Source organism: Apium graveolens, chromosome 2, assembly GCF_009905375.1.
Source record: "Apium graveolens cultivar Ventura chromosome 2, ASM990537v1, whole genome shotgun sequence".
In the NCBI taxonomy this organism is placed as follows: domain Eukaryota; kingdom Viridiplantae; phylum Streptophyta; class Magnoliopsida; order Apiales; family Apiaceae; genus Apium; species Apium graveolens.
In genome coordinates this window covers 120,570,404-120,714,582 of record NC_133648.1, presented here as the reverse complement: position 1 = coordinate 120,714,582, position 144,179 = coordinate 120,570,404, and the positions used below count along the sequence as shown (strand labels likewise).

General features: G+C 36.8%; 1 non-coding gene across 1 annotated transcript; it reads right to left on the bottom strand.

The window, feature by feature from the left end:
* Positions 1-66,486: 66,486 nt before the first annotated feature.
* LOC141709272 (small nucleolar RNA R71) lies at positions 66,487-66,593 on the bottom strand. The gene has a single exon (XR_012569858.1). It is a non-coding gene; the product is annotated as a small nucleolar RNA R71 (small nucleolar RNA).
* Between the last annotated feature and the right edge of the window lie 77,586 nt (positions 66,594-144,179).

The window sequence follows — 144,179 nt, the reverse complement described above, 5'->3', positions numbered from 1 at the left end:
GCTTTAGAGACATCCGTTGAAGCTTAGCTTCTCATCCGTTGAAGGTCTTTAAGTCATCCGTTGATACCACTTCATTTATACAAAATTACAAGGCATGAAATATTTACAATTGGCCTTCCTATCTGCATATCTTCTAGTAGTCAACATGACTTATAGTTTCTCTCAACTTCTAAGAATTACATCTTAAATACAGAGACTGAAATATGCTACAACACTAGACTTATTTCTAAGTAAAGCTACACCATCAACGGATAGCCAAAGTGGTCTTATCCGTTGAGGCTACAGACACTGAATTTCTACTTAAGTGTTTTGTTAAACATATCATCAAACTAATGCACATATATTCCTAACAATCTCCCCCTATTTATGTCTATAAGAATTGTAGGCATAAATTCAGGGTTAACTTGATGATAACAAAACACTTAACAGATATATGAATTGAAACTAAGTAGAAATTTGAAAATGCTGCAAAAATGTATGTACTAAGAGGAAATTGAAGATTTACAGTATTTCCAAGGATACTCCTTTAGCCTGAGCAAATCATCTTTTTCTTCTTTGTTCCCTGGTTTTCTTTCCTAGCCCTTTGTCATTTTCCTCAATTTGGAGTTGGAGTTGTCTGAAGAATTCAGCTTCATTTTCAACACTGATATCCAACTTAGATTGCATTTCCTTGAGAGTTTCATTGCTGGCAATCTTGAGTTGGTCTTCAAGTCTGAAAAATCTTCTGACTCCTTTATCATCTCTAAATTCCATCAACCAATGAGGTGATTTGTGAATTGTAATTCCCCTTTCTTGAATGAGTAAAGTCCTGGGTAAAGCATTGGGCTCCCTCCAAGTTTTCCTTATATTGGCAATCTTGTTGAGAATTTCAGTCTTGGCAGTTCTGGTAAAGCCAGAATCCTTTTGTATAGCTGAAAAGACTCTAATCAAGGTAGAGTAGCCTTCATTCAGAATCCTGTGGAGAGGCCATGTTCTTTCCCCAGCTCCTTTGTATCTGAACACTAATCTCTCTGGTAGCTGTCTGTAAGCAGTTATTCCTCTTACATCCTCCAGCTCATCCAGATAGAGTTCAATGTCTGAAATTTCTTTTATGTCACAGATGTGAACATAATCATCTTTAGAAATGGATGGCTTAGGCTTAGGCTTTTGTTTTTGAGTGAATTTCTTAGAGGTTATGGGAGGTGTAGATTTGGGTTTTCTTTTCTGTTTCTTTGGTAGTGGAAGAGTGGTTAGAAAGGTAGGCAATTTGATGGTGTCCCAATCAATAGGTTCCTCTTTTGGAATGATTGGTTCACCATGGATGTTTATAGTGGGATTAGCAACAAGAGGTTCAGGTATAGAAGGTAGTGGTTTAGATATAGATTTGGTTACTTCAGTATTATCTTCACTCCTTCTATGTGCCTTGGCCTTTCTTCTGTTTCCCTTCTGCCATTCCTCTCTTTCTTCCATACTCTCACCAAATATACTCCCAAAAACCTCATCTAGGTTTGCAATCTTGTCTTCACCCCTGACTTCAATTCCTTTCTTTTCTTCAACTTGACTTGACTTTAGCTGTTGTTCAAGCTTTGCTTGTGCTCTTTTGTCAGCCTTTAGTTGCTTGACTTCTTCCTTCTTGGCTATTGAGAATTTGGGATGTCCTTGCATCACACATATGCTCTTTCCCTCTCTAGAGATAATAGCCCTATTTCTCCTTACAGCCTCATCCATGGTCTCTTTGAGATAAGCAATACTCCTACCTAAAAGCTTGTTCTCATCAGCTTTTGGAGGAGGAAAGTCCACTTCTTTTAAAGGATTCTTTGTAGAGTCCTTATTGGATCTTTTATTGGGCTTGAGAATTATAGCTTGTAGTTCTTTGGAAGAAGCTTCTCCATCCTTATGTCTCCCTACTGGCTTGAGCTCCATGTTGATTGGTTCAATCTTTGTGCTATATTTCACAGATGTTGATTTATCTTGTGTAGAGCCAAACAACAGTTGCAACCTTTCATCAATTCTCCTCCTTTGCTCTTTCACTTGAATTTCAGCTGCTGCTAGCTGAATCAAATCAATTCCATCAGGCTTTCCTTTGATTTGAATGATTGGAGAAGTAGTGATGGCAGGAACTAGCACTTTAGATATTTTGATTTTTGTAGATGGCTCTCCTTCCCCTTCCCTTTTACTCTCCCCCTTTTTGTTATCATCAAGGAGAGGGGTCAAGCCTTGTGCTTTTGCCAGCTGCATTAGAAGACTGGTTTGAGATTGTTGGTTGTGAAGAATGGTGGCCACAGAATCTTCAATAACTTGAACTCTGTCTTCCAACTTGGCCAGCCTTTTCTCAGTAACTGATTCCTTTTTCAATCTCAAAACCAAGTCCTGCAATGTACCATAGGGCATGACTGAATCCAATTTTTCAGAACTGTAGGATTTCAAGTCAGCAATATCCTTCCTGAGATCATCCATACTCAGATTCTGGTTTACTTGCTGCAACTTCATGAGATGCAGTGAGTCCAGGTGAGCTTGAAGGATAGCCTTGATACTTGCATGTGAAGTGTTCTGAATGGCCTGTTGAATAGTGTTGATTTGTTTGACTAAGGAGACATTGAATTCCCCTGATCTATACTCCTTTGTCAAAGCCCATTCAGGTAGATTTGGAATTGAACTAGGGCCTTCATCTCCCCCTAAGTTCATGCTTCCATCAAAAGAAACAGAGTCATCATCATCAGAATTTACTCCAAATTCCTCAGATGGCTCACCAGCTGTAGAAGGCATCTTGTTAATAGCAGCTTTATCCCTTTGAAGAGATTCTGTTGTGTGTACTAGATGTAGTGTCTTTTCTGCCTCCTCATTGCCCTGAGCAGCCAACATTTGATAGGCTGACACAGGATGAGTAAAAGTGTCAGCATCCAAGGAAATGTTATCAATTACAGCTTTGTAATGTTGCTGAAATTGTCTTTCCTTTTCAGCATCATCCACAATCATTGACTCACTAGCAATGGCTGGTTCCACCCTTATATCTACTGTACCTGCCTTTCTCTCTTTTTCTCTATTTTCTTGCATCAGGGGCTCCCCCTGGCTCACACAACTCACTCCCTCACCTTCACCTACTAAGGTGGTACTCCTCTCACTTACTTTTGCCATGCTGGAAGAAATAGCATGCATTTTTGAGCTCTCAATCTCTCCTTTTGCCTGGGAGCAACCCAGCCTCTCACTCAAATTTTCACTCCCTTCCCTCAATCCTAAGAGTGATTGCACAGTATTCATGTCTTCTACACTTGGAATTGATTCAGTTATGTGTGGAGAGACTATCAACGGATGTGGAATATCCGTTGAAGGTGAAACTGATGTTATCAACGGATAACTGCTGTTAAGCTTATCCGTTGAAGAGCAACCACTTGTCAACGGATGAGTGATATCCGTTGAAGAAGGAAAAGAAGTTGAAATTGAAAGTGATATAACTGTTGAATCTATGTAGATTGATTTGAGATGTGGTGACACAGATCCTTCAATTATATCTGAAAGAATTTGCGGGTGATCCAACAAATCATCTAAGAGATGATGATCACCTGTATTTGAGTGGGGCTCCTCCCTGAGTTGTAAAGAGGGAGAATCAGGAATTGATGGGAATAACATATCCACATCCAGAGATGGTGATGAAGTGTTTGGTGATTGATGTGTGATTATTGTGAGAGAATGGGGCTGTGACTCCACATTTATTGGAGCCACATCAAACTGAGTTTGAGAAGGCATAGATACAGATGGATGTATCTGTGCAGTGTGTGCACCCTGTGTAGAAGATTGGGTTCTAGCCTTCTTTCTTCTAATAAAAGCTTTTGTTGGTGAGTGTTTGGCTTCAGTGTCCCTCCCTCGTTTGTTCTGTGTTCCTGGTTGGGAACTATTTTCAATAGTAACATCCTTTTGGGAGGATGCAACTAGGGATGTGCTAGATACCTTTTCAACCACCACAGCTTTTTGAGAAACTGTGGCTTGGCTAGCTTGGGAAGCACTTAACTCTCCTTCCTTATACTGGGGGTTTCTTTGATGTTCACCCCTCCCCTCACCACTCACACCCTGTTCACTCCCCTCAGGGTTAATGGTTGGTGTTACAACTGTTGTCTTTTGAGAAACAACAGAGGTGGTTTTCTTTGTCTTTGATTTTGAAAGTTTAGTTTTGGTGACCTTGGTAGAAATCTGTTGGGGCATTGTCACAGATTTCATGGCCACACTAGAAGATAAAGAAATAGAGGGGTTGGAAGAAGTAGAAGTTGTAGAAGCAATTACCTCACCTACCTGAGGTGCATTCATGATTGGTAAATATACCAATGGCACACTGCTGTTGAGATCCATTCTCAATAAATCTGCAAGAACTCTTTTCTCTTGTGCCCAGCACTTGAGTTTATTATTCTCATTGATTATGACCAAACCTTCAGCAACATGGTTAGCCAATAACATAAAGAATCTAGCATAATAGATGTTATTAGGTCTATTAGCTTTGTTACCTAATCTAGTACCCAATTCTAGCATCACATAGTTGCTAAAGTTAAAATACCTATCAGAAACAAGCATATAGAGCATATTAACAAGAGATGAAGTTATGGCATCAAAATTACTAATTTTCCCAGAGAAAACCTTTATAAAGGCATCCCCAAGAAAACTCCATTCTTTCCTAAGGCCTTTTCTTCTAATACTCCCTAAACTAGCAGAGTTAAGAGAATAACCTATGGAATCTAACATGCTGGATACATCATTATCAGTGTGTGGTGTCATGGCATTGTTCTCAGGTAATTTAAAACATGCTTGTAAATCATCACAGTTAATACAGTGATTTTTACCTTTGAGAGTGAAGGAGATAGTCATATCTATGGAGTTGAACTCAGCAGTTGTCCAAATCTCCTCAACTACTTCACAGTAAATCGTTGGGGCTTCCAGCATTGCATAGCTAAGTTTACAGTTTTTGATGAAGTCCATCATTTTGTGATAGTCTGAATGGGCTTCATTCTTTTCTACCAAAGCTATGAAATTGTTCTTCTCATAGATGAACCCAGATTGAGACATAATTTTCACGACTGGTGCCATTGTTGTGAGTAGAAATTGCAGAGAATAACTTGAAGGTTTTGCAGAGAGAAAATGGTAAATGCTTGAAATTTTAAGAAAGCGTAAAGTAAAAATGAAAAATCAGAAGGGCTTATATGCTTTCAAAAAAAAATTAGAAAAAAAAAAATTAATCAATAAGTATATGTTAGTGAATTTCAGCCGTTTAAGAATAAACTGTAAGTATTCTAACAACTACCTTTAAAACCAATACATACAGATGTATGTATGAGTATTAACGGTTAAGAAAATAGAATCAACGGCTGTGAAACACCTGAATCGACTGATGTGACATTTCAACGGATAAGGAAAATTGTCATCCGTTGAAAGGTACTTCAGTTTTATCCGTTGACGGATAAAAATTCCATAAATGTATTTGTCTTTCAACGGATAATGAATATCCGTTGATAGAGCAATTTTGACTTTCAACGGATAGGAAACATCCGTTGATGGTATAAACTTTGTTAAAAGTCAAATTTGTTCTAGCAACTAATATATTTCAGGCTTCAATTCAAATTGCAATAAGGACATGAATTTTAAGAGTAATTAAGCATACCTAGCTCACTTACTAATCTTGTGAATGTTGATTCATCAAGTGGCTTGGTAAATATGTCTGCAATTTGTTGTTCACTTGGAACAAAATGTAGTTCCACTGTACCATTCATGACATGCTCCCTAATGAAGTGGTACTTGATATCAATGTGCTTGGTTCTTGAGTGCTGTACAGGATTCTCTGTTATGGCTATGGCACTTGTGTTGTCACAAAAGATAGGAATTCTATCAACATGAAGTCCATAGTCAAGGAGTTGATTTCTCATCCATAACACTTGAGAGCAGCAACTTCCAGCAGCAATGTATTCAGCCTCAGCTGTAGAAGTAGAGACTGAATTTTGCTTTTTGCTAAACCATGATACAAGCTTGTTTCCCAGGAATTGGCAGGATCCTGTTGTACTTTTCCTGTCTATTTTGCAACCTGCATAGTCTGCATCTGAATAACCAATTAGATCAAAGCCAGATTCTCTAGAATACCAAATACCTAAATTTGGTGTACCCTTGAGATATCTGAAAATCCTTTTGATAGCTATTAAGTGAGACTCCCTAGGATCAGCTTGAAATCTAGCACACAGACATGTAGCAAACATTATATCTGGTCTGCTAGCAGTTAAATATAAAAGTGAACCAACCATGCCTCTATAACTTGTAATGTCCACAGACCTTTCAGTCTTATTTAATTCAAGTTTGGTGGCAGTGGCCATGGGAGTTTTTGCAGATGAACATTCCATTAAGTCAAACTTCTTTAAAATATCATGAATATATTTAGTTTGACTAATGAAAATTCCATTACTAACTTGTTTAATTTGTAAACCAAGAAAATAGGTTAGTTCTCCCATAAGGCTCATTTCATAATTACTTTGCATTAGCTTAGCAAACTTTTTACAAAGTTTATCATCTTTAGAACCAAATATTATGTCGTCTACATAAATTTGAACAAGTATACTAGAGCCATTAACATTCCTAAAGAAGAGAGTTTTATCAACAGTACCTCTAGTGAAGTGATTCTCCAAAAGAAATTTTGATAAGGTTTCATACCAGGCTCTAGGTGCTTGCTTCAGTCCATAGAGTGCTTTCAACAGATAATATACATAGTCTGGAAAATTTGGATCTTCAAATCCTGGAGGTTGACTTACATAGACTTCTTCCTCTAATTTCCCATTCAGAAACGCACTCTTGACATCCATTTGATAGACTTTGAAATTGGCATGAGCTGCATAGGCTAGAAAAATTCTGATGGCTTCAAGTCTTGCAACAGGAGCATATGTCTCATCAAAATCTATTCCCTCTTGCTGAGAATAGCCTTTAGCAACCAATCTGGCTTTATTCCTTATGATAATGCCATTTTCATCCATCTTGTTTCTGAATACCCATTTTGTGTCAATAGGACTCTTGTTCTTTGGTTTGGGTATCAGCTTCCAAACTTGGTTTCTCTCAAATTGGTTTAGCTCTTCCTGCATAGCTAATATCCAATCTGGATCCAATAAGGCTTCTTCCACTTTCTTAGGTTCCTCCTGAGATAGAAAACTACTATACAGACATTCATCTTGAGTAGCTCTTCTTGTTTGCACTTTAGATGATGCATCACCAATGATCAGTTCAAAGGGATGATTCTTGGTCCATTTCCTTTGAAGTGGAAGATGTGCTCTAGATGAGGTGGCCTCAGTATTGTCATGATGTGAGACAGAGTGTTGACTAGTTGAAATTCCCCCTGAGTTGTTGGTCCTTTGCAGGGAACTTGGAGTTCTATCAACTGATGATGTAAATCGATTATCCGTTGATAAACTATGATCAACGGATGCTTCATTTAGTACTTCAACGGATGATACACCATGTCTTTCAACGGATACTGCATTGCCTCTATCAACGGATGCAGAATTCTGACTTTCAACGGATGCAGTATTTTGTGCATTATCCAAGGGCATGTTTTGAATCCCTTTTGAAGTGTTATCTCCATCAGTCTCCTCTTCACTATCATCACAATATATCTCAATGTTGTCAAATTTGAGTCTCTCATATTGTCCCTCATCTGTTAGTCCATCAATCTTTTTATCATCAAACACAACATGCACATATTCCATAACAATGTTGGTTCTTAGATTGTAGACCCTATAAGATTTTCCAGCTGAATAACCAACAAATATCCCTTCATCAGCCTTTGCATCAAACTTCCCTTTATGGTCAGATTGATTCCTTAGTATAAAGCATTTACATCCAAAGACATGAAGAAAGTTTAGAGTTGGTTTTCTTCTCTTGAACAACTGATAAGGAGTCATGCCTTTAGCTTGATTGATCAAAGAGATATTTTGAGTGAAACAGGCACAATTAACAGCTTCAGCCCAGAAATATGTTGGTAACTTTGATTCTTCAAGCATTGTTCTGGCAGCCTCAATTAAAGATCTGTTCTTTCTTTCAACTACCCCATTTTGCTGAGGTGTTCTTGGAGCTGAGAACTCATGCATGATTCCATTTTCTTCACAGAACAGCCTCATTGATAAATTCATGAACTCAGTTCCATTGTCACTCCTGATATTCCTAACCTTCAGGTCAGGATGATTATTGACTTGCCTGATGTGATTGATAATGATTTCACTTGCTTCATTCTTTGATCCAAGAAAATAGACCCATGAAAACTTTGAGAAATCATCTACAATCACTAAGCAATATCTTTTTCTTGCAATTGACAATACATTGACTGGTCCAAACAAATCCATATGTAGCAGCTGTAATGGTTCATCAATTGTTGTTTCAAGCTTCTTTTTGAATGATGCTTTCCTTTGTTTGCCTTTCTGACAAGCATCACACAAACCATCCCTTGAGAATTCAACAAGAGGAATTCCTCTTACTAGGTCCTTTTTGACTAGATCATTCATTGTCTTGAAATTCAAATGGGATAGCTTCTTGTGCCATAGCCAACTCTCAACTGAACTTGCTTTGCTGAAGAGACAAGTAATAGATTCTGCATTTGCAGAGTTGAAGTCAGCTAAGTACACATTTCCTTTTCTAACTCCAGTTAGAACCACTTTGTTGTCTTTCTTACTAGTGACAACACAGGCTTCAGAATTGAAGGAAACTGTATTCCCTTTATCACATAGTTGACTGATGCTCAATAAGTTATGTTTGAGACCATCAACTAATGCAACTTCATCAATGATGACATTCCTTGTTGAAATCAAGCCATATCCCATAGTAAACCCTTTGCTGTCATCTCCAAAGGTTATGCTAGGGCCAGCTCTTTCCTTAAACTCTGTGAGCAGGGAGAAATCTCCTGTCATGTGTCTTGAACAGCCACTGTCCAAGTACCATAGATTTCTTCTATTTCCCTGCACACCATAAAATCAATCAATTTGATTTTGGTACCCAAGTTTCCTTGGGTCCATTCTTGTTAGCCTTTCTCCTAGACTTCATTCCTCCTGCATCTCTAGACTTAGGTAACTTTGAGTCAACCTTGGTCTTGGATGTAGTTGGTTGAGGTGTAGGGTTAGTCACAGAATCATTTAGCACATTTGGAATATGATAAGGCATGGATTGTGCATACATGTTATTCCACATAGGCATATTGTATGGCATTTGAGGCATACTAAATGCAGCAAGATAAGGATTGTTAAAATATGGCATGTTTGCAAAATGTGCATAAGGATTCTGTTGAGACATAGTAGGCATAACATGTAGAGATGATGCAGACATGTTAGGCATGGAAGAGGGTACAGTTATGGGGGTTTTCTTAATAGATTTGCAATTAGCAGATAGATGATTAACACTACTACAATGCACACAGCTTTTTCTAGGAGCATACCTATCAGGTGTGTAATTGTTATGTTTGTTAACACCTACCTTCCCATTTCTGTTAGATTTTCTTTTAGTTTCCTTTTTATCCTCAACCATCTTGAGCCTATTATTTAACTGTTCTAAGGTCATGTGCCCTATATTCACCTTACTGACATCTTTGGATGTGCTTGCTTCTTCTTTAACAAAGTTCTTGGAAGTTGAACCAAACTTTTTGTTGAGTTTCTTTAGATTTTCACTAATAGAAACATCTGCCTGTTTTAATTGAGGAACCTTCAACGGATGCTCATTTTCTTCCTTCAACGGATAACCTTCATCATCCGTTGATTCCACATCCGTTGACAGCCCATCAATTAATTCCAGTTTCTTTTTGTTTTTATCCCAGGCAGTTTCACAGAATGATTCAATTCCTTGGACCTTGGCAATTTGAGCACTAACATCCCTAGATGTTTTCCAGGCTTTAATCACCTCTTGCTCTCTCTTTAATTGATTAGAAAGTATTTCTACTTTCTTAATAGATTCAGCTAGTTCATTCTCAACAGATATACAATGCAGCTTGGTTTTCTCTAGGTCAATCAACTTATCTTCTAACATAGCATTTCTATTACTTAAAAACAGATTGTTCTCTTTAATCCTACTATTTTCTTTAGCAAGAGATTTAAGAGACACACGCAAATGATACAATTCAGTAGACATGTCATTAAAAGCATCATTGCACTCTTCTTTAGTAAGTTGTGCTACATCAGTAGTGATTACCTGAGTTGTTACCTGATTGCTTGATGAACTAACTTCATTTTCCTCAGAATCAGCCATGAGAGCTAATTTGACATACTCCACATCTTCATTTTCTTCCTCTCCATCAGCTGCCCAATCTTTTTCTTGAGTAATGAAAGCCCTTTCCTTTTGCTTGAGCAGATCAAAATATTTCTTCTTGTAATCTACTTGGTCAAATTTCTTCTTTTCAGAAGTTGGCTTTCTGCACTCACTTGCAAAGTGTCCACTTATACCACAATTGAAACACTTGAACTTTGATTTATCCACCATGTTCTTATGAGGTTTAGTGGCTCTAGTGTTTTTCTTAAACTTCATCTTTGCAAATCTCCTGGACAGAAATGCAAGATGCTCATCAACACTATCAGAGTCATCTTGACTGGAGTTGTCTTCATTCTCAGCAACTTGCTCTTTTCCTTTGCTTGATTCCTGATATCTTGTACCATCTTTGGAGTTTGATGTAGATCTCACAGTTTCTTGTCTGCATTCCCTCTCATTTTCAGCTACCAATGCAACTGAACTTCCTTTCTTTCTCCCCTTCTCCAATACCTCATCCTGTTCCAACTCTAGTTCATAAGTCTTCAAGATTCCATATAATCTTTCAAGAGTGAAGTCCTTATAATCCTGAGAGTTTCTTAAGGAGACAGTCATGGGTTTCCATTCCTTTGGCAAGGATCTTAAGAATTTAAGATTTGAATCCTTCACCTGGTACACTCTACCATACAGCTTCAATCCATTCAACAACTTTTGGAATCTGTTAAATGTGTCATTTAAAGATTCATTTTCTTCAAAATGAAAATACTCATACTGTTGAATGAGAAGCTGCATCTTGTTCTCTTTTACTTGTTCTGTACCTTCACACAGCAGCTGAACTGTGTCCCAAACCTCTTTGGCAGTTGAGCAATTTATCACATTATCAAACATATCCTTGTCAAGACCATTAAACAAGATGTTCATAGCCTTCTTATCCTTGTGGACTTCTTCTGTGTCTTCCATTGTCCATTCTGCTCTAGGTTTTGGAATGGATTGACCAACAGCAATTGTGGCCGTAGCAACTGTGGCTACTTTGTGGGGAATGTGAGGACCATTCTCAATACAGTTTACATAACCTTCATCTTGGGAGAGTAGATGAAGGTGCATTTTCACCTTCCAGTGGTGATAACTGTCTCTGTCAAGAACTGGGATTTTTACTCCAATATCCTTCTTACTCATCTTTGTTAGATTCCAAGATCTTTAAACTCTTTGTTTGTCAAGAGCCTGCTCTGATACCAATTGTTATTTCTAGAGAACTAACAATGAGATTTACAGAAGGGGGGTTGAATGTAATTCTCAAAACTTTTTCAAGTTTTGAGCAGTTTATAAAGACTGTGTGTTCAAGATGAACAAGTGTGTGAATTGCTTTAAGCTGATACAGACAGATATATATTCAAACACAAATGTAAAGAACACACTAAACCTTTAAAAACTTTTCTGGTGGATTTGTTGTTCCACCAGAGATGGTATTTCAGAAATTCTGTGATCTAAGAATTTGATCACAGCTGCATCCTAGTACAAACTAGATAATTTTTCTCTCAAGATTTTTCTAAACAGCTCTGGAAAAATTCTTTTCTTATTACTAGCTACTACTTGGTTTATATATTACCAAGTTTACAAGTGAAGACAAGGATATAATAAAATGATAAAGTAAGATCTCCACTTGTTTCTTCTCCAGTTCACTCCAGTACTTTGTTGACTTAAAGTCTCTTTATACTAGAGTAGAACGGCTGCTTTTTCTGATGTTCCTGAAATTAGGCTGCCACATTTCAGTTATCTCTGTTCACCCACGTGCCTCTGTTTGTAGGTACAACTACCACTTATCAACGGTTAATCAACAGAACATCCGTTGAAGCTTTCATCCGTTGATGCACTCATCCGTTGAAGGATGTTATCCGTTGAAGCTTTAGAGACATCCGTTGAAGCTTAGCTTCTCATCCGTTGAAGGTCTTTAAGTCATCCGTTGATACCACTTCATTTATACAAAATTACAAGGCATGAAATATTTACAATTGGCCTTCCTATCTGCATATCTTCTAGTAGTCAACATGACTTATAGTTTCTCTCAACTTCTAAGAATTACATCTTAAATACAGAGACTGAAATATGCTACAACACTAGATTTATTTCTAAGTAAAGCTACACCATCAACGGATAGCCAAAGTAGTCTTATCCGCTGAGGCTACAGACACTGAATTTCTACTTAAGTGTTTTTTTAAACATATCATCAAACTAATGCACATATATTCCTAACAAGCTGTGTGTATTCTTGCATCACAGAGTTCTCAATCAATATATATCTCTGGTGGAAAAGATCAACCAACCAGATTGTTTTTAAATCATTTTTTTTAATTACTTTGTGTCTTGAATACATATATATTACATTTCGGCACACTTGCATATTCAAACACAGATATATTTTGGTAAAGAGTTTTCTTATTTTCCAAAAGAAACCAAGAATTACATTCAACTCCCTTCTGTAATTCTATTGTTAGATTGTTTGGGAATAAAAGCTTAGTTCTAGAATGATTAACTGGATTAACAACAATATATATTGCACTAATATTGTCACACATGATTGGAATCTTTTGTAACACTTGGCCAAATCCTTTAGTTGATTTCTAATCCAAAGCTCTTGAGCACAACAACTTCCAGTAGCTATATATTCAGCCTGAGTTGTGGAAGTTGACATAAATTATTGTTTGTTATTGTACCATGATACAAGTCTTTGACCAAGGAATTAATAGCTTCCACTTGTACTATTTCTATCGACCCTACATCTAGCAAAATCTGCATTTATTTATCCAACAGCTTCAAAACCAGTTCCCTTAGGTTACCACAATCCCAAGTTTGATGGTCCCTTTAAATATCTGAAAGTCCTCTTGACAGCCATTAAATGTGATTTTTTAGGATTTTCTTGAAATCTTGCACATAGACATGTAGCAAACATGATGTCAGGTCTACTTGCAGTCAAGTAAAGTAAAGATCCAATCATTCCCTTGTAGGCTGAGATGTCTACATTTCTTCCTTTCTTATCTTCATCCAATTTGGTAGCTGTAGACATTGGGTTAGATGCAGGTGAACAATCCACCATTCCAAATTTCTTCAAAAGATCTTTGACATACTTAGTTTGACTGATGAAAATTTCATCACTTCTTTGGCTAACTTGAAGGCCAAGAAAGAAACTTAGTTCTCCAATCATGCTCATTTCTTATTCAGTTTGCATGAGTTTTGATAATTTTTGACACAACTTCTCATTAGTAGAACAAAAAAAAGATATCATCCACATAGATTTGAACTAGGATAATCGCACTATCTGGGTTATTTCGTGTAATTATTTTTTATGATAAATAAATATTATGTGACACGCCCCTGACTTACACACACACAAACCAGATATAACCCAAAAATAAAACTACATATTAATAAAATTTAAAAGATAATCGTAATTAGATTACAATCCAATCAAAATAAATACAATCACAGAATCGCTCAGTTTTGGAGTTTGGAACAGCCCTTTTATCTATTACATAATATATAATAGCAGATCTCATCCTTCTAGGTTGTCAAAACTACCTGAGCCCTCACGTAGTCTTCGGCCTGCCTACTGGTTGACTTACGGGCGGTCTACTTGATACGAACCATATTTGCTAGCTGTAGATCAGGGTTAAATACAAAAAAAATGAGCTAAAGTGCCCAGCAAGTACTAAACAGTTCCAACAACACATGGTATAATCTCATAATCATGAGAGCATAATTTGAAGAGACGGATGGATGGTATCAATGGCTTTAATAGAAAGAAATCATATCATAAAGGCATAATAACATCATGAAACATGATATATAGCATAATGGCATCATGACAACATGTTATAAACATTTATAATCAAAACGGCTTCAAAAATTCATTTTAGGACGCTACGGATTACAGCCGATGATCAGCCGTAAAGTTATCCCGAACCACGCTGGGTTCTTAAATATAATGGGATCCCTAGGCAACATTTAAGCTTATCAATAAGTGTAAAAGGGACTTGCGTCTAGGTCCCAACCACTAAATCAATAAAACATTTATTTTGTTTCAAATAATCATTCGTTTTATAACATGGATGCCAGAGAGGGTATTGTAACAACAACTATCGGTAATGATCAAGAGGGTTCTGGATTATCACTAGTAAAATGTAGGTAAAAGGTATACTAAGTATTTTTTTTTGAGAATTAGGTTGAGAGGGTCCCTTGGGTCTATTAGAGTGAGGAATATATATATCAAAGGTAAAGCACAAGCAAGGTCACAAGTTGAAAATTGAAGCATTTGTAATATTTATAAGTTGCGGGTAAAAGCATGGCAATCATCATAAAATACGAGCAAACGCATTTGTAGTAATTAACGAGATGAGGATATGAATATTTGCAATACAATAAAAGGGTCAGGAGTACTTGCCTTCTTATTCGATTTGGAAATTACTCGATTTTAATGGCACGAGTCTTCCCTTTCTCAGTTCCGGAACCTACACATAATATTAGACCTCATCACTAATTATACCTTAACTCTTTACTATTTATAAGCTTCTAATATACATATTCCTACCCTATTATCACTAGTATATATATATATATCCACATAAACTTAATTATTTACAAGTAATATATGCATCAACATTCCACATAAACACATAAACATGAAATGGCATGTCAATTATTATCTAGTTAACAGTGCATACTTGTACTTTATTTGCTATTCTAGATCCTTATGCAACCGGCCAAGTAACACACAATAATTATGACCAACACTCCTACTTCACCTCTACAGACATCAACCCAACTTAGAATCTATAACGCACACTTAGGCCTCACTTTAAATGACTCACAAAACTAATGCACATACTAAACTTTCCCTTATGCTCACTTTGGCACCCCTGTGTGCCTTGGAAGAAATATTCATTTCCACCTTATGCCTCTACTTAATTATGACTCCCACAAAATTTTATGACATAAAACTAACTCCCAAACTTGGTTTGACATCAAGGCCTCACACAAAAGACACACAAATGCAATACACTCCTCTCAAGTTTCGAATGCAACTCTAATGGTGACTCTCGGGTGTTTTGGTGGAAATGGGGTATCTCCACCTTGGGCCTTTACTCCAAACCAACCCTCAAAGGTTAATAAGACTCTAAAATGACTCTCAAAGTTGGAATGACTTAAACACCCCACTCAGGCCTCCTTAGGCCTTAAGTGGAAGTTGACACAAAACTGCCTCCCCTGATTTCCAAACTGCCCTATTTTTACCAACTTAATACTCACTTATCTTGTTCATTTATTGATTTTAATGGCTTGATAATCTTAATAAGGCTTCATTATACTCATACAAACCAAGTACCAATGAATTACTAACTTAAAGCATGATTATAATGACTCAAATATGGACTACACCAAATCTTCCCTGTCTGGGCTCCCCTCAGTTTTGTGCTTGTACACCTACCCAAATGCATGGTTTTATTCAATTTAAGCTACAAGACTCATTTATATATCAAGTCCTAACTCTACTGAGGTTGGGCCTATCAAGGCCTCACCAATGTACACCTAAAATATCCAAAACTTATGGTGCAAAATCTCCTTCCACCTTAACTCCCTTCTTATCAACCAAAATTAAACAACAATTCAACAACCAAGTCCTATAATATACTAATACCTAATGGCTTCTAGTATACAAGGACTCGTCATATTTTATTTAACACAAAAATCGATTATCAAGAGGTTAAGAGAAGCAACTACAATGGCAATTTCATATCTTCGAGATTTTAAGCAAAATTCGAACTATATATTTAAAATAATCACTTAGTATCTACTGAATATAATCACTTATCATCATGGCATACTCCAACTATCATTTTTATAATATAAACCATAACATGCATTTCATAAAAATCAAGTACCAAAGCACAAAATAATCAAGTATGGTTTTTACTTCGAAAATCACTTGTAAACCGACATGCAAGTTCTAAATCCAACATGAAAGTGCTAAATCCAACATGCAAGTGCTAGAACTTAATATTGAAGAAAACATGGCATGTAAGATTTTAAACTTTATAAAACAACTTTTTAAGGAGCAAAACTTTTGAAAACAATATTTATGGTGATTTTTCATAAAAACTTCTCAAGATCAACACTCTAAACATTCAGCTCTTAAGAAATCATTGTCAAATGTTTATGAACAAGATTATGACTCGGGAAATTGAAGTAAAACACTTCTCCAAGACCATATCAAGTTCATATCTATAAGCACCATGGTTTTAGACCTTAGTTTCATGATAATTATAGTCTAAACCTTTGGCTCCAAGAACACAACATGCACTTAATAAGCTTACCTCAAATTGCATGAACTTCCAAGTATCAAAGAGTATCACAAAGGTGAGTAAGATTTTAGCTTGGTAGTTTGAGGAAAAAAAATGTGAGGGAGGGGGGTTTGCTCTCGTCCGAATAAAGCAAGGAGGGAGGGAGTGTAGATGTGATGGTGGGTGGAAATGATAGCACTAACTTGAACCTTGGTCTTTTAAAATGCTTAAAATAGTAGTGGAAGTGAGAAAGGTCCATTGTATCCTTTTGCCAAGCTTGAGAACTAATGCATGCAAGGGTAGATAAGTCTTTTGGTTGATCAAAATGTGTTAGTGAGGTGTGAAATGTCAGTCATAGCCTTAGTCTCTATTGTGTGAGAATTTGCATTCAAGGGCACTATAGTAATCCAATAACTATTATTCTAAAAAGAATTAAAGCATGATTTAAAAGAAAGACTTTTAATAAATAATTTATAATTTCATAAATCACAAAAATTATACCATAAAATACTTTAGAATATTAGAAATTTTATAAAAGTACCATCAAAATTTTCGAGCAATTTTTTTAAAAAAATAATTTTTCTAAGATTTAATGCTTGAACAACAAGCCATTTAAGCATGCAAATAATTCAATTTTTATGCGACTAAAATTTTGAAATATAATATATCACTATCTCAATTTTATCTAATCGTCCAAGCACAAAATTCTCATATTCAAATATTCGTACACATACGCAATCCACAAGAATCAAATTGCCACACAAGAGAATAAATATACATATGTACATAATTCACGAGAATTCACATTATTACACAGAATATATATATATATATATATATATATTCATAAAATATTCTAAATAATTTACCGGTTGTCACATCCTCTATGTTATGGATAAAAAACTAGGGTATATTAATTGCTAGGGTTCGGGAGCTCAAGGCCTTTAATGGATGCTCTTGTGTTTCGTAGCTTAACTCTGCCTTTACGAGATGTCTACGTATCTCTGTGAATTAGATAATCAATCCAAAAAACGTAGTTCTGATAGGATGGGTGAGTCCCCTTATATAGATGTTGGGAGTCCTTGAATTGGACTAGGGTTAGGAGACTTGTTGAACAAGTCTCAGACTTTAGATAGACTTTGAAGTCCTAGAATAGAAGAATCAGATTCCTAGTTGGTGTAGGTGCCCTTGAGGCTATCTTTTATAGAATTACATCATCGTTAGGACTCATTTAATGAGCTGGTAATCCCCCTATTCATTAATTACAAAATTAATAAATAATCAGGGCTTTGGGCCTCATTAATTGGGCTTCATTATTGGACCGTATCAGGTCTAATTAATTCAACATTAACTCTATTTTTAGGCTATTTTTAGGCCCATATCATTTGCCCCCCAACTTCTGGGAAATCGTAAAAGATTTCGCAGAAGTTAAGTTCATTTGTTCCCTTACAGGGTATCGTTTTTGCGTAAAGTGTGGAGCGACCTACACATTTGCAATGATTTTCCTTGCACACGGCTTTAGGGTTGTTTTAGAACCTCCCTCTTATTTTCCTTACCTTATCCCCTTTTTAGGAATTTTTTGGTATTTTTCAGGAATTTTCCCTTAATTTCTGGGATTTTTTCCTAATTTTTAAGAATATTCTGATACTCACAGGTATTTTTTCTTTAATATTTCAAGAATATTTTATCAAAAATAATCTTTCAAAATTATTTTCTAATTTTCCCTAATTTTCTGGGATTTTTGCTTATTTTTCCCTATTTTTGGGAATTTTTAATAAATTTTCCTGATTTTTGGCCCATTTTCTATTTAATTAAATAATCAGAAAATGGGCTCTCATGGTTCCATGCATCCTAGGCGTGGGTCACCCCCTCCTATGAGACATGTTTCCAACATCGCCCAGGAATGTTGTCTCTTAGGCGCTGTTGGTTCCCTCCCCGCTTCCTAGGCGTGGGTCACCCTCGCCTAGGAGATAACTTGCCTACCACGCCTAGGAATTTTGTCTCGTAGGCGTGTTTGTGAATTTTCCTTCCATAATTCCTAGGCGTGGGTTACCCCCGCCTAGGAAGCAATCATTGTACCACGCCTAGGAACTATGTCTCCTAGGCGTGGCTGACTTTCATGCCTCAGTACATCCTAGGTGTGGGTTACCCCCGCCTAGGAAACAATTATTGTACCACGCCTAGGAATTATGTCTCCTAGGCGTGGTTGGCTTTCATGCCTCAATACTTCCTAGGCATGGGTTACCCCCGCCTAGGAGACAATTATTGTATCACGTACCACGCCTAGGAATTATGTCTCCTAGGTGTGGTTGGCTTTCATGTCTCAATACTTCCTAGGCGGGGTAGGAGACGACTATGATAATACGCCTAGGAATTATGTCTCCTAGGCATGGTTGGTTTTCATGCCTTATTAAATCCTAGGCGTGGGTAACCCCCGCCTAGGAGACATGGTTTTAACCAAGCCTAGGAATGGTGCCCCCTAGACGTGGTTTGACCCTTAACTCTATGCTTCAATATATCCTAGGCGTGGGTAACCCCCGCCTAGGAGACATGGTTTTAACCACGCCTAGGAATGATGTCTCGTAGATGTGGTTTGGCCTTCAATATTTCTTTTTTGTGATTTTTTCTCAGAATTCAGGTTGTTTGGCAAAGAAAATTCTAGATCCTTCCCGAATTTGGAAGGGTACCTTAATATTCAATTTTTATGGGCTTCCCGCCCTTATCAAGCCCATTTCCTTCGTCCCAACAATCGGTTGAGTTACCTCTACTCGAAAATAAAAGGAGTGGAGTTGTGATTTTATTTCTCACACTCTACTCAAATCTCTCAAAAAATTCTCTCTCCCTAGAATATTTTCTCTCCCTTTTTGCCACCGCAAGGCGATTTTCAGCCTTTCCTACCATCGTAGTTCTCGCCATTTTCTGGGTTTCTCTTGAAGATTCCGTTTGAATCTTCATCTCCTTCCTTCATCTTCAAGAGTTTTCTGGGTTTTGAGCTTTAATCATCCATAGCGGATTCCGACTCTTCCCACTCTCAGATTCCCCAAGCTACTCCCCGTCCTTCTAGGGCCAGCCGAGGTAAAAAATATCTCGTCCATTCTTCAGTTATTTCTCTTAGAGATCTTTTAACCGAATTTGGGCAAGCCTTCCCTAATATGTTACACTTAGATGCATATAATTATCCTTCTAGATTTGATTCTAATAAGGTAGGGACTATAGCCCGTTTATTCAGCATTTCACACCCTTATAGGGCCTTGGCTCCAGGCCCAAATGATAGGGCCTGCTACCCAAAGCCTGGGGCCATTCGGGTCTATAAGGAAACCTTTTATGATGGTTTCCGTCTTCCTCCACACCCCTTCGTTTTTTGCCTTTTGGCTAAGCCCGAGCTTCTCCAACCCAATTCACGCCCAACTCTTGACGTTTCATTCATTGTTACATGGCCCAATCACGTAAACATGGTTTTGAGCCCAACATTTGTGTTTTTCGTTATTTGTTTAAATTTGTAAATGCCCCTGAGGACCAAGGATGGGTCAAAATAGTTCATAGATCCTTGTCCAGTTCCTGTTTTATTTCTGGTACCAACCCCGACTCGTATCCAACTTGGAAGAGCGAGTGGTTTTATGTATATCTAGATGTCGAGGAGAGTTGGGACCCATTTTTCCGGCTTAACTTCTCAAAAATTATAGACGACTCATTAAGAGATTTAAAACTGGGAGTAGATGAAGATGCGGCCATCAAGGCCATTACTGCTGATAATTTGCATCATTGTGCTCTCATTCTGTCAGAGGGAAACTTAAAAAGTTTAGGTCTTAGCAACCTTGGTCCTGAGGGTACTTTTTCCCCCTTTTTATTTTGTTTTTCACTTCAATATCTTCATTATTTTTCTAATGTTTGCATATTTCCCTGCAGTTAAGGCAGCCCTGAACTCTATCTTTAAGAAGAGGGAGGCCCATGCTGCTAAGGGCTCCGCTGTCGAGACTCACCGTGACAAGTGGGTAAGGATTGGAGATGGCCCTTCAGTCATGGTTAAGGAGTCCATCCCTACCTTCATATCTGAGAGGCCCCTTAGCCTCGATGAGGATACTTCTCCTTTCATTGTGACTTGGGGCCTTCAGAAGCGGGACACGGTAGTGGGGAGCTCCAAGGCTGCTGTTGTTTGGCCCAAGAGCGTGGTTACGCCTCGTGACAGGGCCGAGAAAGTAGAGTCTTCTGATGACCTACAGATGGAGCGCCTGGGTGCTCAGGCCATAGCTTCAGTAAGCTTCTTCCTTAACTCATTCTTTAACTATTTTTACAATCTTTCCTCCATTCTTTACAAAACTTATTGTGTTCGAACATGTTTGTACAAATAAATACCTATCTCCAGGCCGCCCTTCACAACCTGAAGAATGTGAGGACTAGCCTGACCATTGCTGAAAGGGATAGGGACAGGTACCTTAAGGCCTCAGAGGCTAACTTCACTCGCTTCTGTGAGGTGGCAAAGGAGTTGGTTGAGGAAAAGGAGAAGGTTCACAAGCTGAAGCTGGATGCTCAGAGGGCTCGGGCTGAGGTGATAGCCAAGTACAAGGCATCTCAGAACTTTCAGGATGTCCTGAATGTTGCGTATGATGGTAACTTTCCCGAGACCTTTTCTAGCTGCTGGGAGCAGATAGTGGAGGAGATTGGGAAGAAGATCCCGGAGGTGACTCTTGCAGCCTACCCAGTCCCTGCTGTTCCTGGGCCAGGACCCCTTCTTGAGGATATTCCTCTCTCCCCCACTCTGACTACTTCTGCTGAGGCCACAGCTTCTCCTTCTTGGGATGCTAACCCTATGGGAGACGAGCCTGTTTCCCCTCTACTGCTACTGACAGGGGAAACGATGATGATAATATTTTTAAGGATTAATATTAGTTTCTTTTTCTTATTGGCCCATCGTGGCATTTTATTTATTAACTTTTGTACTTGGAACTTATTACCCTTCGGGGTTTATTTATGCTATTTACTTTTTCATAACCTTCCCTTTAAGTTTGTCAGCACTTTCTAAGTGTTGTACTTCTAAGGAGGATGATTAATAACTTGAACTACTCAGTTTTAAGAGTCGTGCAACGAGCACTCTTTATAATGAAAGAATTCTTGAAGTCTTCTTCCTTTTCTGATCAAAAGCATGATCACACAAAGTATTATCATAACATGGATATCCAAAGATTGAAATAATTCCAACTCAGTAATATATAGTCTGGTTTTCCAAAACCTTATATAGCATGGGTTCAACCCTTAACAATCACGAACTAAAATGCAAATCCTACTGAAATCAAAATATAAAATCCTACGTAAGCAAAGCTTCCAGGTGCTTTTGAACCTTGTTACCACTATAGTAAGTATAATCTATAGGTAGTAAACTTTCAAGTTTTTAGCGTGCCAAGTCTGGGGTATTTCTTCTCCATCCATGGTTTCCAGCTTGTAATATGCCCTTCCCTGAACACTCTTAATCTTGTATGGCCTTTCCCAATTTGGGGAGAGCTTTCCTTTCTGCCCTACACCAGAGGCTTCTACCTTCCTTAGGACCAAATCTCCTTGCTTGAAGAATCTCTCTTTTACCCTTAGGTTGTAATAAAAGGAGGATTTCTTCTTACATTCCACTATCTGTGCATGGGCCGCATCCCGTACTTCATCTATTAAATCCAGGGCTAATATTTGCCCTTCCTCATTTTCCCCAGCATTAAAAGCTTGGATTCGGGGAGATGAATGCGATATTTCTATGGGAACAACTGCTTCTACCCCATATGCTAACATGAAAGGAGTAGCTCCGGTAGTGACTCTACAAGTAGTTCTGTAAGCCCAAAGTATTAGGAGCATTTTATCCACCCAATTATTCATGGATTTCTCAATCCTCTTCTTCAACCCATTTAAAATTATACGATTTGCCACTTCCGCTTGCCCATTGGCTTGTGGATGAGGTACAGAGGTGAATCGTAACTCGATCTCATTCTCTTCGCAATACTTCCTGAACTCTTCATTGTTGAATTGTGTTCGATGATCGGTGACCAGGATGCGCGGTTCCATATCTGCATATAATGTTTTTCCACAGGAATTGTGCAACCTGCTTAGTTGTGATCTTGGCTAAAGGTTTAGCTTCAATCCACTTAGTAAAATAATCAATAGCTAAAATAAAAAACTTCCTTTGTGTGTCCATGGGGAAAGGCGCAAGTATATCAATTCCCCACATGGCACAGGGGATGGGAGAGTTGATGGAAGTCAGCATCTCGGGGGGTTACCGAACAACCGGTGCATGTTTCTGACAACGATCACACTTCTTCACATATTCTTTAGCATCGGCCATCATATCTGGCCAACAAAATCCTAAAGGAGTTATCTTATGAGCCAGTGTTCTGCCCCCCAAGTGTTGCCTACAAACACCGTCATGTACTTTTTCGAGGGCCAAGTGTGCCTCATCAGGCCTGAGACATCTTAAGTAAGGAACTACATAAGATCTTTTGTATAGAATCCCATCGATCAAGGAATATATCAGTGCTCGAACAGTCAATTTCCGTGCTTCAGTCACATCATTTGACAGCCAACCAATTTGGATATGGGCCTTAATGGGATCTATCCATGATATCCCCAGCCCTATAGGGGCTACAAGCTTAACATCAATGCTTCGTGTTTTCAAAACGCGGAAGTACACATTCCCCGAACTTTTCCCTATTTCTGACGAAGCAAACTTAGATTATGCATCGGCCTTGGCATTTTCCTCTCTTGGAATGTGCTCAACATGGCATTCATCAAATTGAGTCATCACAGCTGTTAGGTCCCAATATGTTGGTAGAAGGGGGGGATTGAATACAAACTATACCGTTTAATCGAATTTAATGCTGAATAAAAAAGTGAAACAAAATTCAAGTTACATAAAACTATTATTAAACTTGAAAGGTGTTACAACGACGGTATCGATTACAAGGGATTAATCTCAAATAGATTATCACAAATCTAGAATAAATTCGACATGAACTTTTTCTATTTTCGTAATAAAAAGAATCAAATGCTAGAAGCAATTTGAGATTAAGTTCTAGGGATTTTGATCCGCTAGATAGTTATACAAGAACAAGAGAATGATTTCTAGTGGTTTAGATTTAACTTTAATTTCTAGAAAGTCAATGGTCTTGAATTGAAGTTTAGAGATGAAATATTTCTTCTGCGGCTGCTGTTCTGTTATGTTCTTGAAGTAGTTGATTATTTTTAAATGTCTTCTGCTGCTTGTCTTTAATAATTCACTCAACAGAATCAATTGAACTAGCATGACTATCTGAGAATTGGCATACTTTCGGTGATACAATCTTTTGAACTAGCATGACAATTTGAGAATTGGCATGACTTTCGGTGAGACAATCTTTTGAACTAGCATGAAAATCGGTGAGACAATCACTTGAACTAGCAAGATAATTCCATAGCTAGTAGAACCTTCGGTATGACAATCTCCTGAACTAGCAAGACAATCCCACTACTAGTAGAACTTTGGGTGAGACAATTAGAAATGACCTGGCATGACAATCGGTATGATAATCTGGATTGTCATGCCAGTTCAAGTTTAATTGTCTTATTGAATTAAAACTGATTTTAATTGAATTACACTTCTGAAAATCAATAATATTAATTCGAAATTAATTAATCAATTAATTCAATTAATCAATAAATTAATCTTTACAAATATAATTTATTTTCTTAATTAAATTATATGACTTAATTAATTAATAGAGAATTAATATTACTCTTGAACAACAACCACTCTTCTGAAGATCTTCTGAAAATCACTGAAAATTATGAATCAATTCCACCACTTCAATGTTGACACTCGATGTACTGTCTGGTTCATGAGTGACTAACTTCCGTGATGTTTCTTCATGTCTTGACTTTGATAACTTGATTTTCTACAGATTAAATCCTTGTAACTATTCGATACCCTGACAAGATCTCTGTCACTTGATTAAATCCACAATCTTGATTTATATCACTTAGGCTTGATCAATTTCTTGAACTTCTTCCAGTGAAGTAATTCCTCAAGTCTGTAGATGAACCTTGTTTCTGAATCCTTTGACAGATGTTACTTTGTGAGATCTATTTGACGGTAGATCCACTATTTACTTGTTACATTCTTATTTGAGTTGAGTTAAATCCTCGAATAGACAAATAGGCTATGACATATGCCTTTTAATCTCCCCCTATTTTTTTTGTTAGACAATAGCAACAAATACCTAGAGGATAACTCAACTAACAAATAAGAAAAAGATGTAAACATAAATGCAAAGTAAATAGCAGAAAAGTTCTGAATTAAATTTAACATTTTCCAGATTCCAAATAGATGTTCCTCTAGACTGAACATATCTTCAAGTAGTTTCATCTTCTTTTGTACAACCACATTTCCTGTTGAGAAGCGCATATCTCTCTTGCTTCTCCCCCTATGAGAATTAACTGCTTAAAGGAGATCACCTTCGTTTACCACATCTCCCGTATAATAGGATCCGCAGATAAAAACCAATGGTACTCCCCTTTTGGAAAACAGCTTCTTCCCTTACTAGGAAATCACCTTGTGTTTACCACCTCTCCCGTACAATAGGATCCGTAGTGTACTGTACATGTGCTTCACCTTTTTCTTCCTCCCTGCTATTTCTCCCCCTTAGTTGACGAATCCTCCAAACTATTACTTAAGCTTTTATCACCCCCTTAGAGAAGGAATGTATGTCGTTGTCTGAAGGAGTTCTCATATTCCACTTGGTTGGAAAAGAAATAACAAGTAGTTTCTCTTTCTTCCTCACTGTGAGTGTGTGATTCTGTTTTAGTGTACCTCACATGTGTTTCACTCTTCTCTACACTCGTGTTTACACTCATTCTCACAAGTGTATAACTCTTCTCTCCACTCGTGTTTACACTCATTCTCACAAGTGTATCACTCCTCTCATAGCTCCAAAATTCAGCTATACCTGCAAGGAAAATCACCTTAGCCATCCTTAAGGAGGTCACAGGTGGTGCAATGGGAGTTCGCAAATCCTCATCCTTGTTAAACTCGTTAGATGAATCTGAGTCATAATCTACAAGTGGCTAGTTTCCCTTTTAGGATTCCAGATTTGAATTCTGGGAAGGTAAATAATGATCCAACGAATTTAGCATAAAGATCAAAGTTCCCTTCTAATGTCTGTGAAGACATTTCCTGGTGACTCATCAGGTAATATCTAAATCATTGTCAACAAGTTGCCGATCTGCGCCTATGTCAGATCCACTATCCGTAGATGCATCCAGGGGATTTAATCCCGGGGAGGTAGACACTGACCACTGACATATGGCTATTGGATCAGTATCTTCTCCTAATACCTGTAAAGGAAATTGGTCCATTAAAGAACCTTGAACAATTGAATCTGACCTTAAAATGGTCGAAACTTTTGTTTCCGTCAACTCCTCCTTTGTATGTGTAACCTTTCCTTGTGCATCAAGAATTCTTTATGTTTGAGGTGGTGACACTATAATGGATACCCTGGCCGACAGACAAATTTCAATAGACACACCCTGTTGAGAGGATGAATCTAGTAACTATTTTTGTGCCTTTTCAGCCATTATATCTTTTTGAGAAGATGTATGGGAGCTAGCAGTTGTCTCGGTTTAAAATACTACTCATCTTTGTAGGAGACAGAGCTGCTGGGTTGACTTAAGAACCTTCCTTATGTGGTGCACTAAGGCACTATCTCCCTCACGCTCATTCATATTACATTTTAGTGCTAAAAGAGTTTTGGTTGGTTCTGTTTCTGTGTTTGTCTTTACAGTCTGGGATAGATGTTGTGGGTTTTTAACCTCATGACTGTCAATGAAAGAAGGCCATTGGAGGCTGAACCTGTATCACAGAACATATGGCAATAGAGATAAAATGTACTTAAGATCTATAATGAATGAAAATCATACATTTAATCTTATGAGAGAAATGATGTACAATAGTGATTTTAAAAGATTTTAAAATGAAATAAGAAATCACTAATGTAGAAAGTAGTTTGATTTTCTCCTAAAACTGTTCGAGTGCACAAGTCTATTTTTATGCCTAAAAAGATAAATAGTTTGATAAGACACAGACTGATGACCTAGCAGTATTAAGAAGAAAAAGAGAGATTTGTCTTTCAATATGAATGAGTTTTTGTTAAAGCATTGATCACTTAGGGTAAAGTCTAAGTAATTCTCATTCATGTCAAAATCTCCATAATCTATCTTAATAAAATTATAATCAACAACATTGTTTGTTGAAAAATAATATTAATAAGAATGACTATGCTGCTGATTTTAAATTATAGTGAATCTTTCAGATATAGCAATTCATATAAATTCACTAGAACTTAAAATCTCACAAATATCTGCAACAAAATATTAACAATATATCATTGACCGATACTTGTCAAGTACTTTAGATACCAATAATTATGTTTCATATAATTTAAAAAATATATATCAATGAATTAAATACCAATTATCTATCAAAAAGATATCAGCATTCAATTTCATATATCATACAATTTTTAACTCCTAACAACTGTACTACCTCAAACAATATTTACAGTTACAGAAAATACAAATAAAAACTTATATAAATATAGCAAAAATACATAAAATATTTACAAGTTCAATGATAACATTACCAGCTTGCAAACAGCCATATCCCTCAGCTAAACCTTTGTTGTTATCTCCAAAGGTAACCACTAAGCCAGCTTTCTCAACCACATTTGATAGCAGGGCTCTATCTCCGGTCATATGTCTTGACGATCCACTGTCAAGAATCCACACTGTCGGTTCCACCAATTTAATGCCCTACAATACAAATGGATTAAACCTTCTTCAGAACCCAAACTTGGTTGGGCCCGGCATACTTGTAGAATTGACCTTTGTCAGGAAAAACAACATTCTTAACTTTAATGTTCTCAACTTTCTCAATGACTGGACATTTGACCTTGTAAACAACCTTAATAAATTTCTGTTTAGGCTTAGGCACAAATGTCTCCTTTCTAGCCTTAGAAGGACTAGTAGTCTTAGACCTATCATGCTTCCTATTATTCACATGCTGACGAGGAGTAGTCTTATCACTAGAAACATGCTTACCATTAAAATAAGCATACATCAAATTAAAAGCACAAGACATACAATTAGGAACACCACATACTTTATGAGAGGGATTAACAATAGGAAAATTATGCATGGTAGACATGGAATTTTTGTTATCCAACTCATGTGTGTCTGAGTTAGTCTCAGTTGCTTTCACAACTTTGACTGGAACTTTCTATACACTTGGCTTGGAAACAACCTTCTCATTAGCACGATCTTCAACACGTATTTCTTCTTGAATAATAAAGGAGGTCTCATCAAATGGTTCAGCAATTGATCCTTTATAGAGGGGTTTATCAACACCCTTAAGCACATGTGGTACTTCCCTACCTTTAGCACAGACATGAGGAGGGGAGTTTATGCCTAATTCTCCAATAGCAGCATTGTAATCAAAACCTATTCCAGATGTTTGATTAACAGCTTGCTTACTGTAGAACTCTTTAGCCTTCGAACAAGAATTAAAGTAAGCTTTAACCTTAGTCTCATGACCGGTGATCTTGTCTTTGAGAATAGTTTCGAGTTGTGTATAACAGTTAACTCTATTCTCTAGAAAAGATACTTGTTCTTTTAACTTGTCTTGATTAATGTGCACAAGTCTTAATTCATTGACCTCTTTCTCAAGGTCTTTGATCTGTTGACTTAACAGTTCATTATCACGACAAGCACAATCTAAGGAACCTCCTAGATGAAAAACTAATTCAGCATCAGTAAATTTTACCTCTTTTCTTGACGATGAAGTATTTCCATCAATAGTCATAAGAGCAAGATTCCCATCTTCTTCATCTTCACTATCAGTATCATCCCAGCTTCTTCCATTTTCCAGATAAGCCCTTTCAGAGTTACTCTTCTGATTTGAATCATAAGAGTTCTTCCTTACTTGCTTTGGCTTCCTGCATTATGTGGCAAAGTGTCCCAACTCATTACAGTTAAAGCATCGAATGGTGCTCCGATCAACCATCCTTGTTTTGTATCCACCACTGCTGGTGTTAGAGGATGAAGATCCATCTTTCTGGAATCTGTTGTAGTTGGACTTGTACTTAAACTTGGGATTTCTCTTGAATCTGACATTGGAGAATCTCTTGACAATCTGGGCCATTGACTCATCTTCCAATTGCTCCAGCTCTTCCAAGGAGTAAAAATCATCACCGGATTGATTTGTAGTAGGAGGATCATATTCTGCTACTAACACATTTTCCTCAGCCATGGAAGACTGTACCATTCTCTCTGACTGTTGAGATTGTTGTTGTTGTTGTTGTTGACCTTTAGCTACTAGAGCAGTAGACGTGCTGACCACTCTACCTTTCCCGTAGACTTCCTTCTGTTGAATCTGCTCCAACTCATAGGTTTTTAACACACCATAGAGTCTATCCAAAGAAATCTCACTCAGATCTCTAGCTTCTCTTATGGAAGTGATTCTATATTCAAGATGAGTTGGCAGTGTTAAAAGGAACATTTTGTTGATCTCCCTGATTGAATAATATTTTCCATTTATGTTCAGGTTGTTGATCAATGCATTGTACCTCTCAAACACTTCAGTAATTCCTTCTCCTGGATTGGATTTAAAATGTTCATACTCAGAGGTTAGGATCTCTAACTTGTTCTCCCTAACTTCCTCTGTACCTTCATTAATCACCTCAATAGTTTCCGAGATGTGTTTGGAATTTTTACAGTTCATCACATGTCTGTTCATCAAGGAATCAAGTGAATCAACTAAAATTAATTAAAGGCTGGCATCCAAGGAGGCTTCTTCCTTTTCAGCAGGAGTAAAATCCTCAGGCTCTTTCGCATAGGTTCTAGCTTTGGTAATTACAACATCATCTTCTATCACCTCTGGTTCAATAACCATCGGAATTTTTTGACCCTTCTTTAACAAGTTCAGATACTTGGGATTTGCAACTTGTAAAAACAAGAGTATCTTCTTCTTCCACATAATATAATTTTCTTTATCAAATAGTGGAATTTTAACAGTTCCAACTTTTTGTGAAGTTATTATGAATTTTTGAATAAATAAAAATTTAAGGAGTTGAAAAATCACAAAAGTCTAGGATCTTGATTTGTTCGTTAATCAGAAGGCTCTGATACCAATTGTTAGGTCCCAATATGTATGTAGAAGGGGGGTTGAATACAAACTATACCGTTTAATAGAATTTAATGCGGAATAAAAAAGTGAAACAAAATTTAAGTTAAATAAAACTATTATTAAACTTGAAAGGTGTTACAACAACGGTATCCATTACAAGGGATTAATCTCAAATAGATTATCACAAATCTAGAATAAATTTGACATGAACTTTTTCTATTTTTGCAATAAAAAGAATCAAATGCTAGAAGCAATTTGAGATTACGTTATAGGGATTTTGATCCGCTAGATAGTTACACAAGAATAAAAGAATGATTTCTAGTGGTTTAGATTTAACTTTAATTGCTAGAAAATTAATGGTCTTGAATTGCAGTTTAGAGATGAAATATTTCTTCTGTGGCTGTTGTTCTATTATGTTCTTGAAGTAGTTGATTGTTTTTAAATGTCTTCAGCTGCTTGTCTTTAATAATTCACTCAACAGAATCAATTGAACTAGCATGACTATCTGAGAATTGGCATGACTTTCGGTGAGACAATCTTTTGAACTAGCATGACAATCTGAGAATTGGCATGACTTTCGGTGAGACAATCTTTTGAACTAGCATGACAATCGGTGAGACAATCACTTGAACTAGCAAGACAATTTCATAGCTAGTAGAACTTTCGGTATGACAATCTCCTGAACTAGCAAGACAATCCCACTGCTAGTAGAACTTTCAGTTAGACAATTAGAAATGACCTGGCATGACAATCGGTATGACAGTCTGGACTGTCATGCCAATTCATGTTTAATTTTCTTATTGAATTAAAACTGATTTAATTCAATTACACTTCTGAAAATCAATAATGTTAATTCGAAATTAATTAATCAATTAATTTAATTAATCAATAAATTAATCTTTGCAGATATAATTTATTTTCTTAATTAAATAATATGACTTAATTAATTAATATAGAATTAATACTATTCTTGAACATCAACCACTCTTCTGAAGATCTTCTGAAAATCACTGAAAATATGAATCAATTCCACCACTTCAGTGTTGACACTCGATGTACTGTCTGGTTCATGAGTGACTAACTTCCGTGATGTTTCTTCATGTCTTGACTTTGATAACTTGATTTTCTACAGATTAAATCCCTATAACTATTTGATACCCTGACAAGATCTCTGTCACTTGATTAAATCCACAATGTTGATTTATATCACTGAGGCTTGATCAATTTCTTGAACTTCTTCCAGTGAAGTAATTCCTCAAGTCTGTAGATGAACCTTGTTTCTGAATCCTTTGACAGATGTTACTTTGTGAGATCTCTTTGACGGTAGATCTACTATTTAATTGTTACATTCTTATTTGAGTTGAGTTAAATCCTCGAATAAACAAATAGGCTATGACATATGCCTTTCAACAACCCTTACTTGGCGAACATACTTAGCCATTGTCTCATCTCTTTCCTCGAACTTTCCCTTGACCTGGGATACGATAAGCTGGGAATCCCCATAAACTTTCAAATTCTTGACCCTTAATGTTCCTGCTAGGCCAAGGCCAGCTATCAGAGCTTCATACTCGGCTTCATTATTTATGGTCGGGAAGTCTAACTTCATGGCATATTCAATCAAGAATCCATCTGGGCTTTGTAGAACAAATCCTGCTCCACTTGAATTTGTTTTTGATGCTCCATCAAAATAAAGAACCCAATATTCCTTTTCTTTGCCATCTTTAATGTTTGTGTCTTGAGGTATAGTATCTTTCTGCCCCCCGACTTCTTGGTTGGGTATGGTACATTCCACCACGAAGTCAGCCAACGCCTGGGCTTTTATTGTCGTTCGTGGCTTGTATTTGATGTCGAATTCTCCCAATTCTATTGCCCATTTAATCAGCCTCCCACTAGCTTTGGGACTATGAATAATGTTTCTCAATGGCTGATTTGTCAGTACTTTAATTGTATGAGCCTAGAAGTAAGGACACAACTTCCGTGAATCCATCACCAAGACTAAAGCAAAGTTCTCAATAGTTGAATAATTCAACTCAGCTCCATGCAGAATTTTACTAACATAGTATTTGGGTTTCTGGACTTTAAGCTCCTCCTTAACTAATACACCGCTCAAGGCATTTTCTGAAATGACCAAGTATAAATATAAGGTTTTATTCAGAGCTGGCTTGGCCAACAACGGGGCCTAAACCATATATTTCTTTAATTCTTCAAATGCCTCCTGGCTTTTCTCAGTCCATTCAAAATCTTTAACCTTCTTTAGGGATTTAAAGAAGGGCAAGCACTTGTCTCCGGATTTGGAGATGAAACGTCCCAGAGCTGCAACCCTTCCGATGAGTTTCTGAACATCCTTTATGGAACATAGTGGTTCCATATCTAGGATAGCCTTTATTTTATCAGGATTAGCCTCGATTCCCCTCTTGGAGACCATCAGTCCCAGAAACTTTCCAGACCCCACTCTGAAAGCACACTTCGCAGGATTTAACATCATTTTTTGATATCTCAAGACCTCAAAAGCTTCCCTCAAATCGGTTATGTGGTCAGTCCGCACTAGACTAACATGTCATCGACATAAACTTCCATAGTCTTACCAATAAGATCCTTGAAAATCTTATTTACCAACCTTTTATAGGTGGCTCCTGCATTCTTGAGACCAAACGCCATAACCAGATAACAAAAAACACCAAAGTCAATAATGAATGATACCTTTGGGATGTCATCCTTATGCATCTTGATCTGATTGTATCCACTGAATCCATCCATGAAGCTCAGCATCTCATGACCAGCAGTAGCATCTATCAATGTATCTATCATCGGTAACGGGAAACAATCCTTTGGGCATGCATCATTTAGATCAGTGAAGTCCACACACATTCTCCACTTTCCATTAGCCTTCTTCACCATTACAAGGTTTGCTAACCATTCCGGAAACTGTATCTCTTCAATGAAACTAGCCTCTAAGAGCTTCTCTACTTCTTGCTTAATAGCTTCTTGCCTCTCTGGAGCAAAGCTTCTTTTCTTTTGCTTCACAGTCCTTCGATTTGGATCCACGTTCAGCTTGTGAGTGATCAGTTCCGGGTCTATGCCTGGCATATCAGCTGCCGACCATGCGAACACATCATGATTCTCTTGTAAAAACTTCACCAACTTCCCTATAAGGGGCTCCTCTAGTGATGCTCCAATGAAAGTTACTTTCTCAGGATCTTCGGTAGCCAAAGGAATCAGAACCAAGTCTTCTGCTGGCTTCCCTCTTTTCTCATCATTTTCACAGATATCCAGATCTTCAATAGGCAGAACCTGACCCCAACTCCATCTGCCCTAAGAGAGGCCACATAACAACTCCTTGCCATTTTTTGATCTCCACTCTCTTCTCCAATCCCATTCCTGGTGGGAAACTTCATAACTGAATGGTAGGAAGAAGAGACTTCCTTGAAAGCATGTATTCCCTTTCTTCCCATGATTGCATTATAAGTCGATCCAGCCTTTACCACTATAAAGTCCAATATTTGTGTTGCTAGTCTTGGCTCCTGACCTCTGGTCATTGACAACTTAATTATCCCTTCCATGGGGCACTCCACTCCTACGAATCCATATATTGGCATATCGGTCGGGGTTAATTGAGAATCATTGTAACCCATCCTTAAAAATGTATCATGTATCATGGAGCAAAATGTCCACCGAGGCACCATTATTTACAAGGACCCTTTTCACCGGGCTGTTCCCTATTATTGGTGTTATAACCATCGGATCATCATGAGGAAATTTCACACCCTCAAAGATTGCATTTATCACCGGTCCCCTGGGCTGGGGATTTCGCCCCTGATCGTCTTGATCCCTCCTACGATCATTGAAATTCTTTCTTCCATTGTTATTCCTATCTCCTCCATCTCCAGTATACTTGCTCAACCTTCCTTTTCGAATGAGGAACTCGATTTTATCTTTTAGTTGCCTACACTCATCGGTGTCATGTCCGGCGTCCTTATGAAATCTATAATACTTGCTTTTTTCTAGGTTAGTAGGATCAACTTTCAGGGGTTTAGGCCAACGGAATTCCCTATCTCGTTCAATTTCCATCAAGATATGGCTTCTAGGAGCATTCAACTTAGCATATTCAGTGAACTTTTACCCAGGTCCTCCCTTCTTCGGGGTCGAATAAGTGTTTTGCTCAGTTCTAGGATACTTGTCCTTAGCAATATATTCCAGATCAGTCTTTCGCTTCTTGCCACCAGTGGGCTCGTTATTCACTACTGTCTTCCTCATGCTCTCCTCCACTTTGATGTATTTCCCGGCCCTATCTTGGAGCTGTAACATACTTCAAGGGGCGCTTGGCCAATGACAACTTGAAGAACTCGTCCCTAGTTCCCTGTTGCAGTGTTATCATAACTACCTTGTCATCAAGGTCTGGGACTTTCAAAGCTTCTTTAGTGAAACGGTTCAGGTAATCTCTCAAGGACTCTTTTTCCTCTTGTATAATGCTCTTGAGGGATGCTGAGCTTTTCTCATGCACTCTCCCACTGATGAATTGCTTAATAAAAGCTTGACTTAGCTCTCTGAAGGACACAATAGAATTTGGAGGCAAACGACTATACCATCTTTGAGCCATTCCCGACAGGGTTTGAGGAAAGGCCCAACACTTAATAACGTCGTTCACGGGCTGCAGCAATAACACATTAGAAAATGTCCTGACATGATTAGCGGGATCTCCAGTGCAATCATAAGCTTTGATGGTGGGCATCTTAAACTTCCTTGAGATATGGCCATTCATTATCTCTTCAGTGAACGGTGGAGTGGGATCATCAGGATCTCCTAGGGGCATAAGATCACTTGGATCAGCCCTTGGGACAACAATCCTTCTTTGCAGTGGACCATCCATGTCTATGATTGGAGGAGGATTTCTCCTCCTCGGTGGTAGTGGGGGTCTGGGGGTCAGGTGCGCCTCCAGATCACACTTCAGCATTTAAATCTCAGCCTCGTGAGCCCTGATTCTCTCCTGCACTTCTTGGGGATTCATCCCTTGTGCGGTTCCGGGGTATCGATTAGCATCAGCCATAGGTTCTTTACCAGCACACCTCCTCCTTGGAGCCACATATTCATTCGAAGACTCGGAGTCTCTTTCAGTGTAAGGTCCAGAGAATTCTTGGTCCTCCAGAATTGGAGCCAAACCTCGTATGTAGGGGATGTTTGTCCCCGTGCTTCACTTCGTTCAGCATGTCCAGTTCCTCCAACTTCAGGGTACACGGGCATCCCATAGGGGGGTTAGTGGTAACAATAGTTGAATATTCATACCTTCCGGGTTGAGAGTTCACAAGTGCATGTACCTGCTGAAGTTGGGGATTCGTCCCTTGAGGAGCCGGGGGATTCGTCCCTTGTAGAGCCAGGGAATTCGTCCCTTGTGGCTGAGGCTCAGTTGCCCCTATCAGGGTTCCACCTTGGGTGGAAGTGTTGGATGAGTGTGGGGGTATCTCCACCATCAATGAAATCGTTTGAGTTGTCCCAGCTAGTGTTCCTTCAGGGGCGCTGTTTCCATTCCGTGTTCTTACCATGATTGTTGTTATGATTTCCATAGACGGCACCAAATTTTATGGATAAAAAACTAGGTATATTAATTGCTAAGGTTCGGGAGCTCAAGGTCTTTAATGGATGCTCTCGTGTTTAATAGCTTAACTCTACCTTTATGAGATGCCTACGTATCTCTGTGAATTAGAGAATCAAGCCAAAAAACATAGTTCTGATAGGAGGGTTGAGTCCCCTTATATAGATGTTGGGAGTCCTTGAACTTTAGATAGACTTTGAAGTCCTAGAATAGAGGAACCAGATTCCTAGTTGGTGTAGTTGCCCTTGAGGCTATCTTTTATAGAATTACATCATCGTTAGGACTCATTCAATGAGCTGGTAATCCCCCCTATTCATTAATTACAAAATTATTAAATAATCAGGGCTTTGGGCCTCATTAATTGGGCTTCATTATTGGACCGTATCAGGTTTAATTAATTCAACATTAACTCTATTTCTAGGCTATTTTTAGGCCCATATCACTCTCCCCTTATAGGATTCTGTCCTCAGAATCTAAGAGAACAAATAAGGATATCGGTTCTGCATCTTTGACTCTAGCTCCCATTTTGACTCCTCAACCTTGGGATTTCTCCACAATACTTTCACAAGACTTACTAATTTCTTCCTAAGATTTCTCTCTTGTCGATCAAGTATCTGAACAGGTTGCTCTTCATACGACAAATCTGCCTGAATCTCTACTAGTTCAATTTCTATCACATGGTTAGCATCTAGGTTATACTTTTTGAGCAATGATACATGGAATACATTATGCACATGCTGATACTGCGGTGGCAAGGCTAATTCATAAGCAACTCTCCCTACTCGATTCAAGATTTCAAACGGTCCGATATATCTCGATGCTAATTTCCTTTTCTTTCCAAATCGAGTCAATCCTTTCCCGGATGATAATGTATCGAACACTTGTAGTCCTTAATCAGTTCCAACCATCTTCGTTGTCTCATGTTTAGTTCCTTCAGTGTGAAAATATACTTCAAGCTCTTGTGATCCGTAAATATCTCACATTTCTCCCCATACAAGTAATGTCTCCAAAACTTCAAAGCAAACACTATTGCGGCTAATTCCAAGTCATGAGTTGGGTACCTTTGTTCGTGTGGCATGAGTTGTTTCGAGGCATACGCTATCACTTTTCCATGTTGCATCAATACACATCCCAATCCTTTATAAGAGGCATCACTGTATAACACAAACTCTCCTTTATCATCAGGAAATGCTAAAACTGGAGCAGTAACTAATCTTTGCTTCAATTCTTGAAAATTACTTTCGCACTTCTCCGTCAATACAAATTTCTTATTCTTTCTTGTCAATTTGGTCAGTGGAACAACAATCTTTGAAAAATCCTTTACAAATTTCCTATAATATCCGGCTAAACCCATAAAACTTCTTACTTCTGTTGGCGCCTTTGGTCTCTCCTAATTCATCACAGCCTCAATCTTTTCGGGATCCACTCTAATTCCTTCACGTCCAACAATGTGTCCTAAGAACCTTACTTCAGTTAGCCAAAACTCACATTTTAAAAACTTAGCATACAATTTCTCCTTTCGCAACACTTCCAAAACTATTCTTAGATGTTCCGTGTGGTCAGTTTCCATCTTCTAATATATGAAGATATCATTGATGAAAATTATAACAAACTTGTCCAGGTACTCCTTGAATACTCGATTCATCAAATCCATGAAAGCAGCCGATGCATTTGTTAATCCAAAAGCCATGACGAGAAATTAGTAATGTCCATATCTTGTTCGAAAAGTTGTCTTTGGTATATCTTCAGGCTTAATCTTCAATTGATGGTGTCCCGATCGTAGATCAATCTTCAAAAAATAAGAAACTCCCTTGAGTTGATCAAACAAATCATCAATTCTAGGCAAAGGGTATCGATTCTTGATCGTTAACTTATTCAATTCTTGATAATATATATAAAGTCTCATACCCCCATCTTTCTTTTTCACAAATAAAACTAGTGTGCCCCACGGCGAAACACTTGGTCTTATGATTCCCTTGTCAAATAATTCTTTTAATTGTTTTTCTAATTCCTTCATCTCCGTCATTTCCATTCTATATGGTGCTTTTGATACGGGTTCAGTGTTGGGTGCAAGATCTATCGTAAATTCTATTTGATGGTCTGGGGGTAAACCAGGAAGCTCTTCCGAAAAAATGTCTGGAAAATCTCTTACTATTAGAATGTCTTATGGATTAGAAACTTCTTTACTTTTGTCAACTACATATGCTAAATACGCTTCACATCCTTTCCGAATCAACTTTATTGCTTACATCGAGGTGAGAAATGTTCGAGCTTGCATATGGTCGTTAAATGTCGCTCTTTTACCTTCATGTGTACTTAATACTACCTTTTTACCCTTATAATTTATCTGCACACTGAAATTAGTCAACCAATTTATTACTAGGATTACATCGAATTTGCCTAATTGGAAAGGTATAAGGTTTATAGGGAAAACATGTCCGGCTATCTTTATTCTACAATGACGACAAACGTGATTGATAGACACTCCATTCTGATTAGCTAAGATGATGGATAAAGGTTCATGCAACAATTGGGTTTCACAATTCAGTTTATCAACAAATGATCTTGTGGCTCCAGAATCAATCAATACTTTAGCACTAATGGTATTCACAGAAAGCGTACCTAACACCACATCTGACCTTTGAATTGCATATTTCATATTCATGTTAAAAGTTCTGGTCTGAGCTGGATAAGTCAAAAATGGGTAGGCCGAAGATGATACCATCTGAGGTTGGTTGGAAGACATTGGAATTATTGGAGTTGACACGGGGGTTTCTTGATTCACAGGGTAGGGTGCAACAGTCAATTGCAATAGTTATTTATTACCTGTTCCTTTACATTCTCGTGACACATGACCCATTTTTTCACACTTGAAACAGGTGATATTAGCCTTTTGATTCTTACACTCATAAGCATAATGGCCTTTTGTGTGACACTTGAAACATACTATATTTGCCTTGTTACAGGTCCCTGTATGGCGCTTGTTACAAATCTTACATTCCGGTACTGATGATTGCGGGCGTTTCTGTCCACTAGTTGCCTGAGATCTATTTTCTTGTGACCTATTCCCAAATTCCTTCTTCTTCAAGTTTCCAGGTCCATTCTGAGGTTCAAATCTCTGATTATTTCTTTGATTCTGGCTCCTGTGACTTGAGCCTTCTTCTTTAGTCTCAAATCTCCTTTTCTTGTTGTTCTTCTCCTTCTGGATTTGCTCAGTTTTGCCTTCAATCACTATAACCTTTTGGACCACTTCAGCGTAAGTAGTCAACTCAAAGGCTACTACACGACTCTTAATCCATGGCTTTAATCCTTGCTAAAACCTCTTTGCCCTCTTCTCTTCCGAATCGACATATTAACCAACAAATCTGGAAAGCTCCGTAAACTTCTTCTCGTATTCTCCACCTGTCATATTCTCCTACTTTAATTCAAAGAACTTCATCTCCATTTGAGTTTGCATGTAGGGGGGAAAATATTGGTCCAAAAAATTCTCTTAAACCTATCCCAAGTGATAACTTTTGTAGCTTCTAAAGTTCTAGCTGTCACCCACCAATAATTCGACTCTCCCTTGAGAAAGTAGGTGGCATATTCGACCTTCTGATTATCTCTGATATTTACTAAGGCAAAAGCCTTTTCCATCTCCTTAAGCCAAGCATGGGCTTCTACCAGGTCTTGTGGTCCTCGAAATTCAGGTGGTTTTACAGATTGAAAGGTTTTAAAGGTGGTGATTGTTGTTGGGGGTGGTTGAGGTGGTTGCATTTGTTGAAGAAGTTGTTGTTGTTATGCTATAGTGGCTGTTTGTTGGCGTACTAGTTCCAATAGTTGTGCTATATCAGGGTTTGGATTTTCATCTTCATTCCCTTGGTTGGTAACGGTTCTTCCACGGGCTCTCCTGGGTACTATTTATTGAAATAAGAGTTATACAAATTTTAATAATTCAAGTGATTCAAGGTTAGAGGGTTATCATGGTATAATGATTTCGATATAAGCAATAAAGGCGATACATGGTTGCAGTTATGAAGTTTAAAAAAGCAATAAAGGAATTAAACAGTTCTAAAAAAAAGGTGCATAATTAAAATGAACACAAATTTAAAGTTTAAAAGGGTAAAAATGTTAGAATATATATTCAATTTTTAAATAGCTCAAGAGTCTAGAAAACAGAGTCAACTAACATGGCATCAAGGCTAGCCTTACAAACCAATAAAGGGTCAAATCTCTTAGAATTAATCCCAGGTTTCCTCCTCGGTCTCCTCGTCAACAGGTCGGGTCCTCACAGAATCAGGGGTGTTATCTTCTCAAAGCATCCTCACCAAACTTGTCAGCTCATCCGCTATCACCAGGACAGTGATTTGGCTAGTCCGATCTCGGTGCACGGGAATCTCTCCAAGTCTGGTAGTAGCAACCTGGATCAATGACTCAAGCCTCGAAATGGTCTTTGCCTTGGGTCCCTCATGCTCTAGCCTTAAGTCAGCGTATATCGAAAAAGCAATGGTGTCGACCGGCGGGGTCGAAGAAGATGAGTGCGCACGTTGCTGCCAGGAAATATATATATATAAGGGGTTAGATATAATTAACTCGAATAACGCGTACTCGTACTCCCAATACTATACTTTATACCTATACTTCCTATAACCTAATTGGGCTATCTAGGGACTCTAAATGACGGCTCTGATACCAACCTGACATGCCCCCAACTTATACACACACAAACCAGATATAACCTAAAAATAAAACTACATATTAATAAAATTCAAAAGATAATCGTAATTAGATTACAATACCATCAAAATAAATACAATCCCAGAATCGCTCAGGTTTGGAGTTTGGAACAGCCCTTATATCTATTATATAATATATAATGGCAGATCTCATCCTTCTAGGTTGTCAAAACTACATGAGCCCTCACATAATCTTCAGCCTGACTATTCGTTGACTTATGGGAGGTCTGCTTGGTACGAACCATATTTGCTAGCTGTAGATCAAGGTTAAATATAAGAAAATGAGCTAAAGTGCTCAGCAAGTACTAAACAGTTCCAACAACACATGGTATTATCTCATAATCAGGAGAGCATAATTTGAAGAGATGGATGGATGGTAGCAATGGCTTTAATAGAAAGAAATCATATCATAAAGTCATAATAACATCATGGAACATGATATATAGCATAATGGCATTATGGAAACATGTTAAAAACATTTATAATCAAAACAGCTTCAAAAATTTATTTTAGGACGCTACAGATTACAGTCGGTGATTAGCCGCGAAGTAATCCCGAACCGCGCTGGGTTCTCAAATATAATGGGATCCCTAGGCAACATTTAAGCCTATCAATAAATCTGAAAGGGACTTGTATCTAGGTCCATCTACTAAATCAAGAAAACATTTATTGTATTTCAAATAATCATTGGTTTTATAACATGGATGTCAGAGAGGGTATTGTAAGAACAACTATCGGTAATGATCAAGAGGTTTCTAGATTATCACTAGTCAAACGTAGGTCAAAGGTATACTAAGTATTTCTTTTTGAGAATTAGGTTCAGAGGGTCCCATGGGTCTATTAGAGTGATGAATATATATATCGAGGGTAAAGCACAAGCAAGGTTACAAGTTGAAAATTGAAGCATTTGTAATATTTATAAGTTGCGGGTAAAAGCATGGCAATCATCATAACATACGAGCAAAAGCATTTGTAGTAATTAACGAGTCGAGGATAAGAATAGTTGCAATACAATTAAAGGGTCAGGAGTACTTGCCTTCTTATTCGATTTGGAAATTACTCAATTTTAATTGCACGAGTCTTCCCTTTCTCAGTTCCGGAACCTACACATAATATTATACTTCATCACTAATTATACCTTAACTCTTTACTAATTATAAGCTTTTAATATATATATATATACCTACCCTATTATCACTATTATATATATATATATATCCACATAAACTTAATTATTTACAAGTAATATATGCATCAACATTCCACATAACCACATAAATATGAAATGGCATGACAATTATTATCTAGTTAACAGTGCATACTTATACTTTATTTGCTATTCTAGATTCTTATGCAATTGACCAAGTAACACACAAGCATTATGACCAACACTCCTACTTTACCTCTATAGACCTCAACTCAACTTAGAATCTATAAGGCAAACTTAGGTTTCACTTCAAATGACTCACAAAACTAATGCACATACTAAACTTTCCTGAATGCTCACCTTCGCACCCCTTGTGTGCCTTGGCAGAAATATTCATTTCCACCTTATGCCTCCACTCAATTCTGACTCCCACAAACTTTTATGACATAAAACTAACTCCCAAACTTGGTTTGACATCAAGGCCTCACACAAAAAGACACACAAATGTAATACATTCCTCTCAAGTTTCGAATGCAACTCTAATGGTGACTCTCGGGTATTTTGGTGGAAATGGGGTATCTCCACCTTGGGTCTTTACTCCAAACCAACTTTAAAAGGTTACTAAGACTCCAAACCGACTGTCAAAGTTGGAATGACTCAAAGACCCCAATCAGGTCTCCTTAGGCCTTAAGTGGAAGTTGAAACAAAACTCCCTCCCCTGATTTCCAAACTGCCATGTTTTTACCAACTTAATACTCATTTATCTTGTTCATTTATTGATTTTAATCGCTTGATAAGCTTTCTAAGGATTCATTGTACTCATATAAACCAAGGACCAATGAATTCATAACTTAAAGCATGATTATAATGGCTCAAATGTGGACTTACACAAAATCTGCCTTGTTCTGGGCTCCCCTCGGTTTTGTGCTTGTGCACCTACCCAAATGCATGTTTTTATTCAATATAAAGATACTGAACTCATGTATATACCAATTACTAACTCTACTAAGCTCGGGCCTATCAAGGCCTCACCAATGCACACCTAAAACATCTTAAACTTATGGTGTAAAATCTGCCACTAAGTATTTAATGCATCTCCTTCCACCTTAACGCTCTTCTTATCAACCAAAACCAAACAATAATTCAACAATCAAGTCCTATAATATACTAATACCTACTGGCTTCTAGTATACAAGGTCTAATCACATTTTATTTAACAAAAAAATCAATTATCAAGAGGTTAAGAGAAGCAACTATAATGGCAATTTCATATCTTCGAGATTTCAAGCAAAATTCGAACTATATATTTAAAATAATCATTTGATATCTAGTGAATATAATCACTTATCATCATGACATACTCCAACTAGCATTTTTATAACATAAACCATAATATGTACCTCATAAAAATCAAGTACCAAAGCACAAAATCATCAAGTATGGTTTTTACTTCGAAAATCACTTGTAAACCGACATGCAAGTGCTAAATCCAACATGCAAGTGCTAGAACTTAATATATCTTGAAGAAAACATGGTCTGAAAGAGTTTAAACTTTATAAAACAACATTTTAAGGAGCAAAACTTTCGAAAATAACATGTATGGTCATTTTTCATCAAAACTTCTCAAGATCAACACTCTAAACATTTGGCTCTTAAGAAATCATTGCCAAATGTTTATCAACAAGATTATGACTTCAGAAATAGAAGTAAAACACTTCTCCAAAACCATATCAAGTTCATATCTATAAGACACCATGGTTTTAGACCTTAGTTTCATGATAATCAAAGTCTAAACCTTTGGCTCCAAGAACACAACATGCACTTAATAAGCTTACCTCAAATTGCAAGAACTTCCAAGTATCAAAGAGATATCATAAAGGTGAGTAAGATTTTAGCTTGGTTTAGTTTGAGAAATAAAAAAAATGCAAGAAGGGGAGGGGGGTTGCTCTCGGCCGAATGAAACAAGGAGGGAGGAAGTTAAAATGTGGCGGTGGGTGGAAATGATAGCACTAACTTGAACCTTGGTCTTTTAAAATGCTTAGAATGGTAGTGGAAGTGAGAAAGGTCCATTGTATCCTTTTTTCAAGCTTGAGAACTGTAATATATAAGTGATGATGTCAAAGATCACTGAAGATAACAATATCATTAGTGTCCCTGATCAAAGTATGAAGCAAGCCAAATGGACATCTGATCTAAGGAAATTAATGAACTGTTACTTTTGGTAATCAGCTAAGCTTGGGGTCAACCCTAAGTAAGTTGTATTGTTATCTTAATCTGTATTTTGTACTTGTAACATTTAAAGTCTGTAAAAATGTCAAAGGAGCAGACTGGAGCCTTTTTCTATAAACAGTATCAAGCCTAAGAATTCTATCTAAAAGAAGATCAAGAAGATAATGCCTCAGAAGAATTATGAAGAAGCTTGGAGTTGAATAAAGCTGTTTTAGGAAAAATACTCTAAGTCAAGATCTCTACAAGTCACATATTTAATGTTATAGAGAAGTCATTCGAGAACTCCTGAATGGCTTATCGAGAAGTCAGGAAAGCTACTAGAGAACTCAGTGAGATATCGACAAGTCAAGAAGACATGAAGGTTGGAGATATCGATAAGTCATTTCTTCACTATAGAACTCAGAGTTATCGACAAGTCTACATTCATTAGAGAACTCTGAGTTATCGATAAGTCTAAGTCTACTAGAGAACTCATAGATATCGATAAGTCAAAATTCACTAGAGAACTCAGAGACATTGACAAGTTAAATTTTGACTAGAGAACTCTGAGATATCGACAAGTTAAATTTGACTAGAGAACTCTGAGATATCAACAAGTCAAGAAGCTACTAGAGAACTAAGAGTTATCGATAAGTCAAAGTGAAGATGTGAAGACTAGAGATCTCGACAAGCCAAAATTCTCTTATAGAGAACTGAAGACCTCTACAAGCCAAACTAAATATAGAGTACTAGAGATCTCAATAAGGTAATATACTTATCGAGATGTCAGGTGCTCTATAGACCTAAAACTGGAGATCTCGAGGTAAAATCTCAAAGTACAAGTTGCATATCAGTTCAATATCCAAGATTAACAATCAACAAACAATCCAAATAGCTGGATTGACAAGTCTACAAAAAGCATCTTGAAGAATGTGCAAGATCAATGGTAAAGATTAACTGATAAAGGAAGATCAAGTGAACACGGGATGCTAAAGATATGCTAAGCCAGAAATGGAAGATCTACTTTTCTATAAATAGAAATGACAAGTGACAGTTTAGAAAAGCTAATATCATGTCTTATTACACATTGTGTAAACCAGCAGGTAACTGATTAATAAAGTTAATACTGGTCCCTAGTCAGTTGTAATAATTTAGATCAAATTTCTTGTAACACTCTCAAGAAGAAGCTAAGCTCTTTATCAAAAAAGAGCCTATAAATTTTGTAGCAAAACAATCTTAATTTTAATATAAAATTAAGTGAGTTTTGAAAATCTGTGTTCTTTATTTTCTGCAAGCTTAAATTCTGCATGAACACATTTCATTACAAGATTTAGTCTACTTTGTTCAACCATAAATATTAAAGAAAAACACAAAAAACAGTAAAACACATTCAACCCTCCCCTCTGTGTGTTATTCATTTCATAACAAGAACTAATGCATGCAAGGGTAGATAAGTCTTTTGGTTGATCAAAATGTATTAGTGGGGTATGAAATGTCGGTCATAGCCTTAGTCTCTATTGTGTGAGAATTTGCATGCAATGGCACTATAGTAATCCAATAACTATAATTCTAAAAAAATTAAAGCATGATTTAAAATAAATACTTTTAATAAATAATTTATAATTTTATAAATCACAAAAATTATACCATAAAATACTTTAGAATATTAGAAATTTTATAAAAGTACCATCAAAATTTCCGAGCAAAAATATTTTTCAAAAAGATTTTTTCTAAAATTTAATGCTTGAACAATAAGCCTTTTAAGCATGCAAATAATTCAATTTTTAGGCAACTAAAATTTTAAAATATAATATATCACTATCTCAATTTTATCTAATCGTCTAAGCGCAAAATTCTCATTTCCAAATATTCGTACACATACGCAATCCACAAGAATCAAATTGCCATACAAGAGAATAAATATACATATGTACATAATTCACGAGAGACATAATATATATATACATATATATATATACATATACTCATATAATATTCTAAATAATTTACCGGTTGTCACATTATGTGACTATTAAGTAAATTTTGGTGAATTATTTGTTAATTGACATCAGTGTTTGTTGTTTGTATTTGATAAATTTTGTAAAATTTTAATTTTTATATTCCCAGAATGAGGTATGGATTAATTTGATATTTTTTCTAGTAATTTATACGTCATTATATGATTTTATAATTGATTTATAGATTTAATTAATTATTTTTCAATTTAATTATTAATTATATTGATTATTCGGGAACCGTCCAACTTTAACGGTTTATACGTTTTTACTACCCGGAAACTACGGGAAAACTCGTTTCTAGCCTAATTTGATTATTTCTAGCATTTTCCATGTTTTAACCTTTTCAATCTGGAGTACATATTTACCTATACGATTCCCGATACAAATTTTACGATATTATTTAATCGTTCTGGTAAACCGGTAAACCAGATATTTTCGATATACGAGATATTTTGTTTAAATACTATATTTCCTCGTAGTACGAATAAACAAAAGTTCGGAACCCCAAAACTTTATTTAAGAGAGCGATTTTGATGTTTATCCTAAAACTGGTACCAAATTGGATCAATTTTATTAATACTTAGCTATTAAGTATTCTATTTTCATATCAGATATGATCCAACGGGGTAGCAATATTTCGTAAATATAAATAGCCTTTACCGTAATTTATTTTGTACAGATAAACAAAAATATACAGTAAATTTATATAATTATTGAGAGAAAATATAAGTATTTGTCGCGTTCTTCATAATCAAACTAAGATTCAAAGGCGTTAGCGAAGTCCTATTTCTGAAGTACAAGTAACCGAATCGAAGCTTTCGACAAGTAGAATCAAGTTCTAGCAACCATATCACTACAAAAAATTTTGGTAATTTTTTTTTTAAATTTGAAATTATTAGGATTAAAATAGGGTTTTAAAATCTAGAAGTGTTTGATATGATTTAATGATTGTATGTTGTAGATCTTTGAATTCTGAACATGTTGGAATGTCATATGTGTGATTTGAAGTTTCACGCCATGTTCAAAATTGAGTTTGATTCTCTGAAATTAAAATTAGGGTTTTTGAATAGTATGAATATTTTCAATTGAAATTTGGGGTTTTCTTACCCAGGGGTTATTCATTTAAAGATTTAATTTCAATTATTTTTTTAAATGTATTCTTTAATCAATAATTATTTAAGGAATAATATTTTAATATTTCTTGAATCTTTTTAAACGAGTTTTAAAAATGATTTATATTAGTTATAAATCATCTTTACTTTAAATATTTTCGAAAAATATTTTCGAACTTTTACAAATGGTTTTAAAAGTAAAGAGAGGATCCCAAACTCTGTTTTCAAATTTAGATCTTTCTTTACGAAGGAGATTTAAAAACTCGCTCAAAATATAGAGGATCCCGCTCAACAATGTATTTTATATTCGCAACGAAGTTGCTGAATAGATAAACAAAAAGAGTTTTTGATTACTTACCCAACATTCGGGAACTAAGTCATGGAACAAGTTTACTCCATTAACAAGCATTGGTTGGGAAATATTAATGAGTTTTCCCTTTCCAACTAGATACAACTTCTTGGTGGAGTCCTATTAATAAGTTTCCACTTGGGAAAAAGGGTGACGAACTTTACATTTCAGGGTCATGGATTTTATTCGAAATAGGAATGGCGTAACTGGCCGAGTGGTGCCGGTCCATCATTATTTGTTAGGCCTAAATGACCAGGAAGTTCCGGAAAGGTGGTTCATTCCTTAGAAATCCAGCGTTCGATCGACAAGTAAATCCGACTATTCTCCCCTACATGTGGTATAAAATGGGGTTGTATGAATGCGACTGATCATCGTATGTTACACATCCTGGCGCAACACTACTCCATAATTAGTTCACCATTTAGATTGGATATTTTTTGCAACAATATCAGAGCACCCTGATAGAAAGGATACAGTTGGATGACCGATGAGTGTTGGCAGGGTCGAGCGTTTAAAATAATATTTTAAAAATGAAGTATCATGTAACTTCATCTTTTAAAGGATATCCCAATAATTTATTTTACTTGAGGGAACAAAAGCCCTCAAGAGGTTTTACAAAAATGATTTATACAATATTCACCTTATAACTTCATATATATGATGAACCTTCAAAAACTTGTTATACTTTGAACAATAGTAGTTTTCAAGAGGGAAGGAACCAAGAACACAGTGAAGAGGAAGATGAGGATTATGATAAGAATTAGAACTAGGGTAAACTTGTTATACTTTGAACAACAACAATATGCCACCAATGAGAATCGGAACTAGGGTAAACCCTGGGTTTGAGAACCAGGGAAGCCATAACCAAGCGGGAAGGAACTAAGAACACAGTGAAAAGGAAGATGAGAATTATAATGAACATGATGATTCCTATTACGGAGAATAAGAGGAGACTTTTAATGTTGGAGAATTTCAAGTAAAGGCTGAAGTAGAGGAAACTGAAGTTGAGCAGCAGGGAGAGAATCGAAGAAATCTCATGGGCAGTTTATGCACCTACTCAGGCAGAACCTGTAGCGTCACCCAAATCCAATACCCCAGGGGAACAATAATATTGTGGCAAACTCTTTCAGGGCCTTTAAGTCACTTAAGCCCCCTGAGTTCCACGAATCAACCGACCCAGTTGAGGCCAGAGCGTGGCTGAAGGATATGGAGAAATCCTTCAAGATTATGAGTATTGATGAGGCACAAAAGACTGTATTTTCTAATTACCTTCTAAAGGGAGAGCCGAACTATTGATGGGAGACCAATAAAAACATGAAGACATATGCTATCATATCCTGGGAGAGGTTTAGTAAATTGTTTCTGGAAAAGTGTTTCCCGAGGTTTATGGAGAATCAGATGGAGCTCAAGTTTCTTGAACTAGAGCAGAATAACGTATCAGTGGCAAAATATGAGGCTAAGTTTACGAATTTATCAAGGTTTGTGCCAGAGTTTGTGAATATTGGGGAAAAGAAAGCAAGAAGGTTTCAACATGGATTGAAGCAGTGGATTTAGAATAGGGTGGAAATCTTTGAGCTTACGGACTATGCCATTCTGGTGCAAAAGGCAATAATTACAGAAGTCGGAAGCAAACAGATGCACAAGGAAAGAGAGAAGAGATGGATGAAAAGGAAGAGCATGAGTATGGGTGGAGGTTTTACAGGAGGAAACTTCCCAAGCAAGCTTAACCAATGAGCAGTGTCCCTACCACAAAGGAGTGCTGGATTTAGAATACCTATGGATGTTAATGTAAGCCAGAACGGCCATAAATCAGGAATGTCATACTCTAACCAACCTCGAACCCCTTTACCAGCATGTAATACTTGTGGAAGGATGCATTTCGAGGTGTATGGAGTGAAAACAATAACTTGTTTTAAGTGTGGTGGGGTGGGACACTATTCTACCAGTTGTACTTCGCCAACCCCCGTTGTCAGCAATACCATCACTTGTTTTCAGTGTGGATGCTAGAGTCACATGAGGAAGGATTATCCAATGAACAAACCAGCGGCTTCAGGGGCGACCGGGGATGCCTCCAACAAGCCACTAACTGCTAGGACTTTTAATATGACAGTTCAGGATGCTATGCAAGACTCAGATGTGATAGCAGGTACCCTTTCTCTTAATTCACTCAGTGCAAATGTTTTATTTGATTCTGAAGCAAATAAATCTTTTATATTGAGGGACTTTGCGCTTAAATTGAAACTTAAAGCTAAACCCTTGAAAGAATCCTTACAAGTAGAAATAGCTAACCATGAAGTCATCCCCATTAAAAAGATTCACCCCACTTGCGAATTAGGCATAGGGGAACAATCTTTTATTGTTGATCTGATTCCCTTTAAACTAGGGAAATTTTATGTAATTTTAGGAATTGATGGCTATCTAGCAATGACGCTCAGATAGACCGTAGAGGGAAGAAGGTTAAGTTAAATACCTCGGGAAGGAAGGAAGTCATATTCAGAGGAAAGAGACAGACACATAAGTTTTTAACTATGTCCCAAACCAAAAGGATATTAAAAAAAGGAAGTGAGGCTTACTTAGCGTATGTGGTGGACACCTAAAGAGAGGTGCTCAACTTGTGGGACATCCCGATAGTCAACGAGTTTGAAGATGTATTTCCATAAGATTTTCCAGGGTTACCACCCGATAGAGAGATTGAATTTGTTATTGAGTTAGCCCCAGGGAATGTGCCAGTTTTGAAGGCACCGTACCACTTAGCCCTGTTAGAAATGAAGAAATTAGCTACCCAGTATCAAGAACTATTACAGAAGGGTATGATACAACCCAATGTGTCTTCTTGGGGGGCACCGGTGTTGTTCGTCAAGAAAAAGATGAGAGTATGAGGTTGTCATCGACTACCGGGAGTTGAACAATCTAACCATAAATAATAGGTACCTGTTAACCATAATAGATGATTTGTTCAACCAGCTAAAGGATGTTGTCTACTTTTCTAAGATCGACCTGAGAACTGGATACCATCAACTAAAGATTAAACCCGAAGATATTCCAAAGGATGTATTCTGTACTAGATATGGACACTATGAGTTCTTAGTGCTGTCCTTTGGATTAACCAATACCCCGACGACTTTCATGGATGTGATGAATAGGGTATTCAACAAGTATTTGGATAAATGCGTGATAGTTTTTATTGATGATATTTTAATCTACTCGAGGACTGAGGCAGAACATGCAGAACATTTGACGATAGCTCTAAGAATACTTAGGAAAGAACAGTTTTATGCCATATTCTCGAAGTGCGAATTCTGGAGGAATGATGTAGAGTTTTTAGGACATGTGATCAATAATGACCATAAGAGCCTTAAGTACATTTTCACGCATAAGGAGCTAAACATGTGCCATAGGAGATGGTTAGAGCTAATCAAGGACTATGATTCTGAAATTCTTTATCATCCAGGGAAGGCCAATGTGGTGGCTAATGCCATTAGTAGGAAAGATAGGCTCAAAATGATAATATCTTCAGAAGAGCTAATAAGAGAATTTGAGAAAATGGAAAATAAAAGTGAAGGTAACCAGAAACAGTAGCGAGAAGCTGTTTAAGATTGCAATGCAGCTAGAGTTATCGGAAAAGATCAGATTTTACCAAGAAAGAATGATGAGCGAAGGCAGAGAGTCAATGACTGAGGAAGAAATCAATACCGAGAAAGATGATAAGGGGATAATGAGTTATTCCTACAGGATTTGGGTTCCAAATGTTCAAGAATTTAAGGACGAGATCTTAGATGAAAGTCATAGTTTGAGGTATTCCATTCACCCAGGGAGCACCAAAATGTATAGAGATTTGAAAGAGTATTATTGGTGGCCCAACATGAAAAGAGACGTAGAAGAATGGGTGAGCATATGTTTCACCTACCAGAGGGTGAATGCTAAACACTAAAGACCCAGTGGACTTTTAAAACCCCTGAAGATTTCTGAATTGAAATGGGAACAAATAGCCATGGACTTTGTAGTAGGTTTGCCAAGGACCAAAGCCAATCATGATGCCGTATGGGTAATTATAGACTGACTAATGAATTCAGCTCACTTTTTTCCAATCAACAAGAGGTACGCCGTCGATAGACTGATGGATATTTATATATGAGAAATAGTGTGACATGGAGTTCCAATGTCCATTGTCTCAGACCGAGATCCCTGATTTAACTCCATATTTTGGAGAAGCTTTCAGGAGTGTACGGGAACCAAATTGAACATTAGTACCTCTTATCATCCCCAAATAGACGGGAAAAGTGAAAGGACCATCCAGATACTAGAAGATATGTTGAGGGTCTGTGTAATAGAATTTAAATAAAGTTGGATGTTCACTTGCCCTTGATCAAGTTTTTGTACAATAATAGTTTTCATGTTAGTATTTGGATGTCGCCATATGAGGCCCTATATGGAAGAAGATGTCGATCTCCCTTGTAATTGAATGAAGTTGGAGAGCGCAAGATGCTCGGGCCCGAAGTGGTCCAAAGAACCAATGATATATTATATCTATTCAGAGGACGACTGGTAGCAGCCCAAGATCGACTGAAAAAGTTCACCGATTTGGCCCGAAAGGACAAGGAATATGAAGTAGGGGACCTATTTTTGTTAAAAGTATCCCCTTGGAAATGATTGATGAGGTTCGGAAAGAAAGGAAAGCTAATCTCGAGATATATCGGACCATTTAAAATTTTGAGACGTATTGGGAAGTTAGCTTATGTGCTAGACCTACCCCTGAACTTGCAGCAAGTTCACAATGTGTTTCATGTGTTAATATTAAGAAAGTATAATCCGGATTCCAGACATATAATGGAATACGAGCACGTAGACATGCAACCGGACTTAACTTATGTGGAGCAACCAGTGAGGATTATAGATCAAAAGGAGCAAGTGCTTCGAAACAAAGTTATCAAGCTAGTCAGAGTTTTATGGCAGAACCATAATGTGGAAGAATCAACTTGGGAACTAGAAAGTATCCCCATTTGTTTTTTACCTGATTCTGGGACGAAATCTCTTTAAGGAGAGGAGACTGTAATAACCCCAAATTTTGTTACTATTTGAAACCCTAATGAATAGTAAATTTTGATGATTGTGAAATATTATCAGACAACCATATATAGAAGTTCCGTTATGAAAATTCTGAGTATATAGTAGTATTTCATAATGAATTTGAGTATATATAAAGGTCGTCAAAATTCGAAAATGAGCACTTTGATTTTTTTCCGAAAATCCACCAGACATAATCACTTTATTAAAGTGGAAACTAGATATTTTCCAAGTAAACCCTTGATCAATTATTCACTTCACCAAAAACCAAGCAAAGAAGTAAACTCATCCCTTCCCCACCATCAAGCTCTTGTCCCCTTTTAGAAAAGGAAGAAATAGAAATTCAAAGTCCAAGATTCACTTCATCATAATTCTCAAGGTAAATTCTATGGCCTCTTCATGATTAAACTTAGCTACCCTAGAAGTTTAAGCTTCAAAATCCATCTCTAGCTAGTTCAAATAAATCATCAAAGATGATGATGAATAGTGATGAATAGTGATGAATAGTAACTTACCTTGGTTTTCTTGATTTTCATGGATGATTAAGGTTATTTAAGAATAGATCAAGGTTCATTTAGGACATTCAAAGCTCTTGTATTTTGTTAAGAAGCATCAAGAAGTTATAAACAAGCTTTCACTTTTTGACTTATGTTATGAACTTGTGTTTTTTTGGATTTTGAATGGATGATATGATTAGTGGTATGATTTGGATAAGTTAAGATTGATTATTATCATTGGTTGGTTTTATTTTATTCTTAGTGTTAAAGATCTGGTTCTTGAATGTCTTAACTTATAATTGGTGGATTAGTTTGATTCTGGTTGATGTTTGGGTTGTTGTTGGTTGATTTGACGATGTTTCACAAATTTGGAAATTGTTAGTTTATAGTTGTCGTAATGCCCAATTTTACAATACCCCTGTTTGTGTGTAACTTTAGAGCCCAAAACCCCCTTTTGAACATCACCACTCCCATGTTTAGTTAGTTCATGTTTTAAGTTTCGTTTTGGTATATAGATCACATTAATCGGATATACGATTTAGAAGTAACGATTATTTTAAGTAACGACGTTTCGCGAAACCACCCCAACCTTGCGTGTAACTTTGAAACTGTTTTTGAGACCCCCTAAAGGCCTGTTGGATCATGAAAATTTTAGGTAAGGTGTTAGAGATAGTTAATAAGGCTCTTGTGAAGGTTTCACATTAAATTTTCAATTTTATAAAAATGATGGAGCCGAGGGTGTGCAAATGAGAAATGTTAATTAGTGACTTGAAAATGAGCGTTAATGTATATGAGAGTAAGGCTTAGTTTCTTAAGCGATTGATGACTAATCCCGAGTTATGTTATTGTTTATAGATTATTGGACCAACCCGAGACCCACTACCCCCGGACAATCAGGCAAGTTTTCGAACCCTAATTGATGTTGTTGTGATGATTACAAGTATTTTCAATTTAAAACAATATAAATGCATATATGTTTTGAAAACATGATCTTACAATTTGGATACATGCATATTTTGAAATCATGATATTTCGATATTGAAATACGATTGCTTGAGCATACGAGCTATATAATACATATGCTAGAGATAAACTACGTTTTACGAATACCCTCGGTATAGAGCATACAATTTCAACATTTTACTTCGAACCGGAGATGATGTTTCCGAGTATGTTACATATGCTTTTCGATAACTAATAATCAAATAAAGTTTATTCAATAGTTTTAAATTATAAGTGAATATTATTTCAAATATTCATTTAAGATTTTAATTATGATCAATTATTATTAAGTAAATAATATTTTGATTATTCAATTAAAGTTTTAATTTATAAATATTTATATTATTTATTAAATGGATATTAGTTTTGAATATTCATTTAAGGATTTAATTTCAATTATTTTATTTAAATATATTCTTTAATCAATGATTATTTATGGAACAATATTTTAATATTCCTTGAATCTTTTTAAACAAGTTTTAAAATTGATTTATATTAGTTACAAATCATCTTTACCTTAAATATTTTTGAACAATATTTTTAAACTTTAACATATGATTTTAAAAGTAAAGAGAGGATCCCAAACTCTACTTTGAAATTTAAATCTTTATTTACGAAGGAGATCTAAATACTCACTCAAAATATAGGGGATCCTGCTCAGCTATATAATTTATATTCACAACGAAGTTGCTGAATAAATAAAGAAAGAGAGTTTTTGATTACTTACCCAACATTCAGGAAGCAAGTCATGAAACAAGTTTAATCCATTAACAAGCATCACTTCAGAAATATTGGTGAGTTTCACCTTTCCAACTAGATATGATTTCTCGGTAAAGTCTTATTATCAAGTTTCTACTTGGGGAAATGGGAGACGAACTTTACGTTTCAGGGTCATGGATTTTATTCAAACTGGGAGGGGCATAAGTGGCTTATTGGCGCCGATCCAGCATTATTTAGTAGGCCCAAATGGCTAGGATGTACCGGAAAGGCGGTTCATTCCTTAGGAGTCCAACGTTCGGTCGACAAGTAAATCTGACTGTTCTCCCCTAAATGTAGGTATGAAGTGGTGTTGTACGACTGCGACTGATCATCGTAAGTTTCACATCCTGGCGCGACACTACTCCATAATTAATTCACCATCTAGATTGGATATTTTCTGCAACACTATCTAGAGCACCCCGATAGAAAGGCTACGGCTGGGTGACTGATGAGTGTTGGTCGGGCCGATCTATCAAAATGACATTTTGAAAATAAAGTATCATGTAACTTCATCATTTAAAGGATATCCGAATGATTGATTTTACTTGAGGGGACAAAAGCCCTCAAGGGTTTTTACAAAAGATGATTTATATAATATTCACCTTGTAACTTCACCTATAAGATGAATCTTCGAAAACTTGTTATACTTTGAACAACAGTAGTTTTCAAGGAGTTTATGAAATATATATATATATATTGAAGTATCTCATAACCTCATCTTTTAAACATATATCTGGACAATGTTATAATATTTATGAAAAGATTTTCAGAAACTAAATGATATAGATATTTTGCATTGTTGATCAATTATATTATCTTGTGGTGTGTATTGCTCACTCTTGCTTTATTTATTATCACACAACAACAGATAGGCAAGTTGGTCAGACTCAAGTGCACCTCACGCAAGATTATGGGAAACGCCCCGCGACTACCCGCCAAGATCATAGCCGCTATTCTGTAGAGGTAGATCTACATGTAGTCTAGGCTTTCAGCTTTTGGGAATCAAACCTATTTATTATTGTGACTTGTGTAAGATACTGACAAGGAACTTATAAACTTATTAACTAATCATTTTGGGTTTGTAATAACTTATAACTTGTGGATCTTATGACCGATACTTATCCCAATTTCATCTCTTGGACTATTTCGTGTTGTGGATTATGTATTATTGCGGGATCACGACATGCAGTTATTTATTTTGATTTAAGTTAGGTGTTATTAATGAAAAGGAAGATCATAATAACCCGGATCCCCGACCCCGAATCTGAGGGTGTTACATATACCCTTAAAATACCTAGGCTTCTTGACTCTTTTGTTTGAAAATTTTCTTGCTAGATAAGTCATAGACTAGTCCATTTCATCCAACTAATCAAGAGTATAGTGCTCGTCCTTTTCTGACTCTAGAATGACATGTTTTTGAGGTTCCTTGTTCTTCTGCTCAACAACCTGAATAACTTGAGTCTAGGATTCAGTGTCATCTTTAGTTATTTTCTTGTCATTTGCTATCAAGGCACTTGACACATCCACAACATGACCTAGATTCACTTTCAATGATCTTCTCTGCATCATTTCCAGCTCATAGGTTTTGAGAATGCCATACAAAACCTCCAAAGTTTTTCTCCCTAGATCTCTCCCTTCTCTTATTGTAGAGATATTTTTTTCTAGATGATTAGGGAGAGTGAGAAAAAATTTTAGGTTAACTTCTTCAGCCTCATAGTATTTGTCATGAAGCTGTAAGTCATTTATTAACTTTTTAAATCTTTCAAAAACCTCATTGATGCCTTTTTTAAGTTTAGCTATGAAACCCTCATATTATGAGACTAGAATCATTCTTTGGTTTGACCTCACTTCTTTAATACCTTCACACAGAATCTCTATCTTTTCCAAGATCTTCTTGGCTGACTTATATTTTATAATGTTGTTATACATGATATTATCAAGAGATTCAATGAGAATGAGTTGCAAGCTACTGTCAAGTAAAACTTTCTCTTTTTCTGGTTCAGTATATGTAGATGGATCTTTAGAAGCAAAGTGATAATGAATGACCATATCACCATCTATTATTTGAGGAACCCTTACCATAGGAATGAAGGGTCCATGCTTGAGAATTTCAATATATAGTGGATTGGCTATCCTGATGAACAACATCATCTTTTTCTTTCATAGGGTGTAGTTTACTTGGTCACAGATAGAGATCTTGATACTGCTAAGTTTCTATGCACTCATACTTCCAAGATCTAATTTTTCACTTTCAGATTTTTCTCAGATACCACTTGTTAGGTATGAAGTGCAATACAGAGGAGGGGTGAATGTTTTTTCTTGTTTTCTTTGATTAATTGTGAGTGTTTGTGGCTCTTGGAACTTAACAGTTAGATGAATTTGCAGCGATAAATGACTAAATGTAAAGACGCAAGTATTTTATCAAAAACTCACTTGATTTGTATTAAATCAAATTTGTTCGTGCTACAAATATATGTTCTTGAAAAAAGAACTTAGCTACTTCTCTTAGGAGAATACAAGATTTTCTAAATGTGTTTATTACTTCTAAACTGAGGACCCGTGACATGTTTTATAGATCAACATGCACAGTTTATAGAACTTGCACTAAAATAGACTAACATATTTTCTAAAGCTCATTTGTCTGTTTCTATTTCTAGTGCATCATATATGTGTAGAATCTACTAGGTCTGTGATCCCCCTTTGTCCAGTTCATCTTGACCCTTGATCTTATGTTTTTCAAGCTGCATTTATAGGCTTTCCAATTCAGTGATAAAATTGTTTGTTGACTGATAATCTTGGATCTTCAATTTGTCTGTATTCTGAATTCTGGAGTTATTTGCCGAGATCTCTTTTATTGTGTAGAGATGTTATATATCGATAAGTAAAATAACTTATCGATATCTCTACTTCTCGATAAGTGTTATGACTTATCGAGGTCTCCAGTTCTCTACAAGTAGAATGACTTGTCGATATCTCTAGTTCTCTACATAAGCTTTTCACTTGTCATTATCTCCAGTTCTCTACAAGTAGACTTTGACTTATAAATATCTCATATTAGACCCGTAATCAACTGTAGAGGGGTGGTGAATACAGTTAATACAATCAATTCGACAAAGCTTCAACAGAATCAACAGTTTTTATATGAACAGATAAAAACTGATTACAAACGTACTCTATCGAAAGGATGAACAAATATCCTTGAGAGCTGCTAGGTTATGCGAATGATATAACAATGTGCAATGCTTATAGCATGAACCTAATCTATACTTTATATAGAGCACAACTACACAATGTATAAGGAATCCTATTCTATCAATAATAAGGAAACCTAATACAATGCTTCTGAGATAAAGTCCTTCACAGCCTTGAATTTCTGCTTTCCTTCTTCTCTTTGAATATCTACTGAAGTGACAAGTTCTGATGACATCATCTGCTGATCATGAAGTACTGATATAAGTACTGATGATGTCACTCTTCAGTAAATGCTGATATAAGTCCTGATATGAACTTTTGATAGTTTCTGCTGATATCATCAATTATATCTAACAATCTCCCCTAACTTGTGGATGATGGAAATATGTACAAGTTCTAATTGATGATGTCAAAACTATATAAATGCATAAATCAAGTAATCATATTCATTCTTACTTCAGTGTATATCAGACTTTACTCTTTATTCTGAACTCTAACACAGTCTGGAAAATCTTCAAGAAACTTCTTCAGAAGAATCTCTTCTATTACATCCAAATATCATTGCATTCTTTGTTTATGTTCCCTTAGTTCATCTGTTGATTCATCATCCTAATATATGGCAGCCCTGAGATTATGTAACTTTGAATTTCCGACAGATAGATCATCCAGCTCCAGAAACCCAATTTTTTTCCATCATGATTAAAGGTTAAAACCTTAGTCCCTAGACTCATTTCTATCTTGGCTCCTCCAATAAGCATATCAACAGCATATTCAGATTGATCAATGTACTTTGGAATATAGTTTGATTTATAAGGAATTCTTTTCTGCTTTAACTATATCAGTTTCTTTATGAATGCAGACCATCTGGAAATTACAAAATTAGTTACCTTGAGAATTGTAGCAATAAGTTCCAATTCCTGCCATGGTTTGTCTCTTAAATGTTCTTGATTCAACCTTAAGCTTATCTCAGACTCCATAAAGTAGATATTTTCTCTTCAGCATGATCTATAACAATTTGAACTGATATGATCTTCTATAAGTCTTCAAGCATTACATTGTCTTCAATTTCTGTCAAATAAGAATGCTTTCTTAGAGTCAAAGAATCTCCTAAAAATGGATCATCAGTAGTTAATCTTCCAAGACCACTTGTGATTCCAGGTTGTCTAGATCGAGAACTTCCACTATAAATCTTCTTTAATGTTTCAGAAGAATCTCTCTAGGTGCTGGTTTCTTGCTTCCCATAGTAGCTTCTTCTTTTCTTCAAAAGTAAGTTTTGACTTATCATAGACTATGTCTTCAGAATCAGGATTTGATAAACCTGCTTGAATTGGGTTTAAGAAATCAACAACATTGGTAGAATCAAAGGATGTGATTGGTTGAATAACAGATTCTTCCTTAACTTGAGCAATGTCAGAGGTTAATTTCAATTTATCAGCCCAGTCAGCTCCATAAATCTTCCTTCTTTGGTGAGATTGGCTAATTTCTTCTTCTTCTTCACATCTTTCTTTAGTATCATAAGCTTGAACTACTGTATATATTGGATATATCAGTATTCGAGATTTAGTTTCCTTAGATACTAATTTCTCCTTTACAATAGCTTTGGCTTTAGACTTTAAAATATTTATCTTCTCTCATTTCTTCTCTTTTCCTTTAAGCTTCTTGTCAGCAGTTAAAATAGCTTGAGATCTGAGAGATCCTTCATCTTCTGCCTGACTGACTTTCCTTATAACTACACTTCTGGTTGGTCTGTTAGAAGGATCATCTTCATAAAGTACTTGAGAGATAACAACAATATCAGCATTTGCTTTCTTCATGGAATTCTTGAAGTCTTCCTCCACTGGCCTTAGATGTTCAAGATCAACTCCATGATTTTCTCTTTCAAAGATTCTTCTACTCACCTCAGAGTCAAATGTTTGAATCTTTGGATCCTTGTAGAATAGAGTTGTCTTCGTTCCTTTTACTTTCAGAGTTTGAAGATATTGACTTGCTTCAGCACCAGCTTCTATCTCCAGGATACATTGGTCTTCATTAGCAGCAATTATGACTTGTAAAGATTGTTGCATTTTTGTAGTCACATTCAATTCTTTAACTCTTCTTTCATTTCTCTCTCTCTCTCTCTCCATCTTGTCTAGATTGAGATCTAGTGATCACTTCTGATTAACCACTAACTCCAACTAGCTCTTCACCTCTTCTCCTTTCACTATCCTTTTGTCCCCCCTTATTACCTCCATCGGGATTTTCATCATTAATATTTGTCAATGTCAGCTATTTGCATATAGATTTAACAATTTTCTCCCCCTTTTTGGCATCATCACTAAGCAGTAGAGAAAGAATCAGCTCCACTAAATTTTGTACTTCTATAAGTTGATCAGACATTTGAACTTATTTAGCTTCCAATCTAGCTTGACTGACTTCAATTGCATTCTGTCTGATAACTATTGGTGCAATGTGTTTCTGAATTTCCTAATGAGTAGTCATCCTTGAAGCAATCAATGATTTTTTTGATTTGATTGATTTGAGAAGTAGTTGCTTCTTGAGCTGTATATTAGGATCTGACAACTAAAGTTGATACTTTCAGATGATTCAGCATATCAGGATCTTTAATCTTCTGTTCTTCTATTTCCAAATGTGCAACAACTTTTATTCTGGAAATAGGATATGTATCATCTTTCCAATGAGCATTTCATAGATTATCAAAATAATCATTTTCCTTCTTAGCATCATACTCTTTCATTTTCTGCTGTCTCACATGCATAGGCATAACATCAAGGAAGAAAAGGTCATCCTCAGGATCTATAATAGCATTAAAAATATTAGCTTCTTCACCATCATTAGATTCTTCAATAATAACTGGATTTTGCACCAATTGCTGAACTTTATCACCAGCTTCAGTATGTAGAATAGAATTAGAAATTGGTGCAGTATGTGATCCAGTATCTTCAGAAGCTTCCGAACCATCAACAGTTAACTCCACATCTTCAAGAATTGTAGATAAATGAATTAGAGCTTCAAAATTTACTTCCAGGACCTCAGTTCCTATAGAATGATATGGTGACTCTGAAATGGATAAAACTTTATGAATGGACTGTTGTGCTACTTCATCTTCAGTAACAACAGGGATTTTCTCAAGTGATGGAATAGTAGAGTAAATGGACTATTTTTCAACAAAAATAGGGATTATCTCATATGGTGGAATAGTAAAATGTATGGACTGCAAGAAAGTATCAGTACTTAGACTTGTAGGGAGATTAACAACACTTGGTACATCAGAGTTTATTTGAGGTTCAACAGACTATTGTTCAACATCTGTTTCTTTAGTACTCTGTGCACATGTAAACATAGAACAATTAAAACTTAATCTCTCTATTCTTTTAAAGTAGTCTCACTACTCCTCACACCACACATCTCATGAATTTTAATAGTCAGAGCTTCTTCACAAGGATTACTAAATCCTATCTCTCATCTACCTCTCCTTTTGCCAGGAAGGATCCTGCCTCTCATTAATTCTATTTCTCTTCAAATCTTTTCAGACATCTCACAGAAAAAGCTCAGAAAGATTGTCCTACAGAAATAAGAGGTGGCTAAAGAAGGGTGATCTGTGGTCAAACAACTAGAGGTAGTCCTTAAACAAGGTCTAGAAATAATCATACCAACATGATTTATATCATAAAAAATAAATGCTGAAAAGACTAAATTAGTATTTAGAATAAATGATGATAAAGTAATAACAGTATTTATACCTTATGAATCTGAAATTACAAATAAACTCACTGTTAACATTGTGGTTATGACAGTTGTTGTTCACCTATAATGGGAACCTCCATTTGAATTGGAGAGGATTTGATCAGGTTATTTTCATGTACCATGATCTCAAATATTGTTCTTCTTGCAAAAAATTAACACTTGAATGTGTTTATTGAAAGTTCTCACAAAGTCTTCAGTAAAAACTGATGAAACCTCTGTGTCTCTGTTAGTATCATTAAGATCTACCTCAGCATGTAGTCTCTAACCAACTAAGATATAAGATGTGTAATTTAAATGAGTGTGAACAACTTTCTTGAATAGAAAAAGAAAGTCTCAAAAGTATGTCTTGAATATACATTTTAGATAGTCAAGTACACTCAAAGATTATAATTCTCATTGGATAAGAATTAAATCTTTCATAAATTTCTTCTTTAACAGCAGTTACATCCTATAGTCTGCTCAATCTGTACTGAAGTGAACATATAAAATTAAACAGAGATTAGTTTCTTCACATGCACTATTAAATATATATAAAATTAAGCACGCAGTACTGATTTGAATATGAACAGTCAAAAGCATTCAAGTACAAACAAGAAAGTAAACAAATAGCCAAATAAGAGAGCAAAAGAAGATTAAAGATTTTCTCTAATTCGGAAGAAGATGAATACAAAGCAGAATCATAAAAAATAGTCCTAACATAAGCTAGAAACTATTCCTAGAAACTATCCCATCTTCAACTTCTTCAATACTTCTTACTTCTTCATGGCTCGGCAATGATAAATCCCCAAGATAGTCTTTACAAGAGAGATAATGTTCTCTTGCAGCTCGAGAATCTCAAGCCTACGCCTCTCAAGCCTACGCCTCTCATCCTCTTTGGCTAGGCACTCTTCCTCCAGAGTGGTCTCTACTTGAAAGAACTGGAGATCTATTTGCTGTTCAAAGGACAACTCCTCATATACTGACAATGGAACATCATGAGGACTAAAAATTTGATTGTTAATCTTGACTCTACGTCCCCAGGGTTCATAATAGACACGACCCTTATCGAGCTTGAAAGCAAGATAATAAACTCGATTATGTGTGCGAGTGCAAAACTGATTTTGAGTCATTGTGATGATTATGATTAGAAGTTATGTATGAAAAGGAAGTGAGAAGTTTTGAGAGTGGAGGGTGTAAATTTATAGCACAGGAGATAGCAACTGAAAAGACTCTTTGATTAACCATGTAATAATTAATCATAATACGTATACACGATTACACTTATCTAGGTAAACAAAAAGTAATCTCTCTCTTCAGATTCTTATTCCCAATGTAAGTACTCAAGTATTACTGGATACTTACATCAGTAGTTAACCCATTTAAGCAATTAAAAGATATTCCACTAACTCACTGTTTAATTAAAAATACTGTGTAACCATTTATGTTGAATACATTCAAAATAATCAATGAAATATAATAGTCAATCATGGTTTGACCATTACCAGTATTTTAATCACGACTATCAGGATTTATTAGTCAACTCTGGTTTGACCAATATCAGAATTTATCAACTACCGACAGGATCTATTAGTCAAAGCAAGTATAACTAATAACAGAGTATATACACATAATCAGTAGTTCAACATATAGTTTTTAGATAGGATTCATAGAAGATAATTGCATCTTATCATGGCATCAACATTTAGCACAATAATCAGTATCTAATAAGTATTGACACATAATAAGATCAAAAGATCAACACTCTTAATCATCAGAGTTTGAGAATTGTCCTGATATAATTCCAAATTCATTCACCAATCTTATGAATGTAGCTTCACAGAGAGGCTTGGTGAATATATATGCTACTTGCTAATCTGTTGGAACAAAGACCAATTCCACTATACTTGCTTCCACATGTTTCCTTATATAATGGTACCTGATGCTGATGTGTTTAGTCATTGAAAGCTGCAATGGATATCCTGTCATTGCAATAGAACTTTGATTATCACAATATATAGGAATAGTAGAATAATCTAACCCATAATCCAGTAACTAATTTTTCATCCATGGAATCTGATCGCAACAGCTTCCTGCAGCAATATATTCTGCTTCTGCAGTTGATGTGGAAATTGACTTTTGTTTCTTGCTATACCAAGAAACCAATCTGCCACCAAGAAATTGGTAGCTTCCAGAGGTGCTTTTCCTGTCTATTTTGCATCCTGCAAAATCAGCATCTGAATATCCAATTAGCTTAAACTCTGAATCTCTAGAATACCATAATCCCAGATTCATGGTGCCTTTGAGATATTATTAAAAATTCTTTTCACAACTAATAGATGAGGTTCTCTAGGATCAGCTTGGAACCTTGGACAGAGACAGGTAGTATACATGATATCAGGTCTACTAGCAGTCAGATATAGGAGTGATCCAATCATACCTCTATAGTTAGTTATATCTACTAAAGAACCGGTATTTAAATCTAACTTGGTTGCAGTGACCATGAGAGTTGATGCAGTTGAGCAGTCTTGCATTCCAAATATTTTGAGTAAATTCCGAGTGTATTTGGATTGATTTATGAAAATCCCTTCATCAATCTGTTTAACTTGTAACCCCAGAAAGTAACTCAATTCTCCCATCATACTCATTTGATACCTAGACTGCATTAGCTTTGCAAATCTCCCACGGAGTTTATCATTAGTAGATCCAAAAATGATATCATCAACATAAATCTGTACTAATAACAAGTCCTTACCATGGTATTTATAAAAGAGAGTTTTGTCAATTGTACCTCTTGTGAAACCACTTTCTAGCAGAAATAGTGCAAGTGTTTTATATCAGTCCTTTGGGGATTACTTAAGTCCATAGAGTGCTTTATCCAGTAAGTAGACATGATCTGGATACTTTGGATCAATGAACCCTGGAGGCTGTTCAACATAAACTTCCTCTTCAAGTTCTCCATTTAGAAATGCACTCTTCACATCCATTTGGAACACTTTAAACTTCTTATGAGCAGCATAGGCAAGAAAAATTCTAATTGCTTCGAGCCTTGCAACTGGAGCAAATGTCTCATCATAATCAATGCTTTCTTATTATGAATAACCCTTTGCAACCGGTCTTGCTTTATTCCTTGTGATAATGCCCTCACTGTCAGTTTTATTTTTGAACACCCACTTTATGCCAACTACAGATCTGTTCTTTGGTCTTGGCACAAGAGTTCAGAATTTGTTCCTTTCAAATTCATTAAGCTCGTCTTGCATTTTTATAACCCAGTCAGCATCTTGCAGAGCTTCTTCAACCTTCTTAGGTTTAGTTTGAGATAAAAAAGAATGGTAGAGACATTCACTTTGAGTGGCTTTTTGATAAGTGGTATTTATATCCACTTAGAATGCTTCGTAAAGGCTTGAATTGATGATTTGTACTCAAGTTATTTGTATTTTTGATGTGTTTTTGTAGTGTTTTGCATTTCAGGGCATATTCGAAAGAAGGAATGGATATTCATGTTTTATGCTTAAAAGAGTTTTAGGAGGGAACCTCGGTCGATTGCGCACAAGAAACCAGCACGAGAAGGTCAAGAAAGCAGAGAAATTCAGATTTTCCAGAAGGTCAGGGTGGCCGCACCAGTCTTGGGAGTGACCGCGCCCATTTGTCAGGAAGCGAGCGCCCCGACGCTGGTATACGGGGCGGCCGCACTGGGTCGAAATTTCAAAATCCTGATTCTATTATAAGTTTGATTTGTTGGACTCCTGATCTATTGGGATGGTATTTAAATACTTTTAAAAGACGTTTTTCATACAAAAGAGCAAGGAGATAGCAGTAAGAAGACCTAATAGCACAATACAACGAAGGAGAAGAAGATCTTGTTTTTACTTGTGATTCTTTGCTTAAGTTGTAATCTTGGATGCTTGTTTTCTTTGTTGTTTGAACCTAATACTCTTGTTAACATACTTCGTTATTAATATTCAGTTATTTCATACCTAGTTTATCTTAGTTATTAACCATGCTTTCATTGGAACCCATGGTGATGATGAGTTCGGTTATGAACTAATCGTTGTCATGGGGTTCCAACGGATTTACTTATGGATTTCTATAGTTAATTATTTTGATACCTAAGTGTGTGGTGATTGTATGATATCCTAGTATTGGTTGTGTGTATTCATCTTAAGTGCATCGCAAACATATAAGATAGTTTGTTAATCTCTACTGAAGCGACGATATAGAGGTTTAGAAATTGCCATGCTAGCATAAGTTCATGTATAATTGTATGCATGATTCATAGGTAATTTTAACCATCTTACTTGCCCTATGTAATCACAATAGATAACTTGCACATTAAACCTTTATGTTGTCAAATTCTATAGACATATAGGGTCTCAACATAATTGGTGTGTATTCAGCTTCTATCTCTTTTGTTGATGTCTGGTAGTAGGGTATTCGTACAACGAAAGTTGGCGTTTACTAGTTTCGTATTATCTGATTAGTTGTCATCACCATTGCATGCTAAGGTTAAGAACAATGACTTTGAATGAAGTATTTAATGAAATTAGAATCCCATATTTGTCTTATATAGTTAATTCAATCACTTTTATTCCTAGTTAATTGCATGTTAGTTTAATCTTAGTTATAAACATCTCAACTTTGTTATTGTCTTAGCATTGAGCGATAGCCATACCATTGTTGCATAGGTTCATAATCTTGAGTTAACTAAAAGAGTCTCTGTGGGAACGAATCTGATTTATATTTTATAATACTTGCGAATGCGTATACTTGCGTGTTATTTTAGCACGTGTTTTCGCTCTAACAAGTTTTTGGCGCCGCTGCCGGGGACTCGGTGTTAATTTTTAATTTATGTGCTTGACATCAGTGGTCGTTAAAGTTCACTGACTCAGATTCTTTTACTTTTACGGTTTACTTATTTGTGTTTCAGGTACTCGAGAGAGCGTGTAGGCGAACACGTTCTCAATCTCTTAAGGAAACTATTGAAGAAGAAGAAATGATCATTACAATGGGAGAACCAGTAGCAGTAACGAAGGCGTTGATGGATTTTTGTCAACCGAAGATCAATGACATTCAATCTAGCATTGTCAGGCTAGCTATCACTGCTAATACCTTTGAGATCAAGCCTGACATAATTCAGATGGTGCGAAATTCAATCCAGTTTGGGGGTTCTCCCATGGAATATCCCAATATGCATATTAGGGATTTCATCGAGATCTGCGACACTTTCAAATTCAACAATGTTTCTGAAGATGCTATTAAGATGAGGCTTTTCCCATTCTCTCTGAGAGAGAAAGCTAAGTGCTGGTTGCATTCTCTACCAGTAGGTTCTATTACTACTTGGGAAGATCTTGCTCAGAAGTTTCTTACTAAATTGTTCCCTATGGCAAAAACAGCTGCAATCAGGAATGCTCTTACTCAATTTACGCAGCAATCGGGAGAATCTTCATGCGAGGCTTGGGAGCATTAAAAGGAGATGCTTAGGAAGTTTCCTCATCATGGTATGCCTGATTGGACGATCATCAATTACTTTTATAATGGGTTGGGAGCACATTCGAGACCTATGCTCGATGCAGCATCAGGTGGAGCTCTATGGGCTAAAAGTTATGAGGAAGCTTGTGAGCTGATCGAGATGATGGCTGCTAATGCATATCTGTAACACCCCCAAATCCGGGGTCAAGGATCTGGGTTGTCACGAGTTCTATTTCCCTTAATAACACTTAATCTTAATAAACAACCAACTACTGCGTACTTTGACCCCACAATATACACACACCCACTACAAGTTATAGTATCAGAGATGAATACCAAAAATAACACAAGTCATTTTATTCCACAATTATAAGTCATTACACCTCAAAAGGGTTTCTGAATAAATTTACATATTCTTTGCCATTATTACAATTCATAATATACATAAGTTTGGTACATCAACAGTTGACAGCCTAGCCTATTGGTAGTTCCTACCTCGGCTACAGCGGCATCAACGCCTATAGGAAACTGCAGAACGTTTCCTATCCGCTCGCAAATTGGGAGCTTGGTCATGTTCATCTTATCTATCTGTTGTTGTGTGATGAAAGAAGAAAGCAAGGTTGAGCAACAAGCCCACCGAAATAATATGTATAATAATTAACAATATATGAGCATCTTCATAGTACTCATGAAAGTCTTGGTCAAGCATAAATGAACCAAGTTTGATATCTTAAAGCAACGAAGTCGCAAAATATTGAGTATATATATATATAAATATATACTTCTCAAAATCTTTGAAATCCTCTGACATATAAATATACACAAAGTTCCAATTTATAACTGTATAAAGATATCGTTGCAAGGTGATCTCATATATCTAACCTTGTCTCAACATTTTTCTAAAAATCTTTGTCATGCATAAGATAATCATGTACTAGATATAAATTGAAAAGATGAAGTTACAAGATACTCCAGTATACTTATGTCTTTTTCGAATACAACTTGAACTACCACTGTACAAGGTATAAATAGTTCATCTCACAGATGAAGTTACAAGAAAAAACTTGTATAGAGTCAATGTCTGAAATATCATCAAAATGAAATGAAGTTACGAGATACTTCATTTGATGAAAACATCATTTTGAAAACTCGACCCTGCCAACACTCAACAATCGCCCAACCGTAGCCTTTCTATCGAAGTGCTCTGGGTAGTGTTGCAAAAATAGCTAACTGGATGATGAACTCATTACACGAGTTTTCCGCGCCAGGAAGACCACTCATGATGATCAGTCGCAGTAGAACAACCCCACCATTTTCTACATGTAGAGGAGAACAGTCGGATTTACTTGTCAACCGAACACTGGACTCCTAAGGAATGGACCGTCTTAGCGGAACTTCCGGGCCATTTGGGCCAATATAATAAGGCTGGGCCGGCGCCACTCGACCACTTACGCCACTCTTAGTTCAGATGAAATCCATGACTCTGAAACGTAAAGCTCGTCCCCCCTTTCCCCAAGTAGAAACTTGTTGATACGGCTCCACCAAGAATTCGTATCTAGTTGGAAAGGAAAACTCACCAATATTTCCCAGGCGATGTCTGTTAATGGATTAACTTATTCCAAGAATTTTACTTCCCGAGTGTTGGGTAAGTAATAAAAAACTCTTTTATCAAAACAGCAACCTTGTTGCGAATATAAAAATCCATCACGGAGCCGGATCCCTCAGATTTTTGAGCGAGTATTTAAATCCCCTTCGAAAGGAAGATATTAAATTTGAAAACGAGTTTTGGGATCCGCTCTAACTTTCCAAAAATAGTTTTTATAAAGTTTGAAAATAATATCTGGAAATATTTAAAGTAAGAATGATTTGATAGTATCAATTATTTTCAAATACTTGGCAAATATCGAAACATTATTCTTTAGGAAAATAAACAATATTATTTAATAAAATAAGCGGAGTCATAAGTCCTCGAATGAATATTCAAACTAATATTCATTAAATAAAATAAGCGGAGTCATAAGTCCTCGAATGAATATCTAAAATAATATTCATTAAATAAAATAAGCGGAGTCATAAGTCCTCGAATGAATATTGAAACTAATATTCATTTATTAATAGAAATAAAATAAGTTTCATAACTACAAACTCTATTCAATAATTAAACTAGTCTTTTATCGCAATAGGAATGTTAAATGAATATTCACAAAATAATATTCACCTATAATATAAAAGTATCGAATAAAAATTATTCGATTAATAGTTTTCAAACTATATATATATGTAATTTTCTCGGGAACATCGCCTCCCGGTTTAGAAAAATGTTCAATTATGGGTCCCCTATACTACGGGTATACGCAAGTAATGCCTATCTCTAGCATAGGTATTATGCAATTTATAATAATTGAATCGATAACAAAATATCAAGATTATGAAACATACATGCATATATATCATATCAACATGCTCCAATATATTGCAAGACTTGCTAATAATAACCATGCACTTATCTCAAGATAATGCATCAATATATTTACATCACAATAAATGTATAACTGGTAGAAAACTTGCCTGAGCGACTGGGGGGTGGTAAAAGGCATGGGGCGAGTCTGGTAACATAAACAACATATAAGTTGGAATTAAACCACGGTCGCTTAAGAAACTAGACTTTCACCAATTGGACCCTAACGTTCGCTTTTGCGCTTAACGATTCACATAAGTCGCTCGAGTGCCCTCGGCTCCACCATTTTTAATAATTTAACCGTTACAAATTTTAAGGCGATGCTTTCGCGAATACTCTACCAACTGACCCCTTAACCTTAAATAATTGTTTCTTACTCCAAATAGTCATTTAAGGACCTTAACCAATGTTTCAAAGTAAGGCGAGGGGAAATGGTTCGTTCGCGAAACGCCGTTACTTAAAACGGTCATTTCTCCTAAACCGTACATCGGATTCAAGCGAACCACATATCTAGAAGAATCTTACGATACAATCTAGCTAAATATGGAAAAGTTACAGATTCAACAGTTAACTCTCCATCCCGAATACTAAGAACAAGCAGTTGTATGAAAACGGGCATTACGACGGCTATGTTTACATGCTTTTCCACTTCTAGACTATACCGAAACAATAACTAAGCATCAACCAATCAAGACCTTGTACTATAATACTTAATCAAACCAAACCATTTCAAACCACTCCTCCAATGTTTTCAACCAACAACAACAATAACCACTAAAAACCAACCTTTAACTAACTATACATACATAATCAAACTACTCATCACTTTTATCATTTGTTCTCGTTAATCGTTCGAGGAAACGTATCCGTGGTTTCATTGTCAGGGGCTCTATAAATCCTTCTTAATATCATTTATTCCTTCTTTAATCACCTTTTATAATCCTTGGGTTTAAATCCTTAATTATTATTCCTTCAACATAATTCCTTCAGTGTCTAGTGGATTCTCGAGAAAACTGAAAGTGTCCGGTTTCGAATTCTGACGACTTTCACATACACTCATTCTCATTATAGAATACTAATACGAACTCAGAATTTCGATAAAAGGACTCCTATATAGGGTGGTCTGCTCACATACTCCAATATGTAAGTTACTATTCATGAGGGTCACCATTCATCAGGGTATTGAATAGTACCAAAAATTGGGGTTATTACAGGAAAGGATTCCGTCCCGGAATTAGATAGAAAATGGTTGGGGATACTTTTCTAGCATTGCACTTTCTAACTCTCAAGGCAATTCTTCCCACATTGTGGTTTTACTATAAAAATCTGATTAGTTTGATAACCTTGTTCCTAAACACTTGCTCCTTTCAATCCATAACCCTTATATGTTGCTCCATATAGGTCAAGTCTGGTTGCATGTCGATGCGCTCGTATTCCCCTATATGTCTGACATTCGGATTATACTTCCTTAATATTGATACACGGAACATGTTATGAACTTGCTACAGGTTCGGGGGTAGGGCTAGCTCATATTCTAACTTCCCAATACATCTTAATATCTCCAAGGGTCCAATAAATCATGGACTTAGCTTTCCTTTCTTTCCGAACCTCATCAATCCTTTCCAAGGCTTTCCAAGGGGATACCTTTCACAACACTAGGTCCCCTACTTCATACTCCTTGTCCTTTCATTGTCAAATCATCATACTTCTTATGTCCATCTTGGGCTACTACCAGCCGTCCTCTGATTAGATCTATTATATCCTTGGTCCTTTGGACTATTGTTCATCTGAGCATCTTGCGCTCTACAACTTCATCCTAACATAAGGGAGATCGACATTATCTTCCCTCAAGGATCTCATAAGGCGACATCTCGATACTGACATATGATCTATTGTCGTAAGAAAACTCAATCCGCGATAAATGATCATTCCAAATTCTTTCAAGTCTATTGCATAGACTCTCATCATAGCTTCTAGCACTATAGTTTTTGCTTCTCAATACTCCATCTTTTCTTGTTCGTAAGCGTTACTATATTTCATTCATAATACCATTCTGGCTATACTGTTACTCTCTAGCGTTCTATATCCTTCTATTTATTTCATCGACCTTAGTACCAGGAACACATTTCGATTTTGAAGACAACGCACTTACAGTACTCCTTTTCTAGATTCTTCTATCTTTGGAAGCTTGATCAATCATATAGAAGTAAAGGAATTTATTGAGAGATCCCTATGATCATGAACACTTGTTCTGTTGCATAGTTAGTACAGAAGGTGGCCATCCTTCAGTACTTGACAAGCAATTAAATAACATGTGGTATCCTACTAGGCTTCTATCACACAGATAGATAGTTATTCGGCAATAACCCCCTTTTGGAAGGGTTGTTCTTCTCTGTTTACACGAAAATGAAAAGGAGAGAAAAGGATGAATTGAAGAGAATCGTATATATAAAAATACTGCCACAAAATATCTAGCTTGGAATCTACCTCTGAACTATAGAGGTTTGTCATAGGAGAACAAAACATATATGTATATATATCAACATCAAGTATTATAGCATCGCATTTCACATGCCTAAATATTTTTGGTATTCCGTCCATCATTCTATGGACCCATGCTCGTGCGCGAGCTTAAAAAAATAATCATCTTTGAAACTCCCTCGACATCGAAAATTAAATCTGGGATTTCATTCTAGACATCATCGTTACTACAATCCATTGCTACACCACAACCTTCTTCGTATAGTAATACGACTCTCTATTGATAAGAAGGAATAAATATTCAATAGGATAATCGACTTAATTAGTCTATCAATGATAACTTATACATCACCATGACCCGATTAGTGGTACTCAATCTCAACATCCATTACAATACAATTCTCACAATTGTAATCGGCTCATTATTCAAAGAATCGTTGATGTATTACTATAGTCCGCCATGGACGTATGGTAGTCATTCATTTTCCATAAAATCTTAATAGCTAACCATACGGAGTCCATACATATCATATATAATTCTTCTAAGGAGGTAACATAATCACCATTCATGATTCATGAAGAACATTCCAGATCCTAACGTACATATATGACATGAAGCAGATAAAATTGCAGAAGAGTTTTAATCAAAGCAACGATAGCAGGTTAATATGATTCTTAACCATATGTCTTTATTAAGAAACATGAAGCTCAAAGGTTCATTTAGTCCTCTCGTATTATGGTCCTGGCTTATCTCAAGATAGGACCTTCTAAGATAGATAGCCCACTCACGGCGATTACATAAATTAAATCTTTACCAAACTACTATTACGGTTGAGTATCGCACAATCATCAGAAGAAATGTCAATCTTTCACACCATAATATAACCTTCACGGCTTTAACCATCATCACTATATTCCTCTGGCACGAGCGCCTATAATTATCTTCTTACACTTAAAGTGTCGGCCACCTCTTTGGCCTTTCCTGATAGTAATATTTCCTTACAATCAATATCATTTTAACCACCTTCAACTAAATTTTCTACCTCATTTCAAATCACTGCTTATGTGAAAATGCTTTTCTTAAGTCCTTGTGAGTAAAAAAAAAATCACCATTTTTTCATAAGTCAGTGCCTTAGTCTTTAAATGTAAACATTATCACGGCTGACTCTCGATCATACTTAGGACGTCTTTTATATTGGGTCCTTCTTGCTTTAACAATTCTGACCTCCATTGGTTCAATCTATACTTCTTATGGTTTAACACGTGCCCACATGTCATTATTATAATTACGCCATATTTCCTTTATCAAAATTTCTATTCTTAAGAACTTTGAATATTACCTTTCTCCTTGTAAAACCTTTAAGGTTATCCTTAAATTCTTCATCCGGTACTCCCGAGGTACATGGGATATCAAGATACCATTTACTAATACTAGAACCATTGTCTATATAGTTCTGAAAACTTTCTCCACTGATCTTTAAAGGTTGTTGTTGCCTTAATCCTTCATTCCGTATTACCCAAACTCACAATGTCCCTAATAAGGGTAAAATGCCAACCTTTATGCATTCCCCCATGGTTCATCTCAAGTTATCGAGGTCCCATCCTTAATTCCACTTTTTTTAAAAAAATAAAAAGGTACTTGCATCCTTTCATAGATAAATCAAGTCATATATCCCTGATAAAGGTATCTTATTCAATCATTCCCACCTCGACAATCTATACCTAATTTCACAATAACATCCTTATTCAAACTGAGGTCAGTCCATATGGCCTCCAAAAGATAACAACGGTTATCTGCTTTTCTTTCCTGATTTAGTAATGATAACCTAGGGATGTTCTAGAAGATATTGGGCGTGTTCAACGTGAACTTCTTATTAATAAATCCTCATTCACAACTATTATTTATCTCAACAGTTTTCTCAATATTGGGATATCTCTTATACCGGTGTTTCACTTTTGGATATCACGTCACATGTGTTACATACACTTCACATTCTTGAAGGTCACTTCCTTCATCCAATTTCATAATTTCTTACCCTTTTTTTTCTCTCCTAAGTGTATCCGCGTCTTATTATTTATCCTTCGAACTATCTCAAGGTTTCCTCGAATCCTCCCAACTTAAAGGGGATAACATATATGTATCACTTATGCCTTCAAACTTCGAATTTACCTCATGGTCAATCACCATCACCCTGATGATTACCCACTTATCTTTATCTTTATTGTTGGGGTTCCTTAGGATTTTCGCATTCCTAACTCCCTTATCGTTCCTCAACTTTATTTCCTTTATATCCCTTTCTTTTTCAGTCTTCTTATTTTCGTTTCTGTTGCAAACATTTTGTGAACCAACACAACATAAGCATTGATTTCAAACATCCCGTCATTCTGGATTCGTTTCCTCAGGACGAATTTTGACAACTTTTATAACTTAGATTCATATATCATCATACTCGTCCGCTTTTGTTCTGGTTCTAAAGCTTTCACACTATCTCTATAAACTTGGGAAGTACTTTCCCGAAAACAATTGACTCAACTTTTATCAGTTTATTAAAACCTTTGGCGCCATGTCTTTCTTGGCCTTTCACCAACGGGTGGCCTCTCTCTTAGGAAGGTAAGTGACAAAAACAATCTTTTGCGCTTCGTCAATCATTTAGAATCTCAATGATTCCTCTATTTCCTTAAGCCAGGCTCTTGCCTCAACTAAGTCAACTTGTTCCTTGGAACTCTGGGAGCTTTAGCGATATAAAGGTCCTGAAAGAATTTCACACCACATTGTTTCCTCAGGGTGGTGTTTGGGGGTAAAGTATTAGTTTTGTTTAGGTAGGTCCATGAATTGCCTCATAGGAGTACCATCTTGGTGCTCCCTTCCTTGCACGAATTCTGTTTTTTCAGTCTAAATATTTCTTCCTACTTCCCATAATCAGGGTCATCTTATATTTTAAAATCCTCATTTTCCACTTTATTATGTTCTGGGTTCCTTATATCTTGATTGCGACCTCCCTGATTATCACATTCAAGGTTTTCCCCAAATCTTATTCCTCGTGGGGACATAATGCTTAGAATTTTATTTTTTTGAGAATCTCTTTATATTTGTCTTACTTACTTTGCTTAAGTCTTTCCCTCGTTCAGTCCTGACATGATCGTAAATTTTGAATTCTCAAGTTCTAAAACTTCATGACACTCTTAAGTGTTAATAGTGCAATTAACAATATGAACTTATTCACAAACAAACTGATCTGAACTGAAAGGAACTGAAAGGAACGAATATATACATAACCATTTGTTCGAGGGTACAACAACTAAACACATGAAAGAGAATTACATCATTTGATCTGATCGCTTCTATCCCAAAAGTACTACCATAGATAATCATCTAGTAATTAAAAACTAACAATCATAACTTAGGCTAATCCTCCAAAAGTGGTGCTGCATGAAAATCCTTGTCTGATCGCTCTGACTCAGCACACTATTATGGATCAAGAAATGCGGGCACGCACGACATCCCTAACCTGATCCATCAAGGAGGTGATGAGGTCTAAGATAGTCATACGTAGAGCTGGATCAATCTGACCCTCAAGATGGCCTCTAGCAGTAATTTGAGTGGTAGCCTCAAATCCTGTCCATGCTATAAGCTAATCCTGCCGGAAGTACCCCGCCCTCACTCCTTGGTGCAGTAAGTCGATCTAACAGATCACTCCTAACATTACGGGCGTCAGATAGGCCACCCAAAGTCATATGATAATCAGCGATAAGAGAAGCCTGAACGGTAGCATCTAGCATTCCATGGGGTGCAGGAGGTGCAGACCCGGGAGATCCAAATAGATAACCAAGCACGGTATCAGGTGACAATGGAAGGAGATAAAGGTGGCATTTCCTCAGTAGGTGATGGGCTCTGTATAGGGGAGGGAACAGGAATTGGTGAAACCTCATGGATGTCTATAGGAACCTACTGGAGAGGTTCGGATACTGGTATAACTGGTGCCATGGAAGGCCCCGCTCCATCTGCCCTCACTATTCGTTGTGCCCTTGGTAACTCTCCATCCTCTCGTGCTGCCCTTGCGACCATCCTAGCTCTGGTAGTTTCCCTGACTACGATCCTCAATTCCTCAACGATCATCTCTTCAATCTTATCAGGATCCTCCACGAGATCCTATTCAACAACAATCCCTTCTGGGATAACATCCTCAACCTCAGGGTTCGGTGCCCCGGTGCCCTATACGATAATGAACTATGTTACTATCACGATATTTATAAGGGTTCCCATAAGGGTTTTAACTGTCGGTACTATGTTAGGTAGTCTGACTATGAACTTGGAAAGAGTTCTTATTATCTTAGTGAACTTCTTATCTGAACGTCGCATCATCTCTGAGGTTTATAACGCCTAGCTCTGATACCATTTCTGTAACACCCCCAAATCCGGGGTCGGGGATCCGGGTTGTCACGAGTTCCATTTCCCTTAATAACACTTAATCTTAATAAACAACCAACTACTGCGTACTGTGACCCCAAAATATACACACACCCACCACAAGTTATAGTATCAGAGATGAATACCAAAAATAACACAAGTCATTTAATTCCAAAATTATAAGTCATTACACCACAAAAGGGTTTCTGAATAAATTTACATATTCTTTTCCATTATTACAATTCATAATATACATAAGTCTGGTACATCAACAGTTGAAAGCCTAGCCTATTAGTAGTTCCTACCTCAGGTACAACGACATCAACGCCTACAGGAAACTGCGGAACGTTTCCTATCCACTCGCGAATTGGGAGCTTGGTCATGTTCATCTTGTCTATCTGTTGTTGTGTGATGAAAGAAGAAACCAAGGGTGAGCAACAAGCCCACCGAAATAATATGTATAATAATTAACAATATATGAGCATCTTCATAGTACTCATGAAAGTCTTGGTCAAGCAGAAATGAACCAAGTTTGATATCTTAATACAATGAAGTCGCAAAATATTCAGTATATATATACATATATACTTCTCAAAATCTTTGAAATCCTCTGACATGTATAATATACACAAAGTTCCAATTTATAACTGTATAAAGATATCGTTGCAAGGTGATCTCATATATCTAACCTTGTCTCAACGTTTTTCCAAAAATCTTTGTCATGCATAAGATAATCATTTACTAGATATAAGTTGAAAAGATGAAGTTACAAGATACTCCAGTATACATATATCTTTTTCAAATACTACTTGAACTACCACCGTTCAAGGTATAAATAGTTCATCCCATAGATGAAGTTACAAGAGAAAACTTGTATAAAGTCAATCTCTGAAATATCATCATAATGAAATGAAGTTACGAGATATCTCATTTGATGAAAACATCATTTTGAAAACTCGACCCTGCCAACACTCAACAATCGCCCAACCGCAGCCTTTCTATCGAAGTGCTCTGGGTAGTGTTGCAGAAATATCCAACTGGATGATGAACTCATTACGAGAGTTTGCCGCGCCAGGAAGACCACTCACGATGATCAGTCGCAGTAGTAAAACCCCACCATTTTCTACATGTAGAGGAGAACAGTCGAATTTACTTGTCAACCGAACACTGGATTCCTAAGAAATGGGCCGGTGCCACTCGACCACTTATGCCACTCCTAGTTCAGATGAAATCCATGACTCTGAAACGTAAAGCTTGTCCCCCTTTCCCCAAGTAGAAACTTATTGATACGGCTCCACCAAGAAGTCGTATCTAGTTGGAAAGGAAAACTCACCGATATTTCCCAAGCGATGCCTGTTAATGGATTAACTTATTCCAAGAATTTTACTTCCCGAGTGTTGGGTAAGTAATCAAAAACTCTTTTATCAAAACAACAACCTTGTTGCGAATATAAAAATACATCACAGAGCCGGATCCCTCAGATTTTTGAGCGATTATTTAAATTCCCTTCGAAAGGAAGATCTTAAATTTGAAAATGAATTTTGGGATCCACTCTAACTTTCCAAAAATAGTTTTGATAAAGTTTGAAAATAATCTCTGGAAATATTTAAAGTAAGAATGATTTGATAGTATCGATTATTTTCGAATACTTGGCAAATATCGAAACATTATTCTTTAAGAAAATAAAGAATATTATTTAATAAAATAAGCGGAGTCATAAGTCCTCGAATGAATATTCAAACTAATATTCATTAAATAAAATAAACGGAGTCATAAGTCCTCGAATGAATATTTAAAATAATATTCATTAAATAAAATAAGCGGAGTCATAAGTCCTCGAATGAATATCCAAAATAATATTCATTAAATAAAATAATCGGAGTCATAAGTCCTCAAATGAATATTCAAACTAATATTCATTTATTAATAGAAATAAAATAAGTTTCATAACTAGAAACTCTATTCTATAATTAAACTAGTCTTTGATCGCAATATGAATCTTAAATGAATATTCACAAAATTATATTCACCTATAATATAAAACTATCGAATAAACATTTTTCGATTAATAGTTTTGAAACTATATATATATATCTGTAATTTTCTCTGGAACATCGTCTTCCGGTTTAGAAAAATGTTCAACTCTGGGTCCCCTATACTAAGGGTATACGCAAGTAATGTCTATCTCTAACTTAGGTATTATGCAATTTTTAATAATTGAACCCATAATAAATTATCAAGATTATGAAACAGACATGCATATATATCATATCAACATGCTCCAATATATTGCAAGACTTGCTAATAATAACCATGCACTTATCTCAAGATAATGCATCAATATATTTACATCACAACAACAGTATAACTGGTAGAAAACTTGCCTGAGCGACTGGGGGTGGTAAAAGGCCCGTGGAGAGTCTGGTAACCTATAAACAACATATAAGCTGGAATTAAACCACGGTCGCTTAAGAAACTAGACTTTAACCAATTGGACCCTTACGTTCGCTTTTGTATTTAACGATTCACAGAAGTCGCTCGAGTGCCCTCGGCTCCACCATTTTTAATAATTTAACCATTACGAGTTTTAAGGCGACGCTTTCGCGAATACTCTACCAACTGACCCCTTAACCTTACATAATTGTTTCTTACTCCAAATAGTCATTTAAGGACCTTAACCAAGGTTTCAAATTAAGGCGAGGGGAAATGGTTCGTTCGCGAAACACCGTTACTTAAAACGGCCGTTTCTCCTAAATTGTACATCGGATTTAAACGAACGACATATCCAAAAGAAGCTTACGACACAATCTAGCTAAACATGGCAAAGTTACAGATTCAACAATTAGCTCTCTGTCCCGAATACTAAGAACAAGAAGTTGTATGAAAACGGGCATTACGACGGCTATGTTTACATGCTTTTCCACTTCTAGACTATACCAAAACAACAACCAAGCATCAACCAATCAAGGCCTTGTACTATAATACTTAATCAAGTCAAAACTCTTTCATAACCAAACCATTTCAAACCATTCCTCCAATGTTTTCAACCAACAACAACAATAACCACTAAAAACCAACCATTAACTAACTATACATACATAATCAAACTACTCATGAATTTTAACCACAAATCTTAAACAAAACTCAAAGTTAAGATCAAGATTCTAGAGTTTATACCTGCCTTGGAGAGTGGGTAATGCTTAAAAAACCTTATATGATCCTTAACTAGCCTTATAATGATCAAAACCTCAAAACAAAATAAAGAACACAACATTAGTTCTTGAGTTAACTATTCATTTGAACTATAAAACATTAAAACCGGAATTGAGAATCAAGGAGGTGAGGAGAGTGGTTACTTTAAATGTGTAGAACTTCTCGAGGGCTTCGATTTGATAGGTAGAACGCGAAAAACGGCCAAGGGAAACTCAAGATACAAGCATTTCATCTTCCTCCATTTTCATCTCTCTTTCCTCTCGGGTTTTTTGATAAAAATGGGGGAGAGAAAGTGTTTGACTTGGTTTGTGGTGATAAGGAAGTGATGAGAAGATATTTGTTTGGTTATTGGTTGATTAATGTGAGTGGAAGGTGACATAAGCTTGTTTGGTCACCAATGAGCTCATCCTCCTTGCCATTTGTCAAGAGCTTATGGTGGAAGCATCTTTTAAGTTTAATCCTTGAATTAAGATGTTAATTAAGTGTCTTAATCTTGCACTAATTGACTCTTCTTCTTGTCACCTGCATTACTTAGTCGTTTAATTATTTTACGATTCGTTTATCATTCGTTCTCGTTAATCGTTCGAGGAAACGTATCTGTGGTTTCATTGTCATCGGCTCTATAAATCCTTCTTAATATCCTTTATTCCTTCTTTAATCACCTTTTATAATCCTTGGGTTTAAATCCTTCATTCTTATTCCTTCAACATAACATAACTTTTGCTGAAGTTCTAGAACAGATGCTGAGCTATGCTAAGTTCATGAAGGGTATTTGTTAGGTCACACAACACTGTAGAAGGGGGTTGAATACAGTGTAGAATACAATCAAATCAATATAAAGCACAAGTAATAGAAAACAGATGTATTCGATATAATAACCTCTGTTACAATGGAACTGTTCTCTCTCAGTGATGAACAAATATCACGAGAGCTGCTAGGTTACAATATATGATCTTCTCGATGATTGTAACTCTTATAGAGTAAACCTATGTCTGTGTTTATATAGACACACAGTTACAAGATAACTTCTAGTTGATATGGAATATAATTCTGTCTCCTAAAATATATCAACCAGATATCTTATATAATTTTTATAGTCCTTGAACTCTTTCCATGCATATCTTATTCCGTATTAGTTTCGATCTTCTTTCCTGTAAATCAGCTTCCTTCCTTAACTGTTAGTCCTCCAGTACTTAAGTTCTGATATCCATCTTCTGATATTATCTTCTGATAATCTAAGTCCTGATATCCTTAAGTCCTGACTTCCAGTAAGTCATGATTCCAGTAAGAACTGATATTCCCTGTTAGTTAAGATCTGAAAACTAAACATGAAACATATTAGACATGATGTGACGGCCTCAACCACGGGGTCAGGAGTTGACGTTATCAACAACAACCATAAGATAAACAATTCAATAATAGGATGTAACTATGACCCCTTTACCAAGATCTTTGTCAGGTTTAGGTATGATTTAGGTTACAACTAACACAAACTAACTTACAACAATCATCCTGACGCAGCTAACTTAACACAGCAACTCAACAGACCACCCTTGATCCAACACAACTACCTCAGAGGAGCCAGACCCGGAAAGCACTGGAACTCTACCCTGACTACCACGGAAGAATCTCCTAGGCATCTGCAATACATATATAAAACATTCTGCAAGGGTGAGCAATCAATTGCTCAGCAGTACCACTATATGAATAACAAGTAAATTAGTTTATAATAAAGCAGTGATAGGAACAAAGATAATAACACATTTGCAAAACATGTAAAATACTCATAAAGTGGATATCAAAACTAGCATGCTTTCAACAAAATAAATCAATAGTCGTGTGCTGTGTACAAATACCACAGTTTAATTCTAGCATGCCATTTTCATTCCAAATCCATTGTATAACTTACTTGTTCCGTTACGAGAATCACAAAGACAAATCAGATACTTACGGATATGTGAAGACAGCTGATCAGGCTATCAACACCGGACAGCTCTCACTGCCATCCTATATACCGGTTCTGGAACTCAGAGACTAGCTAGGTCTCTGACCTGCTGGACTAATCGGTTATAAATTGCGCACAACTGAATTAGCCTCTTACGCCACCTCAATAGGCCTACTCTAGCCCCAATGTATCCCATATCTGATCGTTTTATCCAGTTTTCAAAACACTTGTACCTATCTAATTTTCAAAATCATTTATTTTACCAGCACACATATAAAATCCAGTTCGCAAATCATTTCATTCGAGATAGGTACCTTTTGAAATTACTTTTCCCCAAAATAATTTGAAAACAGTGATTTATAACTACAGGGGATATGTAATTTAAAACGTTTATGTTCCATTACGAAAATAAAACATTTAGTTATTCATACATACTGAACCATAAAAGAATGGTCAGGGGTACTTTCCTTGCAGAGCATTACAACTATCTCTGATTGACCTTGGACTGACTTCGACACTTGGCTGTATCGCCTCGCTTTACTATCAGACTATCCTGGATCCGACTTCAATGCTCGGGTCCTTCTCTTGGAACCTCACTGCGTTTATCGACTGATCACTAGGTTATCTTTAGTTAGACTTTAAATCCTGAGTCCCGCGACTAGAACCTACAGGGTCGAAATACTCTATGTTAGACGACCAGGTATGCTTGACATATCCTCGATATTAATCCTACCCAAACGATAACAATCCCGACTCGTACTTATACAAATTACTATAATGCACGTAACATACATGATTCATATACTCAAATCTCGATTCAATATTCATTTTCGAAAAAACACATATACTAGTCGTTTTAGAAAACAAGTTGCCCGTTATATTTATAAAATATTTATTTATAACTGTTTACATTCGAATGGTAGTTCCGATATTTCACAGGATACGTTCCCGAAAATCGGGCAGCGTCTCCTTTATTTATCGGACTACCCGTCGAATACAATCGACGTCTCAACCAACAACAATTAATCAATCACGCAATCCACATTTCACAATTGCCCAACCATCGATTTAAACCAACTAATTATTATTTACATCTTATATTTTTATTCGTAGGACTCAGAATTAATTCATCACGGTCCACCGTCCGGTCGTATTAATTCATCGCGGACGGTGGCAAAATTTATTGGTGCCCGAAAATATTCGGGTGTACGAATAAATTTCACCGATTATTAAAAATCATTTTCTCCGCATGAGGATTTATTTTATTTCATGGAATCAATCAACAATCCTGTAAAATTAATCAAAATAACAATATCAGAAAAATCAAATTACAGGAACACAATCACCACCACAGCACTCCACGCGCACCACGTGCACAAACACACACACCCAACACACGCACACCCACCATACACACACACACACTCCACACACTACGCACACAGCTCACACAAATTACACACATAGATAAGCGCATATATATGCATATAGATTAATAAACAGAACTAAGCCGGAGTATTCACCGGAGAAATCGGAAACGAAAATGGCGGCGAGAGGAAAATCGCCAGGAACAGATACAATCGAAGAAGGGGAGAACATGAGAGGGGAAAAGAGATAGAGAGAGAGAGGGAATAGCAAGAGAGGGAGGAAGAGACAGAGAGAGGTTGTGAGGTCGGGAGAAAGAGAGAACAAATGAAGCCGAGGAAGAAAGAGCCGGGTACAGGGAGGTTAGGGGGTGTTTGGTTTTTTTTTATTATTTTTATTCTTGTTCAACAGGTGTGCAAGGTGTAACACCCCCCAAATCCGGGGTCGGGGATTCGGGTTGTCACGAGTTCCATTTCCCTTAATAACACCCAATCTTAATAAACAATCAACTACTCTGTACTGTGACCCCACAATAAACACACACACCACAAGTTATAGTCTCAGAGATGAATATCCAAAAATAACACGAGTCATTTTATTCCAAAATTATATGCCAATACACCTTAAAAGGGTTTCTGAATAAATTTACATTTTTTTTGCCATTATTACAATTGATAAAGATACATAAGTCTGGTACATCAAAAGTTGAAAGCCTAGCCTATTGGTAGTTCCTACCTCAGCTACAGCGACATCAACGCCTATAAGAAACTGCAGAACGTTTCCTATCCGCTCGCGAATTGGGAGCTTGGTCCTGTTCATTTTTTCTATCTGTTGTTGTGTGATGAAAGAAGAAAGCAAGGGTGAGCAACAAGCCCACCAAAATAATGTATAATGATTAACAATATATGAGCATTCTCATAGTACTCATGAAAGTCTTAGTCAAAAGAAATGAACCAAGCTGATATCTTAACGCGACCAAGTCGCAAAATATTCAGTATATATATACATATATACTTTTCACAATCTTTGAAATCCTCTGACATGTATAATATACACAGAGCTCCAGTTTATAACATTATAAAAATATCGTTGCAAGGTGATCTCATATATCTAACCTTGTCTCAACATTTTTCTGAAACCTTTTTCATTCATAAGACAATCATTAACTAGATATAAGTTTAAAAGATGAAGTTACAAGATACTCCAATATACTTATATCTTTTCCGAATACTACTTGAACTACCACCGTTCAAGTTATAATTAGTTCATCCCATAGATTAAGCTACAAGACAAAACTTGTATAAAATCAATCTTTAAAATATCATCAAAATAAAATGAAGTTACGAGATACTTCATTTGATGCAAACATCATTTTGAAAACTTGACCCTGCCAACACTCAACAATCGCTCAACCGTAGCCTTTCTATCGAAGTGCTCTGGGTAGTGTTGCAGAAATATCCAATTGGATGATGAACTGATTACGGGAGGTTGCCGCGCCAGGAAGACCACTTACGATGATCAGTCGTAGTAGTGCAACCCCACCATTTTCTATATGTAGAGGAGAACCTGTCGGATTTACTTGTCAACCGAACACTGGACTCCTAAGGAATGTACCGTCTTGCGGAACTTCTAGGCCATTTGGGCCAATATAATAAGGCTGGGCCGGCACCACTCGACCACTTACACCACTCCTAGTTCAGATGAAATCCATGACTCTGAAACGTAAAGCTCGTCCCCACTTCCCCAAGTAGAAACTTGTTGATATGGCTCCACCAAGAAGTCATATCTAGTTGGAAAGGAAAACCCACCGATATTTCCCAGGCGATGTCTGCTAATGGATTAACTTGTTCCAAGAATTTTACTTCCCGAGTATTGGGTAAGTAATCAAAAACTCTTTTATCAAAATAACAACCTCGTTGCGAATATAAAACACACCACAGAGCCGGATCCCTCAGGTTTTGAGCGAGTATTTAAATCCCCTTTGAAAGGAAGATCTTAAATATAAATGAGTTTTGGGATCCGCTCTAACTTTTAAAATCATTTTGAAGACTCGCAAAACATTTTTTGGAATGTTTGGAGTGATGCTGATTTACTAAAATAAATCAGTCCCGATATATTAGGAAATATCTGAATATTATTATTTAAATAATATCCCCATAAAGAATAATCTTTATAAAAATAATTGAAGTAGAAGTTTTAAAACTTATACTTGCAATGAATATTAAATAACCAAAGATATACTTATACGAAAGTACTATCTTTATTTAAATAATCAAAAGTGAGTTTGATTATCGACACATTATTCCTTAATAAAATAAAGAATAATAATTAGTAGTTAATCGGAGTCATAAGTCCTCGAATGAATATTCAAATAATAATATTCATTAATAAAATAAATGGAGTTATAAGCCCTCGAATGAATATTCAAAATAATATTCAATAATAAAATAAACGGAGTCATAAGCCCTCGAATGAATATTCAAAATAATATTCAATAATAAAATAAACGGGGTCATAAGCCCTCGAATGAATATTCAAAATAATATTCAATAATAAAATAAACGGGGTCATAAGCCCTCGAATAAATATTCAAAATAATATTCAATAATAAAATAAACGGGGTCATAAGCCCTCGAATGAATATTCAAAATAATATTCAATAATAAAATAAGGTTATCGAATAAACCTTATTTGATTCATAGTTTTAAAAACTATTCATATATATATATAAATATATATATATATATATATATATATATATATTATACTCGGGAGCATCGACTCCCGGTTTTAGAAAAAGTTCACCTTTGGGTCCCCTATACTAAGGGTATATGCAAATTACTGCTTATCTCTAGCATAGGTATTATCAACTGAATCAACAGATATATGTATCAAGAATACGAAACAAGCATGCATATATACCATATCACATGCTACAATATATCGCAAGAATTTGCTAATTAACCATCATGCATCTATCACAAGATAATGCATATACATATGTATACATCACGACAACAGTATAACGGGTAGAAAACTTGCCTGAGTGCTCCCGGAAAAACTTAAGCTTAGAGTGGGTCCGATAACCTATGAACAACAACATAAGTCGGAATTAAACCCTTGTCGCTTAAGAAACTAGACTTTAACCATTTAGAGTCCTAACGTTCGCTTTCGCGCTTAACGATTCACTTAAGTCGCTCGAGTACCCTCGGCTCCACCATTTTTAATAAATTAACCATTAAGGGTTTTAAGGAGATTCTTTCGCGAGTACCTTACTTACTGCCTAATCCATTTTACATAAATGTTTCATACCCCAATTAGTCATTTAAGGTCCTTAACCAAGGTTTCAAAGTAAGGCGAGGGGTAATGGTTCGGTCGCGAAACGCCGTTACTTAAAATGGTCGTTTCTTCTAAACCGTACATCGGATTCAAATGAACCGCATATCAAAACGAAGCTCGTAACATGAACTATCTAAACATGGCAATGGTCAAAACCTAACAGTGAGTTCAAGGGTTCTGATGTTAATAACAAAAACAGTCTACGGTAAATCGGGCATTACGACGGCTATGTTTACGCGATTACCCAAATTTATACCACTCCAAATCAACCCACAATCAACTCACAATCAACATCCCAACCAAAACTCCATCCATACTTCATCATAACAGCCCCAACAACTCCACATTATCAATTTATACTATTCTTAAACATGAATTTAAAGTACACTTAAGTTCATTAATCAACAATCCAAGAACTACCGCTCCAAAAACTTCACAAAACCAACTAATCTCTACATTCACAACAAGCAAGCCTCTCATGAACTATAATACTTATATTATGCTCTTAACATTCAATAACAAAGCTAGGTTAAGAGATTATACCTTCCTTGTGAGTGGGAGTAACTAATTAGCTTGGAATCACCCTTGAAAGTCCTTATCCAAGCTTAATCTAAACAAAAATTCAAGAACAAAAATTTAAGTTCTTGAAAAACACTATTCACCATCTTCTTCCATGATTTTTAGGAAGATATTGTGAAGGAATTTGGAGCTTAGATTCATAGGATAACTATATCTAAGTACAAGGAACCTTGGATAATTACCTCACGATTTAACAATGCTTGGAGCTTGAATTTGGATTTTCTTATCCTTGAAAATGAAGGAAAGCCGAGAGCTTGATGAAGAAAATGGAGTGTTTTGTGTTTTTTTGTGATTTGTTTTGATTTTGCCTTGGTTGGTTGATTTTTTGTTTTGTTTTAATCATTTTTAACCATGAAAAATTGTGTGGTTATAAATCAACCACTCTTCCTTCCCTTATGTCATGCTTTGGTTGTAACACCCCCAGATCCGGGGTCGGGGATCCGGGTTGTCACGGTCTTTCTTTCCACAATATCACTTCACTTAATTAATAATAAATAACCTCATACTGTGACCCCACACTAACACACACCACAACCCGTTATAGTCTCAGAGATGAAATTAAAATAAGTACAAGTCTTTGAATCCACAATTTAAAATTATTACAACCCAAAATGATTACTTGATAATTTACAGTTAATTGCCATTATCTGCCACAAGTTATAATTATACATAATTTGATTCTCAAAAGTAGATGGTCTGATCTACAATAGATCTACCTCTGCAGCTACAACATCAACGGGAAGACGCGGGACGCTTCCCACGCGCTTGCGCTGGGTCTGCTGGAGTCTGGCCATCTTTCCTAACTGTTGTTGTGTGATGAAAGAAGAAAGCAAGGGTGAGCAGCAAGCCCACCAAAATAATATGTATCATGATTTACAATATATGAGCCTACTCATAATACTCATGAAAGTCTTGGTCAAAAGAAATGAACCAAGTTGATATCTTAATGCGATGAAGTCGCAAAATATTCAGTATATATATATATACATATATACTTTTCAAAATATTGGAAGTCCTCTCCCATGCATAATATACACAAAGTCCCACTGTATAACTGTATATATAAAAAAAATATCATTGCAAGGTGATCTCATATATCTAACCTTGTCTCAACGTTTTTCTGAAAATCTTTGTCATTCATAAGAAAATTATTAATTAGATATAAGCTTAAAAGATGAAGTTACCAAATACTCCAATATACTTATATCTTTCCCAAATACTACTTGAACTACCACCGTTCAAGTTATAATTAGCTTCAAAAGTTCATCACATAGATGAAACTATAAGGCAAGATTTGAATAGATTAAATCTTTAAAATATTCTCAAAATAAAATGAAGTTACGAGATACTTCATTTGATGTAAACATCATTTTGAAAACTTGACCCTGCCAACACTCAACAATCGCCCAATCGTAGCCTTTCTATCGAAGTGCTCTGGGTAGTGTTGCAGAAATTATCCAATTGGATGATGAACTCATTACGGGAGTTTGCCGCGCCAGGAAGACCACTTACGATGATCAGTCGTAGTAGTACAACCCCACCATTTTCTACATGTAGAGGAGAACCTGTCGGATTTACTTGTCAACCGAACACTGAACTCCTAAGGAATGGACCGCCTTAGCGGAACTTCCAGGCCATTTGGGCCAATATAATAAGGCTGGGCCGGCGCTACTCGGCCACTTACGCCACTCCTAGTTCAGATGAAATCCATGACTCTGAAACGTAAAGCTCATCCCCACTTTCCCCAAGTAGAAACTTGTTGATACGGCTCCACCAAGAAGTCGTATCCATTTGGAAAGGAGAACTCACCGATATTTCCCAGGCGATGCCTGTTAATGGATTAACTTGTTCCAAGAATTTTACTTCCCGAGTGTTGGGTAAGTAATCAATTCATTTATCAAAACAGCAACCTTGTTGCGAATATAAAACACACCACAGAGCCGGATCCCTCAGGTTTTGAGCGAGTATTTAAATCCCCTTAAAAGGAAGATCTTAAATATAAAAATGAGTTTTGGGATCCGCTCTAACTTTTGAAAATCATTTTAAAGACTCGAAAACACTTTAAAGAGTGTTTGGAGTAAAACTGATTTAATGAAGTAAATCAGTCCCCAGAATATTTAGAAAATGTCTGAATATTATTATTTAAATAATATTCCCATAAAAATAATCTTTATAAAATAATTGAAGTAGAAGTATTAAAACTTATACTTGAAATGAATAGCAAATAATCAAAGATATACTTATACGAAAGTAATATCTTTATTTGAATAATCAAAAATAAGTTTGATTATCGACACCTTATTCTTTAATAAATTAAAGAATATATCTCAGCAAATAATCGGAGTCATAGATCCTCAAATGAATATTCAAATAATATTCAATAAATAAAATAAGCTGAGTCATAATACCTCGAATGAATATTATAAATAATATTCATTAAATAAAATAAAGGAGTCATACATCCTCAAATGAATGTCCAAGTAATATCCAATAAATAATGTAAAGGAGTCATACGCCTTCGAATAATATTCGAAATAATATTCAATAATAAAATAAAGTTAAAGTTATCGAATAAACCTTATTCGATTAATAGTTTTAAAAACTATATCCATATATATATATATAAATATATATATATATAATATACTCGGGAACATCGACTCCCGGTTTAGAAATATGTTCACCTTTTATCCCCTATACTAAGGGTATACGCAACTACTTGCTTATTTCTAGCATAGGTATTATGCAACTATAAGCATTGAAATCAACAGATAGATAACCAGATTACGAAACAGACATGCATATATACCATATTAGCATGCTCTAATATATCGCAAAATTTGCTAATAACAATCATGCAATATCACAAGATAATGCATATACATATATTTACATCACAACAACAGTATAACGGGTAGAAAACTTGCCTGAGCGACTTGGGGGTGAGAAAGGCTCGGGACGAGTCTGATAACCTATAAATAACAAGTAAGTTGGAATTAAACCAAAATCACTTGTAAATCTATACTTTAACTAACTTAGACTCTAACGCTTGTTTTGCGCTCACTGATTCGCTTAAGCCACTCGGGTACCCTCGGCTCCACCATTTTTAATAATTTAACCTTTACAAGTTTTAAAGCGATTCCTTCGCGAATGTCTTAACAACTGCCTAACACACTTACCATAAATGTTTCATACATTAATTAACCCTTTTTGGTCTTTAACCTACATTTCAAAGTAAGGCGAGGGAAAAAGTTTCGTTCGCGAAACGCCGTTACTTGAAACGGTCGTTTCTCCTAAACCGTGCATCGGAATCGAACGAACTACATATCAAAACGAAGCTCGTAACATGAGCTATCTAAACATGGCAGTGGTCATAATCTAGCAGGGGGTTCTCGGGTCCTAATGTTATGCACAAAAACAGTCTAAAGAAAATCGGACGTTACGACGGCTATGTTTACGCGTTTTCCCAATTTTAACCATTCAACACCAACCACAAACCAACCTCAAATCCAACATAAAACCAACATCCATCCTCATCACATCATAACAACCCCAACCAATTCAATTTAACCATTCATACTTATGCTTAAACTTTACTTTAATCATTCTTAAGTTTCTTTAAATCAAAACCACAAAATTACCATTTCATTTCACTACCATTCCAAATCTCAAACTCTAATCATAACAACAACTACAATAACATCCTACTCATCAAAATCACCTTATAATATATATGAACCTAGGGTTTGAAAATGGTATACCTTCCTTGAAGTGGTGGGTTGAGCTAGGAAGCCTTAAGAAGCTTGGAGAAGCCTTAGGAAAGCTTGGATCTTCAAGAAAAACAAGAAAAAGTTCAAGTTAAAAACTTGAAAACACTATTCATTGTCTTCTTCATTGATTAAATGGAGAAGCTAGAGAAAGAATTAATGGCTTAAACTCATGATATAGCCATAACTAAGCATAAAGATGGTTAGGGAATTTTCTTACCAATTAAGGATGCTTGGATCTTGATTTTGAGAATTTTAGCTTTGAAAAAAAAGTGAAAAGCCGAGAGCTAGGTGATGAACAAATGCCTTGGCTGATTTTTTGATTTTTGATGAAATGATTTGCTAGCTTGGTTGGCTTGGTTTTGTTTTTAATTTAGCAAATTACTACCTTGCCCTTGAATTTGTGTGGTCCTTAATCAACCACACCTCCCTTCTTCCCATGTCATGCTTACCTCATCCTCATGATGTCATCCTTCCTTCCTTGTCTTCTTTCTATTGGTTGGATGACATCACTCCCATTAATCCCTTTGATTAGCTTCCTAATCGTTTGCCTAATGACCGCTGATCTGTTGTACGGTTCGCTTAACTTTCGTTCTCGTTTATCGTTTGAAGGATCATACCCGGGATCTTATTACTTAGGTTCCCTTAACCTTTCTCAATACATTATATTCCTTTTTATGATCCTCTATTATAATCCTTTAGTTTAAATCCTTTTTATCCTGTTACCTTATACTCAATTCTCTCCGTATCTTGTGGATTTCCGGGAAAAACCAAAGTGTTCGGAATTGGATTATGACGATCTTTACATACACTTATATACTTCGTAGAGTACTAATAATATCCCATAAGATCAATAACAGAACCCCTACATAGCGTGGCATGAAAAGTTTTCTCGTTCAGCAAAAACACTATTCATAAGGGTTTCAAAATTTCTCAAAAATTGGGGTTATTACAGTCTCCCCTCCTTAAAAGGATTCCGTCCCGGAATCAGATAGAAAACAAATGGGGATACTTTCTTAGCATTACACTTTCTAACTCTCGAGTCAATTTTCCCACATTGTGGTTCTACCACCAAACTCTGCCTAGTTTGATAATCCTTCTCCTAAGCACTTGTTCCTTTTTACTCTATAACCCTTCCTGGTTGCTCCATATAGGTTACGTCGGGTTGCATATCTATGCGCTCATATGCCCCTATTTATCTGGCATCTGAATTACACTTCCTTAACATTGATACGTGAAACACGTTACGACCTGCTACATGTTCGGGGTTAGGGCTAGCTCATATGCTAACTTCCCAAATGTCTTAATATATCCAAGGGTCCAACAAATTGTAGACTTAGCTTTCCTTTCTTTCCGAACCTCATCAATCCTTTCCAAGGGATACCTATAACATTACTAGGTCCCCTATTTCATACTCTTTATTCTTTCGTGTCAAATCAACATACTTATCATGACCATCTTGGGCTACTACTAGCCGTCCTCTGATTAGATCTGTCATATCCTTGGTCCTTTGGACTACTGCGGGTCCGAGCATCTTGCGCTCTACAACTTCATCCTAACATAAGGGAGATCGACATTGTCTTCCCTCAATGATCTCATAAGGCGACATCTCGATAATGACATATGATCTATTGTCGAAAGATAACTCAATCCGAATTAAGTGATCATTCCAAATTCTTTCAAGTCTATTGCACAGACTCTCATTATTGCTTTTAACATTAGAGATTCTGCTTCTCAATACCCATTCTTTTCCAGTTCGTAATCGCTACTACCTTCCGTTCCTAATATTATACTGGTTATACTTTTGCTCGTTAGCGTTCTATGACCTTTTAATAACCACGTCAACCTTAGTATCACGAATATGTTCCCATTCCGCATACTACCACCACTTTATTACTCCTTTTTCAGTTGTTTCTATTTTCCAAAGTTTGATCAATCAAATAGAAGTAAAGGAATTTGTTGAGAGATCACTATGATCATGAACACTTGTTATATCGCATAGTTAGTACAGAAGGTGGCCAGCCTTTAGTACTTGACAAGCAACTAAACAATAGATGGTATCCTACTAGGCTTCTATCACAAAGATAGATAGTCATTCGGCAATACCTCCCCTTCTGGAAGGGTTGTTCTTCTCAGCTTACTTGAAATGAAAAGAAGAGAAAAGAACGAACTGAAGAGAATTGTATATATGTAAAAAAATATTGCCATAAAATATCTGGCTTGGAATCTACCTCTGAACTATAGAGGTTTGTCATAGAAGAACAAAACATATATGTATTTATATCAACATCAAGTATTATAGCATCGCATTTCACGTGCCTAAATATTTTCGCTATCCCGTCCATCATTCTATGGACCCATGCTCTTCCTCGAGCTTATACACAATTACCTTTGAAACTCCCTCGACATCGAAAATCGAATCTGGGATCTCATTCTAGACATCATCGTTACTTGAATTCTATGCTTACACCGCAACCTTCCTCGTATAATAATACGACTCTCTATTGATAAGAAAGAATAATAATTCACTAGGTAGATACTCTACTTAATTAGTCTATCAATGATAACTTATACACTACCACTACCCGATTAGTGGTACTCAATCTCAACACCCATTCCAATACAACTCTCACGGTTGTAATCAGCTCAATACTCGCAGAATCATTGCTGCCTTACTATGGTCCACCACTGACCTACTGTCATCATTCATTTTCCATGAAGTCTTAATAGCTAACCATACGGAGTCCATACAGGTCGTATCTAATTCTCCTAAGGAGTTAACATAACCACCAATCACAATTCATGAAGAACACTCCAAACTCTGACGTACTTTCATGACATGAAGCAGATAAAATTGCGGAAGAGTTTCAATCAAAGCAACGATAGCAGGTTAATACCATTCTTAATCATATGCCTTAAATAGAAGACTTAACTCAAAGGTTCATCTAGTCCTTTTTGAAACATGGTCCTGGCTTATCTCAAGATAGGACCTTCTAAGATAGATAGCCCGTTCATGGCGATTACACGAATTAAACCTTTACCAACTACTATTACGGTTGGGTATTGCACAGTCATCAGAAGGAATGTCAATCTTCCAAACCATAATTTAACCTTCACATTTTTAACCATCATCACTGTATTCTTTTGGCACACGCGCCTATAATTATCCTCTTACCCTTAAAGTGTCGGCCACCTCTTTGGCCTTTCCTGATAGTAAAATTTCCTTACAGTTAATGTCATTTTAACCACCTCCAAATAAATTTTCTACCTTATTTCCGATCACTGCTTGAGTGAAGATGTTTTCCTTAAAATCAGATGGAAAAAAAAAAAATATCACCATTTTTCCATAAGTTATTGCCTCAGTCTTTAGAGGCTAATCACTGTCAATACTGACTCTCAATCATACTTAGAACATTTTTTTTTTATCTTAAGTCCTAATTGCCCTGAACAATTTCGACCATTACTGGTTCGATCCATACTTTCTCGTGATTTAACACGTGCCCCACTTGGCATCATTATAATTACGTCATATTTCCTTTATCCACATTTCTATTCTTGAGAATTTTGAATATTACCTTTTTCCTTATATAACCTCTAAGGTTATCCTTCAATCGTTCCTCCTGTATTCCCTAGATACAGGGCATATCACAATACCATTTACTAATAGTAGAACCATTGTCTATATACTTCTGCAAAATTTCTCTACTGATTCTTAAAGGTTGTTGTTACCTTAACCCTTTCCCAATCATACTGTCAAAACTCATACTGTCCCTATTAAGGGTGACATGCCAACCTTTATGCAGTCCCCTAGGATTCATTTTAAGTTACCAATGTTCTATCCTTAATTCCACCTTTAAAAGGTACCTGCATCCTTCCACGAATAAATCAAGTCATATTTCCTTGATAGATTATCATATTCATCATTCCCACCTCGATAGTCTATACCTAACTTCATAATAGCATCCTTATTCAAATTGAGGTCAATCCATATGGCCTCCAAAAGATAACAACGGTTATCCGCTTGTCTTGCCTAATTTGGTAACGATAACAAGGATGTTCTGGAAGATATTGGTCGTGTTCAACGTGAACTTCTTCTTAATAATTCCTTATTTACTTTTGTTGTTTATCTCAACAGTCATCTCAATGTTGGGATATCTTTCATACCTGGCGTCTCCCTTTCTGGGTATCAAGCCACCGGTCTTACATTTCCTTCTTGAAGGTCACTTCCTTCATCCAATTTTTCCTAATTTCTTACTTCCTTATCCCCTTAGTCTATCCGCGTCTCATTATTTATCCTTCGAATTATCTCAAGGTTTCCTCGAATCCTCCCAACTTAAAGGGGGTACAATATATGTATCTCTTATGCCTTCAACCATCAATTTTAACTCATGGTGGATCATCATCCTGACGATTACATACTTTTCTATTTCTATTGCTACGAGTCTTTAGGGTTTCCTCATACCCAACTCCCTTATCATACCTCAAACTCTATTGCCTTTATATTCCTTTCCACTTCAGTTTCTTTTTATTTTCCTTTCTCTTATCATTATTTCATAAACCAATCACAATATAAGCATTGATTTCAAACATCCCGTCATTCTGGATTCGTGTCCTCAAAACGAATCTTGACAACTTTTACACTTTAGATTCATAATTCATCATACTCGTCCACTTTTGTTCTAGCTCCAAAGCTTTTACACTATCTCCTTATCTTTGGGAATTACTTTCCCGAAAACAATTGACTGAACTTAAATCAGTTTATTCTAACCTCTGGCTCCGTGCCTTTCTTGGTCTTTCACCAGCGGGTGGTCTCTCTCTTGGGAGGGTAAGTGACAAAAAAAGTCCTTTTGAGATTCGTCAATCATTTAGAATCTCAAATGATTCCTATATTTCCTTTAGCCAGGCTCTTGCCTCGACTGGGTCAGCTTGTTCCTTGGAACTCTGAGAGCTTAGCGATTTAAAGGTCCTGAAAGAATTTCTCACCGCACTGTCTCCTCAGGGTGGTGGTTGGGGATAATAGTCTAAGTTCTTTCTAGATAGGTCCATGAATTGCCGTATAGGAGTACCGTCTCGGTTCTCCTTTCCTTACTCGACTTTCTGTTTCCTTAGTATGAAATGTTTCATCCTACTCCCCATAATTGGGGTCATCTTTTAATTTAAATCCTCATTTTCCACTCCATTATGTTATGGGTTCCTTCTATCTTGATGGCGACCTCCCTGACTATCACGTTCAGGGTTTGCTCTAAATCTTATTCCTCAAACTAGCTTTCATCTAAGATTTCATCTTTACGCTCTTAAACATTTGGAACCCAAATTCTATAGGAATACCTCATTATTCCCTTATCATCTCTCTCGGTATTAATCTCATATCTAATTGTTGGCTCTCTGCCTTCATTCATCACTTTTTCTGGAACAATATGTTCTCTTCCAATAATTCGGGCTGTATTGCAATCTCAAACAGCTTTTCGGTACCGGCTCCGGTTACCTTCACTTCTATTTCCATTTTCTCAAAATCTCTTATAAACTCTCCAAAAGACATTATCATCTTGAGTCTCTCCTTTTTACTAAGGGCATCAGCCACCATATTGGCTTTCCCCGAATGATAAAGAATCTCCCAATCATTATTCTTGATTAGCTCTAATTGCCTCCTCTGGCATATGTTGAGCTCTTTCTACGTAAAAAGGTACTAGAGCTCCTATGGTTTGTGTAAATCTTGCACTTCTCTCCATACAAGTAGTGCCTCCAATCTTTAGGGAAAAACTATTGCCACGAGCCCAAGCTCATGGGTGGGGATATCGAATTTTTATAATACCTTAATTGTCTTGACGCAGACGCGATTATCTTGCTGTGCTAAGAAGCACCCTAATTCCTTATGCGAAGCGTCACTTACAAATCACAAAATCTCCTTTTTCCATCCGGCAATGCCAGCATAGGGGCCATCACCAACCTCTGCTTCAGTTCTTGAAAGCTGTTCTCGCATTTCTCTGTCCATTCGAACTTCTCAGTCTTACGAGTAAGCCGCGTTAAAGGGGCTACTATCTTTACAACTTGAACGAACCTCCGGTAGTGACCGGCCAATCCTACCTCTGGTAGTCGACCAAACCATGGTCATCAATTCATCAGTGGTCCTTTATCCAATCCTGTCAGGATCCTCCATGGGGTCCTTCTCAACAACTATCCCTACTAGGACAACATCCTCAATATCAACATCATCCGGTCCTGCATTAGGACACTCTATCGGATCCACAATCTGATCTCCAATAACTAATAAAACATCATCGCGTTGATATTCCTCAACTTCAGGGTTCGGAGTCCCGCTACCATATACGATAACGAACTACGCTCCTATCACGATATTTATAAGGGTTCCCATAGGGGTTTTAACCGTCAGTACTACGTTAGGTAGCCCGACTATGAACTTGGCAAGAGTTCTTATTATCTTAGTGAACTTATTATCTTAACGTCCCATCATCTCTGAGGTTTATAACGCTTAGCTCTGATACCATTTCTGTAACACCCCCAGATCCGGGGTCGGGGATCCGGGTTGTCACGGTCTTTCTTTCCACAATATCACTTCACTTAATTAATAATAAATAACCTCATACTGTGACCCCACACTAACACACACCACAACCCGTTATAGTCTCAGAGATGAAATTAAAATAAGTACAAGTCTTTGAATCCACAATTTAAAATTATTACAACCCAAAATGATTACTTGATAATTTACAGTTAATTGCCATTATCTGCCACAAGTTATAATTATACATAATTTGATTCTCAAAAGTAGATGGTCTGATCTACAATAGATCTACCTCTGCAGCTACAACATCAACGGGAAGACGCGGGACGCTTCCCACGCGCTTGCGCTGGGTCTGCTGGAGTCTGGCCATCTTTCCTAACTGTTGTTGTGTGATGAAAGAAGAAAGCAAGGGTGAGCAGCAAGCCCACCAAAATAATATGTATAATGATTTACAATATATGAGCCTACTCATAATACTCATGAAAGTCTTGGTCAAAAGAAATGAACCAAGTTGATATCTTAATGCGATGAAGTCGCAAAATATTCAGTATATATATATATACATATATACTTTTCAAAATATTGGAAGTCCTCTCCCATGCATAATATACACAAAGTCCCACTGTATAACTGTATATATAAAAAAAATATCATTGCAAGGTGATCTCATATATCTAACCTTGTCTCAACGTTTTTCTGAAAATCTTTGTCATTCATAAGAAAATTATTAATTAGATATAAGCTTAAAAGATGAAGTTACCAAATACTCCAATATACTTATATCTTTCCCAAATACTACTTGAACTACCACCGTTCAAGTTATAATTAGCTTCAAAAGTTCATCACATAGATGAAACTATAAGGCAAGATTTGAATAGATTAAATCTTTAAAATATTCTCAAAATAAAATGAAGTTACGAGATACTTCATTTGATGTAAACATCATTTTGAAAACTTGACCCTGCCAACACTCAACAATCGCCCAACCGTAGCCTTTCTATCGAAGTGCTCTGGGTAGTGTTGCAGAAATTATCCAATTGGATGATGAACTCATTACGGGAGTTTGCCGCGCCAGGAAGACCACTTACGATGATCAGTCGTAGTAGTACAACCCCACCATTTTCTACATGTAGAGGAGAACCTGTCGGATTTACTTGTCAACCGAACACTGAACTCCTAAGGAATGGACCGCCTTAGCGGAACTTCCAGGCCATTTGGGCCAATATAATAAGGCTGGGCCGGCGCTACTCGGCCACTTACGCCACTCCTAGTTCAGATGAAATCCATGACTCTGAAACGTAAAGCTCGTCCCCACTTTCCCCAAGTAGAAACTTGTTGATACGGCTCCACCAAGAAGTCGTATCCATTTGGAAAGGAGAACTCACCGATATTTCCCAGGCGATGCCTGTTAATGGATTAACTTGTTCCAAGAATTTTACTTCCCGAGTGTTGGGTAAGTAATCAATTCATTTATCAAAACAGCAACCTTGTTGCGAATATAAAACACACCACAGAGCCGGATCCCTCAGGTTTTGAGCGAGTATTTAAATCCCCTTAAAAGGAAGATCTTAAATATAAAAATGAGTTTTGGGATCCGCTCTAACTTTTGAAAATCATTTTAAAGACTCGAAAACACTTTAAAGAGTGTTTGGAGTAAAACTGATTTAATGAAGTAAATCAGTCCCCAGAATATTTAGAAAATGTCTGAATATTATTATTTAAATAATATTCCCATAAAAATAATCTTTATAAAATAATTGAAGTAGAAGTATTAAAACTTATACTTGAAATGAATAGCAAATAATCAAAGATATACTTATACGAAAGTAATATCTTTATTTGAATAATCAAAAATAAGTTTGATTATCGACACCTTATTCTTTAATAAATTAAAGAATATATCTCAGCAAATAATCGGAGTCATAGATCCTCAAATGAATATTCAAATAATATTCAATAAATAAAATAAGCTGAGTCATAATACCTCGAATGAATATTATAAATAATATTCATTAAATAAAATAAAGGAGTCATACATCCTCAAATGAATGTCCAAGTAATATCCAATAAATAATGTAAAGGAGTCATACGCCTTCGAATAATATTCGAAATAATATTCAATAATAAAATAAAGTTAAAGTTATCGAATAAACCTTATTCGATTAATAGTTTTAAAAACTATATCCATATATATATATATAAATATATATATATATAATATACTCGGGAACATCGACTCCCGGTTTAGAAATATGTTCACCTTTTATCCCCTATACTAAGGGTATACGCAACTACTTGCTTATTTCTAGCATAGGTATTATGCAACTATAAGCATTGAAATCAACAGATAGATAACCAGATTACGAAACAGACATGCATATATACCATATTAGCATGCTCTAATATATCGCAAAATTTGCTAATAACAATCATGCAATATCACAAGATAATGCATATACATATATTTACATCACAACAACAGTATAACGGGTAGAAAACTTGCCTGAGCGACTTGGGGGTGAGAAAGGCTCGGGACGAGTCTGATAACCTATAAATAACAAGTAAGTTGGAATTAAACCAAAATCACTTGTAAATCTATACTTTAACTAACTTAGACTCTAACGCTTGTTTTGCGCTCACTGATTCGCTTAAGCCACTCGGGTACCCTCGGCTCCACCATTTTTAATAATTTAACCTTTACAAGTTTTAAAGCGATTCCTTCGCGAATGTCTTAACAACTGCCTAACACACTTACCATAAATGTTTCATACATTAATTAACCCTTTTTGGTCTTTAACCTACATTTCAAAGTAAGGCGAGGGAAAAAGTTTCGTTCGCGAAACGCCGTTACTTGAAACGGTCGTTTCTCCTAAACCGTGCATCGGAATCGAACGAACTACATATCAAAATGAAGCTCGTAACATGAGCTATCTAAACATGGCAGTGGTCATAATCTAGCAGGGGGTTCTCGGGTCCTAATGTTATGCACAAAAACAGTCTAAAGAAAATCGGACGTTACGACGGCTATGTTTACGCGTTTTCCCAATTTTAACCATTCAACACCAACCACAAACCAACCTCAAATCCAACATAAAACCAACATCCATCCTCATCACATCATAACAACCCCAACCAATTCAATTTAACCATTCATACTTATGCTTAAACTTTACTTTAATCATTCTTAAGTTTCTTTAAATCAAAACCACAAAATTACCATTTCATTTCACTACCATTCCAAATCTCAAACTCTAATCATAACAACAACTACAATAACATCCTACTCATCAAAATCACCTTATAATATATATGAACCTAGGGTTTGAAAATGGTATACCTTCCTTGAAGTGGTGGGTTGAGCTAGGAAGCCTTAAGAAGCTTGGAGAAGCCTTAGGAAAGCTTGGATCTTCAAGAAAAACAAGAAAAAGTTCAAGTTAAAAACTTGAAAACACTATTCATTATCTTCTTCATTGATTAAATGGAGAAGCTAGAGAAAGAATTAATGGCTTAAACTCATGATATAGCCATAACTAAGCATAAAGATGGTTAGGGAATTTTCTTACCAATTAAGGATGCTTGGATCTTGATTTTGAGAATTTTAGCTTTGAAAAAAAGTGAAAAGCCGAGAGCTAGGTGATGAACAAATGCCTTGGCTGATTTTTTGATTTTTGATGAAATGATTTGCTAGCTTGGTTGGCTTGGTTTTGTTTTTAATTTAGCAAATTACTACCTTGCCCTTGAATTTGTGTGGTCCTTAATCAACCACACCTCCCTTCTTCCCATGTCATGCTTACCTCATCCTCATGATGTCATCCTTCCTTCCTTGTCTTCTTTCTATTGGTTGGATGACATCACTCCCATTAATCCCTTTGATTAGCTTCCTAATCGTTTGCCTAATGACCGCTGATCTGTTGTACGGTTCGCTTAACTTTCGTTCTCGTTTATCATTTGAAGGATCATACCCGGGATCTTATTACTTAGGTTCCCTTAACCTTTCTCAATACATTATATTCCTTTTTATGATCCTCTATTATAATCCTTTAGTTTAAATCCTTTTTATCCTGTTACCTTATACTCAATTCTCTCCGTATCTTGTGGATTTCCGGGAAAAACCAAAGTGTTCGGAATTGGATTCTGACGATCTTTACATACACTTATATACTTCATAGAGTACTAATAATATCCCATAAGATCAATAACAGAACCCCTACATAGCGTGGCATGAAAAGTTTTCTCGTTCAGCAAAAACACTATTCATAAGGGTTTCAAAATTTCTCAAAAATTGGGGTTATTACATTGGTCATCATGTGATGTCACCCTCCACACTTGTCCTCTTCTTGTTGGTTTGATGACATCATCCTCACTAACCTCTTTGATTAGCTTCTAATTACTTGGCTAATGACGGTTGATCTGTTATACGGTTCGCTTAACTTTCATTTTCGTTTATCGTTTGAGGGATCATACCCGGGATCTTATTACTTGGGTTTCCTTAACCTTTCTCAATACATTATATTCCTTTTATGATCCTCTCTTATAATCCTTGAATTTAAATCCTTTTTATCCTGTTACCTTATACTCAATTCTTTCAGTATCTGGTGGATTTTCGGGAAAAGTCAAAGTGTTCGGATTTGGATTCTGACGATCTTTACATACACTTATATACCATATAGAGTACTAATAATATCCCAGAAGATCAATAAAAGAACCCCTACATAGTGTGGTATGAAAAGTTTTCTTATTCAGCATAATCAGCAAAAAGCACTATTCATAAGGGTTTCAAAATTTCCAAAATTTGGGGTTATTACAAAAGGAGAAGGAGACAGGTGTCCCCTTAATTAACTAGAAGTTGACACGTTGCTTTCATGGTAAATATGAGTATTTAAGGGTCTGATTTACCCCGAAATTCAAAACTATCGAACGGAGGTGCGAATAAAACAATCTCCAACAATTACGAAATTTGTTTTAAAATGTCGGAAATATCCTGGAATACATAAAAATATAATTTTCGTAATAATAAAATAAATACTACAATGCTGATTACACCCGCTTTTAATGAATAAACGAAATAACGCGCGAGTAAAATTAATCCCGAAATTACCAAAATAATTTTAAAATTCTCAGAATATTAAAAACGTAATAAAATATGAGTTAAATAATTAAATGAAATCAGAAAATCATACAGGGTTAAATAATTGATGAAATATTAATTTCTGAATTTTATAAAATCCCAAAAATAAATATTGAGATTATAAAGTCATAAATACAATTTTAGAGACAATCCACATATTTACACAAATAAACTTGTATTAAATCCACTTTTAAAAGCAGAACAAAATCATACCATCCAACAATTAACCACACAATTCAATCTCATACACTCGTAATCACATATACATAATAACAGAGCAATAACATGCTGACAGAATCCATGTGCATATTTTATTTAAATTAGTTATTCCAGAATTACACATTTAAATAATAGAATATACGAGTCATTATATCCTCCCCCCCTTAAAAAGATTCTGTCCTCAGAATCTGACTTAACTAAATAAGTGAGGATATTTGTCAAGCAGTCATAATTCTAACTTTCAGGTAGACTCTTCGACTCAAGGATTTATTTAAGGCATACTCATTAGGGATATAAACTCATTCCTAAGGACTCGCTCTTAATGATTGAGGATTTGGATCGGTCATTCCACGCAGAATAAATTTGGATAAGAGCCCATTGGCTCCTAATCAATGATTTGGTTCGAATCAGATACATATCACCTTACTATTGATACGCAGAACACAATATATACATATACTGCAACTGCAGCGGTAACATCAACTCATAGACAATTTTACCCGTATTTCTTTATATCTCGAATGGTTCAATACATTTAGGACCCTACTTGACCCTTATATTCAAACTTAACCAATTTCTTTTAAGGTGAAACTTTTGTCAACACCAATGATTCTATTTCTATATCCACACTCTTTTAATGCAAGTCCATCTTCGTCTGTTGTCTATCCTGAGCTGCTTCAATTCTTTTTCCAAATCAACCTCACTACATCTTTGGTGTACTGAATTAATTTGGGACCTAACAACATTTCTACTCCCACTTTCTTTTAATAGTATGGGGAACCACCCTTACGTCCATACAAGGCTTCGCAAGGTAGCATTCCCCTACTAGCATAATAATATTAGCATAGAAAAACTTAGTCAATGGTAGGTGATTACCTCAGTTTCCTTTTAAATTCCAAAATATATACTCTTAATATAGCTTATATTGTTTGAATCATCTTTTCACTTTTACCGTTTGTCCGGGGATGGCAAGTGGTACTTATATTTCACTCAATCCCCAAGCATTCCTGGAACTTCATCCAAAACCTCAAGTAAATCCTCGGGTTTCAATCAGTCACAATAAGAACAGGGACTCCATACTTTGTCACAATTTTATTCAAATACAACTATGTTAGCTTATCCAAGGGTACCTTTCATTAATTGGGAGGAAACATGCAGACCTCGTCGACTTATCAACAATTGCCCAAAAGTTCTTTGTCATGTCTTGGTATGCCCGAATGCTTCCAGGTAAATAGGACCCTAGAAGTGTGGGCTTCTCTTTATATTTTACTATTCAGCTTAGTTACATTGAAATTCATGCTCTAGCGGAAAAATCCAAACATACCTCTACTGTCCTTTTGGGTGCAACTTTCCTTTCCATTTAAACTATTCAATTCTTGATTCATAACTTCTTCTTAACACTTCTTGATTCCTCCCATTCCTTCTGACTGAAAAGTGATATCATACAATTACTCCCCATTACCTCCAGGTACTTGAATCTTCAATTTCTAACTTCTTCCATTCTTCCGCTAACTCTTCAATAATCTTAATAATATTCAATGTTCTTTTCTACTCAAGACATCTATCCCTGAATGGACCCTTCTTGGTGAGTAGTCACTTAAACAACCATGGCTCATAATCAATTTTGATCAAATTCTCATACTTTTGAAGCTTAGTATACAATTGCTACTTCTCAACCTTTCGCAGAAATATCTTTAGGTGTTCAAATTGGCCTTCCTTAGCCCTTAGATGGGCGAGGATGTTATCAATAAATACCATCATACCATCTAAATACTCCTTAAACACCATGTCCTTAATTCCATATAGTCAGCTGATACACTTATTACTCCACATATTATCACCAGAACTTGCAACATTCATAACCCACTTTCATCGCAATCTTTGATATGTCTTCAGACTGGATCTTCAGTCAATCTCCGAGAAACAACACACTCATTGCATTAAGTCACATAAGTAATCAATTCTTAATAAGGTTACTTATTCTTCTTCGTCATTTTGTTAAACTCCCTGTAATCAGTACACAACACAAAATACACCTTGTCTCATTATTCTTTCATCTCCCAATCCTGAAGTTTCCTTAACTAATTACTTGATTCCTACTGGATCAAAAGATCTGGGGCTTTTGACACCAGCCCGACTCTCTACAGTAACCACTGAGAAATTATCTCTTATGTTCCGAGGAAATCCTGATAAGTCATTCAATAAAACCTTTGGGATCTCACTTGTTGTTTGGATTCTTTTCAACTTAGGTACTTTCCTATTATTAACTTTTACATGCGCTAATCACGCCTTATATTTTTTCTAATGCCCTTGGTTACTCATCCTATTGTTAACTTCCATAAATATTACTATTCGCTTATCCTGGTAATCAATCAGTGCCCTGGTTCCTTGTCAGTGTCTTGAGCAGTTGATCTTTTATTCTTACTATAAGTCTTAGCCTTGGCTGTACTGGATGTCAAACCTTTCGATGCACTACCTCCCATGCTATCTCGGAAAGTACTTCTACACTTCTTGGAAACATGCCCCACATTTCCACAGTTGTAACAGACGACTCCTGGATTTTCCACCTTACATTCTGACACATAATGTCCCTTCTGACTACACCTAAAACATTTAGTATTTGCTTTACACCTTCCACCATGCCTCTTACCACATTGCTTACACTCCGATATAGGTAACTTAACCAACTTGGCTTGCTCAGAGCTGGCTGAAGTGTTATTAATCCTATTTAAAAAAATATGTTTCCTTCTAGATTATTTATTCTTACTCCTTCCACCCTTTTTCTGAGACTTCTGGCTGGATTCTTCTTGGTCTACCTTGTCCATAACACCTTCCGACTTCCTTTTCTTATCACTTTCTTCCTTAACAATCAACTTCTGGTCACCTTCCATTACCAGGGTGACCTGAACCATAGAGGAGTATATCTTAAGGAGGATTTATTATGCAAATTACTTCTCAAAGAATAAAGCGAATTACTGGTGGGAGTCAACTAAGGCGTTAGAAGGAGAAGGCCTTGTTCCATGGGCTAGGTTTACTGAGTTATTTTTGGAAAAGTAATTCCCGGATTGTGTGCGGAGTCAAATAGAGATTGAGTTTCTAGAACGGAAATAAGGTGAAAGAAGTGTGTTAGAATATGAGGCCAAGTTTACAGGATTGGCCCGATTAGTTCCTGAGTATGTAAGTACGGAGAGTCAGAAGGCAGCTACTGGATTAGGTTCACCATAAACTCAGGAGGGCTAACATTCTGAAAAGATTTAAAACTAGCACTTTGGTTCACTCTTTTTAATTGCTGCTACAACAGTAGTTACTGCTGCTGAACCTGTTGGATTAACTGTAACTGTTGTTGCTGCTGCTGGTGTGACAAATCTAGAATTTCATTTATAGCTGGACCCTCCACAAAACTACTACTATTTTCTTTAGACTGGGTATCTTTCTTGGGTGGCATTTTCCTGTGTTAGGAAAATGCTTCCCAATCACAGTACCCATGTCTTTAATATCGGGGTCCATTTACAAAAGAAATATAGATTGACACCACTAGCAATCACAGCAACAATGACAGTAGCAGGATCAACAACAGTTCAGGAAAACTAAAATACAAGAAAACTAAACAGCTTCGCATGACTCCACAACATAACATCAACTAACTAACTTCCCGCCACTACTCAATTACCACATCAACTTTAATATACTACAAAACTTGGCTGGCTATATCAACCACCTACATTGAACAAACTGTTTAATTAGGTTAATTTAAGGAACACTGGGCTCTTCTAGGTACCAAAGTCCAAATTTCAACCAACCACTCCTCTAGAGAGGATTTCTTTTCACCCACAAGCGGTTCATCCACCACTGACTTACTTTTCCCGACGCTATAACTCCTTCCTTAGATCCTGAGCTCTCGCGGTTACCATTATTCTTAAATAATATCCTGATATAGGACTCTCGTTCTTCTCAACAGTCGCTCTTACTTGCTTTCAATAACGAGGACAATCTAATCGCAAAAATTCATTACCATAGAATATCCAATGAAATTTCCGGCTCAAAGAAATTGAATAAGAAGAAACAGTGAAGAAGATGTATGTATGACTGAGAGCAACCATACAAGTACATAAGATGGCCAGTCTTAGTACCATACAGTTCACAATACATAACTTGGTGGCGTTCCACCAGAACCTTTTGTAACATAGACAAATGGTCATTTCATATGCATTGTTTGCCCTAATGACTCGAAAAAGTCACCGAGGAAAGAAACAATGTTCAGATAAGAAATTCACAAATAGAAAAGAAAGAATCTGATTTGTAATGAGATCAACAGAACCCTAAGTAGCTTACTTCGGGTTAACAATTTTCTCACAAGGAAGATAAGCAACTTATGGAATAGGAAATAATTACTCTGGAGATAAAATACATTTCAAGGAAGAAATAGAAGGGTTCAAAGATATCACCTCCCGTTCTGATCCACATTCACTACCAAACTTAGTCGTCATAACAGCCCCTGACTATTATCACGCTATCCGAACTCACCAAGGTCACACAATCAGTCCAGTAACATTCCTTGACATAGAAAATGTGATATGTGAGAACAACGCTGGTGTCCCCTCAGCTGACACATCAAGGGTCTGTCCAAACACTGAACTCTCGCGATCAAACTCATTTTCTCAAGAGAAATATCTAAACCTTTATCGGCATTGCCAATGGTACATGTACGAAGGTAGCGTACTCTAGGTTAGGGCAGTTCCAGCCAATCCTCAACAGACGTCAGGGTTACGTCTCTGAAACCCTTGACTAAACTCATAGACTTGCTCCTCTGATTGAGTTGATGACTCACATCTATATGCAAACCTTCCTATACTCTTTTAAATCTACTCCCAACCTAAATCAGGGACTCAAACCTGTAGCTCTGATACCAACTGTGACGGCCTCAACCCCGGGTCAGGAGTTGACGTTATCAACAACAACCATAAGATAAATAATTCAATAATAGGATGTAACTACGACCCCTTTACCAAGATCTTTGCTAGGTTTAGGTATGATTTAGGTTACAACTAACACAAACCAACTTACAACAATCATCTTGACGAAGCTAACTTAACACAGCAACTCAACAAACCACCCTTGGTCCAACACAACTACCTCAGAGGAGCCTGACCCGGAAAGCACTGGAACTCTTCCCTGACTACCATGGAAGAATCTCCTAGGCATCTGCAATACATATATAAAACATTCTGCAAGGGTGAACAATCAATTGCTCAGCAGTACCACTATATGAATAACAAGTAAATCAGTTTATAATAAAAAAGTGATAGGAACAGAGATAATAACTCATTTGCAAAACATGTAAAATACTCATAAACTAGATATCAAAACTAGCATGCTTTCAACAAAATAAATCAATAGTCGTGTGTTGTGTACAAATACCACAGTTTAATTCTAGCATGCCATTTTCATTCCAAATCCATTGTATAACTTACTTGTTCCGTTACAAGAATCACAAAGCCAAATCAGATACTTACGGATATGTCAAGACAACTGATCAGGCTATCAACACCGTACAGCTCTCACTGCCATTTTATATACCTGTTCCGGAACTCAGAGACTAGCTAGGACTCTGACCTGCTGGACTAATCGGTCATATATTGCGCGCAACCGAATTAGCCTCTTACGCCACCTCAATAGGCCTACTCTGGCCCCAATGTATCCCATATATGATCGTTTTATCCAGTTTTCAAAACACTTGTACCTATCTCATTATCAAAATTATTTATTTTACCAGCACACATATAAAATCCATTCCGCAAATCATTTCATTCGACATAGGTACCTTTCGAAGTTACTTTTCCCCAAAACAATTTGAAAACAGTGATTTATAACTACAGGGTATACGTAACTTAAAACGTTTCTGTTCCATTATGAAAATAAAACATTTAGCTATTTATACGTACTGAACCATAAAAGAATGGTCTGGGTACTTGCCTTGCAGAGCGTTACAACTATCTCTAATTGACCTTGGACTGACTTGGATACTTGGCTTTATCGCCTCGCTTTACTATCAGACTATCCTGGATCCGACTTCCACGTTCAGGTCCTTCACTTGGAACCTCGCTGCGTTTATCGACTGATCACTAGGTTATCTTTAGTTAGACTTTAATTCCTGAGTCCCACGACTAGAACCTACAAGGTCAAAATACTCTACGTTAGACGACCAGGTATGCTTGACATATCCTCGATATTAATCCTACCCAAACGATAACAATCCCGACTCGTACTTATACACATTACTATAGTACACGTAACATACATGATTCATATACTCAAATCTTGATTCAATATTCGTTTTCAGAAAAACACATATACTCGTCGTTTTAGAAAACAAGTTGTCCGTTATATTTATAAAATATTTATTTATAACTGTTTACATTCGAATGGTAGTTCCGATATTTCACAGGATATATTCCCAAAAATCGGGCAGCGTCTCCTTTATTTATCGGACTACCCTTTGAATACAATCGACGTCTCAATCAACAACAATCAATCAATCACGCAATCCACATTTCATAATTTCCCAACCATCGATTTAAACCAACTAATTATTATAATTTACATCTTATATTTTTATTCGTAGGACTCAAAATTAATTCATCACGGTCCACCGTCCACTCATATTAATTCATCGCGGATGGCGGCAAAATTTATTGGTGCCCGAAAATATCCGGGTGTCCGAATAAATTTCACCGATTATTAAAAATCATTTTCTCCGCATGAGGATTTATTTTATTTCATGAAATCAATCAACAATCCTTCAGAATTAATCAAATTAATAATATCATAAAAATCAAATTACAGGAACACAATCACCACCACAACATTCCACGCGCACCACGCGTACAAACACACACACACACCCAACGCACGCACACACTATACACACACACTCCACACACTGCGTACACAGTTCACATAAATTACACACATAGATAAGCGCATATATATGCATATAGATCAATAAACGGAACTAAGCCGGAGTATTCACCGGAGAAATCGGAAACCAAAATGGCGGCGAGAGGAAAATCGCCAGGAACAGATATAATCGAAGAAGGGGAGAACAGGAGAGGGGAAAAGAGACAAAGGGAGAGAGAGAGGGAATAGCAAGAGAAGGAGGAAGAGACAGATAGAGATTGTGAGGTCGGGAGCAAGAAAGAACAAATAAAGCCGAGGAAGAAAGAGCCGGGTACAGGGAAGTTGGGGGGTGTTGGGGTTTTTTATTATTATTATTTTTATTCTTGTTCAACAGGTGTGCGAGGAGAAGGAGACATGTGTCCCCTTAATTAATTAGAAGCTGACACGTTGCTTTCATGGTAAATATGAGTATTTAAGGGTCCGATTAACCCCGAAATTCAAAACTATCGGACGGAGGTGCGAATAAAACAATCTCCAACAATTACGAAATTAGTTTTAAAATGTCGGAAATATCCCGGAATACATAAAAATATAATTTTCGGAATATTAAAACAATTACTACAATATTGATTACACCCGCTTTTAACGAATAAACGAAACAACGCGCGAGTAAAATTAATCCCAAAATTATCAAAATAATTTTAAAATTCTCAGAATATTAAAAACGTAATAAAATATGAGTTTCATGATTTTTGAAGAATCATGGAATTAAATACAGATTTTACAATTAAATGTAATCAGAAAATCATACAGGATTAAATAATTGATTATTGATGAAATATTGATTTCTGAATTTTATAAATCCCAAAAAATAAATATTGAGATTATAAAGTCATAAAAACAATTTTATAGACAATCCACATATTTACACAAATAAACTTGTAATAAATCCACTTTTAAAAGCAGAATAAAATCATACCATCCAACAATTAATCACGCAATTCAATCTCATACACTCGTAATCACATATACATAATAACAGAGCAATAACCCGCTGACAGAATCCATGTGCACATTTTATTTAAATTAGTTATTCCAGAATTACACATTTAAATAATAGAATATACGAGTCGTTATACATGACAATTTTTCCTTTCCCTTTGTCTTTGGGATTACTCTTAGTCTGTGATCTAGTTTTGAACTTCGAAGTTTCAGAATTTGACTTTTCCTTGATCACAATGCCATTTTCCTTTGGCCTTGGATGTTTCTTTGCATCAGAAGCTTTAGACTTAGGATTTTTCTTCTCAGCACCAAATCTAGCTTCTTCCTCCTTGAGAGTTTCTAAATCCATTCCTGGATTGTGTTTCAGAAATAATCTTCTTGCTATCTCCTCATCAAGTGTCTCGATTTTAAGATCTTTGTAATAAATAGTAGTTTGCTTCCCTTTTAACTTCAGAGTTTGCAAGAACTTCTGAGAGTCTTCAGATCCTGACTGAATCAGAATTTCAGAACTTGACATCAGACTTTGCTTGTCACCACTTGACTTCATTCTTTGAGCATTCACAGCATCAGAACTTGACTTGTTCTGAATAGAAGATTTTTCTTGTACTTTTCTTTGACCTCTGCTCTTTTCAGAGTTTCCCTCATCATCACCTTTATCATCCTTTTTCTTCAGTTCTTGAGTAAGTGAGCATTTGGACTTAACTACCTTCTCCCCCTTTTTAGAATCATCAGGAAGTAAGAAAGAAAGAAGAAGTTCAACTGAAGATTAGATTTCATCCAATTGAGCTTTCTGAGAAGCTTGATTAACCAGAACCTCAGCAATTTGGGCCTGTTGCTTCTCTTGAGTTTTCTCAATGGGTGCAACTTTTTCAGAAATAGGTCTGATATACCTCTATTTGTCAAGCTTGAGCACCTGATCGAGCTTATTAGCTTGTTCTCTGAGTGTATCAATCTTTTCTTGAGTAGAAGTATGTAGACCATGAAGATGTTTTGTAGATAGAGCTGTGATCTTGAGTTGTGTCTTGAAATCAGGATTTGTGAGCAACTCATCAGCTTTTGCAATATGCTCTGTCAGAATTTTAGTACATGGAATAAAATCTGATTCATTCCACTTTTTGGTCCACTCAACACCTCTGTGAGTATCCTCCCAAGGAATAGGTGCTTCCTTTTCAAAAAATTTCTTCACCAATTCTTCCTTGCCCAGAGTAGGTACTGGAGTCTCAGCAGAAACACTGTCATCAGAACTTGAGGAAGATTCATGTTATTCTGATAGCTCAACAGTGTGTGAAGCAACTGGAGATTCAGGAATTACATCAACTAAATTCAAATCAGCATAATTTATCTCCAGAGCTGGTATTTTTGATGTAGATGGAGCTTCCAGATAAAGAACTTCAGGAATATTCAAATTATGAATATCTATTTCAAAATTATCAGTATGTTCTTTAGCATCATCTATAGCTTTAATAGGAGAGACATGAGGGGTAATAACTGTGTCATGAACAGTGTCTTTGACTTGAGCTGGAAGGGCTTCAATGATAATTGGTTCTTGTAGATCAGAGATTTCTTGATCCCCTTCCTTAGCTTCTTCAGTATCTTCTGATATAGCCTTAGCCAAATACCTCCGTGCCTTCATTTTCTTCAATCTCCTTTCCAATGAAGGAGTTTCTTCAACATCATAATTTACAGATTTCCTTTTCAAAGTATCAGAACTTTGAGCTGCTTTCTCTTTCTGAGAAGTAACATTCGCAGCTTCAACTATCACAGGTTCAGATGCATAAACTCATGCTTCAATTGTTTCCTCAAATCATCAAAATTTATTATTGACTTTGATTAAATCAAAACATTCATCACTGGATAAAGTTAAAAATCGATGAAGTAAAGATTAACAAATTGAAATTGAAACATGCACAGTCATATATTTTGAGAAACAAAGAACAAATCTTGTAATTAAAAGAAATTTCATTAATATATCAGATGAGTACATTTCATGAAATTTATCAAGTATATGCAAAAAATACAAGATAGTCCTATTCTAAGATTTCTACTATAGAACAAATTTATGAAAGAGTCCACCTCAACTGTTTGTGCTCATTTTATGCATCTTTTGAAATTCCTTTTTACAATGGCTTCTCAGTGTAAGTGAGTCACGACTGCTTATCATAATTTATGTTGTTATCAGAGTATTTCTCCAGTAATCATAGAGTGTGAAAAGTCACCAAGAATTTTTTTTGCTTTTTCTAATACATATTACTTAATACCAGCAATGCACTTGGGTCTTCCCTTCCACATTTTTTACTCTAGATCTCAAAGGAGTACCTGATTTTTCTTTCTTTCTTTTCTTTTCTTTTGATAAGTGAGGCTTATCAGCACTTAGTTCATTCTTAAGATATATTGAAATCAGAATTTGACAGATAAGAAACAAGAATCTAGTTTGTGACTTAGTAATAAGATACACAAAGTAAACTTGACTAAGCTCAATATCAGAATCTTCTTGTGTTAATGAGTTTCCACACAAACAACTAATTCAGACGGGATTTCTAGTATGTTAAAGACTACTAGGTCAGCATCTAGCACAGTTATTCTCATTGGATTGAATAGTCACAGAACAATCAAAACACTTATCAGAGTAACTAAATCCACATCTGATAACAATCAGCATTAAATGAATTTCCAGATTAAGCACAGATTACATATAAGTAATACAATCTGTAAATACTGATCATAAGGTCTGATGTATGAGAACAAAAACTAAGCAGATTTAGAGAAAGAACCTGAAACCATTCCAAGTTCATTTACCAATCTTATAAAAGTAGCTTCATATAGTGGTTTTGTGAAGATATCTGCTAGCTGTTGATCTGTTGGAACAAAATGCAATTCCACTGTACCTTCATCCACATGTTCCCTTATGAAATGGTATCTAATGCTGATGTGCTTTGTCATTGAGTGTTGAACTGGATTACCTGTCATAGGAATAGCACTTTGATTATCACAGTAAATAGGGATTTTAGAAAATTCTAACCCATAATCCAGTAACTGATTATTCATCCAAAGAATCTGTGCATAACAGCTTCCTGTAGCAATATATTCTGCTTCTGCAGTTGATGTGGAAATTGACTTTTGTTTCTTTCTAAACCAAGTAACCAATCTGCCTCCAAGAAATTGGCAGCTTCCATTAGTCCTTTTCCTGTCAATTTTGCATCCTTCAAAATCTGCATCTGAGTAACCAATTAGCTTAAAATATGATTCCCTAGGATACCACAATCCTAGATCAGCTATTCCCTTAAGGTACTTAAAAATTCTTTTCACAGCTAATAAGTGAGGTTCTCTTGGATCAACCTGAAATCTTGCACAAAGACAGGTAGCATACATGATATCAGGTCTACTTACAGTTAGATAGAGTAAAGAACCAATCATACCTCTGTAGTTAGTAATATTTACTAATTTACCAGTATCCTTATCTAACTTAGTTGCAGTGGCCATGGGAGTGGATGCAGTTGAACAATCTTGCATTCCAAATTTCTTCAGTAAATTTCTGGTATACTTGGATTGACAGATAAAAGTGCCTTCTTCAGTTTGCTTAACTTGAAGGCCCAGAAAATAGCTGAGTTCTCCCATCATATTCATTTGATATCTTGACTGCATTAGCTTTGCAAACTTCTCACACAGTTTGAAATTAGTAGAACCAAATATGATATCATCAATATATATCTGTTCCAAAAGTAAGTCCTTTCCATGGTTGAGGTAGAATAAATTCTTGTCAATTGTGCCTCTGTGAAATCCACTTTCCAGAAGGAATTGAGCTAAAGTCTCATACCATGCTCTTGGAGCTTGCTTAAGGCCATAAAGTGCTTTGTCAAGCCTGTAGACATGATTGAGAAATTTAGGATCTACAAAGCCTGGAGGTTGTTCAACATATACCTCTTCTTCCAATTCTCCATTGAGAAAAGCACTTTTCACATCCGTTTGAAAGACTTTAAACTTCTTGTGAGCAGCATAAGCGAAAAAAATCCTTATGACTTCTAATCTAGCAACTGGTGCAAATGTTTCATCATAATCAATGCCCTCCTGCTGAGAGTAACCTTTAGTAACCAGTCTTGCTTTATTCCTTGTAATTATGCCATCACTGTCAGTTTTGTTTCTAAACACCCATTTTGTACCAACAACTGATCTGTTCTTTGGTCGTGGCACTAGGGTCCAGACTTTATTTCTTTCAAATTCATTTAACTCATCCTGCATTGCTTGCACCCAATCAGCATCTTGAAGAGCTTATTTCACTTTTTTTGGTTCAGTCTGAGATAGAAAAGAATGATAGAAACATTCATTTGAAGTTGCAGTTCTAATTCTGACACCTGCTTCAAGATCTCCAATGATTAAATCAGGTGTATGTGCTTTAGTCCACTTCCTTGCAGTTCGAAGTTGATCTCTAGAACTGGATCCTCCCCCATGATCCATGTTATCTCCATCAGCATTTTATGATGCTCCCCTTGTAGTTATGCTCTCTGAGACTTCAGAATATGAATTTAATCTTTTAGGAGTTGAAGAATCAAAGCTTCCAGAATTATCAGAATTGGCTTATGGTTGATTTTTCCCATACTCAATACGAATTTTTGAACATTTTTCAGAATTAAAATAGATCTCCGAATCAATTTATAAATAAATAACAGGGTTCGAACACCCGAATCTGATTTTAAAATATTTAAATAATAATTATCGAGCTTTAAAAATAGTTCTCGATCTTATTCGTAAAATACTTTAGGGAATCATCAATTTATGGAATTTAAATCTTGGATTCTTTTGGCACAATTTCCATGGGGGCACTCGGTAGCCAATTATCTAATCTGTGTTCGTAATAATTTTGTTGAGTGGAGATCTATCGATTGAAAAAAATGACTAGTCTTATTTGACCTATCACTTATAATCCTCAACTAGCACGATGGCTCGACTTGGTCCCTGGTAATCCTCCTTCACCATCCGCTTTCATTTCAAAAATGTCGAGTACTTACTTACTCAACCAATAACATCATTCTCCGTCTTGGGTTACTCATAATGTTCCCTTACTTTATATACATCTTTTGTTCTTTTCCATAATAAAATCCTTTTCGTCACTCCTTGTTCTTTCTTGACATTGTCTTAGTTTCACGGTCAATTTAACAGAATTCTGACACAATTAATTCCTAAATTTATTTTTCTACTATCTTAACTTCCAACTGTATCCTTTCAAATTTTCTTGTCAGTTGTCCTGAAATTTTTCATCCTTAATCTTTTTAATTATAGTGTCGGCCTCCACATTGGCCTTTCCTTGGTGATAATAGATTTGTTAGTCCTAGTCCTTGATCAATTTCGACTATAGCCTCCACCTTGTGTTCATTGTAAGTATACACTTCGGAATAAAAAAAATTCACCATTTTCCACATAATTTAAAGTCTTCATCCCTTTTAGTGCGAACCTTGTCTCGATTATTCTACATCATGATTGGGACACCTTATGCCACGGTCCTTAGGTGGCTTATACGCCTTATAAAAATTAACACAAAGTCCTCCTTTATTGACAGGTATTGCTAAAGACGAGCTTTTACTTAATATTTTCTTTAGTTCTTGAAACTTCCATACCTTAAATTCATACCGGCTTGGTCGGTTCCGAATCCATTAATTATTTATCCCGATAACATTTCATAAAAGCGTACCTTCACTGATAGGGATAAATAAATTATGATAGTATAATTTATTTACTGCAAGGTGTGGGCTGCTAGGCCCAATAAAAAGATATATGATACTCAGACCAGAAAGGTTAAGCCTGATGGACCAGATCAGGCCCGATGAAATAAAGAAGGCCCAAAAGCCCTGATTATTAATTAATTTCGTAATTAATTAATAAGGGAAAAATCAGCTATTGAGAAGAGTCCCGATAAGGATATAAATCCTTATAGATTAGCCTCAAGGGGACCTAAAAGGATAAGGTATCAGTTTCCTACTATCTAGGACTCCAAAGTCCATTCTAATTACGAGACTTACCCACCAAGTCTCCTATACCAAGTCCAATTCAAGGACTCCCAACATCTATATAAGGGGTCTCACCCCCACCAATCAGAACTACGTTTTTTGACTTGATCCTTGGCAATCAGCAAGGTACGTAGGCATCTTGTTAAGGCAGATTGAGTCACGAAACACAAGAGCAGTCAAATCGAGCCTCGAAACTCACGTTCCTTAGTACTAAATACAGCAATTATATATATTAGTTTTTAATCCATAACATTTGGCGCCGTCTGTGGGAAGACACAACAACAACCATGACGAGAACACGGAGAACAGTTAGAGCTCTAGAGGAAGGAACACCATCAGAGACAACCCAGGTGATTTCGTCAACCGTGGAGGTTCCTCCCCATTCAACTTATGCATCTACTCAGGGGGAAGCCCAGACAGGGGCAACTCAACCTCAGCTACAAGGGACAACTCCCCCGACTATTCAAGGTACGAATCCTCAAGTTCAACAAGTACATATACCGGTGAATTCTCGACCCGTCGGGTATGAATATTCAACTATTATTACTACTAACCCCCCTTATGGGATGCCCCTTCACCCTGAGGTTGGAGGAAGCGGATATGCTGGGCGAAGCAAAGCACGAGGGCAGTCGCCCCTATATACGAGGTTTGGGTCCTATCCCTGAGGATCGGGAATTTTCTGGTCCTTACACTGAGAGAGACTCCGAATCTTCGGATGATGAAGTGGACCCGAGAAGGAGGCGTCCTGGAAAAGAGCCAATAGCCAATGGAAGGCAACGCCCCCAAAGCACCCCAGGGGCGAATCCCCAAGAAGTGCGGGAAAGGATCAGGGCTCATGAGGCTGGAATCCAAAGGCTGAGGCGTGATTTGGAGGCTCACCAGGCCACCAGACCCCAGATACCTCCTAGGGGGAGAAATCCTCCTCCTGTCATAGACCTGGATGGTCCGGTGAGAAGAAGGGCTGCTGTCCCAAGAACTGATCCAAGCAATCTCCTTCCCCTTGAAGATCCTGATGATCCAACTCCACCCTTCACAGAAGAGATAATGAATGCCCATATCTCAAGGAAATTCAAGATGCCCACTATCAAAGCCTATGATGGCACGGGAGACCCCGCTAATCATGTTAGGATATTCTCTAATGCACTGCTGCTGCAACCCGTGAATGATGCTATAAAGTGTCAGGCCTTCCCTCAAACCCTGTCGGGTATGGCTCAAAGATGGTACAGTCGCCTGCCCCCAAATTCTATTGGATCGTTCAGAGAATTAAGTCAGGCTTTTATTAAGCAATTCATCAGTGGAAGAGTCCATGAGAAAAGTTCAGCATCTCTTATGAGTCTTGTGCAGGGAGCTAAGGAATCCTTGAGAGATTACCTGAATCGTTTTACAAAGGAGGCTTTAAAAGTCCCAGACCTTGATGATAAGGTAGCCATGATAGCACTGCAACAAGGAACTAGGGATGAGTTTTTCAAGATGTCCTTGGCCAAACGTCCCCCTGAAAACATGTTACAACTCCAAGAGAGGGCAGGGAAGTATATCAAGGTTGAAGAAAGCATGAGGAATATCGTAGTAAGTAATGAGCCCACTGGAGGCAAGAAACGAAAAACTGATCTGGAGTATATCGCTAAGGACAAATATCCTAGAACCGAACAAAACCCTGATTCAACCCCCAAGAAGGGAGGACCTGGGCAAAAGTTCACTGAATACGCTAAGCTGAGTGCTCCTGGAAGTCAGATTTTGATGGAGATTGAGAAAGATAGAGATATTCGCTGGCCTAAGCCCTTGAAGGCTGATCCCGCCAAGCTAGATAAGAGCAAGTATTGCAGGTTTCACAAGGATGTTGGCCATTACACTGATGAGTGTAGGCAATTGAAAGATGAAATTGAGTTTTTTATTCGAAAAGGGAGGTTGAACAAGTATACTGGAGATGGAGGGGACAGAAACAATAATGGAAGGAAGAACTTTGAAGATCGTAGGAGGGACCAAGACGATCAGGGGCGGAATCCCCAACCTAGAGGGCCGGTTATAAATGTAATTTTGGGAGGACCACGACGTCCTCGAGGACCTGTGATAAACACGATCTTTGGAGGTCCAACTGCTGCTGGATTGTCCAAAAATTCCAGAAAGGCATACACCAGGGAGGTTATGCATATTGTTGGAGAAGCCCCGAAGAGGGCCAGGACAGAAGTAACATTGGCTTTGATGATTCCGACCTAGAGGGTGTGAAGTTTCCCCATGACGACCCGCTGGTCATAACACCGATAATAGGAAATAGCCCGGTTAAGAGGGTCCTTGTGGATAATGGTGCTTCTATGGATATCTTGCTCCACGACACCTTTCTAAGGATGGGGTATAACGACTCCCAGTTGACACCAACCGACATGCCGATATATGGATTTGCTGGAGTAGAATGTCCTGTGGAAGGGATAATCAAATTGCCGACCACCATAGGTACGGAGCCAAGGCAAGCAACGCAGATGCTGGATTTCGTGGTGGTAAAGGCTAGTTCAACTTATAATGCTATCATGGGGAGAACAGGGATACATGCCTTCAAGGCAGTCCCCTCTTCCTACCATTCAGTCATGAAGTTTCCCACCCGAAACGGGATTGGAGAAGAGAGAGGAGATCAAAAAATGGCTAGAAGCTGTTATGTGGCCTCTTTGAGGGCAGATGGAGTCGGGGGGCAGGTTCTTCCTATTGAAGATATGGATGTTCGAGAAAATGACGAGAATAGAGGAAGGCCAGCAGAAGAATTGGTTTCGGTTCCTTTAGACCCCGAGAATCCTGAAAGGATGACTTTCATTGGAGCCACATTGGAAGAGCCCCTTAGAGGGAAGTTGGTAAAATTTTTGCAAGAAAATAGTGATGTGTTTGCTTGGTCAGCAGCTGATATGCCAGGCATAGACTCGGGGCTGATTACTCATAAGTTGAACGTGGATCCAAGCCGGAAGACAGTGAAACAAAAGAAAAGAAATTTTGCCCCGAAAAGACAAGAGGCTATAAAACAGGAAGTAGAAAAGCTCTTAGAGGCTGGTTTCATTGAGGAGATTCAATTTCCGGAGTGGTTAGCAAACCCTGTAATGGTGAAGAAGGCTAATGGAAAGTGGAGGATGTGTATAGACTTCACTGATCTAAATGATGCATGCCCCAAAGACTATTTTCCGTTGCCGAGGATTGATACTTTGATTGATGCCACTGCTGGACATGAGATGCTGAGTTTCATGGATGGATTTAGCGGATACAACCAGATCAAAATGCATAAGGATGACATTCCAAAGGTATCATTCATCACTGACTTTGGTGTTTATTGTTATCTTGTTATGGCGTTTGGTCTCAAGAATGCAGGAGCCACCTATCAAAGGTTGGTAAACAAAATTTTTAAGGATCTTATCGGTAAGACTATGGAAGTCTATGTTGATGACATGTTAGTCAAGAGTCTAGTAAAGACTGATCACTTAACCCATTTGAGGAAAGCTTTTGAGGTCCTGAGGTACCACAAGATGATGTTGAATCCTACGAAGTGTGCTTTCGGAGTAGGATTTGGAAAATTCTTGGGATTGATGGTCTCAAAAAGGGGAATTGAGGCTAACCCCGATAAAATAAAGGCGATCCTGGACATGGAACCACCAAAAACTATCAAGGATGTTCAGAAGCTCACAGGAAGGGTTGCTGTGCTAGGACGATTCATCTCCAAGTCAGGAGATAAGTGCTTGTCATTCTTCAAGTCACTAAAGAACATCAAAGACTTTGTATGGAGTGAGGAAAATCAGAAGGCATTTGAAGAGTTAAAGAAGTATATGGGCTAGGCCCCGTTGTTGGCCAAGCCAGTTCTGAGTGAAGTTTTATTCTTGTACTTGGCTGTTTCAGAGAGCGCCTTGAGCGCGGTGTTGGTTAAGGAGGAACTGAAAGTCCAGAAACCCGTATACTATGTCAGCAAAATTTTGCATTGTGCTGAATTGAATTATTCATGTCACACCCCCAACTTAAATAGCGAAATAAATATAGCTATTACATCATTTTAATGAAGGATACACAACCAATCCAAGATCTTACAGTTTAGGGTTTGGAACAGCCCATCACTACCAGCTATTACATCTGATTACAAATACCGAATCCTCACAGCTATTATTACTTATTCTACCTGAGCTCGAACATAAGCATCAGCATCACAGGTCTTACGGGCAGTCAGCTTGAATCTAACCATAGCTGCTAGCTGTAATATCAGGGTAAAGCAAGAAGTGAGCCAAAAGCTCAACAAGTGCTAACAGTACAACGCAAAACATAAATCGAGATATACCTTTAGGAATGACAATGGAAAGACATAATCAATGATAACGAGAGATAAAACTTATGTGAGTTGGCATCATTTTGCTTGCATCAAAACAATTTTAAAATCATTCTTAATCAAAATCATTTTATGACGCTACGGATTACAGCCGGTGATCAGCCGCGAAGTAATCCCGAACCTCGCTGGGTTCTAAAACATTATTGGGAATCCCTAGGCAACTTTTAAGCCTAATATAAGTGTGGAAAGGACTCGCGTCTCAGTCCAGATCCACCATTCAAAGAAAATATTTATCCCCCTTTGGGACTGAAAAATCCACATTTTAATCATTTTAAAAACTGATGCCGATTTATGACAAAATCTCTTTCGACTGTAATCATTTTTATCAAGGGATTATAGATCAACTTGAAACACTGGAAATATGACACTAAATCTCAGGGCCATGATCCACTAGACTTTACTATATTAGGGTAATTGAGAGGTTTCCATAAACAAGAACTTTGACAAGGAAATTGAGCAAGGCTATTGGATAATATGAAAGAGTAATGCCAAACTAGGCTTAAAGCAATGGTTGTAGACAAGGTATAGGTATTAGAACATCAAGAAGATAAGCATCACTGGTTCCAATAGGATAGAGGTGTTAAAATATAAAGAAAGTGATCATCAGCTCAAGATATAACAGGGTATCAAGCTTTAGGGTAAGGATAGGGTTATCAAACAATCATGAATGAATTTAAGAAATGATTGGCTTTTAGGTATCAAGATAAAGTTTCTATCGAAGTTATTTCAAGAGTTGAATCAAAGCATCAGGGTGCAATATCAAGATTTCTCAGGGATCAATAGCATGATAATCAAAAGGATCAATAAAGTATTATAACAAATCTCTATTTTATCATGGCATTAAACTATCATGAAAGACTTTTGAACTACTTGCAATACGTACTCGAGGGTTCATGGCATCTCTATGTAACTCAAAGATAAACAAAAGATACGCTTGATTTAAATATATCAAAATGACTCAGGATAATTGCATCGATATATATATGAACTGTTTACAGTAAATACGAAGGTCAAGTTGAATCACTTGCCTTGAGATAGACTGGTCTGGTCTGACTGGTAGGAGCAACAACTGGAGCTTCACTCGACTTTTATGGCAAGTTTTCCCTCATCTCGAGATCCTACATAAATAATAATAATCCTCATTATAATATATTCTTACCATCTTAACCTATTTACAACCCGAAATTAAACATGGATGGCACTTAGGCCTATACGCACTTAATTCATATCCACCATTATATTTTCAAATGTACACACGTAGCCACATAATCACATATCGTATATTAATACCAAATAACATCATATATACCATAATGCCACACTAGGCTTGGATGATCTCGACTCACCACTTAAGTCACTTGGTCGCTAACTAAACAAAGTCTTCAAATTTGGGATTCCTAACTCAATGTGCCTTTCCTAAATTATCCAAAACCTATTGACCCTCACTTGTGCCTTTTGCTCTACTGACCTTATACTATCTTACAACTATGGTGGTCGACCTAATACTCACTTCTAAGTATTCTAAAGCTATGTGATAAGTGAAAGTGCTCACTGGTGCAAATTTCAGAATGGTAACTAAGGTTTCTTGAGTGCATTAGACACTCTTAAACTACAAGTTTTTCTTCAAAATTTTTACACAAGACTCTCCTGACCTAAGGGCATCTCACAAGCTTGATGTGGCTCAAAGGCCTGGCTTGGGCCTTCTTGGGCCTAAGCTAAAAGTCCAAGGTTCCCCTGTTTTTCTGGGCAGAAAATGCCCTGACTTGAATTATCTTGTGACACATGGTTCTAGCTCATATCCTATGAACTATGGTTGGAAAAACTTCTCTGACATACCCTCTAACTAAGGCCCAATTGGGCCTAATAAGGGCCTACCCATGACATGGCCAAATCTCCCTATTTCTAAGTTGCAACAAAACTGTCCCCTGCTGGACAGATTTTGTTATTCTACTTGTGCACCTAACCAAATGACATGCAAACCTCCAACCAACTCCTAAAACCTATTATATACTCCCCATAATAACTTCTGGTAGCTTGGGCCTCAAAGTGCACATCAATGACATGGTCAAAACTCACTCTAAACCTCAGGGTACTAAACTGATTTTTCTGCAGAAACTATAACTCTCATTTTTCCAAGGCTTTGACTTGACAAACCTATCTAACAACAACTCAAAACTTAAACAAAGACTTATACATGGTATTCTACTGAACTAACTACCTTTTTCTCAAAATAACCTTGGTGAGATCATCCTTACCTAAGGTTCAACTATGGCAAAATAAAAGAGACTACTCTTTACAAATCACAAACCTTTATGCTCTTGAAGCAACAAGATATATATTTTTTTTTATAATAGATAACCACGAATTATTACCATACAATAAGAAGTATAAATCAATATTAATACATTATTCCTACTGAAATTAAGGCTCACTAACAACATGAATCTAAATGATCAAAACTTCCAAAAAAAAATCAAAAGTGATTTACATGCATGCATGCTTTCGGATCTTTCAAGCCAAAGCAACATGATTTCCAAATAAATTTTTATCATAATTCAACATGCAAGCCTAACATGGATTACAACTAAATGATCAACTAGCATGCAAAAGGGTTTTATCAAGCTTTTACTATAAAATTCACGTTATCATCACAAAATACACAAAAATGTAACAAGGCAACAAAACACCATCCATTCGGCTCCTATCAAGTCATGGCCGAATGGATTAGGGTAAGAACAACATTTCATAAGTGTAACACTCTTATGTCTAGCCATTCTTGACCCTATGATACTATATCTCATGGTGAAAGCCTTAGATTCACAAGAATCAAGGAGGTTTACTTTGAGTTTAACAAAAACATCACCATGCAAGGTCAAAACATAGGTTTTTCACTCTAAACTTTTGAAATATATATAAGAATAACATATAGGGAGTAAAATTACTTGGATATAAGATGATTGTTTGAGTGAGAGTTGAAGAAAGAAGGGGATGGGGCTCGGTTTTGGTGGTTGTCGAGAGGGGAGGGGAAAAACCGAGAGGTGAGGGAGGAGGGAGGGAGAAGAGAGTGAAGTGGTGGGGTGAAGTGAGGTGATGATCACTTCTTGGACTTGTTTTTATGCATTGATTTGACTATAATGTGAGTGGGTTTGAGATTTTACAAGAGTAACCCTCCAATATAGTTAGGTAGATTTGCATGCAAGGGTAAAGGGGTAAATTGGTTAGCAAAATGTGAGTTAGTGGGGTTGAGAATGTCTTCTTTGCCCTTTGATTAAATAGAAGAGAGTTTGCATGCAAGGTTATTCATGTAATTTGATAAATATGACAACTAAAATTTATAATGATTTATTTTTATAAAATAAAATACAAGTTCAAAAATTATAAAATTTATACCATAAATTAACTTGTATTTTTAGAGACTTTATAAAATCATTTTCAAAATTTGTGAACAAAATGCCTTTTAAAAGAAGATTTTTCCAAAGCTTAGAATATTCCTTATAAATCAAAAATAAAGAAATTAAATAAACTCTTGCTTTGAAAAATCATATACTACCCAAAGCAAATTTATAATGCAGAAATTTTCACTCACACAAACGTACAATCATTGAATATATTTTCATTTGACTTAATATTATACCAAATTCATAAATAATATTACATAAAATGCCGGTCGTAACATCCTCTCCCCCTTAAGGGATTCTGTCCCCAGAATCTAAGAGAACAGATGAGGATACCGGGAACGCATATCAGACTCTAACTCCCAAGTCGACTCTTCGACCTTAGGGTTCCTCCAAAGTACTTTTACTAACTTTACTGACTTATTTCTAAGACTCTTTACTTGCCAGTCGAGTATTTTAACCGGTTGCTCCACAAATGACAGGTCTGCCTGAATTTCTACGGGTTCATATTCTATCACATGGCTAGTGTCAGGATTATATTTCTTAAGTAACGACACATGGAACACATTATACACATGCCGATACTGAGGTGGTAAGGCCAACTCGTAGGCCACCTTTCCTACTTGACTCAAAATCTCAAAAGGACCTATGTATCTAGGTGCTAACTTTCCTTTCTTGCCATATCTCATCAACCCTTTCCTAGGTGACACCTTTAGCAACACAGCTTCGCCAATTTGGAATTGAACATCCTTACGCGCTGGATCCGCATACTTCCTCTGTCTATCTTGAGCAGCAAGCAACCTTTTCTGAATTAACTTGACTGAGTCATGCAACTGTTGTACCAATTCTGAGCCGAGAATTCTTCCTTCTCCTACTTCATCCCAACTTGTTGGTGATCTACATTTTTGCCCGTACAAAGCTTCATATGGTGGCATGCCGATACTGGAATGATAGCTGTTGTTATATGAGAATTCAATCAATGGCAGGTGGTCGTCCCAACTTCCTGCAAAATCGATTGCACAACTGCGCAACATGTCTTCGATTGTTTGAATCGTCCTTTCGCTCTGACCATCAGTCTACGGGTGATACGCCGTGCTCATATTCAACTTCGTGCCAAGACATTCCTGGAATTGCTTCCAGAACCTCGAGTTAAATCGGGGATCTCTGTCTGAAACTATTGATACGGGTACTCCATGCCTTAATACGATTTCGTGCACATACAGATGAACCAACTTGTCCAGTGACGACTTCTCATTTATTGGAAGGAAATGCGCCGACTTCGTAAGACGATCAATTATTATCCATATTGCGTCATGTCCGGATTTTGTTCGCGGTAGTCCTACTATAAAGTCCATAGCGATATTTTCCCATTTCCATTCTGGAATCTTCAGGGGCTGAATTAATCCGCTTGGTCGTTGATGTTCTGCCTTTACTTTCTGACAAGTATAGCACTTCGCAACCCATTCTGCCACGTCTCGCTTCATATTTGGCCACCAAAAGTTCTTCTTTAAGTCTTGATACATCTTGGTGCTTCCCGGGTGGATTGAAAATTTCGAATGGTGGGCTTCACGGAGGATCTTATTCTTTAATTCAGGTACATGAGGAATCCATATTCTGGATGAAAACCTTAGTATTCCTTGCTCATCCCTTTTAGTATTAATCTCTTCTCCAGATAACTGATTTTTCTCTTTTTCCATTACTTCCTCTTGACACTTCTTTATCTTTTCCATTAGTGTTGGCTGAAAGGTCATTACACGACAAACTTCTTTGACTTTCCCATAAGCACAAAGTTCCAATTCCAATTTTCCGATTTCTTCAGATAACTCTTTTGATGTTATCATCATATTCAATCTCTCCTTCCGACTCAGCGCATCGGCCACTACGTTCGCCTTTCCAGGATGGTAATTTATCGAACAGTCATAGTCCTTGATCAATTCCAGCCATCTCCTCTGCCTCATATTGAGCTCTTTCTGAGTAAAAATGTACTTTAAACTCTTGTGATCCGTGTAGATTTCACACTTCTCTCCATAGAGATAGTGTCTCCAAATCTTGAGTGCGAACACTATGGAGGCTAGTTCCAAGTCATGCGTCGGATACTTTAACTCGTGCGGCTTCAACTGTCTTGACGCATATGATATTACCTTACTGTGTTGCATCAACACACAACCCAAACCCTTATGTGAAGCGTCGCTGAATATTACAAAATTCCCTTGATCATCTGGAAGTACCAACACCGGAGCTGTTACCAACTTCTGTTTTAACTCTTGAAAGCTATTTTCACATTCTGCACTCCATTCAAACTTTTGATTCTTTCTGGTTAACTTGGTCAATGGCGTGGCGATCTTCGAGAAATCCTTGACGAATCTTCTATAGTATCCGACCAATCCTAGAAAACTTCGCACTTCCGTAGGAGTCTTTGGCCTCTCCCAACTCATAACTGCCTCAATCTTCGCCGGATCCACTTTAACTCCCTCATTTCCAATAACATGCCCCAAAAATTGAACTTCCTTTAACCAAAACTCACATTTGGTAAACTTGGCATACAACTTCTCTTGTCGGAGTATCTCCAATGCTATCCAGAGGTGCTGCTTATGTTCTTCTTCCGACTTAGAATAAATAAGGATGTCATCAATAAATACCACGACAAATTTATCCAAATACTTCTTAAATACTCGATTCATCAGATCCATAAATGCGGCCGGAGCGTTGGTCAATCCAAACGGCATTACTAGGAATTCATAATGCCCATATCTGGTCCTAAATGCGGTCTTGGGAATATCTTCTTCCTTGATCTTTAATTGATGGTATCCCGATCTCAAATCAATCTTCGAAAAGCATTTTGCTCCCTTTAACTGATCAAAAAGGTCATCTATCCTTGGTAGCGGGTAGCGGTTCTTGATCGTTACTTTATTCAACTCCCGGTAATCTATGCATAGACGCATACTCCCATCTTTCTTCTTCACAAAGAGAACAGGTGCTCCCCATGGCGACGTACTTGGTCGTATCACTCCCTTATCCAATAATTCTTGTAGCTGGATCGCCAACTCTTTCATTTCTGCTGGTGCCATCCTATACGGAGCCTTTGAAACTGGTTCCGTGCCTGGAGCAAGGTTGATCTCGTACTCAATTTGTTGATCTGGTGGTAAGCCTAGTAGTTCATCGGGAAACACATCGGGGAACTCATTAACTACAGGAATATCTTCCATGCTGGGGCTGCCTCTCTCTGAATCCACTACATATGCTAGGAACGACTCACAACCTTTTCTAAGTAACTTCTTAGCCTGAATAATTGTAAGAAATAGTTGCTCTTGCCTCTGCCCCTTAAATACTACCTTATATCCACTCTTCGTCTTTAAATACACTCTCTTGGTCTTACAATTTATCTGAGTGCTATTCTCTCCTAACCAATCCATTCCTAAAATTATATCAAACTCTCCCAGCTTGAAGAGTATCAAGTCGGCTGAGAACTTATATCCCGAAATATCAATCTCACATTTTGGACAAAATTAATTCACAGGAATCTTCTCTTGGTTCGCAATTACCACATTTACTACCTCACTCATAACCGTTTTATCACATTGGAGCTTATCAACAAAAGATTCTGATATGAAAGATCTTGTTGCTCCCGAATCAATCAATACTTTAGCTTTGACATTATTGAATAAAAGTGTACCTGCTATCACCTCAGAATTCTGAACAGCATCTTTCATCTTTAGATCAAATGTCCTTGCTGTTGCTTGCGGGGTTGGTGCGGGTGGTGGAGGTAATGCCAATACCTCAGCTGGCACGCTTGCACTGGTACTTGCCACATTCATCAGAGCTCTGACTGGTCCTGTTGCCTTACACTCCCTAGCCATGTGTCCAGTCTTCCCACACTTGTAACACGTAACTCCTGGCTTCGGTATCTTGCACTCGTTTGCCAAATGTCCCTTCTGATTGCACCTATAACAGGTCATACTCAGCTTATTGCATACTCCGGGGTGCCTTCTTCCACAGTGCTTGCATTCTGGCCTCTGGAACCTGTTTTCTCCAACTTGCCCTTGGCATGCCTGATTGTTCCCTTTTGATTCTTGCCTTTTGCCCAAATTTCCCTTCCTTTGAAAATTTCCGCCCTTCTGGAAACCAATCCTCTTTACATTCCGATCTTGCGAACTTCCAGCTTCAGACTTTTCTCCATAAAACGGAACCTTCCTCTTCTTGTTATCCCTCTCTTTCCTTGACTGCATCCCATTATTCTCAATCAGAGCAGCTTTCTGTACTACTCCCGCATAAGTTTCAAGCTCAAACATAGCCACCCTATCTCTGATCCAAGGCTCCAATCCTTGCTGAAATTTCTTTGCTTTTTCTTCCTCAGTGCTAGTATACTTTGTCACAAACCTTGACAACTCAGTGAACTTCTTCTCATATTCCAGTACAGTCATGTTCCCTTGCTTTAACTCAAGAAATTTTAGCTCCATCTGATTCTGCATGTACTTAGGGTAATACTTGTCCAGAAATAACTTCTTAAATCTCTCCCAAGAAACCTGCTGAGTGACTTCCATAGCTTTTACTGATTCCCACCAATAGATGACTTCTCCCTTCAAGAAGTAAGTGGCATACGGCGTCTTCTGATCGTCTCCTAACTGTACCAACTCAAAAGCCCTTTCCATCTCCTTGATCCATGTGTTTGCTATCACTGGATCAGTGGTATCATGAAATACAGGTGGATTCACATTCTGAAAAGCTTTGAAAGTGACAATTTGTCTAGGTGGTACTGGTGGTTCAGGTGGTTGGTGTGGCTCACGGTTATCTTGGTTTTCAATTCGTTGTTGAAGAGTTAGTTGTTGTTGAGCTATAGCATTGGTTTGCTGTTGCAAGGTTTCCAGTAGTCGAAGAATGTTTGGGTATGTGGTGAAGGTGGTTGTTGGGTTCTTCTTTTTGGGAGGCATGATCCTGAAATAAGAGTTGTGTCATAACAGATATGAATAATAAAATGATTCGAGGGTATCGCATGGCATTCTCATTGACATATGGGGTCAAGTTTCCAAATTAAGCAGATATGATGATAAAAACATAAAATAACAGTTGAGAGCAAATGGAACAATAGCACATAATTATTGAAATTTTTAAAGGTCACAGTACATAGGATTGGGACATAGTCTGATTCTAGGAATAACAGGCTTATTTAAAGGAAAGACGGAAACAACTAGGGATTCCATAGAGTCTGATAGTACAACAACATGAAAGGTAAATGGAAAGAACTAAGGCTCCACTCCATCTGAACGGGGCTTGGTAGTCTTTTCCTCTCGAAGCGTCTTCACAATGCTCTGGAGCTCATCCGCCACCATCTGAATGACATACTGGCTGGTACGGTCCCGGTGTGCTGGCATCTCCTCAAGCTTAGTGTTGACGTATTGAACCAAGGTCTCAAGTCTCGCAATCATCTGCTCCTTGGGCTTCCCTTCATAGTTTCGGCTGTCCGGATACACGTTCTTCAGTCGGTCTATCAGTCGGTCGTACTTGCCCTGAAGCATGTCGAACTCGCGCCTCAACTCAGCATACACGGAGAAAGCAATAGTGTCGTCCGACACAGAGGATGACGAGGAATGCGCCCTTTGCTGACAACTAATAAGAGGAGTATTAATAATAATTTACTTAACCTACTCTCTCGCATAATATCTATAACCTACACACAAATCCTATAACCTATTTGGGCTGTCCAGGGACTCTAAACCGTAGCTCTGATACCAAAACCTGTCACACCCCCAACTTAAATAGCGAAATAAATATAGCTATTACATCATTTTAATGAAGGATACACAACCAATCCAAGATCTTACAGTTTAGGGTTTGGAACAGCCCATCACTACCAGCTATTACATCTGATTACAAATACCGAATCCTCACAGCTATTATTAGTTATTCTACCTGAGCTCGAACATAAGCATCAGCATCACAGGTCTTACGGGCAGTCTGCTTGAATCTAACCATAGCTGCTAGCTGTAATATCAGGGTAAAGCAAGAAGTGAGCCAAAAGCTCAACAAGTGCTAACAGTACAACACAAAACATAAATCGAGATATACCTTTAGGAATGACAATGGAAAGACATAATCAATGATAACGAGAGATAAAACTTATGTGAGTTGGCATCATTTTGCTTGCATCAAAACAATTTTAAAATCATTCTTAATCAAAATCATTTTATGACGCTACGGATTACAGCCGGTGATCAGCCGCGAAGTAATCCCGAACCTCGCTGGGTTCTAAAACATTATTGGGAATCCCTAGGCAACTTTTAAGCCTAATATAAGTGTGGAAAGGACTCGCGTCTCAGTCCAGATCCACCATTCAACGAAAACATTTATCCCCCTTTGGGACTGAAAAATCCACATTTTAATCATTTTAAAAACTGATGCCGATTTATGACAAAATCTCTTTCGACTGTAATCATTTTTATCAAGGGATTATAGATCAACTTGAAACACTGGAAATATGACACTAAATCTCAGGGCCATGATCCACTAGACTTTACTATATTAGGGTAATTGAGAGGTTTCCATAAACAAGAACTTTGACAAGGAAATTGAGCAAGGCTATTGGATAATATGAAAGAGTAATGCCAAACTAGGCTTAAAGCAATGGTTGTAGACAAGGTATAGGTATTAGAACATCAAGAAGATAAGCATCACTGGTTCCAATAGGATAGAGGTGTTAAAATATAAAGAAAGTGATCATCAGCTCAAGATATAACAGGGTATCAAGCTTTAGGGTAAGGATAGGGTTATCAAACAATCATGAATGAATTTAAGAAATGATTGGCTTCTAGGTATCAAGATAAAGTTTCTATCGAAGTTATTTCAAGAGTTGAATCAAAGCATCAGGGTGCAATATCAAGATTTCTCAGGGATCAATAGCATGATAATCAAAAGGATCAATAAAGTATTATAACAAATCTCTATTTTATCATGGCATTAAACTATCATGAAAGACTTTTGAACTACTTGCAATACGTACTCGAGGGTTCATGGCATCTCTATGTAACTCAAAGATAAACAAAAGATACGTTTGATTTAAATATATCAAAATGACTCAGGATAATTGCATCGATATATATATATGAACTGTTTACAGTAAATACGAAGGTCAAGTTGAATCACTTGCCTTGAGATAGACTGGTCTGGTCTGACTGGTAGGAGCAACAACTGGAGCTTCACTCGACTTTTATGGCAAGTTTTCCCTCGTCTCGAGATCCTACATAAATAATAATAATCCTCATTATAATATATTCTTACCATCTTAACCTATTTACAACCCGAAATTAAACATGGATGACACTTAGGCCTATACACACTTAATTCATATCCACCATTATATTTTCAAATGTACACACGTAGCCACATAATCACATATCGTATATTAATACCAAATAACATCATATACACCATAATGTCACACTAGTCTTGGATGATCTCGACTCACCACTTAAGTCACTTGGTCGCTAACTAAACAAAGTCTTCAAATTTGGGCTTCCTAACTCAATGTGCCTTTCCTAAATTATCCAAAACCTATTGACCCTACCTTGTGCCTTTTGCTCTACTGACCTTATACTATCTTACAACTATGGTGGTCGACCTAATACTCACTTCTAAGTGTTCTAAAGCTATGTGATAAGTGAAAGTGCTCACTGGTGCAAATTTCAGAATGGTAACTAAGGTTTCTTGAGTGCATTAGACACTCTTAAACTACAAGTTTTTCTTCAAAATTTTTACACAAGACTCTCCTGACCTAAGGGCATCTCACAAGCTTGATGTGGCTCAAAGGCCTGGCTTGGGCCTTCTTGGGCCTAAGCTAAAAGTCCAAGGTTCCCCTGTTTTTCTGGGCAGAAAATGCCCTGACTTGAATTATCTTGTGACACATGGTTCTAGCTCATATCCTATGAACTATGGTTGGAAAAACTTCTCTGACATACCCTCTAACTAAGGCCCAATTGGGCCTAATGAGGGCCTACCCATGACATGGCCAAATCTCCCTATTTCTAAGTTGCAACAAAACTGTCCCCTGCTGGACAGATTTTGTTATTCTACTTGTGTACCAAACCAAATGACATGCAAACCTCCAACCAACTCCTAAAACCTATTATATACTCCCCATACTAACTTCTGGTAGCTTGGGCCTCAAAGTGCACATCAATGACATGGTCAAAACTCACTCTAAACCTCAGGGTACTAAACTGATTTTTCTGCAGAAACTATAACTCTCATTTTTCCAAGGCTTTGACTTGACAAACCTATCTAACAACAACTCAAAACTTAAACAAAGACTTATACATGGTATTCTACTGAACTAACTCCCTTTTTCTCAAAATAACCTTGGTGAGATCATCCTTACCTAAGGTGCAACTATGGCAAAACAAAAGAGACTACTCTTTACAAATCACAAACCTTTATGCTCTTGAAGCAACAAGATATATATTTTTTTTTATAATAGATAACCACGAATTATTACCATGCAATAAGAAGTATAAATCAATATTAATACATTATTCCTACTGAAATTAAGGCTCACTAACAACATGAATCTAAATGATCAAAACTTCCAAAAAAAAATCAAAAGTGATTTACATGCATGCATGCTTTCGGATCTTTCAAGCCAAAGCAACATGATTTCCAAATAAATTTTTATCATAATTCAACATGCAAGCCTAATATGGATTACAACTAAATGAACAACTAGCATGCAAAAGGGTTTTATCAAGCTTTTACTATAAAATTCACGTTATCATCACAAAATACACAAAAATGTAACAAGGCAACAAAACACCATCCATTCGGCTCCTATCATGTCATGGCCGAATGGATTAGGGTAAGAACAACATTTCATAAGTGTAACACTCTTATGTCTAGCCATTCTTGACCCTATGATACTATATCTCATGGTGAAAGACTTAGATTCACAAGAATCAAGGAGGTTCACTTTGAGTTTAACAAAAACATCACCATGCAAGGTCAAAACATAGGTTTTTCACTCTAAACTTTTGAAATATATATAAGAATAACATATAGGGAGTAAAATTACTTGGATATAAGATGATTGTTTGAGTGAGAGTTGAAGAAAGAAGGGGTTGGGGCTCGGTTTTGGTGGTTGCCGAGAGGGGAGGGGAAAAACCGAGAGGTGAGGGAGGAGGGAGGGAGAAGAGAGTGAAGTGGTGGGGTGAAGTGAGGTGATGATCACTTCTTGGACTTGTTTTTATGCATTGATTTGACTATAATGTGAGTGGGTTTGAGATTTTACAAGAGTAACCCTCCAATATAGTTAGGTAGATTTGCATGCAAGGGTAAAGGGGTAAATTGGTTAGCAAAATGTGAGTTAGTGGGGTTGAGAATGTCTTCTTTGCCCTTTGATTAAATAGAAGAGAGTTTGCATGCAAGGTTATTCATGTAATTTGATAAATATGACAACTAAAATTTATAATGATTTATTTTTATAAAATAAAATACAAGTTCAAAAATTATAAAATTTATACCATAAATTAACTTGTATTTTTAGAGACTTTATAAAATCATTTTCAAAATTTGTGAACAAAATGCCTTTTAAAAGAAGATTTTTCCAAAGCTTAGAATATTCCTTATAAATCAAAAATAAAGAAATTAAATAAACTCTTGCTTTGAAAAATCATATACTACCCAAAGCAAATTTATAATGCAGAAATTTTCACTCACACAAACGTACAATCATTGAATATATTTTCATTTGACTTAATATTATACCAAATTCACAAATAATATTACATAAATTGCCGGTCGTAACAATTCAACTATTGAGAAGTTTGCTCTAGCCTTGGTAATGGCTTCGAGAAAACTCCGTCCATACTTTCAGGCTCATCAGATTGAAGTGCTGACAAATCAGCCACTGAGAAATATCATTCACAGTCCCAAGGCAAGTGGGAGATTGATTAAGTGGGCAATAGAGCTGGGAGAGTTCGATCTCAAGTATAAGCCACGTATGGCAATAAAAGCCCAGGCACTAGCTGACTTCGTGGTGGAATGTACTATACCCAACCAAGAAGTCGGGGGCAGGAAGATGTCATACCTCAAGACAAGGGAGTCGATAATGGGGGCAAAGAGAAGGATGAGAAAGAATATTGGGTTCTCTATTTTGATGGAGCATCAAAAACAAACTCCAGTGGAGCAGGGTTGGTTTTGCAAAGCCCTGATGGGTTCTTGATTGAGTATGCTATGAAGCTAGACTTTCCAACCACAAATAATGAGGCAGAATATGAAGCCCTGATAGCTGGCCTTGGTCTAGCTGGGACACTTAGAGTCAAAAACTTAAAGGTCCGTGGAGACTCAAAGCTGATCATATCCCAGGTAAAGGGAGAATTTGAGGCAAGGGATGATACGATGGCTAAGTATGTACGCCTAGTAAGGGCTGTGATGACCCAATTTAAGCTGTCCCAAGAACTGATCCAAGCAATCTCCTTCCCCTTGGAGATCCTGATGATCCAACTCCACCCTTCACAGAAGAGATAATGAATGCCCATATCTCAAGGAAATTCAAGATGCCTACTATCAAAGCCTATGATGGCACGAGAGACCCCGCTAATCATGTTAGGACATTCTCTAATGCACTGCTGCTGCAACCCATGAATGATGCTATAAAGTGTCGGGCCTTCCCTCAAACCCTGTCGGGTATGGCTCAAAGATGGTACAGTCGCCTGCCCCCAAATTCTATTGGATCGTTCAGAGAATTAAGTCAGGCTTTTATTAAGCAATTCATCAGTGGAAGAGTCCATGAGAAAAGTTCAGCATCTCTTATGAGTCTTGTGCAGGGAGCTAAGGAATCCTTGAGAGATTACCTGAATCGTTTTACAAAGGAGGCTTTAAAAGTCCCAGACCTTGATGATAAGGTAGCCATGATAGCACTGCAACAAGGAACTAGGGATGAGTTTTTCAAGATGTCCTTGGCCAAACGTCCCCCTGAAAACATGTTGCAACTCCAAGAGAGGGCAGGGAAGTATATCAAGGTTGAAGAAAGCATGAGGAAGACCGTAGTAAGTAATGAGCCCACTGGAGGCAAGAAATGAAAAACTGATCTGGAGTATATCGCTAAGGACAAATATCCTAGAACCGAACAAAACCCTGATTCAACCCCCAAGAAGGGAGGACCTGGGCAAAAGTTCACTAAATACGCTAAGCTGAGTGCTCCTAGAAGTCAGATTTTGATGGAGATTGAGAAAGATAGAGATATTTGCTGGCCTAAGCCCTTGAAGGCTGATCCCGCCAAGCTAGATAAGAGCAAGTATTGCAGGTTTCACAAGGATGTTGGCCATGACACCGATGAGTGTAGGCAATTGAAAGATGAAATTGAGTTACGGTTCACCTATGTGGCTCACCCACAAGCTAATGGGCAAGCAGAAGTAGCAAATTGAATAATCCTGGATGGATTAAAGAAAAGGATCGCGAAGTCAAGAAATAATTGGGTGGATGAGATACTTCCCATATTATGGGCCTATAGGACTACCTGTAGAGTCACGACAGGAGCAACTCCCTTCATGTTGGCATATGGGGCAGAAGCAGTAGTTCCAGTAGAGATATCACATTCCTCTCCAAGGCTTCAAGCTTTCAATACAGAAGAAAATGAGGAAGGGCAGAGGTTAGCCCTGGATCTGATCGATGAAGTGCGAGATACGGCACATGCAAAGATAGTAGAATATCAGAAAAATGCTTCATTCTACTACAACCTAAGGGTTAAAGAAAGGTTTTTTAAACAAGGCGATCTAGTCTTGAGGAAGATAGAAGCATCTAGTGTAGGACAAAAAGGGAAGCTTGCCCCGAATTGGGAAGGGCCGTACAGAGTCAAGAGTGTTCAAGGTAGAGGAACCTACAAGCTAGAGACGATGGATGGTTTTGAAGTCCCGAGAACTTGGCATGCACAAAACCTGAAGGTTTACTATATGTAGGGCAGCCGGATACGATTCTCACTCGTCAGGATGGCGAGTAGGTTGAAAAGCACCTTGAAGCTTTGCTTGCTTAGGATTTATATGTTTTAGTTTCATTACTTGTGTAAGGGACGAATCCCAGACAATTTTATGAAATTCATGAGTTCTTCAAAGTATGTTTGTGGCCTAACAAATAAAAACCAAATGCATGGATGCAAGCATGAAAGGTGATAAATAAAATAGATCTGATAGATATTACAAAAGTTCGATAAATAAAGTCTCGAAAATAGGATAAAACAAGCCACGCAGGGCTGAAAAAGCTCTAAGGAGCTGAAGTACCCTCGGCATCCATATCATCGTCCTCTCCGCTCTCGCTGGATGTATCTGTCATCTCGGAGGAGGAGGAAGAGCTATCGTCATCACCAGGTATGGAAGAAGACTCGGGAGGAGGAAGGAGTGGATCCTGAGGGACATGACCCGAGACAACTACTCGGGTACGAAACCTCTGCAGCAAAGCCTCGTCATCAGGGCAGACATAGTCCACCGGGTTAATATCAGGACAAGCCTCGTTCACGGTCCCAAGGGCCGTGTCCCAACCAGTCCTAAAAAACCCGGGAAAGACTGAATCATCCCTAATCCTCATGGATTGGGCAAACTCCTCCGAGTCCAGATAGTTGTCTATAGCTTTATCCTTCTCCGCCCGAAGTACCACCAGCTCGGCGTTAGACTCTCCGAGTTCTTCCTCCTTGCGCTTGAGCTTCTTCTCCAGGGTAGCATACTTCTTCTGTTGCCTCCTGAGGGCATTATCGGCCTTATCAGAAGCCCGCTTCCATGACTCGGCTTGCCTCACAGTGCCTTGAAAGTAGGCATTAGACTGAAACAAAGCAATTAACAAAGTATAAGGCAAGAAAATGCTACAAGAACGAAAGATAAGTTCAAAAAAGAGAAGGCATACCGAAGCCAGAGACTGAGCTCCCATGAGCTTAATCCTCTCAAGATCAGGGGTGGCCACCACATCAGTAAAGTCCTTGGGAGTCACACTATGGTAGGACCAATCCCATGCATGCTTCGTGGATCCAACCACGGCGTCCCCTCGGCGAAATCCCCAGAGAGGCTGGAAGGCGCCTGTAGCAGCAACAGCAGGAACAGCAGCAGTGATGGGAGCGTTGTGGCCCTCAGCTACTTCAGCTGAAGCCTCCCCTATAGGCTCCTTGTGTTTTCTCAAGAAACTAGGCTCCGTGGCCTCCCCTCGACTCCCTAGACTGATGTGTAATAATAACAGTCAGTAAAAGATCTAAAGCCAGAGTTAATGGGCACGGGATATAATAATAATTACTGTGCGCATGCAGTTTTTCAAGACATACACGCTAACCACTAATCAATAATAATTATGAATATTTTATCTCACATAAACCAATATTCTGTAAAAATATAATCGTTCAAGTAATGACCAAAAATAAACCAAGTAAATAAATACTGCCATGTCAGCATCAAAACTTGATTATTATCAGGATTTAAAAGTCATCAGAATATGGCTCCTTAACTCAAAAAGTGAATGTGTATTCCTGTAATTCTTCACACAAATACTGATATGGTTTTATCAGAAATTAATCATCAGAACTTCCATCAGAACTTGTCCTCAGAATTTATGCAATCTAACACATAAATTGTTCATCGAAAACAACATTTATCACCACAGTAATTTTCATCATTCATATGGAGTGTAAGTGTGTGCATTAAGCTAAATATCAGACAAAGAGTAAAGTCTGATTCACTTCAGTACATCTTAGAAATAAGGCATAACTAAGAACTTTGCTCAAAATATGTCATTATTCTGAAGTCTACTTTAGAATGAGTTCATGCATGATTCCACCTCAACTGTTTTGTGTTCATTTTATGAATCTTTTGAAATTTCATTTTACAGTGGCTTCTCAGTGTAAGTGAGTCACGACTGCTTATCAGAATTTATGCTGTAATCAAAGTATTTCTCCAGTAATCATAGAGTGTGAAAAGTCACCAAGAAAATTTTATTTTACTTTTCTAATGCATATTACTTAATACCAGCAATGCACTTGGGTCTTCCCTTCCACAATTTTACTCTAGATCTCAAAGGAGTACCTGATATTTATTTTTTTTCTTTTCTTTTTCTTTTGATAAGTGAGGCTTATCAGCACTTAGTACATCCATCAGATTTACTAACATCAGAACTTAACAGATAAGAAGCATTTATTCTAGTTTTTGACTTAGTAATAAGATACAAAAAGTAAACTTAACTAAGCTCAATATCATAATTTACATGTGTTAAAAGATTTCCACATAAACAATTACTTCAAATATGGGATCTTTAGTATATTAAAGACTACTAGGTCAGTATCTAGCACAGTTATTTTCATTGGATTGAATAGTCACAGAAACATTCATATCACTATCAAAGTTTAGAAATTCACATCAGACAACAATCAGCACTTAAGCAAATTTCAATATAAGCACAGAATACACAAAGATAGTAATATCTGTAAATACTGATCATAAAGTCTGATGTATAAGAACATAAACTAAGCAGATTTAGAGAAAGAACCTGAAACCATTCCAAGTTCATTTACCAATCTTGTAAAAGTAGCTTCACACAGTGGTTTTGTGAAGATATCTGCTAATTGTTGATCTGTTGGAACAAAATGCAATTCCACGGTACCTTCATCCACATGTTCCCCTATGAAGTGGTACCTAATGCTGATGTGCTTTGTCATTGAGTGTTGAACTGGATTACCTGTCATAGCAATAGCATTTTGATTATCACAGTAAATAGGGATTTTAGAAAATTCTAACCCATAATCCAGTAACTGATTCTTCATCCAAAGAATCTGTGCACAACAACTTCCTGCAGCAATGTATTCTGCTTCTGCAGTTGATGTAGAAATTGACTTATGTTTCTTGCTAAACCAAGAAACCAATCTGCCTCCAAGAAATTGGCAGCTTCCACTTGTGCTTTTCCTATCAATTTTGCATCCTGCAAAATCTGCATCTGAGTAACCTATTAGCTTAAAGTCCGATTATCTAGGATACCACAATCCCAGATCAGCTGAACCCTTAAGGTACTTAAAAATTCTTTTCACAACTGTTAAGTTAGGTTCTCTTGGATCTTCTTGAAATCTAGCACAAAGACAGGTAACATACATGATATCAGGTCTACTTGTAGTTAGATAGAGTAATGACCCAATCATACCTCTGTAATCAGTAATATCTACTGATTTACCAATATCCTTATCCAACTTTGTTGCAGTAGCCATAGGAGTGGATGCACTTGAACAATCTTGCATTCCAAATTTCTTCAACAAATTTCTGGTGTACTTAGATTGAAAAATAAAAGTTCCTTCTTCATTCTGCTTGACTTGAAGGCCCAAAAAATAGTTAAGTTCCCCCATCATACTCATTTGATATCTTGACTGCATCAGCTTGGCAAACTTCTTACAAATTCTGTCATTTATAGAACCAAAAATGATATCATCAACATATATTTGTACCAAAAGTAAGTCCTTTCCATGGTTGAGGTAGAATAGTGTTTTGTCAATAGTCCCTCTGTTAAATCCACTTTCCAGAAGAAACTGAGCTAAAGTCTCATACCATGCTCTTGGAGCTTGCTTAAGGCCATAAAGTTCTTTATCAAGCCTGTAGACATGATTGGGAAGTTTGGAATCTACAAAGCCTGGAGGTTATTCAACATATACCTCTTCTTCCAATTCTCCATTGAGAAAAACACTTTTCACATCCATTTGAAAGACTTTAAACTTCTTGTGAGCAGCATAAGCCAAAAATATCCTTATGGCTTCCAATCTAGAAACTGGTGTAAATTTTTCATCATAATCAATTCCCTCCTGTTGAGAGTATCCTTTTGGAACCAGCCTTGCTTTGTTCCTTGTAACTCTCCCTGCATTGCTTGCACCCAATCAGCATCTTGAAGAGCTTCTTCCAATTTCTTTGGTTCAGTCTGAGATAGAAAAGAATGATAGAGACATTCATTTGATGTAGCTATTCTAGTTCTGACACATGCATCAGGATTTCCAATAATTAAGTCATGTGTATGTGCTTTAGTCCACTTCCTTGCCAGATGGAAGGTTTTCTCTAAAACTGGATGCTCCCCCATGATCCATGCTGTCTCCATCAACTTTTTCTGATGCTCCCCCTAAAATTATGCTCTCTGAGTTGGATCCTTCAGAATTTGAGTTTCCAGAAATATCAGAACATGAGTTTCCAGAATTATCAGAACTTGGCCCATCAGAACTTGACGAATCAGAACTTGAAGAGCCTGTTGTAGATTCTGATGCTTCTTGAGATGTGGTTGGATCTTCATTATGCTCCCCCTGCACATGTGCATTTTCTTTAGGCGTAGTCACCATATTTTCAATAACATCAGAGTTTAATCCATCAGAGTTTGCAGTATCAGGATTTAGAATGTCATGATTTACAGAATCAGAATTTAAAACTTCATTTTCGAATCTCAGCTGATCATGATCATTGAAATCTTCAAGTCCAATAATCTTCTTATCATCAAAAGAGACATTGATAGATTCCATGACAACCCTTGTTCTTAAATTGTAGACTCTGAAGGCTTTTGTGGAAAGTGGATATCGAACAAAAATTCCTTCATCAGCTTTTAGATCAAATTTGGATAGCTGTTCAGGATGAGTCTTAAGAACAAAACACTTTCATCCAAATACATGAAAATACTTCAGATTTGGCTTCTTTTTCTTCACCATCTCATATGGTGTTTTTCCATGCTTATTGATAAGTGTTGCATTCTGAGTAAAACAAGCAGTCTGCACAGCTTCAGCCAAAAAGTAGGTTGGCAACTTTGCTTCATCAAGCATAGTTTGTGCAGCTTCAATAAGAGTTCTATTCTTTCTTTCAATAACTTCATTTTGCTGTGGAGTTCCAGGAGAAGAAAATTCCTTCTTTATTCCATGGTCATTGCAGAACTCTTCCATGATCAAATTCTTGAACTTAGTGCCATTATCACTTCTTATGATCGTCACATAATCTTTGACCAATTTATCCAGTTGCTTGACATGATCAATCAAGATAGATGCAGTTTCACTTTTTGTGTGCAAGAAATACACCCATGTGTATCTGGTGAACTCATCCACTATGACCATAGCATATTTCTTCTTTGCAATAGACATGACATTAACTGGACCAAATAGATCAACATATAGTAGGTGATAAGGCTCAAGAATTGATGATTCATTCTTGCTCTTAAATGAAGATTTTCTTTGTTTTGCCTTCTGACATGAATCACAAAGGCCATCAGGAGCAAATACTGATTTTGGCAATCCTCACACAAGATCTTTCTTGACCAGTTCATTTATATTGTTAAAATTAAAATGAGAGAGTTTCTTGTGCCAATCCCAGCTTTCTTCAATTGATGCTCTACTTAACAGACAGATTGCAGAACCATCAGTACTTGTCGAAAGCTTGGCTTCATAAATATTACCATGCCTGTATCCTTTCAGAACAACTTTGCTGGTAGATTTGCTTACAACTTCACAGTGTTCTTCAAAGAAATCCACATGATAACCTCTGTCAGAGATTTGACTCACACTTAGCAGATTGTGTTTAAGTCCGGAGACCAGAGCTACTTTTTCAATGATGACATTCCCAAGATTGATATTGCCCTATCCCAGGGTTTTTCCAATGTTGCCATCTCCATAAGAAACACCTGGGCCAGCTTTCTCCACAAAGTCTGATAACATGGCTTTATTTCCAGTCATATGTCCAGAATATACACTGTCCAAAACTAGGATGTTTTTCCTGTTGCCCTGCAATCACAAAGACCACTAATGATTAGTTTTAAGGACCCGGACTTGCTTGAATCCTTTGTCCTTTTTAAGTTTGTTAACATTTGCAGCGGATTTAGCATCATAGTTTATGTTAACAGTTTTCTTATCAGAATTTGCAATATCAGACTTCGCGTCAAAACTTACACTAGAAGAAATAATGCTAACTTTCTTTACAAGAGGTTTTATTTGATAATAATCATAGTACAAACTATGATATTCCTTACAAGTATAAATGGAATGCCATAAACTACCACAATGAAAACAAGGATTTTATGGCTTATATCTAACAGACTGACTCTTAACTCTTGACTTAGAGGGTAAGGAGTTTATATTCTTATTCTTCCTGCAAAAAGAAGCTAGATGGTTAGAATTTCCACAGTTATAACATGTTTTTCTATGAGCATTAGGAATGGGCTTATAATTGTTACTTTTGTTCACACCTTCCTTTCCATTCCTATTTTTCCTAGGTGGCTTTACCTTGTTTACATTCTTAACATCTTTCAACTTATGTTTAAGCTGCTTCTTAGTCATTAAGCCTATGTTAACTTTAGTTGGCTTATCCTGTTTAGGTTTGTCAGAAGTTATTTTCTCCTTAACTTCTGATTTCTCAATTTCAGACTTTGCAGTTACAAACTTAACAGGATTTACCTTTGGTTTTTGTTTAACAACTATAGGCTCAGTTTCTACAGTTCCCTTACTGTTCTTATCATCTCCACAGCCTAAGCCCTCTTTCTAGTTTCTACTACTAAGAATATCCTGAGTTGCTTTACCAGAGTTAGTCCAAGTCTTGATAATTTCTCTTTCCTTTTCTAACTCAGTTTTTAGATATTCATTCATTTTTAGCACTTCATCCCTAACATAAAAGGCATCATCTCTATCTTTCTGAGTTTGATGGAACATGACTAACTCTTTTTCTAAATAATCATTCCTCTTTTTATAAGCAAGATTTTCAGAGGTTAATCTTTCACATGTTAAAGTTTGATCTTTATAACTAATGAACATGGTTTTAAGATATCTTCTCAACTCAGTAATATCATCAGTATGAACGGCATAAGTAGTTTGAGGTACCTTTAAGTCAGCAGTATCAGAACTGCTATCAGCATTTGCCATTAAGGCATAGTTTTCCTTATCCTCAGAATCTGAAGTATCTGACCAACTTTTTTTCTTTGTGACAAGAGACTTGCCTTTGTCACTTTTCCCTTTTCTGCAATCAGGAGATATGTGGTCTTTCTCACCACAGTTGTAGCATTTAACATTTGAGTAATCTCCTCTGTCAGACTTTCCTCCTTTGCCTTCAGATTTTCTTAAACCTTTCTTATCAGAACTTGCACCTTTCCTAGAAAACTTCTTTCCTTTCCTGAATTTCCTGTATGCAATCTTTGTGATTCCTTTTACCATAAGAGCACACAGCTTCATCATCTATTCATCAGGGTCCATCTCAGGTATACTTTCAGTTTCTGAGTCATCATCACTATCAGAACTTGATAACTCAGTATCAGACTTTGTGATGAGAGCCTTGCCCTTGCCTTTCTTTGAGGCAGCAACTTTAAGACTTTCCTCCTTAGGCACAATAGCAACTTTCCTTGACTTTCTTCCATTCCTCTTGCTTCTTTATTCCATCTCAAGTTCATGAGTCTTGAGCATCCCATAAATTTCATCAAGAGTTGTTTCATCAAGATTATAGTTGTCTCTTATTATTGTGGCCTTCAAATCCCATCTTTTAGGAAGAGCTAACAGGAATTTAAGATTTGAATCTTCAATATCATACTCTTTGTCAACTAGTGACAAATCATTCAAGAGTTTGAGAAATCTGTCATATAAATCAGTTAATGACTCATCAGGCTTTGAGTCAAAGTGCTCATACTCTTGAGTGAGTATAGTCTTCCTGTTCTTCTTGATTGAATCAGTTCCCTGACACCTTGTTTCCAAAGCATCATATATCTCTTTTGCAGTTTTGCATTGAATACCCTATTTGACATGACATTATCAATGGCACTATGCAGCAAGTGTCTTACCTTTGCATCCTTCGCAATCGATGAGATATCTTAAGTAGTGTAATCACTTTTCTCCTTTGGTACAGACTTTGCTGGCTGACCTGCATCTTCCACAGAGAGGTTGGTTGGCATATGTGGTCCTTCATAAATCCTGTCGAGATATTCTGGATCTGTAGCTTCCAGAAACATAGCCATCTTCACTTTCCATATGGAATACTCAGAAGGTTTCAACATGGTAACTCTTATAGTCTCATATCGACTATGAGTTATGGTTTTTGGAGGTTATTCAGTTTTGGTGGGCTTGGTTGGAGTTTCTTCTTCAGACATGATTGTTTTTGGATCTTAAACTGTTTGTGTGTTAACAGATCTGCTCTGATACCACTTTTTAGGTCACACGCACTGTAGAAGGGGTTGAATACATTGTTTACTACAATCAAATCGAATATAAGAACTCAAGTAACAGAAAATAAATTTTATTCAACACAATAAACTCGGTTACAATATGGAACTATCCTCTCTCAGTGATGAACAAATTATCACGAGAGCTGCTAGGGTTACAAAGAATAATAACTTCGATAATGATAACACATATAGTGTAAACCCTATGCCTGTGTTTATATACTACACAGTTACAAGATAATGTTCAAATTGATATGGAATATAATTCCGCTTCCTAAAATATATCAACTAGTTATCGTTTTTCCAAGTATTCTATTCTTCATAGAATTCTTTCTTCATGCATATTTCTTTCTGTCTTAGTCTCGATCTTCTTTCCTTTCAATCAGCCGCCTGCCTTATCTGAAAGTCATCTTA